The sequence below is a fragment of the Dendrobates tinctorius genome, unplaced genomic scaffold (assembly GCF_039654945.1).
Source record: "Dendrobates tinctorius isolate UK_male_01 unplaced genomic scaffold, ASM3965494v1 ptg000095l, whole genome shotgun sequence".
Taxonomy (NCBI): domain Eukaryota; kingdom Metazoa; phylum Chordata; class Amphibia; order Anura; family Dendrobatidae; genus Dendrobates; species Dendrobates tinctorius.
The window spans coordinates 20,143,882-20,282,798 of record NW_027361763.1 but is presented as its reverse complement, the minus strand read 5'-3'; the positions used below and the strand labels follow the sequence as shown (position 1 = coordinate 20,282,798).

Below are 138,917 nucleotides of genomic sequence, written 5' to 3'. Positions count from 1 at the left end.
TTTGTATAACATCATGGGAAAACCTAAAGAAATCAGCCAAGATGTCAAGAAGAGAGTTGTGGACTTGCACAAATCTGGCTCATCCTGGGTACGATTTCAAAATACCTGAAGGTGCCTTGTTCAGCTGTACAAACAATTATATGCAAGTACAAACAAGATGGGAATGTCCAGTCAACATACTGCTCAGGAAGGAGATGGGTGCTGTGTCCCAGAGATGAACGTGCTTTGGTCCGACATGTGCATATCCAACCAAGGACAAAAGGAAATGACCTTGGGAAGATGATGGCGGAAGCTGGTCTTAGGCACTGGAATTTTCCCACTACACTGGATGGATCCCGAACCTTGTTGGGTGCTGTGGTCTCCCATTCAGTCTCAGCCGCTGGGACTGCTGCTCAACATGGACGTCAGTCCTATCATCTTTCTGAGGCTCGTGCCACATCTTTGGTTAATGCTGGCTCTCCAGTCAAGTCTATGGTAGCCAGTGTATTGCATGCGCTGCATTATGTCCTGCAGTCTAAGTCCAGAGATCACCGTACTGAGCATGTCTGTGATGTGATGTCTTCCTATTGGTGGTCAGACGTCAGATGCTCTGGTGAGGTGGCAGCTCCAGATTGGTCCATGGGCAAGGTCTTGTCTGACTGGACTTGAGCCTAACGTATAAAAGACTCTCAGAGGCGCACGCTGATGCGCTAGTATCAATTGAGGTCATGTGTGTAGGTGGTGACTCTGCCGCTCTGATTGCTTGTATGAGTGACTAGTTTTCCTTAGAGAGGCAGGTTTTTCTTTTCACTTGGCCTAGCGCCTGTCTCGGCCACATGTGCGGTTAGCATGGGTCAGTTACGGGGCACAGGCAACCCACGTGCTTAAACCCCATTATTTTAACTGGGTATTGCACACACCTCATTTTGTACCACTCGGCGGTTAGATGATCTTGGTACTTATATTTTTGCGCCACTCTGTGGTCAGTTGAGTTAGGTATTTATATTTTCTTTGTAACTCGGTGGTTAGCTGAGCTGGTACTCCTCTTCCTGTGCATACCTCTTTGAGACATTATCAGAGACTGGTATCTTGCGTTCAGTTCACACTGTGTAGAGTTAATACAGCGTGTTTCTGGTGAACGCTCGCCGCACGGCTACAGCATTGTTCATTAGCAGCAGGATAACATCTCTGCACAGTGGACCCCGGGTTGCGATTGCACCTTATTAGTTATTTTTATTCAGTGTGATCCACCAATTCTACTGTGTCAACATGGGCTGAAAGGCCACTCTGCCAGAAAGAAGCCATTACTCCAAAAGAAACATAAAAAAGCCAAATTAATGTTTGCAAATTAACACAGGAACAAATACCGTAATATTTGGAGCCATGTCCTGTAGTCTAATAAAGCTAAAATTGAACTTTAATGGTGTAATGACCATCGTTACACTTAGAAGAAAAAGGGACAAGCTTGGAAGTCTAATAATAATAATCTTTATATAGCGCCAACATATTCCGAAGTGTTTTACAGTTTAACAGTTTCAAAACACAAGTCATCAGTAACAACGTTAACAATACAATAATCAAAGCAAAAAAAGACGACCCTGCTCGTGAGAGCTTGCAATCTACAATGAGGTGAAGGTCTACAATCTACAATGAGGTCTAAGAACACCATCCCAACTGTGAAACACGGGGCTGGCAGCATCATGTTGTGGGGTTGTTTTGCTGCAAGAGGGACTGGGGCACTTCACAAAATAGATGGCATCATGAGAAAAGAAGATTGTGTGGCAATACTGAAAAAACATTTCAAGATATCAGCAAGGATGTTAAAGCTTGGGTGGAAATGGGTCTTCAAAATGCACAATGACCTGAAGCATACTGCCAAAATTGTAACAATGTGGCTTAAGGATAGCAAAGTCAATGTTTTGGAGAGGCCATCAAAAAGCCCTGATCTCAATCCTATTGAAAATGTATGGGCAAAACTGAAAATGCCGATTGCCGGTGCGAGAAAGGTGACTTGGATCAGTTACACCAGTTACACCAGTTTTGTTAGTAGGAATGGGCCCAAATTCCAACCATTAATTTGAGAAGCTTGATAACAGGAATCCCAAATGGATATTAGTGAGCCGGGGTAAGAGCACACAAAATCATGCACTCTCAGGCTTATTATACCCGCTCCACAAAATTCATGTGAGGAAAGGAGGACAAAGCGCATCAATGGGGAGTATTAATATAAAAAGATAGCTTTATTAGTACAAATACAAAGATTAAAACATGTATAAATAACAGTTCAGAGAGAAGAATCCACCCTTAACACCCCACAAAATAACCCATAACACCCTATATGCCCCAGTGGCTAAATCGGAAAATGATGTGCACCGGATAAGCCTACATGGAAATATAGAATAATGACAAGGCACCAAATTCCTGTAGAAAGATGGATATGCACATGCATCCCCTTGAGAAAGTGTTGCTGCAAAACGCGCGTCAGGGTTTCCTATCCAGCCTTCCCCCCTTTTCCACCTACCAACCTGTAAGCCTACTCTTTATATTATGTTGCGGCACCTTTGATAATGCGCATATCCATCTTTCTGCAGTAATTTGGTGCCTTGTCATTATTCTATATTTCCATATAGGCTTATCCAGTGCACATCATTTTCCCATTTTGCCACTGGGCCATATAGGGTGTTATGGGTTATTTTGTGGGGTGTTAAGGGTGGATAATTCTCTCTGCATTGGAATGGCAACATTGTGTTATTATGTGCTGTGCTATTTATACATGTTTTAATCTTTGCATTTGGACTAGTAAAGCTATCTTTTTATTTTAATACTCCCCATTGATGCTCCTTGTCCTAATTTGAGAAGCTTGTGGCAGGACACCCCAAACATTTGACTCAAATCATTCAGTTAAAAGGCAATGGTGCCAAATCTAGGGAGATTGGATGGAGGCGCCTATGAATCAATTTTAAGCTTTGTCACAGATTCTAAATGATATTTTAGATGTACTCTGACTGGGTCATAAACACACATGAAAATGCTTTCATCTAAACCATCCATTGTAGCTCTGACAAGATGTTTAGGGTTGTTGTCCTGCTCAAAGATGAACCTATGCCCCAGTATCAAGACTATGGCAGCCTCTAACTGATTTTCCTCCAAGATTGACCTTTATTTTGCTATATCCATCTTCCTATCATCTTGGATTAGCATCCACATCCCTCCTGAAGAAAATCATCCCTACAGTATGATGCTGTCACCATCATGTTTGATGGTGGGGATGGAGTTTTCAAGCTTATGTGCAGTGCTAGTTTTCAGCCACACACAGCATTTTTCATTTCGCCCAAAAACTTTTTCCTCTGATCAGAGGAACTTTTTCCAAATGCTCACTGAGTATCTGGAACAGGACTTGAAAATTGCTGTTCACAGATGCTATCCATCCAATCTCACTGAGTTAAAATTATTTTGAAAAAATGAATGGGCAAAAATGTCAGTATCTTTTACTTTTTAGGGTTGCCTTTCACTTATCTTACCACAAAAGCTCTTCACCTCTGCTACTACGTTTCTGTGGTTTTGAATTTCTCTTTTGTTTTGAGTCTCAGTAAGGTTATCTCAGTTCATAGCAGCCAATTCTTGTCATGCCCCCCACCGGCACCGTTACTTACCTGTGCGATCCCGTGCGCACCTCCTTGCACGCTCCCGCTCCACAGCGCATCCCCGCTTCTGACATCCGGTGTTCCTGGTGTCGGTCCTGCGCGCCTGCGCCTGACGTTCCACTCGGCGCTCTGATTTCTGGGAGCAGTGATGCGGTGGCTCCGCCCCCAACATGGCGGTGCCCACCGCCTATTTCTTCTCGGTGTCAACCCAGGTAAGATGCCAGTTTATCCTATGCGGTGATGCTGTCTGCTCGGCCAGCGCTCTCCCTTCCTTCAGGCCCTATACTGCTACCTTGTCTGTTCTGCCTGCGCTGCCACTGGTAGCTTCTGTGTTCTCCTCCTCCTGCTTCGCTCCGTGCCCCTGTCTCTGTCCCTGCTCCTGTGTCTCCCTCCATACTACCATCTCTGGCAGGCTGTCTGTGTACCTCTTGCCTACGGGTGCCCTTGTCTGTCCACACTGAGGTCCTTGTCCGCTGTATTACTATATAGCTCTCTCTCTTACAGCCTCCAGCCTCCGCCATCCCCAGGTGCTCCTGGTTTCTTCGCCTCTCTCGCTCCGTGGTCTCAGTAATCCCCACTTCTGTTACACCTCGGACTCTCCACCTCTGTCTCCCTGGTGCCTACCCCAGTCGCCCCTTTGGCTCCAGCTGTCACTGTTCCATCCCCTGTGGGCCTGCCCCTAACACTCCCTCTATAGGGGGTAGCTCCACCTGGTCAGCTCGCCGCGGGGGCTCTGGAGCTGTGACCCAGAGGGTCCACTTCCGGGTTGTTCTAGTGTTCTCTCCCCATCATAGCACAACCGTAACAATTCTTATGAGGGCAGCTCGAGTGCTGGACTAATGAGCGACCGCAAGTCCAGCATTCTGCGCTCCAACCCTCATCAGTCCGACACTTGCACTGCCCTCGTGAGAATTGACCGTTGTGAACTGAGGTAATCTTAACTCCCATAACAATCTTGGACATACTCAGTACATCTTGGTCGGCTGGCGCTTACCAACCTTAGATGTACTGAGCGTGACCAGGTGATTTTGCGTGCATAGAAGTTTTGTGCGCGTGATCGCCGCGGGGCGATCAGCTGACACCAGGCATTCAGTGCAGGAGCAATGCTCGCACTTCTCCTAGCACTTAAACTCACTAAATACTGCAATTGCAGCATTTAGCAGGCATGCAGAGGGAGGGAGCCACATCTGCACTAAGATCAGCTTCCGTGCGATGTCATCACGGTGGCTCGATCATTGAAATGGTAACTCAATGTCATCATGATGCGATATGCGTCAAAAAATCTAAAACTATTTAAAAAAATCAGAAAATGATAAAAAATAAAAATATACAGTACTGGTCAATTTCTGTTTTTATGTAACAAAAAAGTACACGTTTGTTATGGTTGCATTTGGGACAACTTGCCCCATAAAGCTTTTCCACTAGTTAACTGCTTCAGTGAACTTTGTGAAAAAAGATAAGATAAAAAAACAGTGCAAAAAACAAAGTTTTTCATCATATCATCTAACATAAAGTGGAATAAAACGTGATTAAAAAGGCGAATCTAAATAAAAATGGTATCACTGAAAACATCATCTTGTCCTGCAAAAAATAATCTGCTATACAGCTCGATCAGTGGAAAAATAAAAAAGTTAGCGCTCTCAGATTGATGTGATGAAAAAAATTTTTTCTCTGAAAGAGATTTTATTGTGTAAAAGCGCCAAAATTTAAAAAAAGATATAAATGTGTTATCGCTGTAATCGTACTGACCTGAAGAATTAACCTGCCTTATTAATTTTACCACATGCAGAGCGGAATAAAATGGAATTCTGAATTGCTGGTTTTTCTATACTCTGCCTCCCAAAAAATATGAATAGAAAGCAATATAAAAAGTTTTGTGATCAAAAGTGGCACCAATAAAAACATCAATTCAAAAAAAAAAAACTATCACACGACTGTCAGCATAAAAATAGGAAAAATTATACGTCTCAAAATATGGTGATGCAGTTCTTGCACTAAAAAGTATTTTTTAGTTTGTAACAGCAGTCAACCAATCCATAAAATATAGTCATCTAATCACTTATACCGCACAAGATACGGTGTAAAAAAGAAATAAAATTAATTCTTCACCTGATATTGATTTTTTCATTCTGCCTCCCAAACATCAGAGTGAAGCTCAGTGCACATTTATCCTGTGCTCTATGCTGAGCGCTTGCACCACGGTTTCTGTGTAAATCTCTGAAATACATAATTCAGATGGAACCAACAGCAGAAGTTTCCCTATAATGAGCTAGATGGGGTCCCCGTGGATGCTGTCTGCCATGTGATACAGCTCTGTCCATATTTTTAGGCATGCATAAATGTGCAGACTGCCACAGTTTTGTGCACTTGTGAAAAAAAGGAACAGCTGAAAAGAGGTCACACGGAGTCCAGAGTAACTTTGCTACCTCATTATAGTGACTGGATCTCTCGGTGGTTTCATTTGAATCATATTACTAGGAGATTTAGATGGAAACTCCAAAGCAAGTGATCAGCGTAGAGCACAGGATAAATGTGATCCCAAACATTGTATAAAATGTTCACAATAAAAGCTTCGATTCAATCCACAAAATAGAAAGTCCCCACAAAGATCCGTCACCTATCAATGGAAATATAGGGGTTATCATGTTACTGCTAGAACAAAGGCTTTGGAAAAGCGTTATAGCTCCTCGTACCCCAAAAGGAATCCAGTGAATTCTGCACTCCCTAGTCCAAACTACCATTGTCATGATCCAGTGTGGATCTGACAGATTAAATGGATAAGTGAACTTTTTTTCCTTTGGCAGGTGCCAAAGTGGGTTGATTTCCCCCGGTGGCCATTAGAATTATTTCACGTGGTGTCGTTCATTCTAAGTTGCCCGTGTGGTGGTGAGCGGTAGTGCACATTAGTTTCTTTGGTTAATGTGCACTTAATTACAAATCAGGTGTTAGGCTCTATAAAAGAGAGCCAGGTGTGTTCAATCAGTGTTGGTGATATTGATTGTGTGTTAGTCATTCACAAGGACGCCTGGGTGAAAGAAGGAGCTGAACATGAGTCCTGTGCAGCCAAGCCAGAGGGGACGAGTGGCAGCTAGGTGGTCTGCAAGAAAGGCTGGCATGGCGTGGTGGAGTCACAGTTTATGGTGTTGGCAGGAGGTGCTTGCATGGCTTGGTGGAGTGACGACTATGGAGAGAGTTGCACTCAGCATGCGGGACTTGGTTGCTGAGAGCTGGACTCAAGCATGCTTGACTTTTTGGGCAGGAGCTGAACTCATCTTTGGGACTCTGTTACTGGACTTCTGCAATTGGTGGTGGACTCTGCTCCAAGGCTGCACTATGGTGAAGGATCCAGTAATGGTGATGGATCCGGGAGGAGGAGAAGATGCACACAGGTGGTGGGCTCTGTTGCTAGGAGCGTACGCAACAGAGCAAAGCTAAGTGGTGTTTTCCCTGTTTTGTCATCTTTCCTCATGTGTGTTTTAGTGCAGTGGTTGGATTAGTGTCCGCACCGACCAATTCCCTAGTGAGGGTTTAGGTCAGGACGAGCTAGGGTTTTTAGGTTCCTGTTGCGCGCCCAGTGCGGAACCGGCATAGGGAACGTTAGGAGTGCAGGGACGCTGGCTCAGGGGAGCTCAGGAGGTCTCCACTTCCCTATTCCCTATCGCAGGGCCCACCATTGTTAATGTTTCCCAGGTTCCCCTTTATTATTTAAATTCGCCTTACTGGAGGCGCGGTTTCCAGACTTGTATATACGTGTTAATGTCTAAATTCGCCAGTTGGAGGCGGTGTATACAGCTGCACGTGTTTATTATTTAAATTCGCCCCACTGGAGGCGGTGTATCCAAGGTCACGTGTGTCACATGGGTTCGCCTTGCGGTACTCGCTGTGTCCAGACACACGTGACCGTGACAACCATCTCCCTTCTGAGCCCCAGTATGCCTAAACCCCATTTAGCATCCACATGTTTGTCATTTCTGTAGTGATGAGAGACTGCCTAATTTATGGATGTGTGTCTCCAGAAGCATGAGCTGGGCATAACATACTGGTCACTACAACTTACTGGGCACAACAACTTACTGGGCACTACAATGGCAGTTTTCAATTTACTCAGTAACATCTGCTGCTTCTTGTTTCATGGAGTCAAAATCATTACTACACCTGTAGATAAACTCCCAAAGAGATTTAATTTCCAAAATGAGGATTCTGCTCTTCTAGTACTTATAAGCTCTGTGTATGGAGTATGCAAACTATTCTAGGAAAAACTGGTCTCCAGGAGGCAAATAGCGCTCCATCCCTCCCGAGCCTCGCTGTATGGCTTAGCATTACTGAATAACAAAATAAGGAATATTTATATCTTCATCAGAAATTGTGCAACAAATTTTGGTGCCATTTTTAGCCAATTCTCCTTGTGAAAATGTAAAATTTGGGGAGAAACATAATTTATGTAGTAAAAAATGTAATTATTTTTTCTTCACTGCTCATAAAATTCCGTGACACACATGTGGTGTCAATATGACCACTGCATACCTAGATTAATTCATCAAGAGGTGTAGTTTGTAAAATGGGGTCACTTATGAGGAGTTCTGGTGTTCTGGCACCTCAGAACTCTCTCAGTGGTTCACATCACCTACAAACCATAAAAGTGAAATCTGCACTGTACCTGAAAAGTATTTCTTATTTACAAAAAACATGTGCTTTTTTCATATTAGACATTAGAAAAAAATAAAAATTTGGGTTAAAAAACATTTTAGAGCTAAAAATATAATTATTCTTTTTTCACTGCCCAATAATATAAAATTCTGAGGCAGCAATTAATTTGATCCATTTTGCAAAACAAAACAATAACCAAATGTTGATTCTCTCCGCAGATGCGGAGAAAGCATTCGACCGCGTCGATTGGCATTTCATGGAGCACACACTTATAAAATTTGTCTTTCCTCCATGCTTCGTAGATAAAGTTTCAGCCTTATACACAGCTCCCTCAGCGAAAATTAAAATAAACAATACGTTATCCACTAGCTTTGATATAAAAAACGGCACAAGACAAGGTCGCCTCCTATCGCCTCTTCTGTTCATCCCTTCAATTGAGACATTTCTACAAAAAATTAGACAGTCTCCAAAGATCACGGGATTTAAAACCGGCCCAATAGAACATAAATGTGCAGCCGATGCAGATGATATACAGTACTTTTCTTTTTGGTAAATCCGAATAATTCTTTTCAAACTCTGCTCACAGAGCTGCAACACTTCAACTCAATTTCTAACTTTAAAATAAACTTCTCTAAATCGAATCTGTTACATGTATCTCTGTCACCTGAAAATAGGAATATACTCTCAACACTTTCCCCATTTAAAGATTGCTCATTCATCACCTATTTGGGAGCTAAAATCAGCAATTCGTCATCTCACCTTTACGATCTAAACTTTAAACCACTAGTATAAACAGTCAAAAAACCTCACTCTCCCGCTGGAAAGACATTCCGCTCTCATGGTTTGGTAGAGTCAACTTAATAAAAATGTTCATTCTTCCTAAAATTCTATACTTTCTTCAAACACTGCCGATAGACATCCCCCAACAATTTTTCCAAAAACTAAAAAGTCTGATCTTAAAATTTATCTGGGAAGACAAAAGCCATAGATTCAACCATCAAACGCTAATAAAACCTAGAAACTAAGGGGGGATGGGATTACCCGATTTTGAAAAATACAGATTAGTAAGTCATATAGCCAGAGTAATTGGCTTATGCTCGCCCTCTTCCACAAAACTTTGGGTTCTACTGGAATTACATAACCTTAATGGAGGTTTCTCACACTATATATGGCCTTCCTCATTTAATAGATTCAAATATAACAATATCAAAAACCCTTATACCAACATAACCCTCAGATTATGGCACAAAGCCAACAAAAAACAAAAATCTGATTCCAAACGTATGCCAAATTACTTCTATTTTGCATCTGATCCCCAACAGATGCAGGACTCCCCAAACAAATTCTTGGCCTCAATTTCCCACGTAGACATGCCAATAGATTCTTTTGTCCATAAGAACAAGTGTAAGAGCAAAGAAAAAATTTGCTCTCTTATGAAAAACTTGCGCTTCAACTCCCTAATATCTCTGCTCCACAACCAATCCCGCCATTCCTTATTCTGTTTATAAACACAAAAATAACGGTAAAATAATAGCTACAATCAATAGAAATTTAGTAAAAACAGATGATATTCGAGATTTTATTAAAATATGGGAATTAGAGCTAAACAAAAAAATTCCACACTGAAAAAATATACACAACATTTAAAAATACTCATTGGTTAGCCTCTTCCTTGAAATTTCAAGAACTTAATTACAAAATTATCTCAAGATGGTACAGAACTCCGAATATACTAAATAAAATGAACAGTTCTATCTCTCCTCTATGCTAGAGATGCAATGGAGAAAGAGGTACCCCAACACACATTTGGCTAGAGTGCTCAAAAATCAAACAATTTTGGATAAATATTAAAGCGTTTATTAAAAAGGTCCTTAATATAGACATACCAATAACACCCGTCTTCATTTTTCTCAACTTGAACCCCTCCAATACATTGCTAAACAGGAAATCACTAATTCCTCACTTGATCAATGCCGCTAAAATAATTATTGCACAACATTGGAAAGAAGCTGAAACCCTTTCATGTAAAGAATGGTTAAAAGAAACAAATCAAGTAGGCATATATGAAAAACTTAGACTATCTAATTCCAAAAACTCAAAAATTATTGACTTCTGGACCCAGTGGCTATTTACTTCAGAAAAACCACCAGAAGAAAATTCATAAGCTTTTACAATTCTATCTTTTCCACATGTCTATACCTTTGTTGGAAAGACTGCACTCTCAAACCTCTTATTCAGCATTATCATTTTAAGCAGGACATTCTGAAACCCTTAACCCCACCCTCCAACTTCCCCCAAGTGTCAACCCCCACCCCCTCTACCTCTATACTCTCCCTTAGGGTACTGTTACACTTAGCGATGCACCAGCGATCCCGACAATGATATGGATCGCTGGTGCATCGCTAAGTGGTCGCTAGTGAGCTGCCACACAGGCAGATCTCACCAGCGACATAGCAGGGGTCGGGGGTCGCTACTTACCTGTCAGACGCGGCGATCCTGACGTACTCCCGCCCGCGTCCACACGTCGCTCGTCGGCACCACAGGAAGCCCAGCAGGAAGCGCCCGACGAGAAATGGTCCTGGACGTTCTCGCGCGACCAGCGATGAGCAGCGGGGGAGCCGGTCGGAGGTAAGTATCAGACATAGCGATATCGCTAGCAATATCGCTGCTACGTCACAAAATCGGTGACGTTACAGCTATATTGCTAGATATATCGCTATGTGTAACGGGGGCTTTAGTTAGTGAACTCTGTTTATTTTCTGAATACATTTGGCAATGCAAATAGTAACTTGTTCTACATGACATGGAAAAGATGTTATGTATTCTTTCTGTTATGTTTTTCCTGTTTTGTTAAACATTTCTTTAATAAAGAATCTGTTTAAAAAAAAATTCTGTGAGGCAAATGTGGTGTCAATCACTGCACCCCTAAGTGAATTCATTGGGGAGTTCAGTTTGTAAAATGCAGTCATATATGGGGTTTATGCTGTTCTCTCACTTGTGGGGCTCTAACAAAACCATTCCAGCAAAACCTGAACTCCAATATGGCGCTTCTTCGCATCAGAGCTTTGCACTGTCCCTCAAAAGTAGATTTCCACCAAATATGGGGAATCAACTCATTCAAGAAATTGCACAACAATTTTTGAGGTCCATGTTCTCCTGATATCCTTATGAAAATTACAAAAAATTGTGATTAAAACAATATTTTTGTGGGAAAAGTTTTATTTTTCATTTTCACAAATCAAAAATGTAAACTTCTGTGAAGCACCTGGGGGCACAAGTTGCTCATTGTGACGAGTCAGCTTCAGCTGAGTCAACTTTTTCTTTAGAGGGGACCCTCTGGGTCATGGCACCCACCCACCAAGGGTGAGCTGACCTTGTGAGGAACCACCCCCTGTACAGGGAGTGTCAGGGGCAAGATCAAGGGGGTGAGCCACCACGACTGCTGGGACCAGACGGCCGGCTCAAGGAAGGAGGACATGCGCAAGCAGCGGCATGATGGGCATGACACTCATCACATATCTAGAAAAATTCCTTAAGGGGTCTAATTTCCAATAGGGGGTCACATGTGGGAGTTTTCCACTGTTTAGGAACATCAAGGGCTCTCCAAACTTAACATGACATCGGCACAGAACTTCATCAAAGTTTGCTTTCTGAAACATCACTCCTTCCTTTTTGAGCCCTGCCCACATAGGAGGTATCTGTGTACTAGTGAGAAATTACACAACAATTTATATGGTGCAATTTCTCCTGTTGCCCTTATGAAAATAAAAAATTGGGGCTAAAGTAACCTTTTTTATGGAAAAAAATTACCTTTTTTACTTTCACAGCTTAACGTTATAAACTTCTGTGAAGCACCTGGGGGTTCAAGATGCTTACTACACATCTAGATACATTCCTTGAGGGGTTTATTTCCCAAAATAATGTAAATTGTGGGAGGTTTCCACTATTTATGCACATTAGGGGCTCTTCAAATGAGACATGGCATTCGCTAATGTTTCCAGCAAATTTTGCATTTAAAAAGTCAAATGGTGATCGTCCCCTTCCAAGCCCTGTCGTGCACCAAAACAGTAGTTTTCCCCAAAAAACAAATTGGAACTAAAATAACTTTTTGGTTTGAAAAAGTAGATTTTTTATTTTCACAGCCCAACAATATAAACTTCTGTTAAGCACCTGGGGGTTAAAAGTGCTCACCACACAACTAGATACATTCCTTGATGGGTCTAGTGTTAGGCTGGAAGAAAACACCAAATAATAAAGATGATAATGAGGTGCGTTCGCAGCCTGGGGTCCACCGTGCAGAGATGTAGAACTGCTGCTCCGTAATGGTGGACACTGACTGGCGGTATAGCAAATACATACGGGGTAACTTCATCCCATGAACTAGAAGGTGAACCCTGTTACTTCACAGGGCTGTGATACCGCAGGATGAACGCTAGGGGTTTGGTCACAGGAGCCTACCCCAATGGCACGGGGTTAGAGTCCATCTAGACCCCCTAGCATTCGGCACTGCAACAGCGGTGCCTGAGTAACCTAACTAAAGATAAAGCACTTGATGTGCATACAGTGCTGTCCAGGTGGATGCTAATAACCACCCCAAGCTTTGGGTAGGAAAGCGCACTATTTCGCGCACGGCGCTGCTACTAGTGGACACTGCTGTCATCACAGTGCAATCATGCCTTGTGCTGGGTGGCACAATATGGCGCTAAGTGTGGTGCTGAGACTTGGTAGCACAGTGACTGAAGACAATGCCACTAGTAAACGCTGACTCCTTACTCTAAACCCTGCAAATAAGCACAACCAGAGGGAGGGAGTCTAAATGAGTTAGTCACCAGTTTCAATCATCCATAATCACTCACACAACTAACCATAAGAGTCTATACTAGCGCATGGCCAAGCGGCCATGCGACTCTTTTATAGCAGCGTCCTTCTGGAACCTTCCCAGTGGACCAATCGGAGCAGGAACAGGACCTGCGCATTTGACCTCCGACCTCCGATGAGAGGTCATCCCACGTGAATGCTCAGTAGGCAAAAGACAGGACTTAGTCCCAGGAGCATCTGCTCGCTGCTGACTCAAGTATGGTGTTATAGCAGAGCCTAATGGAGCAACGTCGGTCCCGGGCAAGACGCCGGGACCAACGTCACTGCTGAGCAGGAATCTCTATGGCCGCAGAAGAATGGGAAACCACAGAGTGCATGGCTTGAGATTCCCCCTGTGCAGTGGGGGAAAATTGACGCCTAACATCTAGTTTCCAAAATTGGGTCACTTGTGGGGGGTTTCCACTGTTTAAACACATCAAGGGTTCTACAAGCACAATATGGCATCCGCTAATGATTTGAGACAGTTTTGCATTCAAATAGTCAAACACTGCTCCTTTCCTTCTGAGCTTGTTGTGCACCCAAACATTACTTTTCCCCCACATATGGGATATCACCATACTTAGGAAAAATTGCATAATAATTTTTGGGCTTCATTTTCTCTTGTTACCCTTGTGAAAATAAAAAAATTGGTTAAATGAATATTTGTGTGCACAAATTTGATTTCTTTGTATTCATGGCTAAGCGTTATAAATTTCTGTGAAGCAATTGGGGATTCATGATGCTCACCATACATCTAGAAAGGTGCTTGAGGGGTCTAGTTTCTAAAATGGTGTTACGTGTGGGAGTATCCACTGTGTAGGCACACCAGGGAGTCTTCAAAAGGAACATGACATCCGCGTTCGATTCCAACCAAATTTGCATACAAAAAGTCAAATGATGTTCATTGCTAACAAACCTTGCCGTGTACCCAAATAGTACAATGCTCCCACATATGGGGTAGCGGCATGCTCAAGAGAAATTGCACATCAAACTTTGGCATGCATTTTTTCCTGTTTCCCTTGGAAAAATAGAAAAAAATAAAATTTTTGTGAAGAAATGTTCATTTTTTCTTCTACATTCCATTAATTTCCATGAAGCAACTGAAGGGTTAATAAATATCTTGAATGTGGTTTTGAGCCGTGTGAAAGGTGCAGTTTTAAGAATGGTGTCACTTTTGGGTATCTTATGTCATATAAGCCCCTCAAAGTCACTTCAAATGTGATGTTGTCCCTTAAAAAAATGATTTAGTTAATTTTTTTGGAAAAATGAGAAATTGATGGTCAACTTTTAAGCCTTCTAAATTTCTAAAACAGAAAAAGTTATGTTTCAAAAATTGCGCTGATGTAAAGTAGACATGCGGAAAATGTTACTTATTAGCAATTTTGTGTGACATAAATTTCTGATTTTAGGGCGTAGAAATAAAAAATTGAAAATTGCTAAATTTTCAAATTTTTCACCAAATTTCCAATTTTTTACCAAGTAAACAGAAGTCATATCTAAGAAATTTTACCAACATCATGAAATACAATATGTTACAAAAAACAGTCTGAAAATCAATGGGATCCATTGAAGCATTCCAAAGTTATTACCTCATAAAATTGCACAGGCCAGAATTGTAAAATTTATCCTCGTCATCAATTTTACAACCAGGTTTGGGGTTAATGATATCACAACAGCCAGATTCTCACAAAGAACAGCTCAAGACCCTGCAGTGTCTGCTTCCCCAGTATATGAAGCTGTATAGAATGGATGAAGAAGACTGGGAACGTCTTGGGACCTCCATTTAGACTATGGCAGACTGGAGTGTATTTTATTTATTTTTATTTTTTAACAATAAATTGGGCAAAGAAGGAAATTGTTGGGGAGGTTTTTTTCAAACAAAGATTTTCTTATGTGTGTTTCTTTCTTTTTACTTAGTGGGTTACTAACCACTGGGTTTGATGTCAGAAGACATTACACAGCTGACATCAACCGCAAAATATCACCCCACTTTCCAACCCACAAGGGAAAGAAGGAAGAGCCAAGGCTAAGTGCCAGAATTGGCACAGCTAATGGATGCACCATTTCTGGGGCAGCTGCAACCTGGTCATCTTAGGCTGAGAAGGGACCAATTTCCATGGCCATTTCCAGCATAAAAAGACCAGCTGACAGCTATCTACTTTTATTTGGCTGGTTATTAAATAGGGGGGATGTTACATCATTTTTTCATTCATTTATTTATTTATTTATATTTTGCATTTATTTATTTATAATAAATATATAAAAGAAAAAAAAATATGTGGGGTCTCCCCTGTTTTTCATAATCAGCCAAGGTAAAGCATACAGCTGGTATTCTTAGGTTGGGAAAGTCCATGGATATTTAGCCCTACCAAGCCTAAAAATGGCAGCCTGCAGCGGTCCCAGAAAAGGCACATCCATTAGATAGACCAATTCTGGCACTTTGCCTGGCTCTGTTTCGCTTGCCCTGGTGCATTGGCAAGTGAAGTAGTTTCTGAGGGTCAATGGCAGCTTTGTAATGTCAGCTGACATCAAGCCTAGGGGATAGTAATGGAGAGGCATCTATAAGACAGCCCCGTTACTAACCTCATTAGTTTAAAGTAGAGTTGAGCGAAACGGGTCGAAAAAATTCAAAAGTCGCCGACTTTTGGCAAAGTCGGGTTTCATGAAACGAAACCCGACCCTAGGATGAGGTCGGCCACGAGGTCGGCGACTTACGCACCAAAGTCGCGTTTCAAAAGTTTGTTTTGCGCTCTTTTTCAGCCAATCAGGATCCACGGACACTGTGGGCAACGTGATGACCTAGGCACGGGTCACCACCATCTTTCAGAAGGGCATGCAAGTGATTGGCTTGCTTTGGTGGGCGTCACAGGGGGTATAAAAGGGCGTGCACGCCGACCGCCATCTTACTTCTGCCGATCTTAGTATAGGGAGAGGTTGCTGCTGATTCTGTAGGGAGAGCGTTAGGCAGGGAAGAAGACAAAAAAACTGCTTCTGCTGCTAGCGATTTGGCCTGCACAACACACAAGTCACTGTATGTGCAGTGCAAGGGGAGGCTATATAGTGGTGTATCAGTGGTGTTGGTTGTTGGGCTGCCTTTTAAGGCTTCCTGACACGGTGGCATTGCTGTTTACCCACTGCTCCGCAAACTGCTTTTTTAAAAGCAATCCAATCTCCCTTATCCTCTAGTCACTTTTGTCACAGCTGTGCCATCGAGCGTGTCAATAGCGCTCAGATATCAGTGGGCCTCACACAATCCACAAGTGTCCAGTGTCCAAAAGTGTGCGCAGAGATTCAAAATCTCCATTATCCTCTCGTCACTTTGGTCACAGGCAGCTGTGCCATCGAGCGTGTCACATAGCGCTCAGATATCAGTGGGCCTCACACAATCCACAAGTGTCCAGTGTCCAAAAGTGTGCGCAGAGATTCAAAATCTCCATTATCCTCTCGTCACTTTGGTCACAGGCAGCTGTGCCATCAAGCGTGTCACATAGCGCTCAGATATCAGTGGGCCTCACACAATCCACAAGTGTCCAGTGTCCAAAAGTGTGCGCAGAGATTCAAAATCTCCATTATCCTCTCGACACTTTGGTCACAGGCAGCTGTGCCATCGAGCCTGTCACATAGCGCTCAGATATCAGTGGGCCTCACACAATCCACAAGTGTCCAGTGTCCAAAAGTGTGCGCAGAGATTCAAAATCTCCATTATCCTCTCGTCACTTTGGTCACAGGCAGCTGTGCCATCGAGCGTGTCACATAGCGCTCAGATATCAGTGGGCCTCACACAATCCACAAGTGTCCAGTGTCCAAAAGTGTGCGCAGAGATTCAAAATCTCCATTATCCTCTCGTCACTTTGGTCACAGGCAGCTGTGCCATCGAGCGTGTCACATAGCGCTCAGATATCAGTGGGCCTCACACAATCCACAAGTGTCCAGTGTCCAAAAGTGTGCGCAGAGATTCAAAATCTCCATTATCCTCTCGTCACTTTGGTCACAGGCAGCTGTGCCATCGAGCGTGTCACATAGCGCTCAGATATCAGTGGGCCTCACACAATCCACAAGTGTCCAGTGTCCAAAAGTTTGCGCAGAGATTCAAAATCTCCATTATCCTCTCGTCACTATGGTCACAGGCAGCTATGCCATCGAGCATGTCACATAGCGCTCAGATATCAGTGGGCCTCACACAATCCACAAGTGTCCAGTGTCCAAAAGTGTGCGCAGAGATTCAAAATCTCCATTATCCTCTCGTCACTTTGGTCACAGGCAGCTGTGCCATCGAGCGTGTCACATAGCGCTCAGATATCAGTGGGCCTCACACAATCCACAAGTGTCCAGTGTCCAAAAGTTTGCGCAGAGATTCAAAATCTCCATTATCCTCTCGTCACTTTGGTCACAGGCAGCTGTGCCATTGAGCGTGTCACATAGCGCTCAGATATCAGTGGGCCTCACACAATCCACAAGTGTCCAGTGTCCAAAAGTGTGCGCAGAGATTCAAAATCTCCATTATCCTCTCGTCACTTTGGTCACAGGCAGCTGTGCCATCGAGCGTGTCACATAGCGCTCAGATATCAGTGGGCCTCACACAATCCACAAGTGTCCAGTGTCCAAAAGTTTGCGCAGAGATTCAAAATCTCCATTATCCTCTCGTCACTTTGGTCACAGGCAGCTGTGCCATCGAGCGTGTCACATAGCGCTCAGATATCAGTGGGCCTCACACAATCCAAAAGTGTCCACTGTCCACAAGTGTGTGCAGAAATTCTAAATCTCCCCTGTCCTATAGACACCTTGTACCTTGTTTTACATTACTATATAGTTTGTTGGATTTTGTCTACATTTCTACCAAAAATGAGGAAGGCTGGTGGAAGAGGCCGTGGAATTGGGCGGGGGTTGGCAGCTGGTAATGATGGTGTTGGTGGTGGATCTGATGGTAGTGGCAAGAGCAAAATAGGACCGAATGCAGGAGGTGCTGACCCTGCGTCATCGTCTGTCTACATAAGGCCTCGAACGCTTAGTTTTCTAGGAGTTGGCAAACCGCTTTTAAAGGCAGAGCATCAGGAAAAAGTTTTGTCTTACATTGCTGACTCAGCCTCCAGCTCTATCGCCTCCTCTTCTTCAGTTGTAAAAAGTAAAAGCACTGAGTCGTCATTGGAGGCTCATGTTCATGAACCACACCTTTCCTTGTGTCCTTCACCCCAACCAAGATTGAAGGATGACGCAGGCCATACTACTGATTACTCCATGGAGCTGTTTTCACATACCATGCCTGGATTATCAAGTCAAATGGTGAATTACCCAGGCCAAGATGAATCTGACATGGAGTGCACTGATGCACAGCCGCTGATGGATGATTCTGCTGGTACATTCACTCAGAGCACTACATTGTCCTCGCAGTGTACAGAGCCAGATTTTGACCCTGATGAGACTCAGGTGCCCCTTCCCGCACACTATACCACCATACACGGTGACACAGAGAAAGGTGCACATGACATAGAAGAGGAGGTGATGGATGACCCAGTTGTTGACCCAGATTGGCATCCATTGGGGGAAGAGGGTGCTGCTTCCAATAGCTCAGATGAGGAGCATCCACAGCAGACATCGACATCGCAACAGCTGTTATCTGGCAGGCCCGGAGCACTCCAAAGACAGGTTCCAAACATCAAAAGAGTTGCTGGACAGTTTGTCCAGAGGGTCAAAAGATCACAGTGTGCTAGGCCGCAAAATGTCTGCCAAAGTAGGAAGAGTGCAGTGTGGCACTTTTTTGAACAAAATCCTCATGATCAGGCCAAGGTTATCTGTAAGAAGTGCGCAAAGACCTTTAGCCGAGGGAAAAATCTGAAAAATTTGAATACCAGTTGCATGCTTAGACATTTAACCAGCATGCACTTGCAAGCATGGACACAACACCAAACCTCAAGTGCCACATGTGCAACTGATCACAACGAAGGTAGTCAGCAACGCTACATTGTTTCCCCCACTGTAAGCCCACCGGTTAGCACAGCAGCAAATGTTGAGGTGTCGTTGCAAGGCCACAGCAGTCAGGGAATCCCACTGTTATATCAACGAAAGACTGATTCTAGGCCATCAGAAAGAACACCCACTCCATCACCATCATCAACCCTCTCTCAGTCCGCCCTGTCCACCGCTACTTCCACCATATGCAGCTCTCAAGTCCAGCTCACCCTCCCAGACACTATGAGTAGGTCAAGAAAGTACTCAGTCTCTCATCCGCGTACACTGGGTTTGAACGCCCACATTGCCAAACTAATCTCGTTTGAGATGATGCCCTTTCGGTTGGTGGAAAGCACAGCTTTCCGCGAACTCATGGCCTATGCAGTACCACGCTATGACCTACCCAGTCGCCACTTCTTCTCTCGCAAAGCCATCCCAGCCCTCCACCATCATGTGAAAGACCGCATTGTCCATGCACTCAAGCAGTCAGTGAGCGGAAAGGTGCACCTCACAACTGATGCATGGTCCAGTCGGCATGGCCAGGGCCGTTACGTGTCCATCACTGCGCACTGGGTTAATGTGGTGGATGCAGGGTCCACAGGGGACAGCGGTGGTGGGACAGTGCTGCCTAGCCCACGGTATAGGAAACAGTTGGCTGTAGGCGTTCCACCCTCCTCCTCCTCCTCCTCCTCCAGAAGCGAAAGCTCGTCCACAGAGCGCAGTCGTACGAGCACTCCATCTACAGCTGCCACTGTTGCACACGATGTGTCCCCCTATCGAGCAGCTATTGGAAAGCGTCAGCAGGCTGTGTTGCAGATGATGTGTTTGGGCGACAGACACACCGCCGAGGTGCTGGCCGAGTACTTGAAGCGACAAACTGAGTCATGGCTGGGCAGTGTACATCTTGAGGCAGGCAAGGTAGTTAGTGATAACGGGCGTAATTTTGTGGCAGCCATAGCCCTTTCAAAACTCAGCCACATACCTTGCTTGGCTCACACCTTGAACCTGGTGGTGCAGTGCTTCCTCAAAAATTATCCGGAGTTAACAGCCCTGCTCCAGAAGGTGCGAAGACTGTGCGCGCACATCCGCCGGTCGCCTGTACACTCCGTTCGTATGCAGAAGCTGCAGCGATTGCTCCACCTTCCCAACCACCGCCTCATTATCGACATTGCAACAAGGTGGAACTCCACCCTGCACATGGTGGAGCGGCTGTGCGAGCAGAGGCAGGCCATAATGCATTTGTGGGAGGATACACGGCCAGGCACTTTGAGAGCAGACATGGAGTTGACAGGCGTGCAGTGGTCGAAGCTGAAAGACCTTTGTAAAGTCCTTCAGTGTTTTGAGGAATGCACACGGCTGGTAAGCGCAGACGACGCCATCCTAAGCATGAGCATCCCACTTATGCGTCTGCTCATGCAAACTTTGACGCACCTTAAGGAGCAGGCGTCTGCAGCCAATGTTGATGAGGATGAAGAGGAGGAGGGAATCCTTGATGACATTCAGCCATTGTCTGCTCAGGGACCTCTCCTGGACGAGGTGGAGGAAGAAGAGGAGGAGGAGGAGGATGATGGGGATGATTACTTAGGGGAGGAGGATGCATCTCGTGGGGCAAGTGAAAATGTTGGCGTGGCAAGGTCTGGTACAAGGTTTGTGCGTGACTGGAGGGATGTGGATTTGCCAGAAAGTGCTCCTCCACCCAGCACTCGCAGTGCATCATTGACACAGGGAACATTGGCCCACATGTCAGATTATGCCTTGCGGATCCTAAAAAGGGACCACCGCATTGCCAAAATGATGAACGATGACGACTACTGGTTGGCCAGCATCCTGGATCCACGCTATAAAGGCAAATTACAAAACATCATGCCACAGGAGAACCTTGACCTAATATTGGCTAATAAACAAGCAACTCTGGTAAATCGGTTGCTTGAGGCATTCCCAGCACACAGCAGCGGTGATGGTTCTCACACGAGCCGTACGGGCCGGGGGCAGCTTGGCAGAGGTGTTCGTGGTGCACACAGCAGAAGTGGCGTTGGAGACAGGGGTTTCATGACAATGTTGTGGACTGATTTTTCAAATACCGCTCACACAACTGGTAATACTGCATCGATGGAAAGTGACATGAGACAGCAGTTGTCAACTATGGTTACAAACTACTTTTCCTCCCATATCGGTGTTCTTCCGCACAGGTCATTCCCCTTTGACTATTGGGCCGCTAAACTGGACACCTGGCCTGAATTTGCCCAATATCCCTTTCAGGAGCTCGCTTGCCCATCTGCAAGTGTGCTATCGGAAAGAGTCTTCAGTGCAGCTGGATCAATCCTGACAGAAAAAAGGACCCGTCTGTCAACCCAAAATGTGGATGATCTAACCTTCATTAAAATGAACCACGCATGGGTTTCCAAGGATTTTGTCCCACCTTCCCCTGATGACACATAGGGTGACAGAAAAATGGCTGGCTTTGGTCCACCTCTTCCTGGTACTTCACCTATTTCGCCTTTTGCATCAGCTGAATGTCCAACATCAACATATGCCACTTTCTAAAACTCCCTAACTGTGCTGCCTCCCCCCCATGGCTGGGGTCACCACCTAGCGCACGACACCGTGCGAGTGCCGTTGCCCTGGACAGGTGGGTAGGTCGACTCTTGGGCGCGGGCACTGGCACAGGGTCCCTCATAGTGCAATCAAGTGTCTCTGACGGTGGTGGTGCACACCCGCCGTCAGACACACCGCTGTACTATGAGGGGCCCAGTGCCAGTACCGACGCCCACGAGTGGGCCCCCCTTGCTTGGGCAGGGCCCCAGCATTTGCAATCTTTACCTCTCCCTGCTCCTCCGCTGTGTAATCTGGGCCGTCAAATCCATACTGTGCCTGACACCGTCTGAGCCTGCCTCCTGAGACATATATTTTGAATGTGTACGCTATCCATACATGTTATCCGGGGATACGGTACCCTTTCTAACCTTTGTGCAATCACGTGCAATCCATACTGGGCCTAACACCGTCTGAGCCTGCCTCCTGAGACATATATTTTGAATGTGTACGCTATCCATACATGTTATCCGGGGATACGGTACCCTTTCTAACCTTTGTGCAATCACGTGCAATCCATACTGTGCCTGACACCGTCTGAGCCTGCCTCCTGAGACATATATTTTGAATGTGTACGCTATCCATACATGTTATCCGGGGATACGGTACCCTTTCTAACCTTTGTGCAATCACGTGCAATCCATACTGGGCCTAACACCGTCTGAGCCTGCCTCCTGAGACATATATTTTGAATGTGTACGCTATCCATACATGTTATCCGGGGATACGGTACCCTTTCTAACCTTTGTGCAATCACGTGCAATCCATACTGGGCCTAACACCGTCTGAGCCTGCCTCCTGAGACATATATTTTGAATGTGTACGCTATCCATACATGTTATCCGGGGATACGGTACCCTTTCTAACCTTTGTGCAATCACATGCAATCCATACTGTGCCTGACACCGTCTGAGCCTGCCTCCTGAGACATATATTTTGAATGTGTACGCTATCCATACATGTTATCCAGGGATACGGTACCCTTTCTAACCTTTGTGCAATCACATGCAATCCATACTGGGCCTGACACCGTCTGAGCCTGCCTCCTGAGACATATATTTTGAATGTGTACGCTATCCATACATGTTATCCAGGGATACGGTACCCTTTCTAACCTTTGTGCAATCACGTGCAATCCATACTGGGCGTGAGAACGGCTGGCGAGCTGTTAAGCAAGCTACGGCACCTGTCCAGACAAGTACAGGGATTCCCTAGCGAGGAGACTTATTTGATTGTTTTCAATGTTGGGACAGCAATTTTTGGGGAGCACTATACTCTGGAGAATGATAGATGGGGCCCACCATACACTGGAACATTCCAAAGGTGGACATCAGACACTGGAGCAGCATTTACAGGGCCCATTATACACTAGAGCATTAGCAATGGGGCCCATTATGTTTGGAGCATTATTTGGGCCCATAAGACAGTGGAGCTTCATCCATGGGGACCAACATATACTGTAGCATTATGTGGAGCTCATCATATACTGTTTCAAACATTATATGGGACCAATGATTCTGTATGGAGAAATAGATGGGCCTCGTCATGAGATGTAAAAAGTGAGGTATTTTTCATTGTACTATACCGCTATTTATCTGCCGTATCGGAGCATGATGAGTTGTGGTATGTGTTAAAGGGGCGCTCTTTCACCCAGGGCACATGAAAACCTGCAGCCAGCCCTCCCCCCCCCACAACTTTAGCCAAATAACCCCCATTTTTCAGTGCGTAACTTATATTATGAAGTTAATTAAGGTTGACAAGCTTAAGTAAGAAGAATTGATGCTTTTGGCATTCAAATGGGCACTGTAGGTGTGTTTCCTGTCCTCCTCTCACTGCCGACTTTTATTCCCCATTGACTTACATTGGGTTTCGTGTTTCGGGACGACCCCGACTTTTCCCTATAATTGGACGATCTTGCTCGACCCGACTTTTGGAAAAGTCGGGTTTCACGAAACGAAACGCGACCCTAAAAAACCAAAAGTCGCTCAACTCTAGTTTAAAGCAAAAAGCACACATAGAAAAAAGTTTTATTTCCACTAAGCACTCTCTGACCCTCTTTTACCCATTTATTACCTTTGAAAAATGAAATAATCCAAAGGGGTCTGCCATAAATCCATCCCACATCCCACAGCGATCCCCAACTCTGCTACTTCCAGATGCAGTGCTAAGCGGTGACATCAGTACTGTGACCACTCAACAAGACAGCCTTAACACACTGATGATAGCATGTGAATCCGGCTGCTGAGACTAGCGGTGATATCAGCAAAGTTATCGCAGTTCAAAGCCAATGAACTGTTGTATCCTTACTGACATCAGCACTTGCAGAGTGAGAAATTTCTAATGCGACAGGCACTGACATCAGTATCGTTATCACCGTTCATAGCTGAAGAACTGCATTAATCTTACTGACATCTCACTCTGAAAGCGGTGATGTCAGTAGGATTACCAGATGTCAGTAAGATTATCAGAGTTTTTTGCAGGACCCGGATTCCTTGGCTACTGTCAGTGTGTTCTGGCTGGCGTGTTGAGCAGTTTCATTACTCATGTCACTGCTCATCACACTGTCTTGAAGTAGCAGATTGAGTATCTTTGTGGGACCTGGGATGGATTCACGGAGGACCCTTTTGGATTATTTTATTTTTTAACAGTAGTAAGAGAGTAACAGAGGATCGAAGAGTGCTTTGTACAATTAAAGGACTTTTCTCTGTGTGTTTATTACTTTTCACTATGGAGTTAACCACTGGGCTTGATGTTAGTGGACATTAGACAGCTGCCATCAACCACAAAACCATTATCCCACTTGTCAACACACCAAGGCAAGCAGGAAGAGCCGAGGCTAAGTGCAAGAATTTGTACATCTAATCTATGTGCCATTTCTGGGGTGACTGAAGTTTGGTGTTATTAGTCTGGGAGGCCAATATCCATGGTGCCTTCCCAGCCAATTGATATCATTGTGCAGCTGTCTGCTTAGCCTTTGCTGTCTATTAAAAATAGGGACAACCTGAAGTACTTTATTGGTGATTTCACCCCTATTGAATAACCAGTAAATGCTAAGTAGACAGCTGTGAGCTGATATTAAAAGCCTGGGAAGTTTCATGTTTATTGTCCACTTCCCAGAATAATAACACTAGTACCCGTCTGTCTGCTTTACCTCAGCTGGTTTTTAAAAAGCTGGGGATCTCAATTCAGTTTTTAATCTTTATTTCTTTATTCATTAGCTAAATACATGTACAGTAAGTTACACGTGCACTGCAGTAATTATATATCTCATTGACAGTTTTCTTACTATGCACAGTCGCTGGCTGATGAATATTCTCATCAGCATCACCTGCTCTCGTTGCTATCAGTGAGACAAGGTGTACAATGATGAGAGTAACAGACATCAGCTGGTGTCTGACTTGCTGCAAAATTTTCACCGCTTGTCACAACTGCTGGCTCCCACGCTGTCCTCTGTGTGACAGCGTGGGAACCGCAATACCCTGTGGCTGTTACCAGCAGTGACTTCAATAAGGTTACCTGTTGGTCAGAGCCAGTGTTTCCCATGCTGTCACACAGATGACAGAATAGAAGATATAACGTGGCAGTGCTGTGAGTGGTTCCTAAGTAGGATCCCAACCCGTGAGTAATATCAAGAGAAAACTTGGCACTCAACTTTTGATGATTATGAAAATTTTAATGCAGTCCAAAATCAACAACGTTTCGGTCCCAGAGTGGACCTTCATCAAGTACCGACTGCTCAGTGTCAACACACTCCAATATGTTGGGATAGAAACCAGCCGTGTAGACTGGGGTACACCTTCAAGAGGTATAGTTAAATGATCAGCGGTGGACACCGTGCTGATGAGCCTGCCACACCGCCCACTGAACCACCACTGGGCTGACGTTAATACTGCTTGGGGACACAGTGAGACTATACATAAGTAAAGGCTTTTCCCTATATGACAGATTTAACCTTCATCCGGCTGAGTAGGTACAATTGTACCTATTCCGTTTTAAAATTGCAATAACTTTTTTTCGAAAAGCCGTAGAGGGCTGAAATTTCGTGACATCTCTGCAGTTTTGGTCCAGAATATATTGGCCAAATTTCAATAAAATATCTCCACCCCCTTCCGAGATAAGGGGTCGAGATATTTTTGCATCCATAACAAGCTGCATAGGTACAAATGTACCCTCATATATTTTGAATGAAGATAATGCAAGGAAAAAAGAATATTTTTTTTTAATGATAATGCTATTTTATTATTATAAACAAGTAAAAAAACTGTTCATTTACATTATAAAAGAAAATGTAAGAAACTTTTTTTTATTGATTTTCTTCGCAAGTAATGCATGTTGTCTTTGCTACCGAGTGTTCATCGCAAATGGGTTTCACTCAAACCACACAAGACTTTCTAGTCTTACGTTGTTTTCGCCTCAGGTCTCGGCAGACATAGCAACTACCAACAGCAGGGGAGGGTCCACGACTACCATGAGGTATTTGAGGGCCAGCTGCTGCTTGGGATGCTACCAGAATGCATCGCCAAGCACTTAGAGTTGAGCGACTTTGGTCGGATCGGGTTTCGTGAAACCCGAATGAAACAAAATAAGTTTCAGATGAAACTCGTCCGACTAGAGCAAAACAAAGTCGGAGTTTCGTCCGAAACCCGACCCCAATGCAAGTCAATGGGAAATAAAAGTCGGACGAAACTCCGACTTTTTTTTGCTCTAGTCGGACGAGTTTCATCTGAAACTTATTTTGTTTCATTCGGGTTTCACGAAACCCGATCCGACCAAAGTCGCTCAACTCTACCAAGCACCATTTCTACTGCACCTCGAAGAAAATGATTTCTCATCATCATTCGGTTTGTACTACGATCTTCAATTGCAGGCATACACAGCTGATTTGCGAGATCTTTCAGGAACTTTCTTCGTTGATCCTTTGTCCTGAAGCTTGGATTGTGTTCTCTGTAGATGATGTAGGATGCGAACCCAGTGACGTCAATCATATTGTAGAAAAATGCCAGAGGCCAACGTAATGTTCGTTGTTTCACAGTGTACTCTCCCAACATTTTATCCATAACATCAACTCCGCCTTTTGTTTTGTTGTAGTATTTTATTATCTCTGGCTTGGCTGCTAGTGTCTCTTCAACTTCTCCCGTCATGTGCATAGATGATAGAAGCACGACTGATTTGTTCTTCTTTGGTACATATGAACAGACTGTTGCATCATGATTGTAGGCAAAATTTGTCGAGTTTACAGGCCTTTCTTTGGCAGGCTGCATGTTGCTAGGTTGGAACCTTTTGTTTTTTTCTCACTGTACCAACTAGTGTCATGTTCCAGGAGTTCAATACCTTAGCTAGTTCCATGGTTGTAAAGAAGTTATCGGTGGTGACATTTCTTCCAGAGCCTTTATACGAGCTCACTAGGTCCAATACTGTTCGTTCACCAATGTTTACTTGTCGAGGACCATCAGTTGGTTTCCCAGTGTACAGCTGACCTTGTAATGGGTAGGCGTTTGATGAGTCACAAGCCCAGAAAATCTTTATGCCATATTTAGCTGGTTTTGAAGGTATATACTGGGAAAATTTAGTATGGCCTCTAAATGGAAATAATTGCTCGTCGACGGTGATACAATTATATGGCTTGTAGGTTCTCTTCAGATTTCTGTTCAGCATTGTCCAGATGTCCCGTATTGGTGCAGCTTTATCTGTTTGCACTCGTTCTGCACGCGTATTTTCGTTGTCCAATCTGATAAATCTGAGTATCATCTTGAAGCGGTCACGAGACATGGCTGCACGTATAAGAGGCAGAGCATCAACATTCCACATTTCCTCCAGATTCTCTTTGTTGTCTCTGTGCACACCAGCAGCAATCAGTATGCCCAAAAATGCATGGAGTTCAGTTTCAGTAAATTGCTTGAATGTTTTTTGTGGTGGCCGTTCAGAAGAATCAGGAAAACGTTGTACCAGTTCGTTGTTGTAAGCATCACAAACTCTCTTGGCCTTTCGATTCGTTTCTCGTAATATGATGTCACACATCTCGGGAGTCATGATTGACTGGAATATCTCTTTTGCTGTATACAGGTTGCTGATTGCTGCAGGGCCACCTCTTTGACGTAGGACATTACGAGATTTTGTTTGTGCATTTGGCAGTGGATCACTACACCATTGAGTTTTATCCTTAGCAGTCCAAATGTCGCCTGCACTTTGAGGCACAGACTCATCCTCAACACTTTCGTCTAAGTCGAATTCTTTTTCCTGCTCTATGACCATTTCTTGTTCAATGTCTGAATCTTCTTCAGTAACATCCACTTGTGGTACAAGGAAATAATACAAGGAAAAAAAAAATGGCTTTATGGCCATGTGAACATGCATTTATATGCTGCTTGTGTACCAACTCAAACCAAGCTCAATTTTTGTGTTTTTTCCTTGTATTTTTGCATTCTGTGCAAGCTGGGGTGTGGCCTCCCTCTCCTGAGCTGGAAATTGTATTTAAAGGCTTCCCCTGACTGGTGTCCACTGGTTGGGACCCGGTCCTTGTCTGTCCTTATTCACACAGACGTCAACTTTAACACATGATAAGGTTATTAATACTAGACAGTGGAGGACCGCCCAAACATTGTCGATGGTGGGACGGCTTTTATGCTATGTTTGATCAAATACAGCAATACTAAGAGCTCTGTATGATTTGGATGCACTTTTGCTTTTTACTTATTTAATTATAGCAGAGTTTTTTCATTTTCTCTTTTGTAGGTTTTGTATGCTTTTTGGCCATGTGAACATGCATTTATATGCTGCATCTGTACCAACTCAAACCAAGCTCAATTTTTGTGTTTTTTCTTTATATTTAAGTGCCTTATGCCATCCATGAAAATTTTTTGATACCCATGGTAGTGGATGCTCATTAGATGCATTTTATACAAATGAGCAATTTGGGTCAATTTACCCACTGATCATTTAACTATACCTTTTGAAGGTGTACCCCAATCTACACGGCTGGTTTCTATCCCAACATATTGGAGTGTGTTCACACTGAGCAGTTGGTACTTGAAGAAGGTCCACTCTGGGACCGAAACGTTGTTGATTTTGGACTGCATTAAAATTTTCATAATCATCAAAAGTTGAGTGTCAAGTTTTCTCTTGATGTCACACAGATGACAGCATGGGAACTACCGCATGTTCAGGCCCCCCATTCATTTGAATGTGGTCCGGGTTCGGGATGAAATTTTTGCCACTGTTTTGGTACCCGAACCAAACTTTTTTATAAAGTTAGGCCGAACCCGCAGAACCCGAACATCCACGGGTCCACCCATCTTTATTAACCTATCTAAATAAAATGATATGTGAACTGGAGAGATCTCGGAGAATAATATTAGGATCCTATCAGCTATTAGATTCTTGCCAAATTAATTTGATAGAAGTAGAATTTTCTAGATATATTCAACTGAATCTGCAAAATAGAATTTCATCAGATTTGCTTGTCTCTAACACTGATACATTCCTGAATACCCTATGGCAGGGGTGGGCAATTAATTTTCCTGAGGGGCCACATGAGAGAACGTGACTGTTGGCGAGGGCCGAACCAATATGCCGAAATTAATTCTACTCAATATTAATATCAATATATTAAAACTAGCTATGAACCCGTTCTATGCCCGGGTGGTGAGCATTTTTATTGGTACATGGTCTCCCATCCTGGTATGTGCTGCCCCCCCCCTATCCTGGTGTGCATGGCACCCCTCATCCCTATCCTGGTATGCATGGTACCCTCACCCCCCAATCCCGGTAAGCATGGCACCATATTCCTCATCCTGGTATGCATGGTCCCCTCACCTCCCTATTCTGGTATGCATGGTCCTCTCACCACCCTATCCTGGTATGCATGCTGCCACTCACCCCCCAATCCTGGTATGCATGCTACCCCTCACCCCCCATTTCTGGTATGCATGGTCCCCTCACCCCCCAGTACTGGTATGCATGGTCCCCTCACCCCTATACTGGTATGCATGCTACCCCTCACCCCCCAGTACTGGTATGCATGCTACCCCTCACCCCCCAATCCTGGTATGCATGCTACCCCTCACCCCAACACTGGTATGCATGCTACCCCTCACCCCCCAGTACTGGTATGCATGCTACCCCTCACCCCCAAATCCCGGTATGCATGCTACCCCTCGCCCCAAATCCTGGTATGCATGGTCCCCTCACCACAATACTGGTATGCATGGTCCTCTCACCCCCCTCTCCTGGTATGCATGCTACCCCTCACCCCCCAATCCTGGTATGCATGGTCCCCTCACCCCCCAGTACTGGTATGCATGGTCCCCTCACCCCAATACTGGTATGCATGGCCCTCTCACTCCCCCATCCTGGTATGCATGCTACCCCTCACCCCCCAATCCTGTTATACATGATACCACTCATCCCCAAATCTGGTATGCATGGTCCACTCACCCCCCAGTGCTGGTATGCATGGTCCCCTCACCCCTATACTGGCATGCATGCTACCCCTCACCCCCCAGTACTGGTATGCATGCTACCCCTCCCCCCCAATCCTGGTATGCATGGTCCCCTCACCCCCCAGTACTGGTATGCATGGTCCTCTCACCCCAATACTGGTATGCATGGTCCTCTCACCCCCCCATCCTGGTATGTATGCTACCCCTCACCCCTAATCATGGTATGCAAGGTCCCCTCACCCCCAGTACTGGTATGCATGGTCCTCTCAGCCCAATACTGGTAGGCATGGTCCTCTCACCTCCCCCTATCCCATATGCATGCTACCCCTCACCCTCCAATTCTGGTATGCATGGCCCCCTCACCACCCAGTACTGGTATACATGGTCCCCTCACCCCCCCAATACTGGTATGCATAGTCCTCTCACCCCCCAATCCTGGTATGCATGGTCCCCTCACCCCCAAGTACTGGTATGCATGGTCCCCTCACCACCCAGTACTGGTGTGCATGCTACCCCACACCCCCCAGTCCTGGTATGCATGTTACCCCACACCCCCCAATCCGGGTATGCATGGTCCTCTCTCCCCCTATCCTGGTATGCATGCTACCCCTCACCCCACAATACTGGTATGCATGGTCCCCTCACCCCCAATACTGATATGCATGGTTCCCCTCACCCCTATTAAACTACACACATAAAAAAAACCATTTACACTCACCCTTCTTTCCTGTGCTCCAGCGCTGTCACCACGTTCTGCTGGAGGCCGGGGGAGGAGTCTGGCACCGGAGTACGTGCATGCCCATAGCGCTGTTCAGCGCCATATTGCTGAAGACACACTGCAAATGTGTCTTCAATAAAATGGTGCCGAATCGCGCTATGTGCATGTGCGATTCCGGCCGCACTCCTGCCCCGATCTCCGGCCGAAGAGAAGCGCTGTGGCAACGCTCCTCCTGGTCAAGTAAGTATGTAAGTATGGCATCAGAGATGGCGGTATGCAGTGTGTACGGTACCGCCATCTCCGGCGCCATACACACTCCTCACCGCTGGCTGCCTCATTCTGTCTGGAGCCAGACAGCGCAGGCGCGTCGCGCTTGCACAGTCTATAAAGGCTTCAGACAGAGTGACGCTTCACAGCGTTATATTACAGTTTATATTATTGATAATTATATTATTAATTGTATCAGTTAATATTGAACAGACATAAGTATGCTGACTTCCTCCTAAATATCATATGAACCCAAGTGCAGCCCCCTTCTGTATATATCGTATGAGCCCCCCTTATATACTGCAAGAGCCCCCATACAGCCTCCCTATATACAAAATGAGTCCCACACAGCCTCCATTTATATACTGCATGAGCCCCACACAGCCTCCCTATATACTGCATGAGCCCCATACATCCTCCCTATATACACTGCATGAGCCCCACACAGCCTCCCTATAAACTGAATGAGCCCCACACAGCCTCCCTTTATATACTGCATGAGCCCCACACAGCCTCCCTATATATACTGCATGAGCCCCATACATCCTCCCTATTTACACTGCATGAGCACCACACAGCCTCCCTATATACTGCATGAGACCCACACAGCCTCCCTATTTACACTGCATGAGCACCACACAGCCTCCCTATATACTGCATGAGACCCACACAGCCTCCCTATATACTACATGAGCCCCATACATCCTCCCTATATACACTGCATGAGCCCCACACAGCCTCCCTATATACTGAATGAGCCCCACACAGCCTCCCTTTATATACTGCATGAGCCCCACAAAGCCTTCCTATATATACTGCATGAACCCCACACAGATTCCCTATATACACTGCATGAGCCCCACAGCCTCCCTATATACTGAATGAGCCCCACACAGCCTCCCTTTATATACTGCATGAGCCCCACACAGATTCCCTATATACACTGCATGAGCCCCACAGCCTCCCTATATACTGAATGAGCCCCATACATCCTCCCTATATACTGCATGAGCCCCACACAGCCTCTCTATATACTGAATGAGCCCCACACAGCCTCCCTATATACTGAATGAGCCCCATACATCCTCCCTATATACTGCATGAGCCCCACACAGCCTCCCTATATACTGCATGAGCCCCACACAGCCTCCCTATATACTGAATGAGCCCCACACAGCCTCCCTATATACTGAATGAGCCCCATACAGCCTCCCTATATACTGCATGAGCCCCACAGCCTCCCTATATACTGCATGAGCCCCATACATCCTCCCTATATACACTGCATGAGCACCACACAGCCTCCTTATATACTGAATGAGCCCCACACAGCCTCCCTATATACTGCATGAGCCCCATACATCCTCCCTATATACACTGCATGAGCCCCACACAGCCTCCTTATATACTGAATGAGCCCCACACAGCCTCCCTATATACTGCATGAGCCCCACAGCCTCCCTATATACTGAATGAGCCCCATACATCCTCCCTATATACTGCATGAGCCCCACACAGCCTCCCTATATACTGAATGAGCCCCACACAGCCTCCCTATATACTGAATGAGCCCCATACAGCCTCCCTATATACAGCATGAGCCCCACACAGCCTCCCTATATACTGCATGAGCCCCATACATCCTCCCTATATACACTGCATGAGCCCCACACAGCCTCCCTATATACTGAATGAGCCCCACACAGCCTCCCTATATACTGCATGAGCCCCATACATCCTCCCTATATACACTGCATGAGCCCCACACAGCCTCCCTATATACTGAATGAGCCCCACACAGCCTCCCTTTATATACTGCATGAGCCCCACACAGCCTCCCTTTATATACTTCATGAGCCCCACAAAGCCTTCCTATATATACTGCATGAGCCCCACTCAGATTCCCTATATACACTACATGAGCTCCACACAGCCTCCCTATATACAATGCATGAGCCCCACAGCCTCCCTATATACTGCATGAGCCCCACACAGTCTCCCTATATATACTGCATGAGCCCCACACAGCCTCCCTATATACAGCATGAGCCCCACACAGCCTCCCTATATACTGCATGAGCCCCATACATCCTCCCTATATACACTGCATGAGCCCCACACAGCCTCCCTATATACTGAATGAGCCACACACAGCCTCCCTTTATATACTGCGTGAGCCCCACACAGCCTCCCTATATACACTGCATGAGCCCCACAAAGCCTTCCTATATATACTGCATGAGCCCCACACAGATTCCCTATATACACTGCATGAGCCCCACAGCCTCCCTATATACTGCATGAGCCCCATACATCCTCCCTATATACTTCATGAGCCCCATACAGCCTCCCTATATACACTGCATGAGCCCCACACAGCCTCCCTTTATATACTGCGTGAGCCCCACACAGCCTCCCTATATACTGCATGAGCCCCACACAGCCTCCCTATATACTGCATGAGCCCCACAGCCTCCCTTTATATACTGCGTGAGCCCCACACAGCCTCCCTATATATACTGCGTGAGCCTCACACAGCCTCCCTATATACTGCATGAGCCCCACACAGCCTCCCTATGAACTGCATGAGCCCCACACAGCCTCCCTTTATATACTGCGTGAGCCCCACACAGCCTCCCTATATACTGCATGAGCCTCACACAGCCTCCCTATATACTGCATGAGCCCCACACAGCCTCCCTATATACTGCATGAGCCCCACACAGCCTCCCTATATACTGCATGAGCCTCACACAGCCTCCCTTTATATACTGCGTGAGCCCCACAGAGCCTCCCTATATACTGCATGAGCCCCACACAGCCTCCCTTTATATACTGCGTGAGCCCCACACAGCCTCCCTATATACTGCATGAGCCTCACACAGCCTCCCTATATACACTGCGTGAGCCCCACACAGCCTCCCTATATACTGCATGAGCCCCACACAGCCTCCCTATATACTGCATGAGCCCCACACAGCCTCCCTTTATATACTGCGTGAGCCCCACACAGCCTCCCTATATACTGCATGAGCCTCACACAGCCTCCCTATATACTGCATGAGCCCCACAGCCTCCCTTTATATACTGCGTGAGCCCCACACAGCCTCCCTATATATACTGCGTGAGCCCTACACAGCCTCCCTATATATACTGCATGAGCCCCACACAGATTCCCTATATACACTGCATGAGCCCCTCACAGCCTACCTTTATATACTGCGTGAGCCCCATACATCCTCCCTATATACACTGCATGAGCCCCATACATCCTCCCTATATACACTGCGTGAGCCCCATACATCCTCCCTATATATACTGCATGAGCCCCACACAGCTTCCCTATATACACTGCATGAGCCCCACACAGCCTCCCTTTATATACTGCGTGAGCCCCACACAGCCTCCCTATATACTGCATGAGCCCCACACAGCCTCCCTATATACTGCATGAGCCCCACAGCCTCCCTTTATATACTGCGTGAGCCCCACACAGCCTCCCTATATATACTGCGTGAGCCTCACACAGCCTCCCTATATACTGCATGAGCCCCACACAGCCTCCCTATATACTGCATGAGCCCCACAGCCTCCCTTTATATACTGCGTGAGCCCAACACAGCCTCCCTTTATATACTGCATGAGACCCACACAGCCTCCCTATATACACTGAATGAGCCCCACACAGCCTCCCTATATACTGCATGAGCCCCACACAGCCTCCCTTTATATACTGCGTGAGCCCCACACAGCCTCCCTATATACTGCATGAGCCTCACACAGCCTCCCTATATACTGCATGAGCCCCACACAGCCTCCCTATATACTGCATGAGCCCCACACAGCCTCCCTTTATATACTGCATGAGCCCCACACAGCCTCCCTATATACTGCATGAGCCCCACACAGCCTCCCTATATACTGCATGAGCCCCACACAGCCTCCCTTTATATACTGCATGAGCCCCACACAGCCTCCCTATATACTGCATGAGCCCCACACAGCCTCCCTATATACTGCATGAGCCCCACAGCCTCCCTTTATATACTGCATGAGCCCCACACAGCCTCCCTTTATATACTGCATGAGCCCCACACAGCCTCCCTATATACTGCATGAGCCCCACACAGCCTCCCTATATACTGCATGAGCCCCACAGCCTCCCTTTATATAATGTATGAGCCCCACACAGCCTCCCTTTATATACTGCGTGAGCCCCACACAGCCTCCCTATATACTGCATGAGCCTCACACAGCCTCCCTATATACACTGCGTGAGCCCCACACAGCCTCCCTATATACTGCATGAGCCCCACACAGCCTCCCTATATACTGCATGAGCCCCACACAGCCTCCCTTTATATACTGCGTGAGCCCCACACAGCCTCCCTATATACTGCATGAGCCCCACACAGCCTCCCTATATACTGCATGAGCCCCACAGCCTCCCTTTATATACTGTGTGAGCCCCACACAGCCTCCCTATATATACTGCGTGAGCCCCACACAGCCTCCCTATATATTCTGCATGAGCCCCACACAGCCTCCCTTTATATATTGCGTGAGCCCCATACATCCTCCCTATATACACTGCATGAGCCCCATACATCCTCCCTATATACACTGCGTGAGCCCCATACATCCTCCCTATATATACTGCATGAGCCCCACACAGCTTCCCTATATACACTGCATGAGCCCCACACAGCCTCCCTATATACTGCATGAGCCTCACACAGCCTCCCTATATACTGCATGAGCCCCACAGCCTCCCTATATACTGTATGAGCGCCACACAGCCTCCCTATATACTGCATGAGCCCCACACAGCCTCCCTATATACTGCATGAGCCCCACACAGCCTCCCTATATACTGCATGAGCCCCACAGCCTCCCTTTATATACTGCATGAGCCCCACACAGCCTCCCTTTATATACTGCATGAGCCCCACACAGCCTCCCTATATACTGCATGAGCCCCACACAGCCTCCCTATATACTGCATGAGCCCCACAGCCTCCCTTTATATACTGTATGAGCCCCACACAGCCTCCCTTTATATACTGCGTGAGCCCCACACAGCCTCCCTATATACTGCATGAGCCTCACACAGCCTCCCTATATACACTGCATGAGCCCCACACAGCCTCCCTATATACTGCATGAGCCCCACACAGCCTCCCTTTATATACCGCGTGAGCCCCACACAGCCTCCCTATATACTGCATGAGCCCCACACAGCCTCCCTATATACTGCATGAGCCCCACAGCCTCCCTTTATATACTGTGTGAGCCCCACACAGCCTCCCTATATATACTGCGTGAGCCCCACACAGCCTCCCTATATATACTGCATGAGCCCCACACAGCCTCCCTTTATATACTGCGTGAGCCCCATACATCCTCCCTATATACACTGCGTGAGCCCCATACATCCTCCCTATATATACTGCATGAGCCCCACACAGCTTCCCTATATACACTGCATGAGCCCCACACAGCCTCCCTATATACTGCATGAGCCTCACACAGCCTCCCTATATACTGCATGAGCCCCACAGCCTCCCTATATACTGTATGAGCGCCACACAGCCTCCCTATATACTGCATGAGCCTCACACAGCCTCCCTATATACTGCATGAGCCCCACAGCCTCCCTATATACTGTATGAGCGCCACACAGCCTCCCTATATACTGCATGAGCCTCACACAGCCTCCCTATATACTGCATGAGCCCCACAGCCTCCCTATATACTGTATGAGCGCCACACAGCCTCCCTATATACTGCATGAGCCTCACACAGCCTCCCTATATACTGCATGAGCCCCACAGCCTCCCTATATACTGTATGAGCGCCACACAGCCTCCCTATATACTGCATGAGCCTCACACAGCCTCCCTATATACTGCATGAGCCCCACAGCCTCCCTATATACTGTATGAGCGCCACACAGCCTCCCTATATACAGCATGAGCCCCACACAGCCTCCCTATATACTGCATGAGCCCCACAGCCTTCCTATATAGAGCATGAGCCCAACACAGCCTCACAATACACTGCACAAGCCCCAACAACCTTCCTATGTACTGCACAAGGCCCCCATAGCCTCCCCTTGTGCAGCTCAACACCCACATTACCTCCCCTTGTAAAGCTCAATACCCCCATAGCATGCCCACCCAAACATCCCATAGACATGAAAAGAAAATGAACATCACATACTCACCTCGGTTCCATTCCCTGGCGCTCTGCTTGTCTCCCTGTCTCTGGTGCGCTGACTCTCCGCACCACAGCACACAGTTGACACAATAAAATGACGTCATCGTGTCAGCTGTTCCACTCGCTGGTTGGTGGAGAAAGTGGCAGGAGGCCCCTCCTCCACTAATGCAGTCAGCGGAGCCTATGGAGACAACGAGTGCGCGGGCACGGTGTGGCCCGTGGACCGGTTTTCCAGCCCTTTGGCTGTCTTGATCCACGAGCCGGACTGAGACAGCCAAAGGGCCGGATGTGGTCCGCAGGCCGCACTTTGCCCGGGTCTGCCCTATGATGATTGATTCTGGTTCTATTTGAATCTGTTACCAACCATAGCTGGTCAGACAATATATTTTTAATACATCTTTTCCAAAGTCATTGACATCCTCTTCTTAATGGTTGTGTTTATTCACTTGTCGGTTGTAGTTGTTCCAGCTTTACTAAATATCAAAGGAGTGATCTAGGAAATTTATGGCAAAGAAATATCTTGTTAAAGAATGGTGTGGTCCAGATTCCTCGTATATACTGTATTCCTCCGAAAAGAAGACAATGTATTCTATTTTTTTTTCTATGAAAGATTGGTTAGGGCTTATTTTCAGGGAATGTTCCATTTTTTTCCATGAAAAACAATCCACATTTGTTCTTGAAGAAAACATCAACATTTATTCAAATACTGTATAATCATGTCATCACACACACTGCACATACACAGGAATACGCCCACAATGGCTGGTCCTGTATACCAGCCTGTCTCTTCTAATTCCTCCAGTTTCCTGCAGTCAAAGGAATTTTGGTGACATTATGCTCACATGACTGTGATGTCTTCAAAGGTCCTTAAGCAGTTTTAAACTGGTTGCCCCTTAGGAAGTGCAGGTCCTGGGCAATTGACCAGTTTCCCTCCTCCACCCTAAAGGCCGGCCCTGCCTGTAACTAGGGCCTATAGATGGAGTAGGGCTTTTATTTCAACCATACTCTAAACATCCTGTAAAATTATCTTTTATTTCTTCGTTTGTAAGAAACGGTGGTTTTACATCAATTTAACTTTTTCCTTTAATACAAATTAAATGGGTCAGTTTTCTAAAATATATATATATATATATCTAATATATAAAGCTCAAAGTATGTATGTATGTATGTCCGGGATTGGCATCCGCACCGTCGCAGCTACAGCCACAAAATTTGGCACAGTCACACGTCTGGACCCCGAGAGCGTCATAGGCTATGTTGTGAGGCGATAAACTGCAAATAATGCATAAAGGAAATAATAATAAGGGTATTTAGTAAACATAATTTTGATCAAAATAATGTACAAGCCATCCCGCCACGTCACAACAACCCTTGTGGGACAGTCCCTACTCTAGTATTTAAAACCTTTTCACTTGCCAAGTGACGTGAATGTGAACAAGGATCGAGGGACTGACCCACTAGTAAAAGCATAGGCCAGACTGGATGGTTTTCCAAGTTCAGAAAGAGGGGGATCACACCCTTATATGCACTGAATGCATATCCTGTGTGATACTGTCTGCTGATCCGTGTATCTAATCCTTTTCTGTTTGAACTGGAAACTAGAGGCGTTTAAAATCAAAAAAACAAATCAGATGGAATGAGTGGAATTCTTGGAATGAAAATGTCATCTCCTTTGGCACATCCTGTTTCTGAGCTGTGTATCTGACCCTATCCTGTGTGATAATTTCTGCTGAGCTGTGTACCTAATCCTATCCTGTGTGATAATTTCTGCTGAGCTGTGTACCTAATCCTCTCCTGTGTGATACTTTCTGCTGAGCTGTGTACCTAATCCTCTCCTGTGTGATACTTTCTGCTGAGCTGTGTATCTAATCCTATAATGTGTGATAATGACTGCTGAGCAGTGGAGAGGCCACAATCCAAGCTGCTTGAGGTCTAGTGTGGTCTCCACAATCAGTGATGGTTTAGGGAGCCATGTCATCTGCTGGTGTAGGTCCACTATGTGTTATCAAGACCAAAGTCAGCGCAGCCGTCTACCAGGACATTATACAGCACTTCATGCTTCCCTCTGCCAAGAAGTTTTATGGAGATGGAAATTTCATTCTCCAGGAGGACTTGGCCCCTGTCCACACTGCCAAAATTACCAATACCTGGTGTACACACAACAGTATCATTGGGCTTGATTGGTCAGAAAAAATCCTGACCTTAACCGGGCATTGTCAAGAGGAAGATGAGAGACAACAGACCCAACAATGTAGACGAGCTGAAGGCTGCTATCAAAGCAACCTGGGCTTCCATACCACCTCAGCAGTGCCACAGGCTGATTGCCTTGATGTAACGCAGCATTGATGAAGTAATTGATACAAAAGGAACCTCGACCGAGTATTGAGCACATTTCAGCAGGTCAATATTTCGGATTTTAAAATAATTTTTTAAGCTGGTGTTATAAAGTACCATATTTTTCGGACTATAAGACACACTTTTTCAACAAAAATTTTGGGGAAAATGGGGGTGCATCTTATAGTCGGAATATACTTACAAACACTGTGGCGGCAGCAGAAGTTGTGCTATTTTGTGGCAATCCCGGGGCGATGTGGTTGGGCAATGATCACACTCCCTTCCAGGCTGGTGCGGCAGGTTCTGTGGTGGTTTTGCGAAAGCTCGGAGTACCCGCACTTCCATTGCTGTGATGCGGTGGCCTCTGGGACAATGGCCGCCAGGGGTGGTGCATGCTCAGAATGAGATCTGAACATGTGCAGCCCCAAGCAGCAATTTTCCCGGAGGCCACCACATCACAGCAATGGATATGCGAGGCCTCTGGGCTTACACAAGATGCCGGTGGAGCCCATCGCACCACGGAGCACCACCGCTGAACCTGCCGCACCAGCCTCAGATTGCATTTCCCAGAGGCCACAGCATCGCAGCAATGGATATGCATGGCCTCTGGGCTTTCACAAGATGCTGGTGGAGCCCATCGCACCACAGAGCACCACTGCCGAACCTGCCGTACAAGCCTGGGATGGGATTTCCCAGAGGCCACAGCATCGCAGCAATGGATATGTGGGGCCTCTGGCCTTTCACAAGATGCCAGTGGAGCCCTCAGCACCACAGAGCACCACCGCCGAACCTGCCGCATCAGCCTGGGATGAAATTTCCCGGAGGCCATCGCACCTGCTGCACCAGCCTGGGATGGGAGTCATTTCACTGGACCACCGAACACCCCCTGTGACCCAGCTCCACCAGTGTTGCTGATCGCCCCTGGGTAAGCTGAATTCAGACTGTAAGACGGACCCCCATGTGACACATTACATTTTTTTCCCTTTTTTCCTTCTGAAAATTTGGGGTGCGTCTTATAGTCCAAAAAATACGGTATTCTAATTTATTGGGTTTTCATTGGCTGTAAGCTATAATCATTAACAGAAATAAACACATGAAATAGATCACTCTGAAATATACAATGTATTTACATGTATATATATATTCATAATCATCCTTTGGACTAAATACAATTAGTTTTATCACGTTCAATCATTCTGATTAATAATTAATTTAATATTGTTATCAAAGGCTCAATTTACATCTTACCTTGAAAGATTTTAGATTTACATGAAAATGAAAAGTAAAGTGACTGAACCATCAGAAAACAGAATATTGAACATTTTTTGTATGTTATAATAAGTTTTTGAAATTCTTATACAAGAAAAATATTATAGCTTTATATAACCGATTCTAATAAGAAATATTTCTAAGTCTTCAGAACGATTCTGCTTTTTGCTTTTTTCCCATATGACTGTACAGAGGAGGAGATTTTATATTAATATTGTACTAATAATATTCCCTCCCAATCTCTCCCAAGCTCCATCCTCACTATATAAGACGGCTCGCTCAGGATCCTACTACTGTATACGACATTCAGAAAGCTGCAGCACAGATGTGTCTGTTATGATTAGATTCCAGGGAATATTCCATGGATGAGCCGCCTACCTGCAGAGATGTCGGGGAAGTCGCTGTTAGGAATAGTTGTTATTTCCATCGTCTTTATAGTAGCACAGGGTCAGAAACTAAGCTCAGGACCAAACTGCTTTATTAGAAAAGACTATCCTCTCTTAAATACAAATTATTTCCAGGATGGAGATATGATCCTTGGAGGAATATTCACTGTACATTATTATTATGACAGTCACAAGAAGCAGCCAATTGATGAAGTTTGTAAACTGTAAGTATAGATCTTGGAATATAATCTTATTTTAGTGAATACATGTATCAGTTTCTCTTAGATTTCAAGAAGAATCATTTTATTTTTTTTTTTGTAACTTATTGGTCCCATGATCAGAGTTGTCTCTGCAATATTCTAATTGGCTCTAGAATGTACTGCAATATGTCTATATTATACTCCTCAGTGATCTACTGACAGGCGGACTAGTGAGCCCCACTGTAGGGTCTGAAGGGTTCCCATCCATAGCAGCCCTGCAATGTTTGTTAGGCCCCTGGCTGCCCAAGCCATCCATGAGCAACAGATGATCACATTGCAGGGCTCTGTGGGTGACAGTAGAAGCCCCTTCCCAATAACTAACCATATAGACTCTGTACTCAACATTGACTACAACATCTAAAAAACACAAATGTAAAGTTCCATATGTTCCAAATTCAACATGGTGCTGTGTTGTTGCTGTTTGGCTGCCATTGTTGTGGTGTTGTGTAGTGATGAGCGAGTATACTCGTTGCTCGGATCTCCTCGAGCATGCTCAGGTGGTCTCCGAGTATTTTGTCGTGCTTGGAGATTTAATTTTCGTTTCCTCAGCTACATGATTTGCGACTGCTAGACAACTTGAATACATGCGTGGATTGCCTGAAATTCCTACATGTAATCAGCCTGTCTTCAAATCGCAAATCATTCAGCTGAGACGAGGAAAACTAAATCTCCGAGCATGCCAAAATACTCGTAGATCACCAGAGCATGCTCGGGGAGAACCGAGCAACGATGCTATTCGCCCATCACTAGTGGTGTGGCCTTGTATCATGGGGTGGTCTTGCAGCAATGATGCTGTGGGGTACCAGAACATCAACCCTGATGGATATAAAATGTCAGGAACCCAGTGAGAGGTTCACGGTGATGTGACAGTGGACTTCATACAGTGTGATCAGAATGTTAAACTAAGAACTTTACATTCAGTTTTGTACATTTTTGACTAGCGGAATTAGATCAGTGTGTGATCTTTGTGCGCTCTACGTCTTTCTCTACAGATATGAGATGTTCCATTTTCAGCAAGACACATGGGTTCAGTTCCTGTTGTTCCAATCTCAGCTGAGGGACAGATAGGCATAGATAAAGTTATGTGTTTAAAGGGATGGCCCAAGCATAACCTATCTATAGGATGTCATCAATAGCAGATCATTAAGAGTACGATACCAGGAACCCCTATTTCAGCAACCTGGTGTAAATAATTGAATGGAGTTGCGAAGCGTTGGCATTATTGGCTGCTGCATGGTAAATGTGAAAAATCACTCTGTTATTTTTCCAAGATGAAAATCATCCAAACAAATATGACTGGGAGCATAAAGTATTGGCCATGTGTTAGAAGTGGAGAGTTTGAAAAGCATTGGCTGCCCTGTATGTTCCCCAGGAGAACTGGAGAATCCTCTGGTGGGCCCCTGTGCAAGAGTGGGCCACCACCCTCTTATGTGCGCAGCACTTGGCACAATAAATTTGAATCACTATGTGTTAGGCGCTGAGGTTCTCCCACTGCACAGGGGGAATCTCAAGCCATGTCCTCTGCAGTCTCCCATTCCTCTACGGCTGCAGAGGTTCCTGCCCAGCAGAGACAGCGGTCCCAGCATCTTGCCCAGGCTAATGTTAGGCGTCTGGTTGCTACTCCAGGCTCAGCTATTCTACCATGCATGAGTCAGCGGTGAGAAGACGCTCCTGGGACTAAGTCCTGCTTTTCTCCTACTGAGCATGCCCGTGGGACAACCTCTCATTGGTGGTCGGAGGTCACATGCTCAGGTCCTATTGCAGCTTGGATTGGGCCATCTGAAAGGTCCCGGAAGGCTGAATCTATAAAAGGATTGCACGCTAATATAGAAAAAGATTAGACCATGTGGAGTGAGTGTTGTATGCATGTATGAATGTCTCTGGTGAATGACTCATTATGAAACCCCTACCCTTGGTACGCATGTATTGTGTAGCCTAGCCTGCTAGCACCCAGGCTGAGGTCCAGGTAGAGGCAGAGTCAGAGACTGGCATCAGCATCCACCAGTGGCTTTGTCTGTACGCCACGGTGCACATAGTCTGCACTCCTCAGTGGTCAGCGTTCATTAGAGGCGTCCGCAGGTGCAACGACGCATGCTCAGTAGGTCTAGAGGGACTCAGACTTCGTGTCCTTGGGTCTGAGTTCTGTGACCATATACTAAGCGCTCTCTTGCCGAGTGCTGTGTGTTTTAACAGGCTCCAGCATTTAAGTTTCGCGGTACTGCGGCTCTGTGACATAACAGAGTCCGCTCCTGTTCACACAGGGCGACATTAACCCACGTGTGACCTTTTTTATACCGCTATATACATCCGCCATTACTAAGCACTAAGCAGCAGTTTACCACCTCTGCACAGTGGACCCCGGGCTGCGAACGCACCTTATTATCATTTTATTATTTGGTGCGTTCCGCCAGCCCTAACATTATATTAGCGCCATGGTCTGGCTTGTAATGGCGGATGAGCAGCGACTACAGAGGTACATCCAGCAGCTGGAGGGTAGGTTGGTGGCTCTTGAGCACAGAACCATGTAGCCACTTTGTCCACTGCCACCCCTGTTCCAACATTATCCCGCCTCCCGCTGCAAGATAAGTTTTCTGGTGATAGCCAGTTATGCAGGGGATTTGTGAGCCAGTGTGAAATACACCTTCAGCTCCTGGCAGCACGTTTCTCCTCAGACCAGGCCAAGGTGGGATTCATAATATTCCTCTTGTCGGACAGGGCGTTGGAGTGGGCTATGCCATTGTGGGAGCGTGACGATTGTGCAGTGCAGAGTACTTCACAGTTTCTGAGCACTCTGAAACAGGTCTTTTTGGGACCTCGAGTCACCCACGATACGACACTCCAACTGCTGGCATCTACACAGGGTTCGTCCATGGTCAGCCATTTTGCTGTTCATTTCCGGACTCTGGCTTCCGAACTGGAGTGGCCGAATAAAGTCCTCATTCCCATGTTTTGGAGGGGGCTGGCTGACCACGTAAAGGACGCTCTGGCCACTAGGGAGATTCCTGCCACACTGGAGGAGCTAATAGCGGTTTCTACGTACATCGACCTTTGCTTTAATGAGCGAAGGTTGGAGTGAGCCCAGTGTAGGCAGAGGTTTCGGCTGGCTCCCACCTTCGTCAAACCTTTTGAATCTCCGGCCCAGACATCCGAGCCACTTGAGGCCATGGAGGTGTCTCGAGCGAGATCTAAGTCCCGGACCGCTTGTACACAGATGGTCTGTCTTATCTGCCGGCAGTCGGGACATCTCACCGGGAACATCCACGCTTAGTGATCTTAGGAGCTGGTTCACTGGACGCAGCGACGCCATCTTCTAAGCTCACCTTTAGGGGGTCAATTGGTATTGGTCCATCCACCCATGTGGTAGAGCTTTGCGTGGATTCCGGGGCAGAGGGCAATTTTATGTCTTCTGCCTTTGCCCGACGGCATGCAATTCCACTGGTGATGCTCGCCATACCAGTGACCATACACGTGATAAAAGGGTTGACACTACCCTCAAGGATAACACATCAGACCATCCCATTTACTATATCCATTTCTCAATCCCATCAGGAGATCATTTCCCTGCTAGTCATGCCCGAGGGAATTGATGAGGTTCTCTTGGGGATGCCATGGCTACACTACCACTCCCTTCATGTAGAGCGGTCTTCAGGGAGAATTCTGGGATGGAGTAAATCCTGTGAGGGTAGATGTCAGAGGGAGTGCCTTCAGGTTGCTACTACAGAGGTACCCGCAGATCTTTCCTCTCTCCCCAAACACTATTGGCCCTATGCGGACATGTTCTCCAAGAAGGCTGTGGAGACTCTTCTGCCTCATTGTCCCTATTGTTAGGAATCTGTGTCCTGCCATACTTATGCAGAGATCCAGATCCTCACATTTGTCTCCAGAGGCTAAGTCCTTTCAGCCAGCTTCTGAGCATGCTCCTGGAATGAGCTTCCATTGGAGTTCAGGAGTCAGGTGCTCAGGTCCTGCTCCTGATTCCATTGGCTCAGCTCAGGGCTCTGGAGTTTTCCGGAAGGTCCCGATCACTAGAAAAAGTGCGCATGGCTGTTTCGCCATGCGCTAGTTGTTATGATTGAGTCACAGAGGAAGAAAAAACAAAACACAAGCTCAGCCCAGAAAATCAGAGAGGTTGGAAACTAGCAGATTGCAGACCCCTAATCCTATCACACAACTAGCAGTAGCCGTGGAGTGTTCCTACGGTGATCCTAGACACCTCGTCACAGCCGGAGATCTAAATAAGCCTAAAGAGAGAAAAGGGAAAAACTGACTTCCCCAGAGCAGACCCCAAAGCAATAGGCAGCCCCCAACATATAATGACAGTGAAACAAGATGAAAACACTAACACAGATAGAAAGATAGGTTGAGCAAACGATGGGGCCCAAGCTAACTAAAAAGGACAGGACAGAAAAGCTGCTGTCTGCAATCCGAGAAAACCCTGCTAAAAATATTACCAACACAACTGATAAGCAAAAAGGACCCTGAAGTCACTAGACTTTCAATAGTTGACGGAGACAAAATAAATCCCAAAAATGAAATCCTCTGTACACCAAAAAGAAATTTCGATCCCTTAACATACAGGGAGTTTTCCCTCAAAATCCGGAACACAGTCCGAACATGTTCCACATGAAGTCCCAATCCCTGGAAAAGATCAAAATATCATCCAGATAGATGATCAGAAACTTATCCACAAAGTCCCGAAAAATGTCATTCATGAAGCACTGGAAGACAGAAGGGGCGTTAGTGAGCCCAAAAGGCATCACCAGGTACTCAAAATGTCCCTCCGGAGTATTAAACACTGTCTTCCATTCATCCCCATGCTTAATGCGAATAAGATTATACGCCCCCCTGAGGTCAAGCTTGGTAAATCAGCAAGCACCTTCAACTCTAGAAAATAGGTCAGAAATCAGGGGTAACGGATACTGATATTTAACAGTATTTTTGTTAAAGGAGCGACAGTCAATACAGGGCCTTAATGAACCATCCTTCTTGGCCACAAAAAAACCAGCACCCAAGGGTGAAGAGGATGGTCTAATATGACCCTTCTCCAACGACTCCTTAATATAAGAACGCATAGCCTCATGTTTGGGTACAGATAAATAAAAAAGTCGACCCTTGGGAAATTTACACCCCGGACTCAGCTCAATTGCACAGTCATAACTCCTATGAGGAGGCAAAGACGCAGACTTACTCTCACTGAACACATCATAAAAATCAGCCAAATAGTCAGGAACCTCATGCGACTGGGGAGAGGTGAAATAAACAGGAGCAACTAAGAGCACACCGACAACCCCAACTCACTACAGACACAGATTTCCAATCCAAAACTGGATTATGGATTTGCAACCAGGGGAACCCCAGCACGATGGTATCATGCAAATTATGCAACACCAAAAATCTGCAATTTTCTTGATGGTCTTGGGTGACCCGCATTACCACCTGGGTCCAAAACTGAGGTTTATTCTTCGCCAAAGGAGTAGCATCAATACCCCTCAAAGGAATAGGCGTCCACAGGGGTGTCATAGGGAAACCGCAACGTTTAGCAAAATCTAAATCCATTAGGTTCAAGGCCGCTCCTGAATCCACAAAGGCTTTAGCAGAAAATGTGGACAGGGAGCAGATCAGAGTAATTGCCTGAAGAAACTTAGGTTGTACACCACCTACAGCTAATGTGTGTGCAAAACGTTTCTCTCTTTTAGGGCAAACAGAAATAATATGAGAGGCAACTCCACAGAAAAAACATAGCTTATTACTCCTTCTAAACTCCTGACGTTCGTTGCGCCCTAGACAAAACTCTATCACATTGCATAGGTTCAGACATTTGTTCAACAGGTGGCAGCATTTCCCGTGTAATTTTACGTTCACGTAAACGCCGATCAACCTGAATGGCTAATGACATAGAATCATCAAGACCAGAGGGAACAGGAAATCGCACCATAGTATCTTTTACGGTTTCTGACAAACCCTTCCAAAAGAGAGCTGCCAAGGCACCATCATTCCAAGTGGTGAGGACCGCCCACTTTTGGAATTTTTGACAGTACAGTTCTGCAGAATCTTGACCCTGGCTCAATGCCAACAGGGTCTTTTCAGCTTGATTAATCACATTAGGTTCATCATACAACAACCCCAAGGCCTGAAAAAATGCATCCACATTAGTTAGAATAGGATCATCTGGTACTAAAGAAAACGCCCAATCCTGGGGATCGCCGAGCAGAAAGGAGATGACAATTTTAACCTGCTGCGCAGAGCTCCCCGATGAGTTAGGCTTCAAGGCAAGAAATAATTTACAATTATTCTTAAAATTCAAAAATTTAGACAGATCCCCAAAAAACACATCAGGAGTGGGGATTTTTGGTTCAGCAGCGTGTGAATGAGCAAGATAGGTGGAAATTCCTCGCACTTCAGCAGCAAGCTGCTCCACACGATCAGACAATTGCTTAAACTCCATCAGAAAAAATATATATATTCCTCCTACGGTCTCAGAGAAAAAAAGGAAAAAATATACACAAAAAAAAAAATTCTGACACTTTTTTTTTTTTTTTTAACAATTCCTTCCTGCTTTTGAGTACCCTAGAATCTGCGGTTTGGCTGGTGATTCTGTTATGATTGAGTCACTGAGGAGGAAAAAACAAAACACAAGCTCAGCCCAGAAAATCAGAGAGGTTGAAAATTAGCGGATTGCAGACCCCTAATCCTATCACACAACTAGCAGTAGCCGTGGAGTGTTTCTACGGTGATCCTAGACACCTCATCACAGTCGGAGATCTAAATAAGCCTAAAGAGAGAAAAGGGAAAAACTGACTGCCCCAGAGCAGACCCCAAAGCAATAGGCAGCCCCCAACATATAATGACGGTGAAACAAGATGAAAACACTGACACAGATAGAATGATAGGTTGAACAAACGATGGGGCCCAAGCTAACTAAAAAGGACAGGACAGAAAAGCTGCTGTCTGCAATCCGAGAAAACCCTGCTAAAAATATTACCAACACAACTGATAAGCAAAAAGGACCCTGAAGTCACTAGACTTCAAACCCTATATCAGCACTCAGAATATTCTGAAAGCAGAGCAAAAGAGAACACTGATCAAGGGAAATGAATCCAGCACACTCCTGGCCGGGGATGGCTGAACTCAAAAAACAAGGTAAACAAAACCAAAACTAATAAGTTCAATGGCAGAGCAAAAACTTATTTTTGGGAAGCAGGAATCAGACTGGTCTCCAAGAATCCAGCAGAGAAATCACCAGCCACTCAGAAGGGCGTCGGCTGCCATATATCCAATCTGAAGTTCCTGTTACCCAGTCACAATCCACCTGATCAGGTGTTTGGTTTCTTTCATCCAAATCAGCCTCACTACCTTCCTTCACCAGAAGAGGGAGATCCTCAGACACAAAAGGTGAATGAATAGATGAGCTCACAACAGCTAGTATTTTTCATACTTGCTGCTGTCTGTTTGCTGATGGATGCTTGGACTGGTGACTGACTCATTAAATATCCCCCTCCTTGGTTATTACGATTGTGTGAGTGATTCTGCAGCCGCCAGTAGCAGCGCTATACCTTCTCAGCAGCCAGCGTCCTGCATCGCGCCAGCGATATTGCGGTGTCTCCTCAGTGGCTCTGTTCACACCGTGCTGCGATTGCAGTTCTCCCGTGTCTGCAGTTGCGACGCCTCCTGTCCTATTTAACGGTAGGTCTAGAGGGAGTAGTAATACGGCCTAAGGCTACTTCTGTGACTCTAAGTACCGTGACAGTTTCGATGTTAGTCTGTGTCCCAGAACAGACTCAGCGTATTTGTTTATACTTTTGCCTGCAGCTCTGTGAGCATAACAGAGCTCGCTTCAGTGCACTTAGGGTGCAGTTAACCCCGTGCACATTACCGCCACAGTGCTCTGCCTCTCTAGCAGCGGTTATATCACCTGCCGCATGGTGGACCCCGAGTGGCGAAGGCACTTCATTTATTTTTTATTTAGTGCCTTCCGCCACTCATAACATAATGCTAGCGCCAGGGTCTGGCTATAGATGGCAGATCAGCAGCAGCTGTTACAGCTTGTGCATCAGCTCGAGGCTTGTCTTGCTACCCTGGAGAGGTCTCTCGCAGCTGCGCAGGCTACAGATGCTGCCGTCCAGGCACTCACAGATGCGGTGGGACGTATGTCCATGTCCGCCCTTGCACCGACAGTTACCCGCCTCCCGTTGCCCGATAAATATGCTGGGGATGGCGCCTCCTGTAGGGGTTTAATCAGCTAGTGCTTGATACACCTGGAGCTGCTGGCTGCGCAATTCCCTACGGAGCGGGCTAAGGTGGCTTTAGTTAACTCCCTACTGTCGGGCAAGGCGCTGGAATGGGCTACGCCTCTGTGGGAACGTGTTGACCCCGAGATTCGGTCGGCTGCTAACTTGCTAACTGCCATCAGGCAAGTTTTTCTCGGTCCTCGGGTCACGCATGATACGTCCCTGCAGTTACTCACCCTTACTCAGGGGTCACTCTCGGTTAGCCAGTATGCCGTCCGTTTTCGGACACTGGCGTCCGAGTTGGAATGGTCCGACAAGGCCCTAATCCCCGTTTTTTGGCGAGGTCTAGCAGAGCATGTGAAGGATGCGCTCTCTACTAGAGAGATTCCCACTAGCTTGGAAGAGCTAATCTCAGTCTCCTCACATATCGATCTCCGTTTATCCGAGCGCGGTATGGAGCGGGCTCACTCCAAACGCAAATCCGTTTCGGCTCCCAAATTTTTTGTACCCCTTGAGCTAGACGAGCCGGAGGTTCTACCTCCTGAGCCCATGGAGGTGTCTCACACCAACTTTAATACAGACTCTGACCAGGAATCCATCTGCGGTTGTCACCATGTCTGTGCGGTTTCTCCGGAAGCCGACTCCCCGCAAAGGTTGGAGTCTGAACCAGCTATCGAGATCTTTGTCCCTCCTCATCTCAGGGCTCAGGTGCTCGCCTGGGCGCAAGCGCCTAACACGCACCACCATCGGGGCTATATGCAGGTCTCAAAACTGTTGGCTGATGCGTATTTGTGGCCCCATAGAGCTCGAGACATTAAAAAATTTATTCAGGCTTGCACCTTATGTGCTCAGCCTAACCCTCCTAGACAGAGGGTGGCGACATCTGCCGACACACGGCAGCGTGCCTCTGTCACTCCCGCGATTGCAGTTCTCCAACGTCTGCAGTTGCGACGCCTCCTGTCCTATTTAACGGTAGGTCTAGAGGGAGTAGTCCTGCGGCCTAAGGCTACTTCTGTGACTCTAAATACTGTGACAGTTTCGCTGTTAGTCTGTGTCCCAGAACAGACTCAGCGTATTTGCTTATACTTTTGCCTGCAGCTCTGTGAGCATAACAGAGCTCGCTCCTGTGCACTTAGGGTGCAGTTAACCCCGTGCACATTACCGCCACAGTGCTCTGCCTCTCTAGCAGCGGTTATATCACCTGCCGCACGGTGGACCCTGAGTGGCGAAGGCACTTCATTTATTTTTTATTTAGTGCCTTCCACCACTCGTAACACCTATGACTGTCCTGTTGACCTCTTGCCTGGTGCTGAGCCTCCCCGGGGTCAAGTTTATCCTCTCTCTCTCCCGGAGACGGAGGCAATGTCTCAGTACATCCAGGAGAATCTGACAAGAGGATTCATTAGGAAGTCAGTGTCACCTTCAGTGGCGGGGTTCTTCTTCGTACAGAAGAAGAATGGGGAACTACGCCCATGCATAGACTACCGTGGTCTTAACGCCATCACTGTTAAGAACAAGCACCCTCTGCCCCTGATATCGGAGCTTTTCAATAGGTTGCGGGGTGCAAGGGTTTTTGCTTGATCTGAAGGGTGCCTACAACCTGATTCGCATCCGTGCAGGGGACGAATGGAAGACGGCATTTAACACCAGGGATGGGCACTATGAATACCTGGTGATGCCCTTTGGGCTTTGTAATGCTCCGGCCGTCTTCCAAGACTTTGTGAACGACATCTTCCGGGATATGCTCACCACCTCAGTTGTAGTCTATCTGGATGATATTCTCATCTTCTCTCCAGATATAGACTCCCACCGGAGAGATGTTTTTCAAAGTCTTCAACCTCCTTTGGCAAACTCTCTCTACGCTAAGTTGGAGAAGTGTGTGTTTGAGCAGGAGTCCTTGCCTTTCCTGGGCTATATCATCTCCACCCAGGGATTGGCCATGGATGCTGCCAAGCTACAGGCAGTGATGGATTGGCAGGAGCCTCATTCCCTTAAAGCGGTGCAGCGTTTTTTGGGGATTTATCAACTACTATCGCCAATTCATCATCCACTTCTCAACTTTGGTGGCTCCCTTAGTTTCCCTCACCAAGAAGGGAGCAAATCCTAAATTGTGGTCGGAGGAGGTCTCCAAGGCTTTCCCCTCTTTTAAGTCTCACTTCACTAGGGCTCTCATTTTACATCGCCTCGATGTGGATAAATCATTTATTATGGAGGTTGGATGCCTCATCCGTCGGTGCTGGAGCAGTCTTGTTCCAAAAGGATGCTCAAGGTCAGAAGCATTCTTGCTTGTTATTCTCTTAGACCTTCTCACCAGCAGAGAGGAACTATTCGATCGGGGACAGGGAGTTGCTAGCCATGAAATTGGCTTTTTCACAATGGAGACACCTCCTGGAGGGGGCTCATTATCCCTTCCATGTCTACACTGACCGCAAAAATCTGGTGCACCTACAAACCACCCAGCGGTTAAATTCTCGCCAGGCTAGATGGTCCTTGTTCTTCTCCCGCTTCCACTTTACCCTCCACTTTCTTTCCAGGGAGAAGAACATTTGTGATGATGCTCTCTCCCGCTCCGTAGTGTCATCAGAGGAGGAGGAGCCTCGGATAATTGTCCCTTCAGAGAGTCTGAGAACTGTGGCCCCGGTTTCGCTAGAGTCTGTGCATCCGGGCAATACTTTCGTTCCACCGAATTTATGACCGGAAGTTCTCTCTTGGGCTCACTCATCCAGGGTGGGTGGACATTTTGTGACATCTGAGCTCCTGACGAGGATGTACTGGTGGCCGCATATGGCCCGTGACGTCGAAGACTATATTCGGGCGTGTGTCTCCTGTGCTAAGAATCGGTCTCCTCGGCAACGACCTGCTGGGTTACTTTACCCTCTGCCGGTGGCAGACAGGCCTTGGAAGATGGTAGGGATGGACTTTGTGGTGGGCTTACCCAAGTCTTGTGTCTGCACCGTTATTTGGGTAGTCACCAACCATTTCTCCAAAATGGTGCACTTGGTGCCTCTTCCGCGGGTACCTTCTGCACGGGTCTTGCCAGCGTTGTTCATTAGGCACGTTTTCCGCCTACACAGTATGACTGACAAAATCGTCAGTGACCGGGGTCCCCTGTTTGCGTTTCGGTTCTGGAGAGAGCTTTGTCGTCTGCTCAGCATTGAGCTGAATCTCTCTTCAGCTTACCATCCCGAGACGAATGGGTTGGTAGAGAGGGTCTACCAGACCCTAGTCACGTATCTGTGACACTTTGTTTTGGCCAGGCAGGATGACTGGGCGTCCTTGCTGCTGTGGGCAGAGTTTGCACTAAACAACACCTTTGCCGATTCCACTGGACAAACCCCATTCCTCCTTAACTACGGCCAGCATCCGTGGGTTCCTGTGCTGATGCCCATGTCTTCCACCGACTCTAGGGTGGCAGTCTGGGCGGTGGAGGCACATGACATTTGGGACCACACACAAGAAGCCATCTGGGCCTCCAAAGAGAGAATGAGGGTTTCCGTCGATGCACACCGGCGCCCCGCTCCGACCTTTGCTCCTGGTGATCTAGTGTGGATCTCCGCCAGTAACATCAGGCTGCGAGTCGAGTCCACTAAGTTTGCACCTCGCTTTATAGGTCCCTTCAAGGTCCTGGAACAGGTTAACCCTGTGGTATACCATCTGGCTCTTCCACCACACCTTGGTATCACTGACACCTTTCACGTGTCCCTCCTAAAACCCGTTCACATGTCCCGATTTTCTGAGTCATCTGCCGGAACATCGGACTCATCTATGGACAATTATGAGGTGAGCACCATTGTTGGGTGCAAGGTGGTACGAGGTAAAAAGTTCTATCTGGTGGACTGGAGGGGTTATGGGCCAGAGGACAGGACCTGGAAATATGTTGAACACATTCGTGCTCCTCAGCTCATTGCAGCTTTTGAGTAAAGCAAGGACCAAGGAGGGGGGGTAATGTTAGGCGCCAAGGTTCTCCCACTGCACAGGAGGAATCTCAAGCATGTCTTCTGCGGTCTCCAATTCCTCTACGGCCTCAGAGGTTCCTGCTCAGCAGAGACGTCGGTCCCAGCATCTTGCCCAGGCTAATGTTAGGCGTCTGGTTGCTACTCCAGGCTCAGCTATTGTACCATGCATGAGTCAGCGGCAAGCAGACGCTCCTGGGACTAAGTCCTGCTTTTCTCCTACTGAGCATGCCTGTGGGACAACCTCTCATTGGAGGTCGGAGGTCACATGCTCAGGTCCTATTGCATCTCGGATTGGGCCATCTGGAAGGTCCCGGAAGGCTATGTCTATAAAAGGATCGCACGACCGCAAATAAATATTTGGTCATTAACAAAAGTTCATCTCAATGTTTTGTTATATATCCTTTGTTGGCAATGACAGAGGTGAAACGTTTTCTGTAAGTCTTCACAAGGTTGGCACATACTGTTGATGGTATGTTCGCCCATTCCTCCATGCAGATCTCCTCTAGAGAAGTGATGTTTTGGGCCTGTCGCTGGGCAACACGAACTTTCAAATCCTCCCAAAGGTTTTCTATGGGGTCGAGATCTGGAGATTGGCTAGGCCATTCCAGGACCTTCATACATTTCTTACAATGCCACTCCTTTGTTGCCCTGGCGGTGTGCTTCGGATTATATCATGCTGAAAGACCCATCCATCTTCAATGCCATTGCTGGTGGAATGAGGTTTGCACTCAAAATCTCTTGATACATACATGGCCTCATTCATTATTTCATGTACACGTATCAGTTGACTTGGTCCCTTTTGCAGAGAAACAGCCCCAAAGCATAATGTTGCCACCCCCATGCTTCACAGTAGGTATGGTGTTCTTTGGATGCAACTCAGCATTCTATCTCCTCCAAACACGACGAGTTTTGTTCCTGCCAAACCGTTCTACTTTGGATTCATCAGATCATTTGACATTCTACCAGTACTCTTCTGGGTAATCCAAATGTTCTCTAGGAAACTTCAGACAAGCACAGACATGTACTTGCTTAAGCTGCGGGACACATCTTGCATTGCAGGATCTGAGTTCCTGGCAGCGTAGTGTGTTACTTATGGTAGAATTTGTTATGGTGTTCCCAGTTCTATGCAGGTCATTCACTAGGCCACCCCATGTGGTTCAGAGATTTTGGCTCACCGTTCTTGTGATCATTTTGACCCCACGGGGCGAGATCTTGCGTGGAGCCCCAGATCGAGGGAGATTATCAGTGGTCTTGTATGTCTTCCATTTTCTTATTATTGCTCCCACAGTTGATTTCATCACACCAAGCTGCTTGCCTACTGCAGATTCAGTCTACCCAGCCTGGTGCAGGGCTACAATTTTGTTTCTGGTGTCCTTCAACAGCTCTTTGGTCTTCACCATAGTGGAGTTTGGAGAGTGACTGTTTGAGGTTGTGGACAGGTGTCTTTTATACTGATAACGAGTTCAAACAGGTGCCATTACTACATGTAATGAGTGGGGGGCAGAGAAGCCTCTTAATAAAGAAGTTACAGGTCTGTGAGATCCAGAGATCTTGCATGTTTTTAGGTGACCAAATACTTATATTCCACCATAATTTGCAAAATAAATGTTGCCAAATCAGACAAGGTGATTTTCTGGATTTGTTTTCTCATTTTGACTTTCATAGTTGTGCTCTACCTATGATGTCAATTACAGAACTCTATCAACTTTTTAAGTGGGAGAACTTGGACAATTGGTGGCTGACAAAATCCTTTTTTTCCCCACTGGATATATAGCACAAACTTGTAAAATATTGCTTTCCTCAGTAGTAAAAATACACACAGAGAATCAAGGAAGATAAATTTTATCAAGTGTTTTAAAGAATGTTTTATCTTTTCTTTATTATTCTATCTCAATTTAGTCTTAAGTAATGTTTTCCTTCTCTTTGCTATCCTCTTACAGTCCTTTACCGTCCTTCTATAAATATGTTCTGGCCTTTATTTTCACCATAGATGAGATTAACAAGAATCCATATATTTTACTCAATGTGACCCTTGGATACCATGTGACTGATTCCTGCAACAATGAAAATAAAGCCGTAGAGAATGTACTACAGATCTTATCTGGTCCAGGAGACATAGTCCCCAACTATTCTTGTCTCAGTAATGGCAAACTTGTGGGTGTAGTTGGCGATCAGTCATCAAAGACGTCATTGCAGATAATAGAACATTTAAATGTTTATGGTTACACCCAGGTAAGTATATTATTTGATAGCAATCATAGCAAAATCAAGAACACAATTTTGATTATCAATAGTTATGACTGAGCACTAAAATGCTCGAGTGCTTGATACTCAAATCAAGCAAGTCAGAAGCTCAGATGGGCTCAACGTGAGCAGCGACAATTATTGACGTCACTGGCAAACTCGACCATTTTTTCAGAAGACCCTAACAGGAGGTCTGGGGGGCATGAAAAGCACTTAAATGGATGGAAACCGCTCAAATGGAATGGAAACAGCATGGAGAAGATGCTTAGATGCATCTCTCAATTGCAAGTCGCTCCTGGGAACAATGTTGTCAGAATACTACTCCACTTTTAAGAACAGATAATAAAACATACAAAACAAATGTTAGAAATTTTTTTCTGTATAATGACTTGTATGTAAGCCAAATTAAAAGTGAAAAAACCCCGACTCCTCCACAACGCCTTGCATCAGGTGCGATAAATTCGCAGTTACAAAATGCTTTGTAAATGTATCTATGCATGCTGCTTTTAGCCTGGATTTAATAAATAAATGATTTTAAAAATTGATTCAGGGACCACCCCTATTTTTGATCACCAGCCAAGGTAAAACAGACAGGTGTGAGCTGATATTGTCTGGCTGGGAAGGTCCCTAGTTACTTGGCTCATTTAAAACTAACAATTTTAGCCCACATCTTTGCCTGGCAATGAGGGTAATTGTAGTCGGGGGTGATGACAGCTGTGATTTTTTTGAAATCACAGCTACCATCAACCCCTGGGGTTAGTAATGGGGAGGTGTCTTTGAGACACCCCATCTACTAAGCTAGTAAAATAAAATAGAAAAACACACAGAAGAAAACACTTTATTTAAATAAAGACTCCCCCACACTATCCCTTGTTCACCAACTTATTTAAAAAAAAAAAAACTATCCAGGTGAGCAGTAATTCACCGAGTCCAAAGTAGTCCAGAAAAGAATGCCTGAAAGACATAAAAAGACAGAAATAAAGAAATTGGTGAATGAGGGTATGTCTATTGACTTAATTTATTTTGTTTTGTGTCTTTCAGGTATCCTTTCCTGAACTACTATGAGCATGGTAGATTACTGCCCACTTGAATGGGATTTCGTCATTTTCTTTTTTAATAAATTGATGAACAAGAGATAGTGTGTGGAAGTCTCTATTCAAATAAAGTGTTTTTTCTGAATGTGTTTTTATTTTTTATTACTGGGCTAGTGAAGGGAGTGTCTTATAGACAATTATCCATTACTAACCCCAGCGCTTGATGCCAGCTGTGATTTTTGACAGATTACAGCTGTCATCAAACCCAACTGCCATTACCGTCATTGCCATTGCATCAGTTCTGGAGTGGTGGCAGGCATAAATTTTTAGGCTGGGAAGGGCTCAATAATTAGGAACATTCCAGCCTGATAATATAAGCCTCCAGCTGTCTGCTTTCCATTGGCTTGTTATCAAAAATTTATTGAACCCCAATTAATTTTTCTTAATTATTCATTTATTAAAACCAAGCAAAAAATACCTGCGTAAATGCACTTACAACAGATATGGGTTTTTTTAACTGCAGATTTACCTAAGAGGTCCACCATGGCTATGACATTACCATGTATGGCAGGCACTCCTCGCACGTTTACTGGCTGTTTAAAAGCCATGAAAAAAAGTTGAGAGTAATCGAGCAAAGCCCTCAAGAACCTGCAAAATTTGATCATGTAATGAGCTTTACGAAGCAACCTGATGCTCGATCGACTACCGAGCAGAGCTAGTTGATCACTAGTTATCAACGGTATTGAAAAGAGCTTTTCTTATAAATAATCCCTTCACTAACTGAAATGGAGCTTAGGCACATGGAAGTCCTGGGGATACATTGCTGTTAGTTCAAGTTGAGAATAGTTCTGTATTTTTCCTGTAGCAGCTGCTAGAGTGGAAGTTTGGCTGTTGTATTAATTTGATCGTCTGGTTCAAATTTAAAAGTCTGCAGTCACTCCGCCATCACTGTGTGCTGCAAGGATTTGCTGGTTTCTGAGCCAGGACTGGAGGGTATTTATGAAAAATACATACTACCGGCCAGAGCCTTGGCTAGTGGGTGCTGCCTTGCTGCAGACATTTGTATGAAACGAAGCAGTGCCCTCTATTCGGCAATGCCCACTGAACGACTGCATCACTAGTCGCGCTATATAATTGTATGGAGCTATTCAGGCTCTGTCCAGGAGTATGAATAACTCATACATACCCTCAAGTCCCGGCTCAGAAACCAGCAAATGCTTGCAGCACACAGTGATGGCAGAGTGACTGCAGACTTTTAAATTTGAACCAGATGATCACATTAATACAACAGCCAAACTTCCACTCTAGCAGCTGCTACAGGAGAAATACAGAACTCTTCTCAGCTTCACTGAGTGACTCCAGATTTATCTATTTGGACAGGATAACCCCTATAAGTCAGGTACCACATAATATATGGTTGCATTGAGTTTTTTAGAATAGGCAAAGATGTTTTTTAAAGCCACACTCTGTTGTGGCGTTTCAAACTGGAAATGTCTATATAACTATGTAACCTAATATCCGGACAAATTCTAAATGCTCTGCTGCCAGAGATAATAATTGAAATAATGGCCCCAATTGAATTGAATGTTCCCCAAACACGGACTTCTCCAAGAAGACTGTGTTACTGTTCAAGTTCGGCACCCCGAACATCGGGTGTTTCCTGCACTGTCATCTGCATGACAGTTTGAAAAACATGGGCAGCACTGATCGGCGGTAAAATTATTACCACTGGTCAGAGCGCTAGCATCTGTGACCAGCAGTAAAAAGTTTACCCCTGGTCACAGAGGCACCACTGATAAGAGAGTACTACTCCCATCAGCGTATGCCTGCTGCTGCTAATAAAAATGAGAGCAGGTACCGATGATGATAGCATTCATCAGTCGGCACTTGCACTATAAAGAAATAAATGTAATAAAAATGGTCTGGGTTCCCTTTTATTTTTTATATCCAGCATGGCAAAACTGACAGCTGCGGGCTGCAACCCTTAACTGTCAGCTTTGTCATGGCTGGTAATTAGGAATAGAGGGGTCTTTATAAGGGTTTTTATGATGCCTGCATTGACAATTTTTAAAAACCTACCTCGAACATTCTTTTATATACATGTATGTCCCCAGGGTTAAATGTTTTTCAACACATGCACTTAGTGCATGGGCATTACCAGTCTAGAATACCCACTCTTTAACATTGGAAACAAAATATTTGGCCCTCCACTATGTCTCTTCAAAAGGGTGTTGGAGTGCCTCTTTATAATTTTTGGCATCCTTTGCACTTAGTGTATACGCTTTACCAGTGTAGGAGACCCACTCCTTAGTAATGGGAAAAAAATGCTTTTCTGTGGATCCACCTTCTATTTTAGCAATAAAAAATAGTCTATGGGTTCTATTAGTATATAATCCAGTGTCTTGATTTGGGCTGTCAGGTGGTCGTCACTTAAGAAATTCTCACACTGCATACCAGATTTCTCACCCAAGACAGGAGAGTTTGTACAATAAGTACAGAAGACTATTCAAATAGATTATATTCTGTTATAATACCGTTCTTACCTGCAATTCATCTACAGTGAGGTGTTGCAGTAGATATAGCGTATGACAGACATCTAGTCAGGGATTATTGCCTTAGAAATTCTTACCCTTGCTGTTGCTTTTTCCCATGGACTCATTGACCGATTCATGTTTTTACTCAGAAATTCATCAAAGCTGCCATTTAATTTGTGTTCTTCCAGACTTTGTTGCTGCCACGTACAAGAAAAAATCTTTTCAGGGCTCGTTTAAATCCCTTCTGTATTCTACAATAATACCGCTCTTATCTGCAATTTGTCTACAATGAGGTGTTGCAGTAGGTTTAGTGTATGACAGGAAGAAATGAATTTCCCAAAATAGGTATCACAAATATATGAAAAACAACTCTCAACTATTCATTAGCACAAGCAACCTTTTCTAATTGTGTAAATAACAGGAAGAGGTCAAAGAGTATATTTATACACATTATTCAAGTTTATTAATTCAAAAAATGATTACAATCATATCAAATCAAAGTAGCACATTATGAAGCAGGAATTTGAGGAATGTTAATTAAGAAGCATAGCAAAAATATGTATTTTATCCAAGTGGAATCACATACAAAGAAATATTATAATTTTTTGTATCTATCACGCACCACTATTGCACTTTGCATACTATTGCAGCTACATTGCTAATAGCTTCACCTTATTTTATTAATACCTTTATGGACAGCATGATACGCTGTTGTAATTGTAGCCTATATAATAATAATAATCTTTATTTATATAGCGCCAACATATTCCACAGCGCGTTGCAGTTTAACAGTTTCAAAACACAAGTCATAAGTAACAACAATAACAATACAATAACTAAAGCAAAATTAGACAACCCGGCTTGTGAGAGCTTACAATCTACAATGAGGTGGGGGAGATGCAAAGCGCAGGTGTGTATTTACAATGATGGTCCAGCCATCTTGAGGGAGTGAGGGATGGATGGAGATAGTAAATGGGCTACACATGCACACTTTCACATAAAAAGACTTTGATTAGTGAACATGATAGGCTGCTCTGAACAAATGTGTTTTGAGGGAGCGCCTAAAACTATGCAAATTTGTGGATAGTCCTAATTTCTTGGGGTAGAGCATTCCAGAGGGTTGGCGCAGCGTGGGAGAAGTCTTGGAGTCGGGAATGGAATGTACGGATTAGTGCGGAGGTTAGTCGAATGTCGTTTGCAGAGCACAGCGGTCGGTTTGGCCAATAGACAGAAATGAGGGAGGAGATGTAGGGGGGTGCCGCACTGTGGAGAGTTTTGTGGGTGAGATCAAGTACTTTAAATTGGATCCTATAATGAATGGGCAGCCAATGTAACAAATGGCAAAGAGCGTCCACGTCCGAGTACCGATTAGCCAGATGGATGACCCTAGCTGCTGCAAAGAGTATGGACTGGAGAGGGGAAAGTCAAGTAACGGGGAGTCCATTTAATAGAGCGTAGTCCAGGCGCGAGTGGAACTTAATTATGGTACATGATATCTAAAAAATTTTATAATATTTCTGTATAGGCAGAGCCATAATTTTTTTGTTTTCCTTCAATATGGCATTGTTAGTGTTTGTTTTATGCATGACAAGTAGTACTTTTCAACAACACCATTGATTTTAGCATATAGTGTACTGCAGAGGAGCAAAAAAAATCCAAGTAAAGTGAAATGGCAAAAAAAGTGCAATTCCACAATTTTTTTTTTTATCATGTTCACTAAATGCTAAAACTGCCCTGCCATTAAGATTCCCCAGGTCTTTATGAGTTCGCCGATACCAAACATGTATAGATTCTTTTATTTTAAGTGGTGCAAAAAAAAGGCAAACTTGTTAAAAAAAGGTGCCATTTTCCGAGACACGTAGCATCTCCATTTTTCAGGATCTGGGGCTGGGTGTGGGCTTTTTTTGGTGTGCTGAGCTGTTTTTTTTTTATTACAATTTTGCTGTAGATATGATCTTTTGATCACCTGTTATTGCACTTTACTGCAATGTTGCAGCAACCAAGAAATGTAATCCTGGCATTTTTTATTTTTTTCTCATTATGCATTTACTGATCAGATTAATTCTTTTTATATGTTGTTAGCTTGGATGATTCTGAATGTGGTGATACCAAATATATGTATTTTAGATATTTTTTAATTGTTTTATTTTGAATAAGATGATATGGACGTTTATATTTTTCTAATTTTTTTAATATTTTTAAAATTTTTCTTTACACTTTTTACTTGCTTCAATAGTCTATTTAGGAGACTTGAAGCTGCGATCTTCTGATCACTTTAGCTCTGCTATGTGTAGAAGAAATGCTCATCTGCTATGAACACCGACCACAGGGCAGCTCTCATAGCAGATCGGGAATGACAACCACAGGGGTCTCCTGCAAATTTCGGGTTGTCATGCCAGCCCATCCTCGCCCAGATATCATGTGAAAGGGGCACCTTTAGGCGGAGTTATTGACGCACTTCCGGCACGATTATGTTATATGCCACTGTCAGAGATTGACAGTGGTGTTTATTAATAGCTGCGAAGGAGTCGTGATTCCAACCGCAGCAGTTAGGGGCACATGACAGCTGATTAAATCACCTGTCATGTGCCGGAAACGTTGCTGGCTCAGTACCGGAGCCCGCATAAAAGGAGGATACACGACACATAACGCATATGAACATCATATGTCGTGAAGTGGTTAATGGGATGAGCGAATGTGCTTAGTGGTACTTGGTTATGTCTCAAGTATCACAGCGCTCGGTTGTGCTTGTTACTCGGTAAATAATGGGTGGTGCTCTAGTGAAAACTCGATTCCCCGCCCAGCATCTTTGGCACCTGTTACGCAGTCAATAATCATGCGGGGATTGTCTGTGAGTAACTGTAATGCCGTAGTCATCTTGGTCTAAAAGTGAACCAAAACTTTTCAAAATTTGAAAATTTGGCATGTTTCCATTTATCCGACATACAGTGTTATTTTTAATTTCAACACAATCGTAAGCATGGGTAAAAACCACATACAGAGATGCACTATGAGATAATCAATAACAATGAAAAGCAACAAAAGTGCTTGCAAGTCTCATAAAGTATACATTTTGTTGAAAATATTAAAAAATACAAAATGAATAATGATTCTAATAAATGCAGAATATCCAAAAATGGGGTCACAACTATACATAAATAATGTGCAAAAAATAGTCCAGAATACACAGAAAAGAACACGCCAGACGAAATTCTCAGTTTTTACAAATAGAATGGTATGCACTAAGGAAAAAGACCTCAGAGCAAGCATAATACTTCCATCAAGTGATGCAACCAAACAGGGTTGCGTATAGTATGGTTCCCCAGCCCCATTGCGCACCCATCCATGAAAGTTGGCTTGCAGAGCAAGGCCAGAAGTGCTGAGGTGGAGAAATCGGCAGCACCAAAAGTGACAGCATGAATCAGCTGGGTGACCAGATGGAGAAGTTGGGCAACTGTTCCACAGAACACAGACAGTCTTGAATTTCTCCATCAAAGAGTTCGGTTTTCCCCAGTCTTGGAGTTTTTAAAGAGAGTTCTGAGACAAGCAAAATGGCCATTTGCAACTTGTGCCATGCAAAGATCAACAGGGGCCTGAACTCTAAGAACGTAACCACCACCAGCATGATTGGGTACATGTCATCTAAGAAACCAACTCAGTGGACAGCATTCTCATTTTGTGTACCAACCTCTTGTGCGGCACGGTATCAAACGCTTTGGAAAAATCGAGATATACCACATCCAATGACTCACCTTGGTCCAGTCTATAGCTTACCTCTTCATAAAAGCTGATTAGATTGGTTTGACAGGAGCGATTCCTCATAAACCCATGCTGAGATGGAGTCACACAGTTATTCTCATGGAGATAATCCAGAATAACATTCCTCAGAAACCCTTCACATATTTTACCAACAATAGAGGTTAGACTTACTAGCCCATAATTTCCAGGGTCACTTTTAGAGCCTTTTTGAATATTGGTACCACATTTGCTATGCTCCAGTCCTGTGGAACAGACCCCGTCGCTATAGAGTCTCTAAATATAAGAAATAATGGTTTGTCTATTACATTACTTAGTTCTCTTAGTACTCGTGGGTGTATGCTATCCAGACCCGGAGATTTATCTATTTTAATCTTATTTAGCCGGTTTCGCACCTCATCTTGGGTTAGATTGGTGAACATTAATATAGGGTTTTCTTTGTCTCTCGGCATTTCACCTAGCATTTTATTTTCCACCGTGAACAGCGTGGAGAAGAAGTTGTTTAATATATTAGGTTTTTCCTCATCACCTACAACCATTCTTTCCTCAAAATTTTTTAAGGGGCCTGCACTTTCACTAATGATTCTTTTACTATTGATATAGTTGAAGAACAGTTTGTGATTAGTTTTAAGGGCCTTTTACACATAGCAAGATCGCTAGCGATATCGCTAAAGCGTCACCGGTTTTGTGACGTAACAGCGATATCGCTAGCAATTTCACGCTGTGTGACACGTACCTGCGACCGTCCCCCCCTGCTGGATACCGCTGATCGCGCTCGAATGTCCTGGGTCATTTTTTCCTCAATTGCGTCCCGCTGGCACCGACTAGCGATGCATGGATGCAGGCGGAAGTCGTCATCATCTCTGCGGTGTGACAGGTAAGAGCGACCGCCGACGGATCGCTTATCACTGCCTTGTCGCTGGTGAGATCTGCCTGTTTGGCAGCTCACTAGCGACCATTTAGCGATGCACCAGCGATCCTGACCAGGTCGTATCGTTGTCAGGATCGCTGTTGCATCGCTAAATGTAACAGGACCTTTACTCTCCTTAGAAATGTGCTTCTCTCTTTCCTTATTTGCAGCTTTAACCCCTTCCCGACCAATGACGCCACATAGGTGTCATGAAAGTCGGTGCCAATCTGACCAGTGACGGCTATGTGGCGTCATGAATTAATTGCCCTCCTGCGGGTCGGGTGACCGGGGTTACGGAAAGGTCACCCGCCCCGCAGTGACAGAAGGCTTTGTACTTCACCACGGGGGGGTGGCTTAGCCCCCTGTGGCTACGATCACTCTGATTGGCTGTTGAAAGTGAAATCGCCAATCAGAGCGATAGTAATATTTCACCAATGATTTTTGGTGAAATATTACAATCCAGCCATGGCCGATGCTGCAATAGCATCGGCCATGGCTGGAGACCATGATCCGACCCCCACTACCTATTCGCTCCCCCTCCTCTTCGTCCTGTGTTCCGATCCCCCCAGAGCCCCCCGGTACCTTCCAGTGTCCTGCCACCTCCCGATGTCCCGCCATCTTCTGTCCATGGGTGCCGCCACCTTTAAAATGGCAGGCGCATGCGCAGTGCGCCCGTGAATCTGCCAGCCGGCAGATTCATTCATTCATTTTACAGGTACATTTTGATCACTGTGATAAACTATCACAGTGAACAAAATACAAAAAAAAGTAAATAAAGCCCCCCTTTATCAACTCCATAGGTAGGAACACATAATAAAAAAAAGAAAGTATATTTATTTTTATTTTTCCTTTAGGGTTAGGGTTAGAATTAGGGTTAGGGTTAGAATTAGGGTTAGGGTTGCAATTAGGGTTAGAGTTGCAATTATGGCTAGGGTTAGGATTACAATTAGGGTTAGGGATGCAATTAGGGTTAGGGTTGCAGTTAGGGTAAGGGTTAGGGATGCAATTAGGGTTAGGGTTGCAATTAGGGTTAGAATTAGGTTTAGGGTTGCAATTAGGGTTATGGTTGGAATTAGGGTTAAGATTAGGGTTAGGCTTGTGGTTAGGGTTATGTTTGGGATTTGGGTTAGGGGTGTGTTTGGGTTAGGGTTAAGTTAATTTGAAAGGGATTCCACTATTTAGGCACACCAGGGGGTCTCCATACGCGACATGGTGCCACTATTGATTCCAGCCAATTTTGCGAGCAAAAAGTCAAACAGTGTTCCCTCCCTTCCGAGCCCCGACATGTATCCAAACAGTGGTTTACCCCAACATATGGGGTATTGGTGTACTCAGGAAAAATTGCACAGCAACTTTGGGGGTCTAATTTCTCCTGTTACCCTTGGGAAGATAAAAAATTGGGGGCTAAAAAATGATATTTGTGGAAAAAAAATGATTTTTTATTTTCACGGCTCTGCGTTATAAACTTCTGTGAAGCACTTGGGGGTTCAAAGAGCTCACCACACATCTAGATAAGCTCCTTAGGGGGTCTAGTTTCCAAAATTGTGTCACTTGAGGGGGGTTTCCACTGTTTAGGCACATCAGGGGCTCTGCAAACGCAACATGGTGTCCGATCTTAATTCCAGACAATTCTGCGTTGAAAAAGTCACAGCGCTCTTTCCCTTCCGAGCTCTACCGTGCACCCAAACAGAGGTTTACCCCCACATATGGAGTATCAGCCTACTCAGGACAAATTGCCCAACAACTTTTGGGGTCCAATTCCTTTTGCTACCCTTGGTAAAATAAAAAATAGGGGGCAAAAATATCATTTTTGTGAAAAAAAAAATATGATTTTTTATTTTTATGGCTCTACGTTATAAACATCTGTGCAGCACTTGGGGGTTCAAAGAGCTCACCACACATCTAGATAAGCTCCTTAGGGGGTCTAGTTTCCAAAATTGTGTCACTTGTGGGGGGTTTCCACTGTTTAGGCACATCAGAGTCTCTGCAAACGTAACATGACGCCCACAGACCATTCCATCAAGTTGACATTCCAAAACGTCACTACTTCCCTTCCGAGCCCCGAAGTGTGCCCAAACACTGATTCATCCCCACATATGGGGTACCAGCATACTCATGACAAATTGCACAACAACTTTTGGGGTCCAATTTTTCCTGTTACATTTTTAAAATAAAAACTTGCGGGCTAAAAAATCATTTTTTGAGGAAAAAAAAATGATTTTTTATTTTCACGGCTCTGTTATAAACTTCTGTGAAGCACTTTGGGGTTCAAAGTGCTCACCACACATCTAGATAAGTTCCTTAGGGGGTCTAGTTTCCAAAATGGTGTCACTTGTGGGGGGGTTTCCACTGTTTAGGCACATCAGGGGTTTTTCAAACGTAACATGGTGTCCGATCTCAATTCTAGCCAATTCTGCATTGAAAAAGTCAAACGGTGCTCTTTCCCTTTCGAGCTCTACTGTGCACCCAAACAGAGGTTTACCCCCACATATGGGGTATCAGCATACTCAGGACAAATTGCACAACAACTTTTGGGGTCCAATTCATTTTGCTACCCTTGGTAAAATAAAAAAATGGGGCAAAAAGGTCATTTTTGTAAAAAAATAAGTTTTTTATTTTTACGGCTCTACGTTATAAACTTCTGTGAAGCACTTAGGGGTTCAAAGCGCTTACCACACATCTAGATAAGTTCCTTGGGGGGGTCTAGTTTCCAAAATGGGTCACTTGTGGGAGGTTTCTACTGTTTAGGCACATCAGGGGCTCTGCAAACGTAACATGACGCCCGCAGACCATTCCATCAAGTCGACATTTCAAAACGTCACTACTTCCCTTCCGAGCCCCGTCGTGTGCCCAAACACTGATTCATCCCCACATATGGGGTACCAGCACACTCATGATAAACTGGACAACAATTTTTAGGGTCATATTTTTCCTGTTACCCTTGTGAAAATAAAAAATTGCGGGCTAAAAAATCATTTCTTGAGGAAAAAAAATGATTTTTTATTTTCACTGCTCGGCGTTATAAACTTCTGTGAAGCCCTTGGGGTTCAAAGTGGTCACCACACATCTAGATAAGTTCCTTGGGGGTCTAGATTACAAAATGGGGTCACTTGTGGGGGTACTCCATTGTTTAGGCACACAGGGGCTCTCCAAACATGACATGCTGTCCGCTAACGATTGGAGCTAATTTTCCATTCAAAAAGTCAAATGGTGGTCCTTCTCTTCTGCGCCCTGCCGTGCGCCCAAACAGTGGTTTACGACCACATATAAGGTATTGGTGTACTCAGGAGAAATTGCCCAACAAATTTTAGGATCCATTTTATCCTGTTGCCCATGTGAAAATGAAAAAAAAATTTTTGTTGGAAAAATTAAAATGTCCATTTTTTCCTTCCACCTTGCTTTAGCTCCTGTGAAGCACCTGAAGGGTTAATAATCTTCTTGAATGTAGTTTTGAGTAGCTTGAGGGGTGCAGTTTTTAAAATGGTGTCACTTTTGGGTATTTTCTGCCATATAGACCCCTCAAATTGACTTCACATGAGAGTGGGTCCCTAAAAATAATGGTTTTGTAATTGCTGTTGTAAAAATGAGAAATCGCTGGTAAACTTTTAACCCTTATAACTTCCTAACATAAAAAAATTTTGTTTCCAAAATTGGGCTGATGTAAAGTAGATGTGTGGGAAATGTTATTTATTAACTATTTTGTGTCACATAATACTCTGGTTTAACAGAATAAAAATTCAAAATTAGAAAATTGCGAATTTTGCAAAATTTTCGCCAAACTTCCATTTTTTTCACAAATAAACGCAAAAATTATTGACCTAAATTTACCACTATCATGAAGCCCAATGTGTCAAGAAAAGACAATCTCAGAATCGCTTGGATGCGGTGAAGCGTTTCTGAGTTATTACCTCATAAAGGGACACTGATCAGAATTGCAAAAAATGGCCTGGTCATTAAGGTCAAAATAGGCTTGGTCATGAAGGGGTTAATTAGATTTTTAGATAAAGTATTTTTCTCCTTTTAGTTTTTTAGAGCTTCAGTGGTGCCATGCTGCTTTAGTAATTGAAATGCTTTTTTTTACTGTTAATTGCCCCCTCTTAGGCTGGTTTCACATTTGCGTTTTTTAGCGCTGGAAAAAAACGCACACCTGCGCATGCGTTTTTTCCCCTATATTTAACATGGGTGCGCATACCTGCGCACTGGTCAGCGCATGTATGCGATTTTCATGCGCTGCGTTTTTTTGGGGTGTGCGTTGGGATTTTCCAGACGCAGCATGTTGCATTTTTTGGCCCTGCAAAAAAGCGCATGCGCACATATGCGCACGTTTTGCGCTAAAAATGGCCATTATAGCCTATGGATGCGCATATGTGCGCACTGGCATGCTCATGTATGCGTTTTTTTGCATATGCGTTTTTTTTTTTAAACCATGGAATTTAGGGGTTTGGGTTAGAGTTAGGGTTAGTTAAGGGGGTTTAGGGTTAGGGTTATGGTCAGGGTCAGGGTTAGGGTTAGGGTTAGGGTCAGGGTTAGGGTTAAGTATGGTTTTGTTAAGGATTAGGGTCATGGTTAGGGTCAGGATTAGGGTTAAGTATGGTTTTGTTAAGGGTTAGGGTCAGGGTTAGGGTTAGGGTTAGGGTCAGGGTTAGGGTTAGGGTTAGGGTTAGGGTCAGGGTCAGGATTAGGGTTAAGTATGGTTTTGTTAAGGATTAGGGTCAGGGTTAGGGTCAGGATTAGGGTTAAGTATGGTTTTGTTAAGGGTTAGGGTCAGGGTTAGGGTTAGGGTTAGGGTCAGGGTTAGGGTTAGGGTTAGGGTTAGGGTTAGGGTCAGGATTAGGGTTAAGTATGGTTTTGTTAAGGATTAGGGTCAGGGTTAGGGTCAGGATTAGGGTTAAGTATGGTTTTGTTAAGGGTTAGGGTCAGGGTTAGGGTTAGGGTTAGGGTTAGGGTCAGGATTAGGGTTAGGGTTAGGGTTAGGGTTAGGGTTAGGGTCAGGGTTAGGGTTAAGTATGGTTTTGTTAAGGGTTAGGGTCAGGGTTAGGGTTAGGGTTAGGGTTAGGGTTAGGGTCAGGGTTAGGGTTAGGGTTAGGGTCAGGGTTAGGGTTAGGGTTAGGGTTAGGGTTAGGGTTAGGGTTAGGGTCAGGGTTAGGGTTAGGGTTAGGGTTAGTTAGGGTTTAGGGTTTGGGTTAGGGTTAAGTATGATTTGGTTAAGGGTTAGGGTCAGGGTTAGGGTTAGGGTTAGGGTTAGGGTCAGGGTTAGGGTTAGGGTTAGGGTCAGGGTTAGGGTTAGTAAAGTCATGGTTTGGGTACTGTGAGGGGCCAACTAAAAATGTTGGAAAAAAACGCAAACGCGGTAAAAACGCGCTAAAAACGCATACAAACGCATAAAAACGCTGCGTTTTTTTCATGCATGCTCATAAAAATGCTTGAAAAAAACGCAGCAGTTGTATGCTTATGTATGCGTTTTTTCAATGCGTTTTTTTGCGGGAAAAACGCGCTGCAAAAAAAAGCAAGTGTGAAACTAGCCTTACTTCTTTGTTTAGCCACTTTGAATTTTTCCTATTTCTTTGTCCTTTTATTCCCACAAGGTATGAGCTGCTTAGGCTGGGTTCACATTGCGTTAAAGGCAATGCGCTGATGGCATCCATTACATAGCGGCACTAACGCTATGTAATGGATGCATTATCGCACACATTGACTGCAATGACAGTAACGCATCCTAACGCATGCCAAAATTGGCCTGCGTTAGCGATGATGCGTTAATTCATGACGCACACTCGAACGCAGTCTACAGCGTTCAAGTGTGCGTCGGGTCTAGCGCACAGTGAACGGACGCGTTCGGTGTGCATAGACCTGTATGGGCTAACACATGGTAGTGCATGGTAACGAACTGCTACCATGCGTTAGGGCATACGTTAGCGCTATGCGGTTGTGTCCGGTCTGCAAATGACTGCTTCTGTGCCTCTCAGTAGTGAGTCTCCCACCACTACCACTCTTCTTCGCTTCTTGGCTGTACTTTTAGTTGCAGTTTGCCCTTTTCTTCTTTGCGTGCTGGTAGTGCCTCATCATTGGGTGTGCCATCTTCATCCTCCACAAGGTCTTGGTATTGGGTTCTCAGTTGTGTGGTTGGTGAAGTCTCCATGGTATTCTTCTTTTGGTCACATGCGTCCACTCGTCTGCTTTTGGAGGTTCTCTGTTATGAGCTCATTTTCTGCTCCACCAGTTGAAAGTTCCCCTTCCGTTCTCCCTCTGGTGGTGACGGGAGGTAGTGAGGTTGGTTTAAGTGGTAGTGATCTGCCACCTGGTGAGGAAGATAATGATTGGATCTCTGGAGTGTCAGACTGGATATAAGACAGCCGACGCCCTATCCTAGTGCTGGTGATTCAGTCTGTTTCTCAGGTCTAGGACTCAGCTCTGTTCCAGTCTTCCCAAGATAAGTTTGTTTTTTGCTAATGTTCACACTTGCTCTTGTTGGTCTTTTCAGGTTTTTGTGTGGTCAGCCAGCCTGAATTTCCACTCTTATTTGCCAAATTGCCTTTTTTGTCCCTTATTAGATTGGCCTCTTTTTGCTCTGTCTCAGAATATTTCAGAGTGCTGATATAGTGGGAGAAGTCTAGTGACTTCAGGGTTAATTTTGCTATCAGTTGTGTTGGACATTTTGTAGGGATTTTTGGCAGACTGCAGACAGTGTCTTTCCTTTCCTGTCCTTTCTAGTTAGCTTGGCCCCATCGTTTGCTCAGCCTATTTTCCTGCCTTTGTTTGTGTTTTCATCTTTTTTCACCGTTAATACATGTGGGGGGGCTGTCTCTCCTTTGGGGTCTGCTCTGGGGAAGTTAGTTTTCCTCTTTTCCTGCTTTAGGCTTATTTAGTTCTCCGGTTGTGATGAGGTGTCTAGGACCACCGTAGGAACGCTCCACGACTGCTGCTAGTTGCGTGTTAGGATCAGGGGTCTGCAGTCTGCATAGTTACCAACCTCTTTGGTTTGATGTTTTACAAGCAGCTGGTCCCAGCTGTACCTAACGATCTTTTTGCTGAAGGAGACTCTTCGCTTTTCCCAGAAGGCACGTGGAATATGCACATTGTCCTCCTCAAGCTTTAATCCCTGGTTTGGTGATGCTTTCCAAGCAGCTGGTCCTAGCTGTACCCAACAATCTTCTTGCTGAGGGCAAAATTTTTGCTTTTCCCAGGAACCACCATGAATATGCAAATTGTCCTCTTCAAGCTTCAATCCCTGGTTTGAAGAGGACAATTTTCAATCCATACTTAATGGTATTGTTCAAGAGCCAATGACTGACACTGGATTACCATATTTTACTGTGAATGGAGAGTTAATTTATTGGGTCACCAAGTTGAGAGCGGAGGTAATAGAGCAGTTACTAGTGCCAGGGCCGTAGAGACGCAAGGTTTTGGATTTAACCAATACTCTTGTGTTAGGTGGTCATCTAGAGGTAGAAAAAAAAACAGGTTTGGATCCTCCAGAGGTTCTACTGGCCCAGTTGTCTCCATGATATTCTGAATTTCTGAAGGTCTTTTTCCTCCTTCCAGCTGACCTACTCAGTAACTCAATTCTGTAGCCCTTTATGGCCATTGCCCATCATTTAGTTTCCAATTTGATCACATAGTCAAGGCTCTAGTGGGACCCCTGGTCATGTCTTCCAGAGGGCACCAGTATGTCTTGGTGGTACTGTACTATACTACTTGGTATCCGGAGGCCACACCACTTTGTAACTCCTCTGCAAAGAGTATAGCCCGGGAGTTTGTCCATATCTAGAAAAGGGTTGCGTAAAGCGATCCTAACGGACCAAAGGACCCCTTTTATGTCAAAGGTGATGAAGGTGTTGTAAAAACCCTGCAAATCACAAAACTCTAGACCTCAGTCTACCAATCACAGATGATGGCTTGGTGGAAAGTTTCAGTAAAACCTTGAAGGCAATGTTGAAGAAGGTTGCAGAAAAGGACAACCGAGACTGGGACTGTAGACTGCGGTACCTTCTGTTCTCCATCAGAGAAGGCCCAAAAGCCTCTACTGGACTCTTCCTTTTTGAGCTCTTATATAGCCAACACCCCTGTGGACCACTTGATGTACCGAAGGAGACCTCGGAGTTGGAGTCTACACCCTACAGGAATGTAATCAAACATGTAGCCCAGTTGCAAGAGAGGATTGCGAAGGTGATGCCCATCATGAGAGAACACAAAGTACAAGTGGCACAGTCGAGGGTGTAAAATAGGTTGGTGAGGGTTAGACACTTCAACCCTGGGAATCCAGTACAGGTTCTGCTGTGGAAAGCAAATTCCTGGCCAATTGGTAGGGCCCCTCTCAAATAGTTGAAAAGGTTGGAGATGTCAACTATAAAGTCCACCAACTAGGAAGAAGAAGGCCCTACCAGATGTACCACATCAACCTAATTAAGCCATGGAGAGATAGGAGCCCTAGGAAGCTCTGTGTTTGGAGGCTATGCCTGATGCAGATATAGAAGAGGTTAAAGTGACAGAGATGCTGTCATTTCCCCAAGCAACAGTGTTGAGAGTTGCTACATTGAAACAGAGACCTATTCTCAGAACTACTAGGTTGTACTGAGACCATAGAGCTAAAATTTCTGATGGAGCCTCAGGTCTGGGTTAACTTGAAGTAATATCGGTGTCATGATCCAGACAGGTTATTGAGCCCTGTTTCCCTCTTTCCCGGTCTGGTCATGGCAGGGATTAACTTTTCTCTGCCTCGTTCTGGTGTCAGGACTGCTATTTCTGTCTACTGCTTCCAGCAGGAAGTGTTAGTTATATTTTCTGCCTACAGCATGAGTAGCTGACTCTGGTGATACCCTGATTTGTCCTACTGTGTTTCGTTGACTTTTTCCCTGTCTATTCATTTCTCTCCTCCCGCCCAGACTCTGTGTCTCCCTTAGTGTTTGGATTTCCCGATATTTGACTTGGCATTGGCTCTGACTTGATTCTGTCTCTTGTTTCTGTTATTTCTGCTTCTGTTGACCTTCTGGTGTGGCTCTGACTCTGAGATTGGTACTCCCCTTGGTACTCAGTTACTCTCTGGCATTGATTTGGCTTGTTTGACTATTCTGCTGTCACCTGGTGGTAGCCATGCTGCTGTGCTGCGGGTCTGCTCTGTGCTGTATTGCAGACCTCACTCCACTCTGCTGCCATCTAGTGGAGTTTGCATTTACTTGCAGAGCTGCAGCATGACAATCGGATTCCAGAAGCCCGCCGAGAGGTGATCTCGGGAAGAGATGAAGCAGTTTCTGAGCCTGGGAGTTATCCAGTCTCATAGCCTTAGTGATGAAACCTAATGGAGAATAGCAGTTTTGCAATAACTATAGGAAGTTGAATGAGGTCTCTAAGTTTGATGCGTACCCAATGCCTTGTGTCGATGAAATGATTAAGAGCCTAGGGCTGTCCCGATACATTACCATTTATCACCTTTGACCTTTGACCTCACAAAAGGGTATTGGCAAATTCCCTTTTCAAAAGATGCCAAAGAAAAGATGGCCATCTCAATGCCAAATGAAGTCTTCCAATGCACAAGGATGCCATTGGGGTTACAATGAGCCCCAGCTACCTTCCAGAGAGCCATGGACCAGATCCTAACTCTCCACAAGAGGTAAACAGTGGTCTATCTGCATGACATTATGATCTTCAGCCAGGATTGGGAAAATCATCTAATCAAAGTCCAGGAAATACTTTATGTGCCATGAGAATGGAGGAAGCTAAATATTTGGGCTATGTCATAAGCAGAGGAGAAATAAAGCCCCATATAAATAAAGTTGAGGTGATCCAGAGTTGGCTAAAACCACTCTCAAAGAAGCACATCAGAGTATTCCTGGACATTGTGGGCTATTACTTCTGGTTTATCAGTAACTTTGCCATGATAGCTGCCACTCTGATGGACATCCTCAAAGGGACAAAGTCGGCTATGTCTAAGTGGTCTGCAGAGGCTAAGACGGCCTTTGAGGGCCTGAAGCTAGCCCTGTGTAAACAGCCAGTGGTGTTGGCACCGGATTTCTCCAAGGCGTTTGTGGTCCTGACAGATGCATCAGATGTTGGGCTGTGCGCTGTCTTATCACAAGAGGTGAACAGGGAAGAGATCAATGTATCTGAGTCGAAAGTTGTCATCCTGTGAGAAGAATTGCTCCATAGTGGAGAAGGAATGTTTGGCCATCAAGTGGGCATTGGACACTCTAAGGTATTACTTCTTAGGCAGGAAGTTCAGGCTAGTGTCAGACCATGCCTCACTGAAGTGGATGAGGGAGAAAAAGGGGAACAATGCCCACGTTACCAGGTGGTAGGTAGCACTTAAGGATTTTAACTTCCATGTGGAGCATAGGCCAGGGAAACTGCATGGCAATGCTGAGGCTCTGTCGAGAGTACACTGATGGCAGAAAGTACCAAAATCCTGGCTTTGGGTAGTGGGTTTATATAAGTCAGCCACTGGACATGTCCTTAAGAAGTGATATGCATCATCGCAGTTGGTAGCTTCGGTGATCTTGGAAAGCATGCTCCAGCACATATAGTGGCTGAGAGAGTCATTAGGCCATTCCAGGAACGGAATTAACGAGCAGTCAAAAGAGATGAGTGGGAATGACTGCTCACATAACTTCACCTCTGAGGCATTGTTTGGCAGATAATATGGAGACCGAGTAACTCATTCAGTGTCTGTGACTGGAGGTGTGGAGGCCTCCAGTGTGTTTGCTAAAGACACTGACCTGAGCAGGCGGAACCCCAGTACAATATGGACTGTATAATAATAATAATAATAATAATAATAATTCTCTTTATTTATATTGCGCTAACATATTCCGCAGCACTTTACAGTTTAACAGTTTCAAAACACAAGTCATAAGTCACATCGCTAACAATAAATAATTAAAGCAAAATAAGACGAAATAAGATGACCCTGCTCGTGAGAGCTTGCAATCTACAATGAGGTGAGGGAGATACAAAGTACAGGGGTGTATTTACAATTGTATATTTACAATGAAGGTCCAGCCATCTTGAGGGAGTGAAGGATGGATATAGTGAATGGGCTACACACGCACACTTACACATAGAATGACTTTGATTAGTGAACGTGATAAGCCACTCTGAACAAATGTGTTTTGAGGGAGCGCCTAAAACTATGCAAATTGTGGTTAGTCCTAATTTCTTGGGGTAGAGCATTCCAGAGGATAGGAGCAGCACGGGAGAAGTCTTGGAGTCGGGAGTGGGAGGTACAGATTAGTGCAGAGGTTAGTCGAAAGTCGTTTATTTTCTGTTTGTTTACACTTTGTGCGGGAGAAGGCTATCTTTTGTTTGCTCATGCTTAACCAGGTTTATGAAGCTAATAAACCTGACTGGACATTTTTTATGAAAACTGCTTCCAGTGCCTACCTCAAACTGCAGCTGAGTGAGTAAAACCTTACAATATGTATAGATATGTATATATATATATATATATATATATATATATATATATATATACACACACAATTAGAGTTTTGGGTCTCTGTTCATTTAATTTAACATTCACTTCTATTTTCTTGCGCATAATTGCTGTTTTATTTCTTAGATCAGCTACGGTGCCACAAATCCTCTTTTATCCAATAAGAAACTTTATCCATCCTTCTTCCAAACTCTTCCTAGTGATCAAACTCAATATCTGGCAATAGTTAAGCTTCTCAAACATTTTGATTGGACATGGATTGGCGTTCTTGCCTCTGATGATGATGGAGGGCACACACAAACTCAGGAGTTAATGAAACAGGCAGAAGTTTATGATATTTGCATTGAGTTTATTCTAAAAATGAAAACTGATGATTTCACAAAAGAAGAAAACAGCAATGAAAAGAACAGAAGGATATTTCAAAAATCAACTTCAAACATTATTGTACTTTGTGGCACAATTTCTTTTCTCACGGTACAATTTATTGAGGAGCAAAGCATTTCAGGAAAGGTGAAGACTCTGATTATACCAGCGGGGTCAAATATTCACATTCTTTCATCAGTGAAACGTAAAGCATCTTGTGATGGAAGCCTCATATTTTCAGCACCAAATATAAAGATCCCACAACTGAAAACATTTTTAGAAGATATTAGTCTTGAAAATCGGCCAAATGACCCAATACTTGAACATATTCTAATGGTATACCTGAGCTGTAAACCTTCAAACCCCATCCTAAAAATGCTAGCTGAAAATTATTATCCACACAAACTTAAGAATTGCAACAAGACAATGAAATTACCAAACATTGGCAGCAATCATTACAACACTGAAACATTCAGAACCACCTATCACGTATATACCGCTGTCTATGCCATGGCTCACGCTCTACATGAAGGCCTTCTCCATATGCCAAGAAATTTCAATTGTAAACACATGTTGAAGGTAATTTAACTTTTTTGATCCAGATGTATTGGACACTTTTATTATCTGGTAGTCAGAAAAATATAAAAGACTTATAATAATTAACCGAAAACCCATATTTTTTGCAGAAAGTTAATCCACAGGCATCTTAAATGGAATCAATCACAATGATATTCTTCCTAATAGAGATGATAGAGTCAATTTGATGCAAATCAAATTTAGGTCATTTTTTTAGAAATTCATTTAACCTAATGAATTTAAAGAATTTGTTATTTGACTCAAGTAAATCATCAAAAATGGCCACTTCCATTTAGTTCATTCCTAAAGATTATGTCAGTCATAAAAAGGCTCACATGATCTAAGGCACAGCCGGGCAGGCCTCCCCATGATGCTTTACAGCCATCATATCACATAACATAACACAGCCAATTAGGAGAAATTGTAATGGCATGTATAAAAGCAAATGCAGGAAATGCAGCAACCATTTTGTGGTGAATATGGATAGTGAAAGGACATCACAAATCCATGCTTAGCTGCAGAGGCAGGGAGAGAAAGACAAAGAATGCTGAAAAAATAACAGAACAGCTACTGTTATGAATGGGTCACCGAGGAGGATGGCAGGAGCAAGCTAAGCTACCAGAAAACCAGAGAGGTTGGTAACTAAGTGGATTGCAGACCCCTGATCCTATCAACACAACTAGCAGTAGCTGTATAGCGTGCCTATGAAGCCCTAGACGCCTCGGCACAGCCGGAGAACTAACTAAGCCTAAAGCCAGAAAGATGTATTCTAAACTGCCCTGGAGCAGATCCCCAAAGGAATAGACAGCCCTCAAACATATATTGTTGGTGAAACAAGATGAGACACAAACACAGGCAGAGAACAGACTGAGCAAATGGTGGGGCCCATGCTGTCTAGACAGGACAGGACAGAAAAGATACTGTCTGCAATCACGCACAAAACCCTTAAAAAATCCAACATATCTGATATACAAAAAAACCTGAGGCCACACGACCTCATCCCCACTAGATCAGCACTCTGGTATGGGCTGGAAGCAAAGCAAAAGATACTAACATAACAGGGGACTGAACAAACAGACACAAGCTGTAACATAGGGATTGGGGCCCAGCGCTGCCCCCAGCAGGGAGTATGCTGAACCCTAGCAGCAAAGCAGAAAGCAAAAAAAAGGCACAACCAGATTAGATGCAAAGGATTAGCAAAAGAATCACTTAACTGAACCATGCAGATCAGGCAGGAGACAAAAGAACTCCAAATGCACAAGGAGGAAATCACCAGCAATTACCAAGAGTAGCCAGCTCAGCTATATGCTCCCAGCCAGTAATCCCAGGTTCCCAATTATTGACGTCAGGTGGGAAACTTCCATCAACCTTGCCAGCTCCATTACCCAGTAACCACCAGAGGGAGCAGAGGGAGCTTTGGCTCAGAAGTATCAGCAAGGGAATTCACAACAAGTTACTATTCATTTACCAACAGCCAAATATGTTCATGTCATTTTGTTATAACTTTCACTGTGTTTACACTAAAGTGCTAGACATTAATTAAACACAGTCCTAGAGATGTCAGAGTTTGCATATCTTCTTAGGGTAGTTGGAGTATTTTACATTTGCTGCAAATCGCTTCAACATGAATAAAATGTTGAGAAAAAATGTGACTTTGAATTTCAAAGGTTTTCTTAATCTTATGCTAAGCAAATTGCTATGTAGTCCATCTTATTCATCAAATAGTAATACCTTTTATTTCCATATCAGTTGTATGAGCGCAAAAATGATTTTAAAAGAAGATTTAGACACCAATTGCAAACAAAAGGAACTCGGGAAAATCTGTAAGGCTGTCATCACACAATTTTTTGAGAATCTTTTTTTTGTAAATCCTCTCCAAAATTTTCTTCAAAAACTGCTTAAAAAATACTTGGACAAGTCTTGCTTTTAAATTCAAACTGCACCTGCTTAATCATACTGTTGTGGCTAAAAGTATTGACACCCCTGCAATTCTGTCAGATAATACTCAGTTTCTTCCTGAAAATGATTGCAAACACAAATTCTTTGGTATTATTATCTTCATTTAATTTGTCTTAAATGAAAAAAAACACAAAAGAGAATGAAGCAAAAAGCAAAACATTGATCATTTCACACAAAACTCCAAAAATGGGCCAGACAAAAGTATTGCCACCCACAGCCTAATACTTGGTTGCACAACCTTTAGCCAAAATTACTGCGACCAACCGCTTCCGGTAACCATCAATGAGTTTCTTACAATGCTCTGCTGGAAATTTAGACCATTCTTCTTTGGCAAACTGCTCCAGGTCCCTGATATTTGAAGGGTGCCTTCTCCAAAATGCCATTTTTAGATCTCTCCACAGGTGTTCTATGGGATTCAGGTCTGGACTCATTGCTGGCCACCATAGAAGTATCCAGTGCTTTCTCTCAAACCATTTTCTAGTGCTTTTTGAAGTGTGTTTTGGGTCATTGTCCTGCTGGAAAACCCATGACCTCTGAGGGAGACCCAGCTTTCTCACACTGGGCCCTACATTAAGCTGCAAAATTTGTTGGTAGTCTTCAGACTTCATAATGCCATGCACACAGTCAAGCAGTCCAGTGCCAGAGGCAGCAAAGCAACCCCAAAACATCAGGGAACCTCCACCATGTTTGACTGTAGGGACTGTGTTCTTTTCTTTGAATGCCTCTTTTTTTCTCCTGTAAACTCTATGTTGATGCCTTTGCCCAAAAAGCTCTACTTTTGTCTCATCTGACCAGAGAACATTCTTCCAAAATGTTTTAGGCTTTTTTATGTCTCGGGGTAAGAAGTGGGGTCTTCCTGGGTCTCCTACCATACAGTCCCTTTTCATTCAGTCGCCGACGGATAGTACGGGTTGACACTGTTGTACCCTCGGACTGCAGGGCAGCTTGAACTTGTTTGGATGTTCGCCTAGGTTCTTTATCCAACATCCACACAATCTTGCGTTGAAATCTCTTGTCAAATTTTCTTTTCCGTCCACATCTAGGGAGTTTAGCCACAGTGCCATGGGCTTTAAACTTCTTGATGACACTGCGCACGGTAGACACAGGAACATTCAGGTCTTTGGAGATGGACTTGTAACCTTGAGATTGCTCATGCTTCCTCACAATTTGGTTTCTCAAGTCCTCAGACAGTTCTTTGGTCTTCTTTCTTTTCTCCATGCTCAATGTGGTACACACAAGGACACAGGACAGAGGTTGAGTCAACTTTAGTCCATGTCAACTGGCTGCAAGTGTGATTTAGTTATTGTCAACACCTGTTAGGTGCCACAGGTAAGTTACAGGTGCTGTTAATTACAGAAATTAGAGAAGCATCACATGATTTTTCGAACAGTGCCAATACTTTTGTCCACCCTCTTTTTTATGTTTGGTATGGAATTATATCCAATTTGGCTTTAGGACAATTCTTTTTGTGTTTTTTCATTTAAGACAAATTAAATGAAGATTATAATACCAAAGAATTTGTGTTTGCAATCATTTTCAGGAAGAAACCGAGTATTATCTGACAGAATTGCAGGGGTGTCAATACTTTTGGCCACAACTGTATAAAGAATTGTGTGAATTTTGTTATTCAGAAGATATTTGGAAATGCAAGTACTTTCTTTGAAATGGATTTTGAAGAAAATTTCCAATCTGGAAATAATGCATTAGGACAAATACAATTTTTAAAACAGCTTCAGGAAATGCTTTCAAAAAGTTATTTGCAAAAATGACCTAAACAGAAGCATTTCCTTAACCAGTTTCTGCTTGAAAACCTTGTGGTTTTAAACATTTAAAAAAAAAAACTCCATGTGAACATAGCCTTAGTCTTGAAGAGCTCACACATATCACACAAGTCTACATTAAATGGTGTGGGTGTATAAAATGCCCAAACCACAAGAATATGCTAAGAATATGCTAACTAGAAATGAGTACCTCAAACTTCACAAACTATTTTAGATTCTACCAAATTTTCCTATTTTTGTAATTTGATCACATGAATCCAGCAAAAGGATGGTTGGCCAGCAAATAATATTCTCTATAAACATGCTAAGAAGGGTTTTAAAAAACGTATAAATAATGAATACATATATGGTTTTGATCTGTTTACTTTTGTCCAATCACACTGCATTTTTGGCGTCTGTTCTGTCCTCACTAATGAACCGGGATTCATGTAGCTTATACAGGCAGCTAAACCGCTATACCTAGGGTCCAATAAGGGAGACTGCAGATGAATCTGTATTTAATTGAATGTAGGGTATATTGGAGCAGTGAAACTACAATACAAAACACATACACAGAATCAGTGCTGGGTTCATAGGAATACATAACATACATAATAGCTAACCAGGGGAGAACTAACTAAGCAGGGTGATCTAAGACAGGAATTAGATGTGGGAAACGTGATTACTTACCACAGATGCTGACACAAGGGGAGTAGAGGAATGAGATGTTCACAGGAAGCAGGCTTGAGAGAAAATGGTGACCTGGAGGGAAAAATGGGGCTGAACTAAACCAAAATACTTTGCAAACTTACCCAGAATACATTGTGGATTGGAGGGAAAGAGAAGATTAGAAAGTGAAACTAAGACACACAATAACACTGCAGTTAGGACTTTGGTCAGTAGATGGAGCTAAAGATACAGACAACATTAATTCTTTGGCTGAAACTGAATATTCTGGATAGTCATAGCAAATCATTGCATTTATATAAACAAATAGACAGTCAAGGATCATGAATTATGTCGGAGACACAACAGCATCTCTGCTTTGACTAGGACATAATGTCATAATTTTTGTGGCCCATTTAAGCAAGAAGTGTCGAAGATGGCAAGCTCTAGAATATGTCGAAGATGGCAATACTGATAAGAACGGATTAGAGTGGGGCCGTGCAGCAGGACAGGAGTAGGCTTAGTAAAATGGTCTTTTTTAAACACATGTTTCTATGCTCTGGGGTCTGGAGAGGTCTCAGAGTATAATCATGATAATGTGCATTCAATATACAATAAATATTTTCAATGAAAAGATTTTTTTTTTCTAAATTCACACAAACTGCAGATTCAGATTTCAATTACGGTAGACTTACTCAACACTAAAGCCAGCAAATTTTTGCATGCTAAACTGGGCATTGAACAGAAATTATATTCAAAATCAATTTGATGCTAATCAAATTTTAGTTGAATTATGCAAAATCTGCAGGTCCTTTGGGATTTGAACATTTTATCAATGTAATTGCATAAATTGTAAAAAAAAAAAAAACTTGCCTGCTTCCTTTTCACACTCTGGAAAATTGCATCAATCGCAGAAGGCTAATCTAGCCTCAGGCACAACCAATTGGAACCTTTCCCATAATGCCTTGTGGCTTTCACATTGCAGGCTATGGGACTTCTAGCTAGTCTGTAAGAACTAATATACCCTGAATAAAAGTCAAGGCATTCAAAACAGCTTCCATTTTTGAATGATTAGTGTGATTTATCAATGATATAGTGTAACTTGCATTTGTTCTACTGAACTTGAACTAAAATTACATTTTTTCTTCTTTCTTATTTCACTAAAAAGCAGAAGCAAGTCAGCACAAGTTTGTAAAGAAAAACATCTGAAATCTGTTTCAGACCTTGTGCATGTTGGGCCTAAGCGTTTGTATATAATGTTTGCATTTCTTGTCCAATCTTGTTCAAACGTTTTTGTGAAGGAAGACGAGAAGCATTTATTTTTTAAATAAACAAAGGAAAAGTCACAAATATTTTTCTTTGCATATTTGTTTCAATGGTGAAACTCTGCATTTATACATGCCACACTAAAACAGTGTGCTCTTGCAGATGCTGACTTTTTGGTCACGTACCTTAAACCCTTAGGACCACTTTGTAGGTTAATGACCAGGCCATAATTTTGAAATCTGACCACTGTCACTTTATGTGGTTATAACTCTGGAATACTTCAATGTATCCCACTGATTCTGAGATTGTTTTTTTCTTGACATATTGTACTTTATGATAATAGGCAAAATTTCTTCAAAATTTCTTGTGTTTATTTTTGAAAAAAATGTAAATTTGCCAAAAATTTTGAAAATTTCACAATTTTCAAACTTTTAATTTTTATGCCCCTAACTCAGAGCATTATGTCACACAATATAGTTTAAAAATAACATTTCCCACATGTCTACTTTACATCAGCACATAATTATTTTTGTTAGGAAGTTTTAAGGGTTAAAATTTGACCAGCAATTTCTCGTTTTTCAATAAAATTTCATTTCATCTGCTCTAGCCTGGAAGCATGAACTATCACTGACGTCGCCTGCAGGCCGCAGTGAACTGAAATAGCAAAAACAGATCCAAAGCAAGGCAGAGGGGATTATCCCCGCATGACCAGTCCAGGGAGAGGATAGCAGAAAGCAAACTTTGGACTGGATCATTACACTAGACCCCTCAAGGAATGTATTTAGATGCATGGTGAGCACCTTGAACCCCCAGGTGCTTCACAGAAGTTTATAACGTAGATCCATGAAAATTAAAAAAATTTTCTTCAAAAATCTTCTTTTAGCACAAAATTTTTTATTTTAGCAAAGGTAGGAGAAAATGGACCCCAAAAATTGTTGTGCAATTTCTCCCGGGTTCGCTGGGAAGGAAGACCACTGTCTGGGCACATGGCAGGACCCGGAAGGGAAGGAGACAGGTTTCACTTTTTGAACACAAAATTGGCTGGAATCGATTTCTGATGCCATGTCACTTTTGGAGGGCCCCTGATGTGCCTAAACAGTGGAAACCCCCCACATCTGATACCAGATATGTGGTGAGCACTTTGAACCACCAGGTGCTTTACAAAAGGTTGTAACAGAGCTAAGAAAATTTAAAAAAAAAAACATTTTTCCCACAAAATTTTTCTTTTAGCCCCAATTTTTTTTCTTTTCTGAAGGGTAACAGGAGAAAATGGACCCCAGGATTTGTTGTTCAATTTCACCTGAGTGTGCCAATACCCCATGTGTGGGTGAAAACTACTTTTGAGGCACGGTGCGGCACGGTGCAAAGCTCAAAATGGAAGGAGCGCCATGCTAGAGTGCAGATTTTACTATTATGGCTTGAGGATGCCATGACCCACTGGGAGAGCCCCTGAGGTGCCAGAAGGGTAGAACACCCCATTTTACAAACTACACCTCTCAATGAATTAATTTAGGGGTGAAATGATCATATTGATACCAAGTGTTTGTCACAGAATTTTATACCATTGAGCAGTGAAGAAAAAATAATTGCATTTTTACCACAAAACTTTTGTTTTAGCCCCAGATTTAACATTTTCACACAAGAAGTGGGTAAAATTGGCACCAGAATGTGTCCCACGGTTTCTACTGAATATAAAAACACACTATTTGTGGCTGTACAGTACTGCTTAGCCATAGGGAGAGTCTCGGTAGGGATGGAGCGCTCTTTGCCTCCCGGAGCGCAGATTTTCCTTGAATAGTTTGCTGACTCCATATACAGAGCCCCCTAAGAGCTAGAGAGCAGAATCCCTGCCCCCCAAGTGACCCCATTTTGGAATTTATACCCCTGCCAAAAGTGAATCCTAAAGGTGGTTTATGCAAATTTATGTAAAGGAGAAAACAAGGGGAACTGCTACCTTGGATCTAATCCTTATAAACAGGGAGGAAATGGTTGAGGAGGTAAAAGTGGCTGGGACCCTAGGAGGTAGCGACCATGCTATTTTAGAATTTTGGATAACTAGAGGCGGAAGACCTGTGAAGACTCAGACGTCAAGGTTAGATTTCAGAAAGGCAGATTTTAAGGGATTCAGAAAGAGAATTGGAGGGATCCAATGGCTGGATATCCTTAAAGACAAAAATGTCCAGGAAGGATGGGAAATCTTGAAAAATGAAATTCTCAAAGCACAGTTGTTAACAATTCCGAAAAGAGGGAAGAATAGGAAGCATTTAAGGAAACCAGGATGGATGAACACAGAACTTAAGCACATGCTAAAAAGGAAGCAAAAAATGTTTATAAAATGGAAAGAAGGAGGCATATCTAAAGAAGAATATAATGCTGTCTGCAGAACCTGCAAGGCACAAATCAGATTATCTAAAGCTGAAAATGAATTGAGGCTTGCAAGAGATGTCAAAAGCAATAATAAAGGATTTTGGGGATATGTCAAAAGTAAAAGAAAAGTCAAAGATGCTATAGGATTTTTACAGGATGAAAATGATGAAATGGTAAGACAGGATGTTGAGAAGGCTGAACTTTTAAATTCCTATTTTGCATCTGTTTTCTCTCAGAAAGGAAATGTAACATCAACTGTTATTCACTGTCCTATTAAGGGAATAGAAGAATCCAGGATATCTATAAACAGAAAGATAGTGAGGAAACACTTAGCTAACCTAAATGTATTCAAGTCTCCAGGTCCAGATGAATTACACCCCAGAGTACTGAAGGAGATAGCAGAAGAAATTTTTGAACCCCTCTCCATAATCTTTGAAAATTCTTGGAGAACAGGAGAAGTGCCAGAAGACTGGAGAAGAGCAAATGTTGTTCCTATCTTCAAAAAGGGGAAGAAGGTGGACCCAGGCAACTATAGGCCGGTGAGTCTGACTTCTATACCAGGAAAGATCTTTGAACAAATTATTAAACAACATGTATGTCAATACCTGGATAAGAATGAAGTGATTAAACAGAGTCAGCATGGGTTTGTAACTAATAAGTCATGTCAGACTAATTTAATTTCCTTCTATGATGGTATTACTGATTGGGTGGATCAAGGAAATGCTGTAGATATAGTATATCTTGACTTCAGCAAAGCATTTGACAAAGTCTCTCATACAATCCTTATTGAAAAAATGACTAAGTATGGAATGGACAAGGCAACTGTTAGGTGGATTCATAACTGGCTTAGTGATCGGACCCAAAGAGTGGTCGTAAATGGCTGCACATCCAGTTGGAAGAATGTCTCAAGTGGGGTACCACAGGGCTCTGTCCTGGGCCCTGTATTGTTCAACATCTTTATCAACGATTTAGATGAAGGAATTGAGGGTAAACTGATTAAATTTGCTGATGACACAAAGCTAGGAGGGATAGCTAATACTAGAGAAGAGAGAGAGAGGATTCAAAAAGATTTAAATAAACTGGAGACGTGGGCAGCAACTAACAGAATGGTTTTTAACAGGGAGAAATGCAAAGTACTACATCTGGGCAATAAAAATGAAAAAAGCATATATAGAATGGGAGGAATAGGGCTAAGTGACAGCACATGTGAAAAAGACTTGGGTATACTAATAGATCACAGACTGAATATGAGTCAACAGTGTGATGCAGCAGCAAAAAAGGCAAATGCAATTCTAGGATGTATTAACAGAAGCATACAGTCTAGATCACGTGAAGTAATTATTTCCCTCTACTCCTCTTTGGTCAGACCTCATCTGCAATATTGTGTCCAATTTTGGGCACCACATTTTAAAAAAGACATCAACAAACTGGAGCAAGTTCAGAAAAGAGCGACCAGAATGGTGACCGGTCTGCAAACCCTGTCTTATGAGGAAAGGTTGCAGGATTTGGGAATGTTTAGTTTGCAAAAGAGAAGACTGAGAGGAGACTTAATAGCTGTCTACAAATATCTAAAGGGCTGTCACATTGTAGAAGGATCAACTTTATTCTCATTTGCACAAGGAAAGACTAGAAGCAATGGGATGAAGCTGAATGGGAGGAGACACAGATTAGATATTAGAAAAAACTTTTTGACAGTTAGAGTGATCAATGAGTGGAACAGGCTGCCACGAGAAGTGGTGAGTTCTCCTTCAATGGAAGTCTTCAAACAGAGGCTGGACAGACATCTAACTGGGATGATTTAGCGAATCCTGCTTTGAGCAGGGGGTTGGACCAGATGGCCCAGGAGGTCCCTTCCAACTCTACGATTCTATGATTCTATGATTCTATGATTCTATGATTCTCTTCAGAGAGGAAGAGGACTAGAACTCTAGTGACACCTATTGGAAGTAGCAATTCTAAAAGTCAATGTTGACCCTTTAATGAGCGTTGGTGGTTTATGCACACTGGGGCTCAGAAGGGAAGGGGGCATTTGGATTTGGGAGTGCAGAAGTTGCTGAATTTCTTTTGGCTTTTCCAGAGCCTTTGTTCTACTTGTAACATGGACTTTTTGTGTGGATTGAATTGAAGCTTTTATTGGGAATATTTTTCGTAATGTTTGTGATCACATTTATCTGGCACTCTACGCTGAGCACATACTTTGGGGTTTCCATCTAAATCTCTGAGCTACGTGACAGATGAAACCCCTGAGGGATCCATTCACTATAATGAGGCTGCAGAGTTACTCTGGACTCCATCTGGCCTCTGTTCAGCGTCATCCTTCCTTTCAGAGGTGCACTAAACTACGGTGGACTGAGTTTTTAAGCACGCCAAAAAAGACAGACACCGCTGGATCACAGGTCCTATGGGATTCACAGTGCCTCCATCTATCTCATTATAGGGAATCTTCCACTAGTAGCTCTGTGTAAATGACATATTTCAGATATTTCCATGGAAACCCTGATGCAAGCATTCAGCATAGAGCACAGGATAAATGTGCGCTAAGCCTTACTGTGATCTTTGGGAGGTAGAATGAATAAATCCACAGTAGGTGAAAAATTGGTTTTAATTTTTACGCCGTTCCTCATGCAGTATAAGTGATTAAGCTACTTTATTCTTCGGGTCGGTGAGATTACAGTGATACCAGATTTATATCTTTTTTATGTTTAGCTTCTTTCATGCACTAAAATATATTTTTTTCATATTTCAGCCCACAGAGTCATGTGAAGGCTTGTTTTTTTGCGGCACAAGCTGACTTTGTTATTGGTACCATTTTCCATTCCGCATGTGGTAAAATTGATATGGCAGTTTTATTCTTCAGGTCAGTACAATTACAGCGCTGCCACAATTATTTATTTTTTATGTTTTGGCGCTTTTACACAATAAAAACTTTTGTTAGCATTGGCGGAACATAGTAACATAGTAACATAGTAACATAGTAATTAAGGTTGAAGGGAGACTTTAAGTCCATCTAGTTCAACCCATATCCTATCCTAACTTGCCCTAACATGTTGATCCAGAGGAAGGCAAAAAAAACCCATGTGGCAACAGTAAGCTTCACATTGGGGAAAAAAATTCCTTCCCGACTCCACATACGGCAATCAGACTAGCTCCCTGGATCAACGCAATATTAAGGAGACTAGTGTATATACCCTGTAATATTATACTTTCCAAGAAAGGCATCCAGTCCCTTCTTAAATTTTAGTAGTGAATCACTCATTACAACATCATATGGCAGAGAGTTCCATAGTCTCACTGCTCTTACAGTAAAGAATCCGCGTCTGTGAGTATGCTTAAACCTTCTTTCCTCCAGACGTAGAGGATGCCCCCTTGTCCCCGTCACAGGTCTAAGAGTAAAAAGATCATTAGAAAGGTCTTTGTATTGTCCCCACATATATTTATACATTGTAATAAGATCACCCCTAAGCCTTCGATTCTCCAAACTAAATAACCCCAAGTGTAATAACCTGTCTTGGTATTGCAGACCCCCTAGTTCCCTAATAACCTTGGTCGCTCTTCTCTGCACCCGCTCCAGTTCAGCTATGTCTTTCTTATACACCGGAGACCAGAACTGTACACAGTATTCTAAGTGTGGTCACACTAGTGACTTATATAGAGGTAAAATTATGTTCTCCTCATGAGCATCTATGCCTCTTTTAATGCATCCCATTATTTTATTTGCCTTTGCAGCAGCTGCTTGACTCTGGCCACTAAATGTGAGTTTGTCGTCCACCCATACACCCAGGTCTTTTTTAGTGACTGTTTTGCCCAGTGTTTTACAATTAAGCACATAATTATACAACTTGTTCGTTCTACCCAAGTGCATGACCTTACATTTATCCCCATTAAAGCTCATTTGCCATTTATCAGCCCAAGCTTCTAGTTTACATAAATCCTCCTGTAATATAAAATTGTCCTCCTCTGTATTAATTACCCTGCAGAGTTTAGTGTCATCTGCAAATATTGAAATTCTATTCTCTATGCCCCCTACAAGGTCATTAATAAATATGTTAAAAAGAAGCGGGCCCAAAACTGACCCCTGTGGTACCTCACTGCTAACCGTGACCCAGTCCGAGTGTGCTCCATTAATAACCACCCTTTGTTTCCTATCCCTGAGCCAGCTCTTAACCCACCTACACATATTTTCCCCTATCCCCATTGTTCTCATTTTATGTATCAACCTTTTGTGTGGCACCGTATCAAAAGCTTTTGAAAAGTCCATGTACACCACGTCCACTGCATTCCCTTGGTCCAGTCCGGAACTTACCTCTTCATAAAAGCTTATCAGATTAGTCTGACAGGAACGGTCTCTTGTAAACCCATGTTGATATTGGGTCATAAGGTTATTCTTCTCCAGATACTCCAGTATAGTATCTCTTAGAAAACCCTCCAGGATTTTACCCACAGTTGAGGTTAAACTTACAGGCCTATAATTTCCAAGTTCAGTTTTTGTCCCCTTTTTGAATATTGGCACCACATTTGCTATACGCCAGTCCTGTGGTACAGACCCTGTTATTATGGAATCTTTAAAGATTAAAAATAGTAGTCTATCAATGACTGTGCTTAATTCCTGCAGTACTCGGGGGTGTATCCCATCCGGGCCCGGGGATTTGTCAATTTTAGTGATTTGTAGACGCTGGGTTAAGAAGGTGACATTTAATGGAGAATTTTTATCCCTGATCACGTTATCCATCATGGGATTTTCTTGTGTAAATACTGTTGAAAAAAAGTCATTTAGCATATTGGCTTTTTCCTCATCCTCATCCACCATTTCACCCAGACTATTTTTAAGGGGACCAACACTATCATTTTTTAGCTTCTTACTATTTATGTAGTTAAAGAATATTTTGGGATTATTTTTACTTTCTCTGGCAATGAGTCTCTCTGTCTCAATCTTTGCTGTCTTGATTTGCTTTTTACAGAATTTATTTAATCTTCTGTATTTATTTAATGCCTCATCACTACCTACTTGCTTTAATTCTCTAAATGCTTTATTTTTATCTCTTATTGCGCCCCTTACAGCTCTATTTAGCCATAGTGGTTTCCTCCTATTTCTCGCATGTTTATTCCCATACGGTATATATTGTGCACAGGTCCTATTCAGGATGCTAATAAACGTCTCCCATTTTCTTTGTGTATTTTTATGTCTCAGGATATCGTCCCAGTTAATTGCACCAAGATCATCTCTCATCCGTTGGAAATTTGCCTTCCTGAAGTTTAGTGTCCTTGTAACCCCTCTACTACACATCTTATTAAAGGATACATGAAAACTTATTAATTTGTGATCACTATTACCCAAGTGACCCCCAACCCTTACATTTGATATGCGGTCTGGCCTGTTGGATAATATTAGGTCTAGCAGTGCCCCCCTCTTGTTGGGTCCTGAACCAGTTGTGAAAGGTAATTGTCTCTCATAGTGGTCAGACACCTATCACCTTTGCTGGAACTGCAGGTTTCGGTTCCCCAATGTATTTCAGGGTAGTTGAAGTCCCCCATAATAATGACTTCTCCTTGAGTCGCTGCTTCATCTATTTGCTTTATGAGGATATTCTCTGTAGCTTCCATTATTTTTGGAGATTTATAACAAACCCCTATCAGTAATTTATTATTTTTCCCCCCTCCCCTTATCTCTACCCACAGGGACTCTACATTTTCATTAGGTTCATATATATTATCACGCAGATTGGGTTTTAAGGATGATTTTACATATAAACACACGCCTCCCCCTCGCTTATTTGTACGGTCATTTCTGAACAGACTATAGCCCTGTACATTAACAGCCCAGTCATGGCTCTCATCCAGCCATGTCTCAGATATCCCCACCATGTCATAATTATGTTCCAACAACATTAACTCCAATTCCTCCATTTTGTTGGCGAGACTTCTGGCATTAGTATACATGCACTTTATGTATCTCTCTGTACCTCTATTCTTTCTTAAATTATTAACTGTTCTAACCCCACCCCCATGCCACCCCCACCCCCAATGTCATTATTTGTGCCCAGGTCTCTATCTGCACTGTCTTCCCCTCCTATAAAAGGAATACCCTCCCCCCGTCCCTAGTTTAAACACTCCTCCAACCTTCTAGCCATTTTCTCCACCAGCACAGCTGCACCCTCCCCATTGAGGTGCAGCCCGTCCCTAGCGTAGAGCCTGTAGCCAACTGAGAAGTCGGCCCAGTTCTGCAGGAACCCAAACCCTTCCTTCCTACACCAATTCCTGAGCCACTTATTAACCTCCCTAATCTCCCGTTGCCTCTCTGGCGTGGCACGTGGTACAGGAAGTATTTCTGAAAATACCACCTTGGAGGTCCTTGCTTTAAGCTTACAGCCTAATTACCTGAAATCATCTTTAAGGACCTTCCACCTACCTCTAACTTTGTCATTTGTGCCAATGTGCACCATGACCGCTGGATCCTCACCAGCCCCTCCCAGTAATCTGTCAACCCGATCAGCGATGTGTCGGACTCGAGCGCCAGGTAGGCAGCACACCGTTCGACGATCCCTGTCTTTGTGACAGATTGCCCTATCTGTTCCCCTAATAATTGAGTCTCCCACTACCAGAACCTGTCTGGCCTGCCCTGCTCTTCTATTTCCCCCTTACTGGAGAAGACACTCCTCCGGCTTTCAGAGGACATGCCTTGCTGCAGCAGTGCTACTCCTGCACTAACACTCCCCTCATCTGCCAACTTAGCAAACTTATTGGGGTGTGCCAGATCAGGACTAGCCTCCCTGGTGCTCTTCCCTCTACCCCGCCTTCTAACTGTCACCCAGTTAGCTGCTTCATTGTCCTGCAGCTCCAACCTAGCATCCCCCCCCTCATCTAGCCCATTGAGCGTCTGCTCAGTGAGCAGAAGACTCCTTTCCATATTGTCTATGGATCTCAGTGTTGCCAGCTGCACATTTAGATCCAGTATCTGGGCTTCCAAATGCACAACGTGCTCACATCTCGCACAGCAGTATGCACCCTCGACCGGCTGTTCAAGGATTTCATACATGCGGCAAGACGTGCACTGGATGGCATTGGCAATAGTGGAGCACATCCTAATGGGGATTGCACCAGACAATAAGATAAGCAAAAATAAATAAAAAAAATAAATTAAAAAAAAAAAAAAAAAAGTATTACGCACCAAATAAGAAACTATAATAAGATGCGTTCGCAACCCGGGGTCCACCATGCGGTGATGGTGATGGAGAAGCCATAGATAGCATAATGGTGGAGCAAGGCTGTGAGAAAACACTTTCAGCACACTGAGCTAAATGTCACTCAGTGTGCACAGAGCGCAAAGTAACAAGCTCTGCTACACCACAGAGCGGTACTATGAAGCAAAGCAAAAAGGACTATACCCTGTTAGACTGCACAGGTGTATAGAAAATTACTAATTGGGGTCCCTATAACGTAACCCCCAGGGAAGACTAAGCTGGTGGTTGACCCTGCTCTAACCCACCGTGTGCTTTAGCACGCACGCCTGAGGACGCCTGATGCAGATGCTAAAATCAAGCGGGAGTTCCCACCTTACACTGCCTGTCTAGACAAACACTCGCAGTGCTATAAACAGCACATGTGCACACAAGGTGGTAAAGTAGCCACCAAAACACCAAACAAACATGATACTAGCGCAGAGGCGTGTGCTCCAGAGGACCTTTTACAGATATAGCTCAAGTGCAGACAGACAGGACCTTGCCTGTGGACCAATCAGAAGCTGCCACATAACCAGAGAAGATGATGTCCGAGCACCAATGAGAAGGCGCCACATCCCAGACATGCTCAGTAGGATGAAATCTGGACATAGGCTCCAGAGCACAACGCTGCATGTGTAAAGCAGTAATCGCTATAGGCTTAGCTGGAGAGCCAGCGGCAGCTATATCTGCAGCATGAGCCTGGTCAAGGCGCTGGATCCAGAGTCTATGCTGAGCAGTCATCCCAGAGGACGAGTCTGAATAGCAGACCTCAGCACCAGACAAAGGCTTGAGATCCATCCCGTGCAGCTGGAGAATCCCAGTGCCTAACATTTTTAACGAAAAAATTATTTTTGCATCGCTTTATTCTGAGAGCTATAACTTTTTTATTTTTTCACTGATGGAGCTGTATGGTAGCTTGTTTTTTGTGGGACAAGACGCCGTTTTCAGCTATACTATTTTTATTTACATTCAACTTTTTGATCGCACTTTATTCCACTTTTTCCAAGCAGTATTACGAGAAAGCATAATTTGTTACTTTTTTGTGTTTTTTATTGTGTTTACTTGTGTAACACTTTTATAGATCGTATTTTTCCAAACGCGGCAATACCAAACGTATACTTTTTTTGTTTATTTCATTTTTTTACATAAAAATATGTATTTATTAGTGGATTCTTTTTATTATTATTATTTTGTAATTTTTTTTACATATCATTTTTTTAAGTTTTCTTTTCTACGTAGGCCCTTTATGGGACTTTCACTTTTTTCACTTTGATTGCAGGTATAATGCACTGCAGTCAGTGGCAGATTATAATGAGGTCAATCTGGGAGGTAGCCCAGGGCCCAGTGGTGTGGGGGGGCCCATCAGCCCTGTGAATTGACCTCATTATAATCCACCACTGCTGCACACACACACACACAACACACACACACTTGCACTCTCTCCCCTCCAGTGCCATCCTCTCACCACCAGGTGGCGGCACTGTAGACCTGTTGTGAGTTCATTTTCCCCTTCACCATTGAGGTCTGATGAACTCCCTCTTCTGGTGAAGGAAGGTAGTGAGGCTGATTACAAAGCACTTGGGTATGATGATGATGACTGGGTGACGGGAATTGCTGACTGGATATAAGCCAGCCGACGCCCTTCTGCCTTGCTGGTGATCTCTCCGAAGGATTCTAGGAGACCAGTCTAATTCCTGCTCCTCAAAAGCTAAGTTTTTTCTGCTCTGCTCTGCTTTTTGCATTTGTGTTCTGTTTTGCTTTGCCTTGTTTTTTCTGGATTTCTGCCTTTCCCTGCTGGGGTGAGCTGTGTTCATTTTTGCTCTGTCTTCAGAAAATGCCTGAGTGCTGATATAGTCTTTTTGAAGCCTAGCGTCTTCAGGGCCTTTTTCCCTATCAGCCTGTTGGCCCTTGTTTTGATAGGGTTTTTCGCGGATTGCAGACAGCAGCTTTTCTATCCTGTCCTAGTTAACTTGGGCCCCATCATTTGCTCAGCCTATCTTTCTATCTGTGTAAGTGTTTTTTCATCTTGCTTCACCGTCATTATATGTTGGGGGCTGCCTATTGCTTTGGGGTCTGCTCTGGGGCAGTTTAGATTTCCCTTTCTGTCTTTAGGCTATGTAGTTCTCCCGCTGTGATCGAGGGGTCTAGGACACCGTAGGAACCCCCCACGGCTACTGCTAGTTGTTGTTGATAGGCCCAGGGGTCTGCAATCCGATAGCTGCCAACTTCTCTTGTTTTCTGGACTTAGCTAGTATTTCTGTTTTTACCTCCTACGGTGACTCATTCATAACATAGACCTGTCTCATCTCTTGGCCACAGAGAAGCTGCTGCTCATCCTCTCTGTTGGTTCCTGTGGCCCCCACCACATCCTCCTCAGGGTCCTCAGGGCCCTGAATCCCTGGATCCTCCAGTGACTGCAGCTGCCGGAGATCGGGGATCAGTCCTGAGATGTCACATCTTCCAGGCTGCTGCCTCCTCTGAGTGTCACAGCCTCCTCTGTGCCCCCAGGTCAGAGCGTCCCCCCGCACTATGGAGCAGTGCTGGCAGCAGCCTCTACTGGCCTCCACCTCTTCCTCCTAGCAGCTGTGCCTCTACCTGTGTCCACTACCTGTGCAGCACTGCCAGAAGCCCCCAGCACCGTGCACCCAGAGCTGGACTCCCCAGAGCACTGCCAGCAGCCCCCCACACCATGCACCCAGAGCAGGAGTTCCAGAGCACTGCCAACAGCCTCCCACACCATGCACCCAGCGCAGGACCCCCAGAGCACTGCCAGCAGCCCCCCACACCGTACACCCAGAGCAGGACCCCCAGAGCACTGCCAGCTGCCTCCCACACCACATACCCTGAGCAGGACCCCCAGAGATTATATAACTGCACATTCCAGCAGATGTGAGGACCGACGGTGGCCTCCGATATCTGCACAGGGCTGACAATCACAAGGCACCCTCCTTTGCTAGTGCTCCCCTCACCCCTGCATTGGTGTCCCCTATCTACACCCCAATAATCCCCCATGCACACTCCTTTATTAGTGCACCCCAATAATCCCCCCATGCACACTCCTTCATTAGTGCACCCCAATAATCCTCACTTGCACACACCTTCATTAGCGCACCCCAATATTCCCCACCTACACACTTCCCTCATTCTTGCTCAGTTTATCATTTTTGTGCCCTGTGGCCCCCACGCCCTGAGGCAGCGTTTACATGACACGTTCGTGCCCTTAGGCTAGTTTCACACTTGCTTTTTTTTGCAGCGCGTTTTTCCCGCAAAAAAACGCATTGAAAAAACGCATACAAAAGCATACAACTGCTGCGTTTTTTTCAAGCATTTTTATGAGCATGCATGAAAAAAACGCAGCGTTTTTATGCGTTTGTATGCATTTTTAGTGCGCTTTTACCGCGTTTGCGTTTTTTCCAAACATTAGGTGGCCCCTCACACTAACCCAAACCATGACTTTACTAACCCTAACCCTAACCCTGAACCTAACTCTAACCCTAACCCTGACCCTAACCCTAACCCTTAACCAAACCATACCGTAACCCTAACCCTAACCCTAACCCTGACCCTAACCCTAACCCTAACCCTTAACCAAACCATACCCTGATCCTAACCCTAACCTTGACCCTGACCCTAACCCTAACCCTAACCCTTAACCAAACCATACCCTGATCCTAACCCTAACCTTGACCCTGACCCTAACCCTAACCCTAACCCTTAACCAAACCATACCCTAACCCTAACCCTAACCCTGACCCTAACCCTAACCCTTAACCAAACCATACCCTGATCCTAACCCTAACCTTGACCCTGACCCTAACCCTTAACCAAACCATACCCTAACCCTAACCCTAACCCTGACCCTAACCCTAACCCTTAACCAAACCATACCCTGATCCTAACCCTAACCTTGACCCTGACCCTAACCCTAACCCTAACCCTTAACCAAACCATACCCTAACCCTAACCCTAACCCTGACCCTAACCCTAACCCTGACCCTAACCCTAACCCTTAACCAAACCATACCCTGATCCTAACCCTAACCTTGACCCTGACCCTAACCCTAACCCTAACCCTTAACCAAACCATACCCTGATCCTAACCCTAACCCTGACCCTGACCCTAACCCTAACCCTTAACCAAACCATACCCTGATCCTAACCCTAACCCTGACCCTGACCCTAACCCTAACCCTAACCCTAACCATAAACCCCCTTAACTAACCCTAACTCTAACCCAAACCCCTAAATTCCATTGTCTAAACTAATGGTAAAAAAAAAAACGCATGTGCAAAAAAACGCATACATAAGCATGCCAATGCGCACATATGCTCACCATAGACTTATAATGGGTATCTTGCTGTAAAAAAACGCATTGCGCGCGCATGCGTTTTTTTGAGGCAAGTCGGACGCCCAAAAAATGCAACAGGTTGCATTTTGTGCGCCCGAGCGCATACCACAAAAAAACGCATGCGCGGAAAAACGCGTACAAACGCATGTGTATGCGCACATAAGCGCATCCCATGCAAAGTATAGGGAAAAAAACGCATGCGCTATTTAGCGCTAAAATACCGCGGAAAAAAAATGCAAATGTGAAACCAGCCTTACCAGAGTGGGCGTTGCAAGAGTAAAAAGTTGTAACTTTAAAAGAGCCAATCAGGAACGCCCCTCACTCCGGTCTTCAAAGTAGAGAGAGGATGCTGTGGCTGAGTACAGCGGACCAAAAGGTAGCCCCGCCCTCTGCGTGACATCACGTGAAAACTAGCAGGCTGGAGAGGAGAGTTTTGGTTTCAGTCGGTGGGCAGAGCTTTGCCTGCTCACTACACTTACGGGGAGGGGTCTGTTCTCCGATGTCTGTCAACTCCATGGAGCTATGGAGCCCCTGTCTCTCAATGGAAGCAAGGGAGGGAGTTCCTGCCTTGCCGGGCGAAGGTGATGAATACGATAGCTTACAGGAGGGAGTCTTTCCGCTGATGCACAAGACGGCTGGGGCTGTGGCTGGGATTCTGGAGCACACAGTCATATATCCAGTGGACTCAAGGTGAGAGCCCGACAGGGGGCGGGGCTGGGTGACAGGTTTCATGGCGCTGTGCATGGAGCATGGCTGTGACAGGACAGTGATGCACCATCACCTACTGTGTGTGCTCTCAGGGGCCCTCACAGGGTGACCAGTATGATGGAATGTGGAAGAAATCAGAATACTCGCTTTTGCTTTCCTTAAGACTTGGGATAATCCATCAGTAAGTGACGGGGGGAGTCAGCAGAGCAAAGGTGCTGCTCACTGGTCCTTGGGGTTGAAGTTCACCTGTAAGTACTTTCTGCCTTGTAATTCCTATGCAGGTAGCAGTGTAGAGGCTCCATAATAATAATAATTATAATGATGACCCCGTCGCATGACCGGGGGGCCCACAGAGTCTGAACAACCTGGGGCCCTGGCTACCCTTAATCCATCCCGGATTGCAGTGCACTAATATTGCAGTTCATTATACCTATACTGAAAGCTTCTTCTTTCCGTAGCTTAATAACCCATGGGTCATCATGGTGACCCCCGGACTCCATGGCAATGATCGGGTTCCGCGATGACATCACGGGGACGCTGATCTGAAGGCAAAGGGAGCTCCTGTCCCTCTGCCTCCCTCCTGAATGCTGCAATCGCACTCGATCACAGCAATTAGGGGGTTAACAGCCAGGGGAGGGAACTGACACCCGGTCATGTGTCTGTCATTGGATGTTAAGGGGTTAATAGCATTTCTTATTTTTTTATATTTTTGGCAAAAGTGTTATATTTTGATGAAAACAATGAATAAAAAAAGTAGACATTTAACTGTTGATGGTTATAATTTCCACACTTGGTTTACAAGTCCAATTTTGACAGTCATATAGGTGAAACATTGCTTCCTTAACATGTATATAGGTAGGTATAACTATAAATGTATCAATGCTTATTATATCACTTTGATAAAAAGGTTCAATAACACTGGTCCATAGCCAAAATGGTTCAGAGACGAAAACAGTTGAACTTAAGTAATATTGTGGTGCTGAAAACGAATGTAATGTTTAAATTAGATGATTGGCTCTAATTATCAAGAGTAAATTGTAATTACTTACCCTATTTGGTACTAGATCAAACATCATCCTCGCTCGCCGTACTCGATGTCCCACCCTGCATATTTGGCGTCGGTAATGACTTAGCCATGTTGGATACTGGCATTACTGTGATTGGCAGGCCACCTCACGTCATTGAGTCTATACAAGACCCGGTAATGCGATGATCGCCACACTGTATCCAGACACAGAGTAGGGAGAGCAGCTGCAGAAGGGAAAAAGACCATTTTCAGGGTTAATTCAAATACCTTCAATTTCTATTCGATAACACTGCTCTTTGCTTCCATGACTGTAGGATTAGCTGCTGGAGTAAGAATAGTGTATTAGAGGCATTTAGGCATGGTTCATTGTGTGAAACCAAAATTGCTTTTCAGGGCTATTTCACATAGTTTCTGTTCTCTAATAATACTGATCTTAGCTGTAAATCATGTCTGGTAATCCGGCGGAGCAGTAATAGTGTATTCCAGTCATATAGAAAGCGTTCATCACGTTACATTTCCTGCTGCTGCCACATACACACAAAGTTCCTATAAGGGCCGAATGAAATAGATTCTATTCTCTAATAATACCACCCTTAGCTGTGCACATAATTTAAAATGCACAAGGCGTGCAGTAAGGGACAGGGAAGTGGACATGCTGATGATGGTATACACAGAGGCAGGAGCACAGCAAACATGCTCGTCCACGATACTTAGCTACCTGTCCCACTTTGCACAGGGGGAAAGGGACACCACTAGAGTTGAGCGAAACGGGTCGAAAAATTTCAAAAGTCGCCGACTTTTGGCAAAGTCGGGTTTCATGAAACAAAACCCGACCCTAGGATGAGGTCGGCCAAGAGGTCGGCGACTTACGCGCCAAAGTCGCGTTTCAAAAGTTTGTTTTGCGCTCTTTTTCAGCCAATCAGGATCCACGGACACTGTGGGCAACGTGATGACATAGGCAAGGGTCACCACCATCTTTCAGAAGGGCATGCAAGTGATTGGCTTGCTTTGGTGGGCGTCACAGGGGGTATAAAAGGGCGTGCACGCCGACCGCCATCTTACTTCTGCCGATCTCAGTATAGGGAGAAGTTGCTGCTGATTCTGTAGGGAGAGCGTTAGGCAGGGAAGAAGACAAAAAAACTGCTTCTGCTGCTAGCGATTTGGCCTGCACAACACACCAGTCACTGTGTGTGCAGTGCAAGGGGAGGCTATATTGTGGTGTATCAGTGGTGTTGGTTGTTGGGCTGCCTTTTAAGGCTTCCAGACAGGCTGGCATTGCTGTTTACCTACTGCTCTGCAAACTGCTTTTTTAAAAGCAATCCAATCTCCCTTATCCTCTAGTCACTTTTGTCACAGCTGTGCCATCGAGCCTGTGACATAGCACTCAGATATCAGTGGGCCTCACACAATCCAAAAGTGTCCAGTGTCCACAAGTGTCTGCAGAAATTCAAAATCTCCCTTATCCTCTAGTCACTTTGGTCACAGCTGTGCCATCGAGCCTGTCACATAGCGCTCAGAAATTCATTGGGCCTCACACAATCCAAAAGTGTCCAGTGTCCACTAGTGTGAGAAGAAATTCAAAATCTCACTTATCCTCTAGTCACTTTGGTCACAGCAGTGCCATCGAGCCTGTCACATAGCGCTCAGATATTCATTGGGCCTCACACAATCCAAAAGTGTCCAGTGTCCACTAGTGTGAGAAGAAATTCAAAATCTCACTTATCCTCTAGTCACTTTGGTCACAGCAGTGCCATCGAGCCTGTCACATAGCGCTCAGATATTCATTGGGCCTCACACAATCCAAAAGTGTCCAGTGTCCACAAGTGTCTGCTGAAATTCAAAATCTCACTTATCCTCTAGTCACTTTGGTCACAGCTGTGCCATCGAGCCTGTCACATAGCGCTCAGATATTCATTGGGCCTCACACAATCCAAAAGTGTCCAGTGTCCACTAGTGTGAGAAGAAATTCAAAATCTCACTTATCCTCTAGTCACTTTGCTCACAGCAGTGCCATCGAGCCTGTCACATAGCGCTCAGATATTCATTGGGCCTCACACAATCCAAAAGTGTCCAGTGTCCACTAGTGTGAGAAGAAATTCAAAATCTCACTTATCCTCTAGTCACTTTGGTCACAGCAGTGCCATCGAGCCTGTCACATAGCGCTCAGATATTCATTGGGCCTCACACAATCCAAAAGTGTCCAGTGTCCACAAGTGTGAGAAGAAATTCAAAATCTCACTTATCCTCTAGTCACTTTGGTCACAGCAGTGCCATCGAGCCTGTCACATAGCGCTCAGATATTCATTGGGCCTCACACAATCCAAAAGTGTCCAGTGTCCACTAGTGTGAGAAGAAATTCAAAATCTCACTTATCCTCTAGTCACTTTGGTCACAGCTGTGCCATCGAGCCTGTCACATAGCGCTCAGATATTCATTGGGCCTCACACAATCCAAAAGTGTCCAGTGTCTACAAGTGTGAGAAGAAATTCAAAATCTCACTTATCCTCTAGTCACTTTGCTCAAAGCAGTGCCATCGAGCCTGTCACATAGCGCTCAGATATTCATTGGGCCTCACACAATCCAAAAGTGTCCAGTGTCCACATGTGTCTGCTGAAATTCAAAATCTCACTTATCCTCTAGTCACTTTGGTCACAGCTGTGCCATCGAGCCTGTCACATAGCGCTCAGATATTCATTGGGCCTCACACAATCCAAAAGTGTCCAGTGTCCACTAGTGTGAGAAGAAATTCAAAATCTCACTTATCCTCTAGTCACTTTGCTCAAAGCAGTGCCATCGAGCCTGTCACATAGCGCTCAGATATTCATTGGGCCTCACACAATCCAAAAGTGTCCAGTGTCCACAAGTGTGAGAAGAAATTCAAAATCTCACTTATCCTCTAGTCACTTTGGTCACAGCAGTGCCATCGAGCCTGTCACTTAGCGCTCAGATATTCATTGGGCCTCACACAATCCAAAAGTGTCCAGTGTCCACTAGTGTGAGAAGAAATTCAAAATCTCACTTATCCTCTAGTCACTTTGGTCACAGCAGTGCCATCGAGCCTGTCACATAGCGCTCAGATATTCATTGGGCCTCACACAATCCAAAAGTGTCCAGTGTCCACAAGTGTCTGCTGAAATTCAAAATCTCACTTATCCTCTAGTCACTTTGGTCACAGCTGTGCCATCGAGCCTGTCACATAGCGCTCAGATATTCATTGGGCCTCACACAATCCAAAAGTGTCCAGTGTCCACTAGTGTGAGAAGAAATTCAAAATCCCACTTATCCTCTAGTCACTTTGGTCACAGCAGTGCCATCGAGCCTGTCACATAGCGCTCAGATATTCATTGGGCCTCACACAATCCAAAAGTGTCCAGTGTCCACAAGTGTCTGCTGAAATTCAAAATCTCACTTATCCTCTAGTCACTTTGGTCACAGCTGTGCCATCTAGCCTGTCACATAGCACTCAGATATTCATTGGGCCTCACACAATCCAAAAGTGTCCAGTGTCCACTAGTGTGAGAAGAAATTCAAAATCTCACTTATCCTCTAGTCACTTTGGTCACAGCAGTGCCATCGAGCCTATCACATAGAGCTCAGTTATTCATTGGGCCTCACACAATCCAAAAGTGTCCAGTGTCCACAAGTGTGAGAAGAAATTCAAAATCTCACTTATCCTCTAGTCACTTTGGTCACAACAGTGCCATCGAGCCTGTCACATAGCGCTCAGATATTCATTGGGCCTCACACAATCCAAAAGTGTCCAGTGTCCACAAGTGTCTGCTGAAATTCAAAATCTCACTTATCCTCTAGTCACTTTGGTCACAGCTGTGCCATCGAGCCTGTCACATAGCGCTCAGATATTCATTGGGCCTCACACAATCCAAAAGTGTCCAGTGTCCACTAGTGTGAGAAGAAATTCAAAATCTCACTTATCCTCTAGTCACTTTGTTAACAGCAGTGCCATCGAGCCTGTCACATAGCGCTCAGATATTCATTGGGCCTCACACAATCCAAAAGTGTCCAGTGTCCACAAGTGTCTGCTGAAATTCAAAATCTCACTTATCCTCTAGTCACTTTGGCCACTGCAGTGCCATCGAGCCTGTCACATAGCGCTCAGATATTCATTGGGCCTCACACAATCCAAAAGTGTCCAGTGTCCACTAGTGAGAGAAGAAATTCAAAATCTCACTTATCCTCTAGTCACTTTGCTCACAGCAGTGCCATCGAGCCTGTCACATAGCGCTCAGATATTCATTGGGCCTCACACAATCCAAAAGTGTCCAGTGTCCACTAGTGTGAGAAGAAATTCAAAATCTCACTTATCCTCTAGTCACTTTGGTCACAGCAGTGCCATCGAGCCTGTCACATAGCGCTCAGATATTCATTGGGCCTCACACAATCCAAAAGTGTCCAGTGTCCACAAGTGTGAGAAGAAATTCAAAATCTCACTTATACTCTAGTCACTTTGGTCACAGCAGTGCCATCGAGCCTGTCACATAGCGCTCAGATATTCATTGGGCCTCACACAATCCAAAAGTGTCCAGTGTCCACAAGTGTCTGCTGAAATTCAAAATCTCACTTATCCTCTAGTCACTTTGGTCACAGCTGTGCCATCGAGCCTGTCACATAGTGCTCAGATATTCATTGGGCCTCACACAATCCAAAAGTGTCCAGTGTCCACTAGTGTGAGAAGAAATTCAAAATCTCACTTATCCTCTAGTCACTTTGGTCACAGCAGTGCCATCGAGCCTGTCACATAGCGCTCAGATATTCATTGGGCCTCACACAATCCAAAAGTGTCCATTGTCCACAAGTGTCTGCTGAAATTCAAAATCTCACTTATCCTCTAGTCACTTTGGTCACAGCTGTGCCATCGAGCCTGTCACATAGCGCTCAGGTATTCATTGGGCCTCACACAATCCAAAAGTGTCCAGTGTCCACTAGTGTGAGAAGAAATTCAAAATCTCACTTATCCTCTAGTCACTTTGGTCACATCAGTGCCATCGAGCCTGTCACATAGCGCTCAGATATTCATTGGGCCTCACACAATCCAAAAGTGTCCAGTGTCCACTAGTGTGAGAAGAAATTCAAAATCTCACTTATCCTCTAGTCACTTTGGTCACAGCAGTGCCATCGAGCCTGTCACATAGTGCTCAGATATTCATTGGGCCTCACACAATCCAAAAGTGTCCAGTGTCCACAAGTGTGAGAAGAAATTCAAAATCTCACTTATCCTCTAGTCACTTTGGTCACAGCAGTGCCATCGAGCCTGTCACATAGCGCTCAGATATTCATTGGGCCTCACACAATCCAAAAGTGTCCAGTGTCCACTAGTGTAAGAAGAAATTCAAAATCTCACTTATCCTCTAGTCACTTTGGTCACAGCAGTGCCATCGAGCCTGTCACATAGCGCTCAGATATTCATTGGGCCTCACACAATCCAAAACTGTCCAGTGTCCACAAGTGTCTGCTGAAATTCAAAATCTCACTTATCCGCTAGTCACTTTGGTCACAACTGTGCCATCGAGCCTTTCACATAGCGATCAGATATTCATTGGGCTTCACACAATCCAAAAGTGTCCAGTGTCCACTAGTGTGAGAAGAAATTCAAAATCTCACTTATCCTCTAGTCACTTTGCTCACAGCAGTGCCATCGAGCCTGTCACATAGCGCTCAGATATTCATTGGGCCTCACACAATCCAAAAGTGTCCAGTGTCCACTAGTGTGAGAAGAAATTCAAAATCTCACTTATCCTCTAGTCACTTTGGTCACAGCAGTGCCATCGAGCCTGTCACATAGCGCTCAGATATTCATTGGGCCTCACACAATCCAAAAGTGTCCAGTGTCCACAAGTGTCTGCTGAAATTCAAAATCTCACTTATCCTCTAGTCACTTTGGTCACAGCAATGCCATAGAGCCTGTCACATAGCGCTCAGATATTCATTGGGCCTCACACAATCCAAAAGTGTCCAGTGTCCACTAGTGTGAGAAGAAATTCAAAATCTCACTTATCCTCTAGTCACTTTGGTCACAGCAGTGCCATCGAGCCTGTCACATAGCGCTCAGATATTCATTGGGCCTCACACAATCCAAAAGTGTCCAGTGTCCACAAGTGTCTGCTGAAATTCAAAATCTCACTTATCCTCTAGTCACTTTGGTCACAGCTGTGCCATCGAGCCTGTCACATAGCGCTCAGATATTCATTGGGCCTCACACAATCCAAAAGTGTCCAGTGTCCACTAGTGTGAGAAGAAATTCAAAATCTCACTTATCCTCTAGTCACTTTGGTCACAGCAGTGCCATCGAGCCTGTCACATAGCGCTCAGATATTCATTGGGCCTCACACAATCCAAAAGTGTCCAGTGTCCACAAGTGTCTGCTGAAATTCAAAATCTCACTTATCCTCTAGTCACTTTGGTCACAGCTGTGCCATCGAGCCTGTCACATAGCACTCAGATATTCATTGGGCTTCACACAATCCAAAAGTGTCCAGTGTCCACTAGTGTGAGAAGAAATTCAAAATCTCACTTATCCTCTAGTCACTTTGCTCACAGCAGTGCCATCGAGCCTGTCACATAGCGCTCAGATATTCATTGGGCCTCACACAATCCAAAAGTGTCCAGTGTCCACTAGTGTGAGAAGAAATTCAAAATCTCACTTATCCTCTAGTCACTTTGCTCACAGCAGTGCCATCGAGCCTGTCACATAGCGCTCAGTTATTCATTGGGCCTCACACAATCCAAAAGTGTCCAGTGTCCACAAGTGTGAGAAGAAATTCAAAATCTCACTTATCCTCTAGTCACTTTGGTCACAGCAGTGCCATCGAGCCTGTCACATAGCGCTCAGATATTCATTGGGCCTCACACAATCCAAAAGTGTCCAGTGTCCACAAGTGTCTGCTGAAATTCAAAATCTCACTTATCCTCTAGTCACTTTGGTCACAGCTGTGCCATCGAGCCTGTCACATAGCGCTCAGATATTCCTTGGGCCTCACACAATCCAAAAGTGTCCAGTGTCCACTAGTGTGAGAAGAAATTCAAAATCTCACTTATCCTCTAGTCACTTTGTTAACAGCAGTGCCATCGAGCCTATCACATAGCGCTCAGATATTCATTGGGCCTCACACAATCCAAAAGTGTCCAGTGTCCACTAGTGTGAGAAGAAATTCAAAATCTCACTTATCCTCTAGTCACTTTGTTAACAGCAGTGCCATCGAGCCTGTCACATAGCGCTCAGATATTCATTGGGCCTCACACAATCCAAAAGTGTCCAGTGTCCACAAGTGTCTGCTGAAATTCAAAATCTCACTTATCCTCTAGTCACTTTGGCCACAGCAGTGCCATCGAGCCTGTCACATAGCGCTCAGATATTCATTGGGCCTCACACAATCCAAAAGTGTCCAGTGTCCACTAGTGAGAGAAGAAATTCAAAATCTCACTTATCCTCTAGTCACTTTGCTCACAGCAGTGCCATCGAGCCTGTCACATAGCGCTCAGATATTCATTGGGCCTCACACAATCCAAAAGTGTCCAGTGTCCACTAGTGTGAGAAGAAATTCAAAATCTCACTTATCCTCTAGTCACTTTGGTCACAGCAGTGCCATCGAGCCTGTCACATAGCGCTCAGATATTCATTGGGCCTCACACAATCCAAAAGTGTCCAGTGTCCACAAGTGTGAGAAGAAATTCAAAATCTCACTTATCCTCTAGTCACTTTGGTCACAGCAGTGCCATCGAGCCTGTCACATAGCGCTCAGATATTCATTGGGCCTCACACAATCCAAAAGTGTCCAGTGTCCACAAGTGTCTGCTGAAATTCAAAATCTCACTTATCCTCTAGTCACTTTGGTCACAGCTGTGCCATCGAGCCTGTCACATAGCGCTCAGATATTCATTGGGCCTCACACAATCCAAAAGTGTCCAGTGTCCACTAGTGTGAGAAGAAATTCAAAATCTCACTTATCCTCTAGTCACTTTGGTCACAGCAGTGCCATCGAGCCTGTCACATAGCGCTCAGATATTCATTGGGCCTCACACAATCCAAAAGTGTCCATTGTCCACAAGTGTCTGCTGAAATTCAAAATCTCACTTATCCTCTAGTCACTTTGGTCACAGCTGTGCCATCGAGCCTGTCACATAGCGCTCAGGTATTCATTGGGCCTCACACAATCCAAAAGTGTCCAGTGTCCACTAGTGTGAGAAGAAATTCAAAATCTCACTTATCCTCTAGTCACTTTGGTCACATCAGTGCCATCGAGCCTGTCACATAGCGCTCAGATATTCATTGGGCCTCACACAATCCAAAAGTGTCCAGTGTCCACTAGTGTGAGAAGAAATTCAAAATCTCACTTATCCTCTAGTCACTTTGGTCACAGCAGTGCCATCGAGCCTGTCACATAGTGCTCAGATATTCATTGGGCCTCACACAATCCAAAAGTGTCCAGTGTCCACAAGTGTGAGAAGAAATTCAAAATCTCACTTATCCTCTAGTCACTTTGGTCACAGCAGTGCCATCGAGCCTGTCACATAGCGCTCAGATATTCATTGGGCCTCACACAATCCAAAAGTGTCCAGTGTCCACTAGTGTAAGAAGAAATTCAAAATCTCACTTATCCTCTAGTCACTTTGGTCACAGCAGTGCCATCGAGCCTGTCACATAGCGCTCAGATATTCATTGGGCCTCACACAATCCAAAACTGTCCAGTGTCCACAAGTGTCTGCTGAAATTCAAAATCTCACTTATCCGCTAGTCACTTTGGTCACAACTGTGCCATCGAGCCTTTCACATAGCGATCAGATATTCATTGGGCTTCACACAATCCAAAAGTGTCCAGTGTCCACTAGTGTGAGAAGAAATTCAAAATCTCACTTATCCTCTAGTCACTTTGCTCACAGCAGTGCCATCGAGCCTGTCACATAGCGCTCAGATATTCATTGGGCCTCACACAATCCAAAAGTGTCCAGTGTCCACTAGTGTGAGAAGAAATTCAAAATCTCACTTATCCTCTAGTCACTTTGGTCACAGCTGTGCCATCGAGCCTGTCACATAGCGCTCAGATATTCATTGGGCCTCACACAATCCAAAAGTGTCCAGTGTCCACAAGTGTCTGCTGAAATTCAAAATCTCACTTATCCTCTAGTCACTTTGGTCACAGCTGTGCCATCGAGCCTGTCACATAGCGCTCAGATATTCATTGGGCCTCACACAATCCAAAAGTGTCCAGTGTCCACTAGTGTGAGAAGAAATTCAAAATCTCACTTATCCTCTAGTCACTTTGGTCACAGCAGTGCCATCGAGCCTGTCACATAGCGCTCAGATATTCATTGGGCCTCACACAATCCAAAAGTGTCCAGTGTCCACAAGTGTGAGAAGAAATTCAAAATCTCACTTATCCTCTAGTCACTTTGGTCACAGCAATGCCATAGAGCCTGTCACATAGCGCTCAGATATTCATTGGGCCTCACACAATCCAAAAGTGTCCAGTGTCCACTAGTGTGAGAAGAAATTCAAAATCTCACTTATCCTCTAGTCACTTTGGTCACAGCAGTGCCATCGAGCCTGTCACATAGCGCTCAGATATTCATTGGGCCTCACACAATCCAAAAGTGTCCAGTGTCCACAAGTGTCTGCTGAAATTCAAAATCTCACTTATCCTCTAGTCACTTTGGTCACAGCTGTGCCATCGAGCCTGTCACATAGCGCTCAGATATTCATTGGGCCTCACACAATCCAAAAGTGTCCAGTGTCCACTAGTGTGAGAAGAAATTCAAAATCTCACTTATCCTCTAGTCACTTTGGTCACAGCAGTGCCATCGAGCCTGTCACATAGCGCTCAGATATTCATTGGGCCTCACACAATCCAAAAGTGTCCAGTGTCCACAAGTGTCTGCTGAAATTCAAAATCTCACTTATCCTCTAGTCACTTTGGTCACAGCTGTGCCATCGAGCCTGTCACATAGCACTCAGATATTCATTGGGCTTCACACAATCCAAAAGTGTCCAGTGTCCACTAGTGTGAGAAGAAATTCAAAATCTCACTTATCCTCTAGTCACTTTGCTCACAGCAGTGCCATCGAGCCTGTCACATAGCGCTCAGATATTCATTGGGCCTCACACAATCCAAAAGTGTCCAGTGTCCACTAGTGTGAGAAGAAATTCAAAATCTCACTTATCCTCTAGTCACTTTGCTCACAGCAGTGCCATCGAGCCTGTCACATAGCGCTCAGTTATTCATTGGGCCTCACACAATCCAAAAGTGTCCAGTGTCCACAAGTGTGAGAAGAAATTCAAAATCTCACTTATCCTCTAGTCACTTTGGTCACAGCAGTGCCATCGAGCCTGTCACATAGCGCTCAGATATTCATTGGGCCTCACACAATCCAAAAGTGTCCAGTGTCCACAAGTGTCTGCTGAAATTCAAAATCTCACTTATCCTCTAGTCACTTTGGTCACAGCTGTGCCATCGAGCCTGTCACATAGCGCTCAGATATTCCTTGGGCCTCACACAATCCAAAAGTGTCCAGTGTCCACTAGTGTGAGAAGAAATTCAAAATCTCACTTATCCTCTAGTCACTTTGTTAACAGCAGTGTCATCGAGCCTATCACATAGCGCTCAGATATTCATTGGGCCTCACACATTCCAAAAGTGTCCAGTGTCCACAAGTGTCTGCTGAAATTCAAAATCTCACTTATCCTCTAGTCACTTTGGCCACAGCAGTGCCATCGAGCCTGTCACATAGTGCTCAGATATTCATTGGGCCTCACACAATCCAAAAGTGTCCAGTGTCCACTAGTGTGAGAAGAAATTCAAAATCTCACTTATCCTCTAGTCACTTTGCTCACAGCAGTGCCATCGAGCCTGTCACATAGCGCTCAGATATTCATTGGGCCTCACACAATCCAAAAGTGTCCAGTGTCCACTAGTGTGAGAAGAAATTCAAAATCTCACTTATCGTCTAGTCACTTTGGTCACAGCAGTGCCATCAAGCCTGTCACATAGCGCTCAGATATTCATTGGGCCTCACACAATATAAAAGTGTCCAGTGTCCACAAGTGTGAGAAGAAATTCAAAATCTCACTTATCCTCTAGTCACTTTGGTCACAGCAGTGCCATCGAGCCTGTCACATAGCGCTCAGATATTCATTGGGCCTCACACAATCCAAAAGTGTCCAGTGTCCACTAGTGTGAGAAGAAATTCAAAATCTCACTTATCCTCTAGTCACTTTGGTCACAGCAGTACCATCGAGCCTGTCACATAGCGCTCAGATATTCATTGGGCCTCACACAATCCAAAAGTGTCCAGTGTCCACAAGTGTCTGCTGAAATTCAAAATCTCACTTATCCTCTAGTCACTTTGGTCACAGCTGTGCCATCGAGCCTGTCACATAGCGCTCAGATATTCATTGGGCCTCACACAATCCAAAAGTGTCCAGTGTCCACTAGTGTGAGAAGAAATTCAAAATCTCACTTATCCTCTAGTCACTTTGCTCACAGCAGTGCCATCGAGCCTGTCACATAGCGCTCAGATATTCATTGGGCCTCACACAATCCAAAAGTGTCCAGTGTCCACTAGTGTGAGAAGAAATTCAAAATCTCACTTATCCTCTAGTCACTTTGGTCACAGCAGTGCCATCGAGCCTGTCACATAGCGCTCAGATATTCATTGGGCCTCACACAATCCAAAAGTGTCCAGTGTCCACAAGTGTGAGAAGAAATTCAAAATCTCACTTATCCTCTAGTCACTTTGGTCACAGCAGTGCCATTGAGCCTGTCACATAGCGCTCAGATATTCATTGGGCCTCACACAATCCAAAAGTGTCCAGTGTCCACAAGTGTGAGAATAAATTCAAAATCTCACTTATCCTCTATTCACTTTGGTCACAGCAGTGCCATCGAGCCTGTCACATAGCGCTCAGATATTCATTGGGCCTCACACAATCCAAAAGTGTCCAGTGTCCACAAGTGTGAGAAGAAATTCAAAATCTCACTTATCATCTAGTCACTTTGGTCACAGCAGTGCCATCGAGCCTGTCACATAGCGCTCAGATATTCATTGGGCCTCACACAATCCAAAAGTGTCCAGTGTCCACAAGTGTCTGCTGAAATTCAAAATCTCACTTATCCTCTAGTCACTTTGGTCACAGCTGTGCCATCGAGCCTGTCACATAGCGCTCAGATATTCATTGGGCCTCACACAATCCAAAAGTGTCCAGTGTCCACTAGTGTGAGAAGAAATTCAAAATCTCCCCTGTCCTATAGACAGCTTGTACCTTGTTTTACATTACTATATAGTTTGTTGGATTTTGTCAACATTTTTACCAAAAATGAGGAAGGCTGGTGGAAGAGGCCGTGGAATTGGGCGGGGGTTGGCATCTGGTAATGATGGTGTTGGTGGTGGATCTGATGGTAGTGGCAAGAGCAATATAGGACCGAATGCAGGAGGTGTTGAGCCTGCATCATCGTCTGGCTCCATAAGGCTTCGAAGGCTTAGTTTTCTAGGAGTTGGCAAACCGCTTTTAAAGCCAGAGCATCAGGAAAAAGTTTTGTCTTACATTGCTGACTCAGCCTCCAGCTCTATCGCCTCCTCTTCTTCAGTTGTAAAAAGTAAAAGCACTGAGTCGTCATTGGAGGCTCATGTTCATGAACCACACCTTTCCTTGTGTCCTTCACCCCAACCAAGATTGAAGGATGACGCAGGCCATACTACTGATTACTCCATGGAGCTGTTTTCACATACCATGCCTGGATTATCAAGTGAAATGGTGAATTACCCAGGCCAAGATGAATCTGATATGGAGTGCACTGATGCACAGCCGCTGATGGATGATTCTGCTGGTACATTCACTCAGAGCACTACATTGTCCTCGCAGTGTACAGAGCCAGATTCTGACCCTGATGAGACTCAGGTGCCCCTTCCCGCACACTATACCAGCATACACGGTGACACAGAGGAAGGTGCACATGACATTGAAGAGGAGGTGATGGATGACCCAGTTGTTGACCCAGATTGGCATCCATTGGGGGAAGAGGGTGCTGCTTCCAACAGCTCAGATGAGGAGCATCCACAGCAGACATCGACATCGCAACAGCTGTTATCCGGCAGGCCCGGAGCACTCCAAAGACAGGTTCCAAAAATCAAAAGAGTTGCTGGACAGCTTGTCCAGAGGGTCAAAACATCACAGCGTGCTAGGCCGCAAAATGTCTGCCAAAGTAGGAAGAGTGCAGTGTGGCACTTTTTTGAACAAAATCCTCATGATCAGGCCAAGGTTATCTGTAAGAAGTGCGCAAAGACCTTTAGCCGAGGGAAAAATCTGAAAAATTTGAATACCAGTTGCATGCTTAGACATTTAACCAGCATGCACTTGCAAGCGTGGACACAACACCAAACCTCAAGTGCCACATGTGCAACTGATCACAACGAAGGTAGTCAGCAACGCTACATTGTTTCCCCCACTGTAAGCCCACCGGTTAGCACAGCAGCAAATGTTGAGGTGTCGTTGCAAGGCCACAGCAGTCAGGGAATCCCACTGTTATATCAACGAAAGACTGATTCTAGGCCATCAGAAAGAACACCAACTCCATCACCATCATCAACCCTCTCTCAGTCCGCCCTGTCCACCGCTACTTCCACCATATGCAGCTCTCAAGTCCAGCTCACCCTCCCAGACACTATGAGTAGGTAAAGAAAGTACTCAGTCTCTCATCCGCGTACACTGGGTTTGAACGCCCACATTGCCAAACTAATCTCGTTTGAGATGATGCCCTTTCGGTTGGTGGAAAGCGCAGATTTCCGCGAACTCATGGCCTATGCAGTACCACGCTATGACCTACCCAGTCGCCACTTCTTCTCTCGCAAAGCCATCCCAGCCCTCCACCATCATGTGAAAGACCGCATTGTCCATGCACTCAAGCAGTCAGTGAGCGGAAAGGTGCACCTCACAACTGATGCATGGTCCAGTCACCATGGCCAGGGCCGTTACGTGTCCATCACTGCGCACTGGGTTAATGTGGTGGATGCAGGGTCCACAGGGAACAGCGGTGGTGGGACAGTGCTGCCTAGCCCACGGTATAGTAAACAGTTGGCTGTAGGCGTTCGACCCTCCTCCTCCTCCTCCTCCTCCAGAAGCGAAAGCTCGTCCACAGAGTGCAGTCGTACAAGCACTCCATCTGCAGCTGCCACTGTTGCACACAAGGTGTCCCCCTATCGAGCAGCTAGTGGAAAGCGTCAGCAGGCTGTGTTGCAGATGATGTGTTTGGGCGACAGACACACCGCCGAGGTGCTGGCCGAGTACTTTCAGTGACAAACTGAGTCATGGCTGGGCAGTGTACATCTTGAGGCAGGCAAAGTAGTTAGTGATAACGGCCGTAATTTTGTGGCAGCCATAGCCCTTTCAAAACTCAGACACATACCTTGCTTGGCTTACACCTTGAACCTCGTGGTGCAGTGCTTCCTCAAAAATTATCCGGAGTTAACAGCCCTGCTCCAGAAGGTGCGAAGACTATGCGCACACATCCGCCGGTCGCCTGTACACTCCGTTCGTATGCAGAAGCTGCAGCGATTGCTCCACCTTCCCAACCACCGCCTCATTATCGACATTGCAACAAGGTGGAACTCCACCCTGCACATGGTGGAGCGGCTGTGCGAGCAGAGGCAGGCCATAATGTATTTGTGGGAGGATACACGGCCAGGCACTTTGAGAGCAGACATGGAGTTGACCGGTGTGCAGTGGTCGAAGCTGAAAGACCTCTGTAAAGTCCTTCAGTGTTTTGAGGAATGCACACGGCTGGTAAGTGCAGACGACGCCATCCTAAGCATGAGCATCCCACTTATGTGTCTGCTCATGCAAACTTTGACGCACCTTAAGGAGCAGGCTTCTGCAGCCAATGTTGATGAGGAGGAAGAGGAGGAGGGAATCCTTGATGACATTCAGCCATTGTCTGCTCAGGGACCTCTCCTGGACGAGGTGGAGGAAGAAGAGGAGGAGGAGGAGGAGGATGATGGGGATGATTACTTAGGGGAGGAGGATGCATCTCGTGGGGCAAGTGAAAATGTTGGCGTGGCAAGGTCTGGTACAGGGTTTGTGCGTGACTGGAGGGATGTGGATTTGCCAGAAAGTGCTCCTCCAACCAGCACTCGCAGTGCATCATTGACACCGGGAACATTGGCCCACATGTCAGATTATGCCTTGCAGATCCTAAAAAGGGACCCCCGCATTGCCAAAATGATGAACGATGACGACTACTGGTTGGCCAGCATCCTGGATCCACGCTATAAAGGCAAATTACAAAACATCATGCCACAGGAGAACCTTGACCTAATATTGGCTAATAAACAAGCAACTCTGGTAAATCGGTTGCTTGAGGCATTCCCAGCACACAGCAGCGGTGATGGTTCTCACACGAGTCGTACGGGCCGGGGTCAGGTTGGCAGAGGTGTTCGTGGTGCACACAGCAGAAGTGGCGTTGGAGACAGGGATTTCATGACAATGTTGTGGACTGATTTTTCAAGTACCGCTCACACAACTGGTAATACTGCATCGATGGAAAGTGACAGGAGACAGCAGTTGTCAACTATGGTTACAAACTACTTTTCCTCCCATATCGATGTTCTCCCACACAGGTCATTCCCCTTTGACTATTGGGCCGCTAAACTGGACACCTGGCCTGAATTGGCCCAATATGCCTTACTGGAGCTCGCTTGCCCAGCTGCAAGTGTGCTATCGGAAAGAGTCTTCAGTGCAGCTGGATCAATCCTGACAGAAAAAAGGACCAGTCTGTCAACCCAAAATGTGGATGATCTAACCTTCATTAAAATGAACCACGCATGGGTTTCCAAGGATTTTGTCCCACCTTCCCCTGATGACACATAGGGTGACAGAAAAATGGCTTGCTTTGGTCCACCTCTTCCTGGGACTTGACCTATTTCACCTTTTGCATCAGCTGAATGTCCAACATCAACATATGCCACTTTCTAAAACTCCCTAACTGTGCTGCCTCCCTACCCCATGGCCGGGGTCACCACCTAGCGCACGACACCGTGCGAGTGCCGTTGCCCTGGACAGGTGGGTAGGCTGACTCTTGGGCGCGGGCACTGGCACAGGGTCCCTCATAGTGCAATCAAGTGTCTCTGACGGTGGTGGTGCACACCCGCCGTCAGACACACCGCCGTACTGTGAGGGGCCCAGTGCCAGTACCGACGCCCACGAGTGGGCCCCCCTTGCTTGGGCAGGGCCCCAGCATTTGCAATCTTTACCTCTCCCTGCTCCTCCGCTGTGTAGTCTGGGCCGTCAAATCCATACTGGGCCTGACACCGTTTGAGCCTGCCTCCTGATGTATAGACATATATTTTGAATGTGTACGCTATCCATACATGTTATCTGGGGATACGGTACCCTTTCTCACCTTTGTGCAATCACGTGCAATCCATACTGGGCCTAACACCGTCTGAGCCTGCCTCCTGATGTATAGACATATATTTTGAATGTGTACGCTATCCATACATGTTATCTGGGGATACGGAACCCTTTCTCACCTTTGTGCAATCACGTGCAATCCATACTGGGCCTGACACCGTCTGAGCCTGCCTCCTGATGTATAGACATATATTTTGAATGTGTACGCTATCCATACATGTTATCTGGGGATACGGAACCCTTTCTCACCTTTGTGCAATCACGTGCAATCCATACTGGGCCTGACACCGTCTGAGCCTGCCTCCTGATGTATAGACATATATTTTGAATGTGTACGCTATCCATACATGCTATCTGGGGATACGGAACCCTTTCTCACCTTTGTGCAATCACGTGCAATCCATACTGGGCCTGACACCGTCTGAGCCTGCCTCCTGATGTATAGACATATATTTTGAATGTGTACGCTATCCATACATGTTATCTGGGGATACGGAACCCTTTCTCACCTTTGTGCAATCACGTGCAATCCATACTGGGCCTGACACCGTCTGAGCCTGCCTCCTGATTATAGACATATATTTTGAATGTGTACACTATGCTATCCATACATGTTATCTGGGGATACGGTACCCTTTCTCACCTTTGTGCAATCACGTGTAATCCATACTGGGCCTGAGAACAGATGGCGAGCTGTTAAGCAAGCCACAGCACCTGTGGTTTGCACACGTAAGTTTTTCATTTTTTCAGGAATGACGGTTAGGCCTAATTCCGGAACTGCGGTTGACCTGCACTTACTGGGAAATCATCGTTCGCTGGTAATAATTGCAATCACAGATCCCCATCACTAACGTTGTTCAGCGGGTTATCTGCACCTGTAAGCGACAAACGCTGGCCTTTTCAGTGTAGCGCACATGCAGCCACGGACATGTAAGGGCATGACACACCAGTTATTGGCCAATCTCATGTGCCAGAGCCTCACGTGTCCCTCTAGTAAGCCAGACTCAGACCGCGGGGCATGACGGAGTCTCGTTCGTTAACGGAATTAAGCTTGCAATGTGTGCATCTGTTCTGTAGCTTGCATGGTTGAGGTTTCCCAGGTGGAGTCGAATTAAACCGTAGGCTCCACTCCTGGTGGTGCCCTTCTGGACATTCCTTTAAGGTTCAGCTTTGCAACCATACTGCCCACGTAAAACAAACACTTTGCCTTCATGAACGCTGTTTGGAGGGTCATGACTCATGGGAATAACGCCGCCCAATCAGTTAACCTGCTAGAGAGATCCTTCGTTGCTCCCAAGCATGACATCACACTCCCTAGGAGGAAGGTAATGCCACTGTGGTGACCGTACTCCTGGGGGCGACAAAAGTGCACTGATGCCCAGCCACTGCTCGATGAATCTTCTGGTACATTGACCCAGACCACTACATTCCCCTCGCACGCTACACGGCCTGAATCTGACCCTGATTAAACTCAGGTTACCCTTCCCATATACAGTTCCATCTTACACGGTGACAAAGAGGAAGCTGCAGATGAAAGTGCAGGTTCGGCCCACCCGCCATCAGACACACCACCGTACTATCAGGGGCCCTGTGCCAGTGCCGTCGCCAACGAGTGGGCCCCCCCCTGCTTGCTCAGGATCACAGCACTTGCAAGGTTGAAATACTGTGCAGTGAGATGGAAGATGGGAACGACGAGGAGTCCAGACTAGTACAGGGATTCCCTAGCGAGGAGACTTATTTGATTGTTTTCAATGTTGGGACAGCAATTTTTGTGGAGCACTATACTCTGGAGAATGATAGATGGGGCCCACCATACACTGGAACATTCCAAAGGTGGACATCAGACACTGGAGCAGCATTTACAGGGCCCATTATACACTAGAGCATTAGAAATGGGGCCCATTATTTTTGGAGCATTAGTTGGGCCCATAAGACAGTGGAGCTTCATCCATGGGGACCAACATATACTGTAGCATTATGTGGAGCTCATCATATACTGTTTCAAACATTATATGGGACCAATGATTCTGTATGGAGAAATAGATGGGCCTTGTCATGAGATGTAAAAAGTGAAGTATTTTTCATTGTACTATACCGCTATTTCTCTGCCGTATCGGAGCATGATGAGTTGTGGTATGTGTTAAAGGGGCGCTCTTTCGCCCAGGGCACATGAAAACCTGGAGCCAGCCCTCCCCCCCCCACAACTTTAGCCAAATAACCCCCATTTTTCAGTGCGTAACTTGTATTATGAAGTTAATTAAGGTTGACAAGCTTAAGTAAGAAGAATTGATGCTTTTGGCATTCAAATGGGCACTGTTGGTGTGTTTCCTGTCCTCCTCTCACTGCCGACTTTTCCCCATTGACTTACATTGGGTTTCGTGTTTCAGGACGACCCCGACTTTTCCCTATAATCGGACGATCTTGCTCGACCCGACTTTTGGAAAAGTCGGGTTTCACGAAACGAAACGCGACCCTAAAAAACCAAAAGTCGCTCAACTCTAGACACCACTCTTAAAACAAAAACAGTGCAAATAGGTGGTCAGCTGGATTGGAGAACCTTGTCTTCCACACGTTCCAGTCTGACTATCCAAGAGTCTGGACAACATAATTCTCACCTTGATCCTCCTGCCTCCCACCATGGCGAGTCCAAGGACAAAAGTGACCCCACACTTAGACACTGAGGAGCTCTTTACCTTTATTGATTCTGTCCTTTCTCCTGCAAGTTTCAAGAGGAGCATAAGGAGATCATGTGTCGTGAAGCCCAAATATTTGAGCAGCCATTGTCAGAAGAAGCTGACAGTGGGGAACGGCAATTACTATCTCAAAAGGTGGATACAGTTGTCAACACATTATGTCAAGTCAACAAGTCAGGAAGAGGACAGAGCAACGAAGTGGAAGTTGAGGTGGAGGATGATGAAATCACTGACAAGGTGGCATGCAGAGCGAGCAAAGTAGCGCAGAGGGTGAAGGATCAGCAGCACCGTAACAGCAAGGAGGAGGCAGTGGCATGCCATAGGGAGAAGGCAATCAACTGTTCCCCAGATCCTAGGCCGAGGATTAGGTGTTGCCCAATCTGGTGCTTTTTTACTGAAAGTGCAAAAGACAAGAAAACGGTAATTTGCAATCTGTGTTGTACCAAGCTCAAAAGGGGCCAGACCTCTAACAAACTGACTATGACAAGCACATGTCATCCAAGCATCTGACTACTTACTACCTCACTCCTCATGAATCCAGCCCAAAACATGACTGCACAACCTATTTGCTGACTTTGCAGCCTTGTTAGGACACTGTGACCATCCACTACTCCATCCATCTGGACCATCCAATGTTACATGGCATCATCAGCACTCAAGGCTGTTTTACAATTAGTCTATATGTATGTCAGAGCCCACTGCAACCATTTCTGTTTGTGAACACTGTTTAAGGGTGGCTTTATAGTAGGTTTATGCACAACTGCAAACACCTTGAGTATCCTACACCTTGAGTTATTCCAGAGGCTACAACAGCTTCAAATACCTGTTTGCTGCTTTGTAATGGAATAAAGAAGCTACTTTCTTAATCCGATGAAATTGTCTGGTGGAAACCTTTGTTATGCCTTTATCTGCACAAACCTGCCTGTGCTCTGCATAAGCCACAAATCTCTTCCCAGGACAATGTTCACGCTAACATTTTCACAAAATACCTATTTTCATATCTTGCCCTCGGCATTGCACTATTTGACACTTTTGGGCAGCAGATAGATCCTCTTTCTTTACCATATTGCTTGAAAACTGTGGACTGTTTAATAATGTGGCGCATCCTTCTTAAGTAGCTTTCCTCTAACTGGGTACCTAGCAAAGTATTTATCACAGGGGTTTGAGATTGATTTCAGTGATGCAAAGAACTCTGAAACACAAACCATCCATGAGAATATGGGAAAAAAATTACATCTTTATGACACATAAATCCATTTGGAATAATGATTGAGAACCCAGTGCAGTCTTGTCCTGGTCACGTGACTACATATGGGTATATCTGTTGACTTTTCATGATGAAGTAGCAATAATTATATGAAGATTTGATATTTTGTGGGGGAACTGGGCTTCTTAAATCTTTTTACTTTACATTTTTCTGAAGTATTTGATATACATAATATTTTTTTAAATAATTTGTCAACCAAGAGGTCATAAAGTAAAGGTATCGTAGATTAACCAGTAATGTAGCAGGCCTGCGTTTGCACAAACCGAAGGTGGAATTGGTCAATAGTATGGCAAAATTCCCAGTAATGTAGCAAAGCTTTTTTTTTCAAATAAGGAACTCCAGAAATTGAGGTGTGATCCCACAGTGGTGGCATGGACGCTTACTACATCAATTCTCAAGTACTGAACAGTCGCCTTTAAAATCTAAATTCTTAATATCCTACAGTGTTCGTTTATGTACCATTTATTTTCCCTATTCTTATTTATGTTTCATTTATTTCAGTATTTTTTAAGAAAACTTCATTTCCAAGATTTGAAGGGAAAAGAAATTTACTTTACTGACAAAGGAGAAATGACCTCGTACTATCACATTAATAATTATAAAACATTGTTTCAATCTCGGTATATTTTAAAACATGTAGGTATGTTTTATCTATCTGAGCAAGAAGAAAATCAGCTTTTCATACAGACTAATATAATATTATGGAAAAATGAAAAGGTCAGTAATATAATCTCTGTTCATGTATGATTACATTAACCCCTTCACCCCCAAAGGTGGTTTGCACGGTAATGACCGGGCCAATTTTTACAATTCTGACCACTGTCCCTTTATGAGGTAATAACTCTGGAACGCTTCCATGGATCCCGGTGATTCTGACATTGTTTTCTTGTGACATATTGTACTTCATGATAGTGGAAAAATTTCTTTGATATGACTTGCATTTATTTGTGAAAAAAAAACAGAAATTTGGCAAAAGTTTTGAAAATTTTGACATTTTCCAATTTTGATTTTCATGCCCTTAAATCAGAGAGATACGTCCCATAAAATACTTAATAAGTAACATTTTTCACATGTTTACTTTACATCAGCACAATTTTGGAACCAAAATTTTTTTTGTTAGGAAGTGACACCATTATAAAAACTGCACCCCTTAAGGTGCTCAAAACCAGATTCAAGAAGTTTATAAACCCTTCATGTGCTTCACAGGAATTTTTTGAATGTTTAAAAAAATGAAGATTTAACTTTTCTTCCACAAAAAATTTACTTCAGATCCAATTTTTTTTTATTTTACCAAGGGTAGCAGGAGAAACTCGACCCCAAAATTTGTTGGACAATTTCTCCTGAGTACGCTAATACCCCATATATAGAGGTAAACCACTGTTTGGACGCATGGCAGAGCTCAGAAGGGAAGGAGCGCCTTTTTACTTTTCAGTGCAAAATTAGCTGAAATTGAGATCAGATGCCATGTTGCATTTGAAGAGCCCTTAAAGGGAACCTGTCACCCCCCCCTGGCGTTTTTAAGTAAAAGAGCCACCTTCTGCAGCACTATTTCTGCATTCTGTCAAGGTGGCTCTTTTATTTAGCGTCCCTTCCACCACAGAAATAATCATTTTTAAAATTGGTCAGACACACCTGATATTTGACAGGGGGGCAGGTCTTTCCCCCCTGGACACAGGCGCCTCACATACGTCAGTCATGTCCAGCTTTTGAATTTGGTGCCGTCTCCTCAGCGTTCATTTCTTTCTCTCGCGCCTGCCCTGTAATATTCTTTCAGTGGTGCAGCAGGACCTGTGATGACATCAGCACCATGCGACCAGTAGGGGCGGAGCTCAGCAGAGCAGTGGTGCAGCAGGACCTGTGATGATGTCAGCACCATGTGACCCATAGGGGTGGAGCTGAGCAGGGCATCGGTGCAGCAAGACCTGTGGTGACATCAGAATATTACAGCGCAGGCGTGAGAAAAAGAAATGAACGCTGAGGAGGCGATGCCAAATTCAAAAGCAGGACATGACTCACTGATCAAAGGTAACCTCTATGACATTACGTCCGGTTACTGAAGCTGCAATACCCAGCATCTCATTCACCAGTGGTTTTCAGCTGTGACGGTCACGTCTTGGCACCGTCCTGGATGAAAACTGTATATCCCCAGGCATTTATTACATCGTGGGACACATCCATTGACAGATATGGTATATTGCTGCATTTTATTTTTATTACAGGAGATCAAGGGCTTCACTTGAATTAGGCGAGGTTGTAAGTATGGTTTAAATGAGAATAATAAAGGAGTCTGTGTCATTTTTTCTAATAAAGGACTTTATTCTGGATGTCGGAATTTATTTACAATAGGATTAGTAATGAATGGATGTCTAATAGACCTTGCCATTACTAAGCAGTGGGCTTGATATCACTTGAAAGGTGCCATTAACCCCACAAATATAACCCCACTTTCCATGTCTTCCTGTGCAAGTGGGGAGAGACGGGCAAAGTGCCAGAATAGGTGCGTCTAATAGATGTGCCTTTTCTGGGCAGCTGCGGGCTGCTATTTTTAGGTTGGGGCAGGTCAATATCTATGGCCCCTTACCAGCCTGGGAATACCAGCCCCCAGTTGTCTGCTTTAGCAAGGCTGGTTGTCAAAAATAGGGGGACCCCATGCCATTTTTTAAAAATTATTTATTTAAATAATTGAAAAAAACAGTGTGTGGATTACTCTATTCTTGATATCCAGCCTTGCTGAAGCTGACAGCTGAGGGTTGCAGCTTCCAGCTGTGAGTTTTCTCTGGCTGGTTACCAAAAATAGGGGAACCCATGCTGTTTTTTTTAAATTCCTGTATTTTTACAGCGCAGGAGCGGCAGATGAATGCTCCCATCCGCCGCTCCTGCTGTCACTGTTATTGGCAGGGGTAGGCTGATGGGAGTAATTGTCCAATCAGCTGCCACCTGCTGTCTCTTTTATTACTTGAATGTAATTCTCATAATTCTTCCCTGCTCACGCTTACCACTGGCAGAGCAGGGGAGAAAGATGACAGCCATGTTCAGCAACTAGCACTGGGGAACAGTGCTTAGGCTACTTTCACATTTGCTTTTTTTTGCAGCGCGTTTTTCCCGCAAAAAAACGCATGGAAAAAACGCATACAAACGCATACAAATGCTGCGCTTTTTTCAAGCATTTTTATGCGCATGCATGAAAAAAACGCAGCGTTTTTATGCATTTGTATGCGTTTTTAGTGCGTTTTCACCGTGCTTGCATTTTTTCCAACATTAGTTGGCCTCACCAAAAAATCAAGATAGGGTAAGGATTAACACTAACCCAAACCATGACTTTACTAACCCTAACCCTAACCCTTAACCAAACCATACTAACCCTAACCCTAACCCTTAACCAAACCATACTAACCCTAACCCTTAACCAAATCCTACTAACACTAACCCTAACCCTTAACCAAACCCTACTAACCCTAACCCAAACCCTAACCCTAACCCTAAACCCTAACTAACCCTAACCCCTAACCCTTAACCAAACCATACTAACCCTAGCCCAAATCCTAACCCTAACCTAACCTTAAACCCCCTTAACTAACCCTAACTCTAACCCAAACCCCTAATTTCCATTGTCTAACCAATGGTCAACAAAAAAACGCATGCGCAAAAAAACGCATACATGAGCATGCCAGTGCACACGTATGCACACCCATAGACTTACAATGGGTGTCTTGCTGTAAAAAAATGCATTGTGCGCGCATCCGTTTTTTTGAGGCAAGTTGGACGCCCAAAAAATGCAACAGGATGCATTTTGTGCACCCGAGCGCACACCACAAAAAACACATGCTCGTAAAAACACATACAAACGCATGTGTATGCGCACATAAGCGCATCCCATGCAAAATATAGGGAAAAAAGCGCATGCGTTTTTTAGCGCAAAAAAACGCAAGTGTGAAACCAGCCTTACTGTAACATTTCTTCCCTGGCACCCGTCCTTGTGGTATTCATGCAGCACATGCATGCCACACGTGTGTTGCAAGCATTACACACATGGACACTGACATCTACGGTACAGGAAATAACAGGATGTGTGAGTGAGGCCTTATAGCGGGTTTTTATGTTTTGCAGCTGACACACACTAAAAGATGCTTTTTATTGAAAAAATAGTTTTTGCATCACCACATTTTGAGAGCTATCATTTTTCCACATTTTGACCCACAGAGTCATGTGAGGTCTTGTTTTTTGCAGGACGAGCTGACATTTTAATTGGTACCTTTTTCGGGCATGTGACATTTTTTGATCGCTTTCTATTCTGATTATTGGGAGACAGAATGAGCAAAAACCAGCAATTCATGAATTTCTTTTGGGGGGGCGTTTACACCGTTCCGTGTGTGGTAAAACTGATAAGGCAGTTTATTCCAAGGGTCAGTACAATTACAGAGATACCTCATTTACATTGTTTTTATGTTTTGGAGCTTTTATATAATAAAAATTATTTCATAGAAAAAATAATTATTTTTGCATCCCTTTATTCTGAGAGCTATAACTTTTATTTTTCTGCTGATGGAGCTGTATCACAGCTTGATTTTTGTGGGACAAAATAACATTTTCAGCTGTACCATCTTTGTTTATATCTATCTTTTTGATCATGTGTTATTCCACTTATTGTTTAGCGTTATGATGATAAAGCATTGTTTTTTGCCCTGTTTTTTTAATGGTGTTCACTAAAGGGGTTAACTAATGGGACAGTCTTATATGACGGGTCATTGTGGAAGCAGTGATACCAAATATGTGTACTTTTATTGTTTAGATTTTTCTTTTTCATTCAAATATTTATATAGTGATAGAAATATATTGATTGATTTATTACTATTTTTTATTTTTTTAAATATTTTTACAATTATTTAACTTTTTTTTTACTTTTTCCTGACTTTTCCTCTTTGTCCCACTATGGGACAATCATTTTTTTGCAGGCTGATTGCTTCTTTAGCATGTAAATGAAGTAGCATCAGCAGGCCAGTGCTGCACTCACAGGGAGACTTGTTATGAATGAGTCACCGGAGGAGGAAAAAACAAAAATACAAGCTAAGTCCAGATAACCGGAGAGGTTGGTAGCTAGCGGATTGCAGACCCCTGATCCTATTCACAACAACCAACAGTAGCCGTGGGGTGTTCCTACGGTGGTCCTAGACACCTCGATCACAGCCGGAGAACTAAATAAACCTAAAGAAAGAAAGGGGAAATCTAAACTGCCCCAGAGCAGACCCCAAAGCAATAGACAGCCCCAAACATGTATTGATGGTGAAAACAGATGAAAACACAAACACAGAAAGAAAGACAGGCTGAGCAAATGATGGGGCCCTCACTAACTAGATAGGACAGGAAAGAAAAGCAACTGTCTGCAAACACGCAAAAACCCTGCCAAAAATAATGTCCAACACGTCTGAGAAAAGGCCATGAAGTCACTAGACTTCAAAATCACTATATCAGCACTCAGGTATATTCTGAAAACAGAGCAAAGAGATCAACTGATCAGAGACAAAAATGTAGTTCAGCCAGTCCCAACCAGGGCTGGCTGAACACAAACACTAAGTAAGCCAGAGAAAATCTCATGGAACAATAGCAAAGCAAAAACTTAGCTTTAGTAGACAGGACTAAACTGGAGGCCAGAGCTCAGAGCAGAGAGGATCACCAGCAACCCAGCAGGGCGTCGGCGGCCTTATATCCACTCAGAGATTCCGGATGTCCAATCACACTCCACCTGTTCAGATGACAGGTTTTTCCCATCCAAATCAATTTCACTACCTCCTTTCACCAGCAGAGGGAGTTTATCGGACATCAAAGGTGAAGGAGAAAATGAGCTCATAACAGTACCTCCCCCTTGAGGAGGGGTCACCGAACCCTCATCCACGCCACCAGGGCGATTAGGATGGGCCCGATGAAAAGCACGAACCAATCTTTCGGCATGAATATCGGATGCAGAGACCCAAGAATTATCCTCCTGGCCATAACCCTTCCACTTAACCAAATACTGGAGTCTCAGTCTAGCCAGACGAGAATCCAGTATCTTCTCAACCTCATATTCCACATTACCTTCAACCAATACAGGGTGAGGAGGTGCCACCACAGGAACTACTGGCTCAACAAGCCTCTTTAACAGAGACTTATGAAACACGTTATGGATCTTGAATGTAACAGGAAGAGCCAACCGAAAAGAGACCGGATTAAGAATCTCCAAAATCTTGTAAGGTCCAATAAATCTAGGTTTAAACTTTGGGGATGGCACCATCATAGAGATATTTTTTGATGACAACCAAACCATATCACCCACCTTAAACCGGGGACCAATGGTCCTTTGCTGGTTGGAAAACCGCTGGGCCTTTTCCTGGGAGAGAGACAACTTATCCACCACTTGGTCCCAGATCTGGTGCATTCTCTCCACCACAGTGTCAACACCTGGGCAGGCAGAAGACTCCACCTGCCCTGAAGAGAATCGAGGATGAAATCCAAAGTTACAAAAAAAAGGTGACATCAAAGTGGCAAAACTAGCTCTATTATTTAAAGCAAATTCGGCCAAGGGCAAAAATGAAACCCAATCATCATGATCAGCAAAAATAAAACATCTCAAATAAGACTCCAAAGTCTGGTTTGTTCTCTCCCTCTGCCCATTGGTCTGAGGGTGAAACGCAGAGGAGAAGGACAACTGAATTCCCAGCTTGGAACAAAAAGTCCTCCAAAATCTAGAAGCAAACTGAACTCATCAGTCAGTCACAATGTTCTCAGGAATCCCATGCAAGCGAACCACCTGTTGCAAAAACAAGGGCACCAACTCTGAGGAAGATGGCAACTTAGGGAGTGGTACAAGATGGACCATCTTAGAGAATCTATCACAAATCACCCAAATAACAGTCATTCTCTGAGAGACAGGCATATCAGAAATAAAATCCATTGAAATATGGGTCCATGGCCTCCTGGGCACCGGCAAAGGCATGAACAGCCCACTGGAGCGAGAACAAAGTTTAGACCGGGAGCAAGTGCCACAGGACTGCACAAAATTCCTGACATCACGAGAAAAGGCGGGCCACCAAAAAGACCGACTCACCAAACCTCTAGTACCAAAAATACCTGAATGACCAGCCAATGCAGAGCAATGAACTTCAGACATTATTCTCTTCCTCCACTGGTCAGAAACATACAATTTTCCAAAGGGACAACGCTCAGGTTTGTCCTTCTGAAACTCTTCCAGAGCACGTCTCAAATTGGGCGAGATGGCAGAAAGAACTACCCCCTCACCTAAGATGGTAGCAGGCTTGGTCACAATAGGAGAATCAGCAAAGAAACTCCTAGAGAGGGCATCTGCCTTGACATTCTTAGTGCCCGGAAGAAAAGAGACCACAAAATCAAAACTTGTGAAAAACAAGGCCCACCTAGCCTGTCTAGGATTCAAGCGTTTGGCCGACAAAAGGTAAATCAAATTCTTGTGGTCAGTAAGGACCACGACTTGATGTTTAGCTCCCTCCAGCCAATGTCTCCACTCCTCAAATGCCCATTTCATGGCTAACAATTCCCGATTCCCCACATCATAGTTACGTTCGGATGGGGAGAACTTTCGGGAAAAGAAAGCACAAGGATTAATTTTAGATGTTACCGGATCTTTTTGGGACAAAACAGCTCCTGCACCACCAGAAGCGCTCAGAAGCGTCCACCTCTACCTGAAACGGGAGTGAGACATCAGGTTGCCGCAAAACCGGAGCATAAGTGAACCTCCGCTTCAGCTCCTGAAAGGAAGAAACAGCCTCTGGAGACCAATTCAGCACATCAGCACCCTTCTTAGTCAAATCAGTCAATGGTTTGGCAATACCAGAAAAATTAGCTATAAATTTACGATAAAAATTAGCAAAACCCAAAAACTTCTGGAGGGCTTTCAAAGAAGTGGGCTGAACCCAATCATAAATGGCCTGTACCTTGGCCGGGTCCATTTCAATAGTTGACGGAGACAAAATAAATCCCAAAAATGAAATCCTCTGTACACCAAAAAGGCATTTCGATCCCTTAACATACATGGAATTCTCCCTCAAAATCCAGAACACAGTCCGAACATGTTCCACATGAGAGTCCCAATCCCTGGAAAAGATCAAAATATCATCCAGATAGATGATCAAAAATTTATCCACAAAGTCTCGGAAAATATCATTCATGAAGCACTGGAAGACAGAAGGGGCATTAGTGAGCCCAAAAGGCATCACCAGGTACTCAAAATGTCCCTCCGGAGTATTAAACGCCATCTTCCATTCATCCCCATGCTTAATGCGAATAAGATTATACGCCCCCCTGAGGTCAAGCTTGGTAAACCAGCAAGCACCTTTAACTCTTGAGAATAGATCAGAAATCAGGGGTAACGGATACTGATATTTAACTGTAATTTTGTTGAGGGAACGATAGTCAATACAAGGCCTTAATGAACCATCTTTCTTGGCCACGAAAAAAAACCCAGCACCCAAGGGTGAAGAGGATGATCTAATATGACCCTTCTCCAATGACTCCTTAATATAAGATCGCATAGCCTCGTGCTCGGGTACAGATAAATTGAAAAGTCGACCCTTGGGAAATTTACACCCAGAGCTCAACTCAATTGCACAGTCATAACTCCTATGAGGAGGCAAAGACGCAGACTTATTCTCACTAAATACATCATAAAAATCAGCCAAATAGTCAGGAACATCATGCGATTGGAGAGAGATGGAGAAAACAGGAGCGTTACAAAGGGCACAATGACAACCCCAACTCACCACAGACAAAGATTTCCTATCCAAAACTGGATTATGGATTTGCAACCAGGGAAATCCCAGAACAATGGTATCATGCAAATTATGCAACACCAAAAATCTGCAATTTTCTTAATGGTCTGGGGTGACCCACCTGGGTCCAAAACTGAGGTTTATTCTTCGCCAAAGGAGTAGCATCAATACCCCTCAAAGGGATAGGCGTTCGCAGAGGTGTCATAGGAAACCCACAACATTTAGAAAAATCCAAGTCCATCAGGTTCAGAGCTGCTCCCAAATCCACAAAAGCCTTAGCGGAAAATGTGGACAGGGAGCAGATCAGAGTAATTGCCAGAAGAAACTTAGGTTGAACACCACCCACAGCAAATGTATGTGCAAAACGTTTCTCTCGTTTAGGGCAGACAGAAATCATATGAGAGGCATCTCCACAGAAAAAACACAGCTTATTACGCCTTCTGAACTCCTGACATTGCGCCCTAGACAAAACTCTATCACATTGCATAGGTTCAGACATTTGTTCAACAGGTGGCAATATTTCTCGTGTACTTTTACGTTCACGTAAACGCTGATCAACCTGAATGGCTAATGACATAGAATCATCAAGACCAGAGGGAACAGGAAATCCCACCATAGTATCTTTTACGGTTTCTGACAAACCCTTCCGAAAGAGAGCTGCCAAGGCACCATCATTCCAGGTAGTAAGGACCGCCGACTTTTGGAATTTTTGACAGTATAACTCTGCAGAATCCTGACCCTGGCTCAATGCCAACAGGGCTTTCTCAGCTTGATCAATAGCATTAGGTTCATCATACAACAACCCCAAGGCTTGAAAAAATGCGTCCACATTAGTTAGAATAGGATCATCAGGTGTCAAAGAAAACGCCCAATCCTGGGGATCGCCGCGCAGCAAAGAGATGACAATTTTAACCTGCTGTGCAGAGCTCCCCGATGAGTTAGGCTTCAAGGCAAGAAATAATTTACAATTATTCTTAAAATTCAAAAATTTAGACCGATCCCCAAAAAACACATCAGGAGTAGGAATCTTTGGTTCAGCAGCATGTGAATTAGCAAGATAGGCAGTAATTCCCCGCAATTCATCTGCTCCACACGATCAGACAATTGCTTAATCTCCATTAAGAAAATTCCTCCTACGGCCCCAGAGAAAAAGAGGAAAATATCTACATAAAAAAAATTCTGTCACTTTTTTTTTTTTTTACAATTCTTTCCTGTTATTGAGTACCCTAGAATCGGCGGTATGGCTGGTGATTCTGTTATGAATGAGTCACCGGAGGAGGAAAAAGCAAAAATACAAGCTAAGTCCAGAAAACCGGAGAGGTTGGTAGCTAGCGGATTGCAGACTCCTGATCCTATTCACAACAACTAACAGTAGCCGTGGGGTGTTCCTATGGTGGTCCTAGACACCTCGTTCACAGCCGGAGAACTAAATAAACCTAAAGAAAGAAAGGGGAAATCTAAACTGCCCCAGAGCAGACCCCAAAGCAATAGACAGCCCCCAACATGTATTGACGGTGAAAACAGATGAAAACACAAACACAGACAGAAAGACAGGCTGAGCAAACGATGGGGCCCTCACTAACTAGATAGGACAGGAAAGAAAAGCAACTGTCTGCAATCACGCAAAAACCCTGCCAAAAATAATGTCCAACACGTCTGATAGAAAAGGCCATGAAGTCACTAGACTTCAAAATCACTATATCAGCACTCAGGCATATTCTGAATACAGAGCAAAGAGATCAACTGATCAGAGACAAAAATGGAGTTCAGCCAGTCCCAACCAGGGCTGGCTGAACACAAACACTAAGTAAACCAGACAAAATCTCATGGAACAATAGCAAAGCAAAAACTTAGCTTTAGTAGACAGGACTAAACTGGAGGCCAGAGCTCAGAGCAGAGAGGATCACCAGCAACCCAGCAGAGCATCGGCGGCCTTATATCCACTCAGAGATTCCGGATGTCCAATCACACTCCACCTGTTCAGATGACAGGTTTTTCCCATCCAAATCAATTTCACTACCTCCTTTCACCAGCAGAGGGAGTTCATCGGACATCAAAGGTGAAGGAGAAAATGAGCTCATAACAGAGACTTGCTGATCATGCACTGCACATGATCAGCAAGTTTCCTAACTCTGGTAACCTGGATGTCGTCATCACGACATCCGCTCAACATAGCAATGATCGGGACCCCGTGTCACGCAGCGGGATCTTCTATCAAAAGGCAGAGGGGCTGTCAGCTCCTGTGCCAGCTCCTGGAATGCTGCGATCTTGTTTGATCACAATATTTTGGGGTATAAAGTGCCGGGAGTGATCTGCGACAGCTCCTGGCACCTAGTGCCGGGTGTCAGCTGTGAGAATCAGCTGACAACCGGCCGCGAACGGCCGTGCACCCCCTGTGAGCATGGCCGATCACGATAACGTAATGATCCGCCCATGTTCAAATTGTGCCAGGTCATGTGGATGGATCATTACGTCCGATGTCAGAAAGGGGTTAATATATTTGGCTGAACATTCAATAAATTTTAAGTTATATGTAATCTAGATGTTTTTTCTTAAATGTGAAAAAGCTAACAGGCTTCAAATTTGTATATTTTACTAAAGTCTGAATTCAGATGTGCAAAAATTTGATTTTAGAAGCTAACATTAAAAAAATACACAGACAACAGTGCTAAAAATTGTCTTCATCAACCTTAACCACTTAATGTCATATAGCGTAATATGTACATCATATGCCATCTCACTGTCTCACAAGTCAAGCCCATATCTTTCCTGGCAGATGATGGCTTAATTATTTAGCCATCTTCTGCCGCTAACAGTCACTGGTGAAGCAGAGCTCTATCCATGGCTGTAAACATGTGAAATGCTGCTTTCAATCTGCTATAGCAGTGTTTACAGGTCATTGGCAGGGGGATGAGCTGTTCTAACCACTCCTCAGCTATGAAAGACAGCCTGCATTTATAGGAGACCATTATGTTTACTATATACAGAAATACTGTGGCATTGCTGTATATAGCATAAGCAATTAGGCAATTGCAGGTTCAAGGTTCCTAAGGGGAATAACAAATACAGTGAACAGTAGCAAAAAAGTTTTAAAAACTAGGAAATAATTAAGAAAATAAAAAGTTCAAATCACCCCATTTCCTCCATTAAAAATTAAGAAATTAAAGCAATTTAAAAAGTGCACATATTGTTCAATCTATGAAAATATAAAATAAATTAAATCATAGAATGTAAATAAAGCACTGGAGAGTTCTGAAGTGGCAGCAATGAGTCTGGATCTAAATTGCACTGAACAGCTGTGGAGAGATCTTAAAATTGCTGTTGGGAGATGGCAAAATATGAGACACCTGGAGCAGTTTGTAAGGAGAGTGGCGCAAAATTCCAGTTGAGAAATGTAAGAAGCTTGGGGATGGTTATGGGAAGTGACTGATTGCAGTTCTTTATTCCCAAGGGTGCAACCAAATATTAAGGTGAGGGTGCCAACAATTTTGTCCAGCCCATTTTTGGAGTCCTGTGTGAATTTATGTCCAATTTGCCTTTTTTCCTCAGTTTTTTTGTATTCTTCCAATAAACACAAAGGAAATAAACGTGTATAAAAAATCGTTTAATTGCAATAACTTTCTGAGAGAAATATTTCATTTTCTGAAACAATTTCAAAGGTTCCAACACTTTTGTCCATGACTGTGTATTTATGTACAGTGAGCCTAGTGATATATTCATGTACTGATGGTCTCTTGGGTGCTGTATACATGTACTAATGATGGTTTCAAGGGTGACACTGACAACACTTTTGACCATGACTGTATTACAGGTACTATGCAGCGCTACTGATTGATAGCGATTTGGGTCCCGAGACTCTTGCCAATATGTCAAAATGTTTCTGTTAAGTTCACAGTTTTTGCATCAGCTACACATACAGAGAGGTACACAGGTTCAATGTTAAATCTGTGGGTCTGTAGCTCACTCTCAGGCTATGTGCACATGTTGCAGAATTCCCGCGGAAGTTACCCCCGGAATTCTGGAATTCCATTCCTCGGGAAAACCGCATTTTAAATTCCCGCAATTTTCCCACGGAAAAACTAGCAATTTGCAAGCGTATTTAGCTTGCAGAATGCTAGCGTTTTCCAAGCGATTTGTAGCATCGCTTGGAAAACTGATTGACAGGTTGGTCACACTCGTCAAACATAGTGTTTGACGAGTGTGACCAACTTTTTACTATTGAGGACGCCTATGCGGCATCGGAAGTAAAAAGATCTAATATTAAAAATGATTTAAAAAATAAAAAATCGTGTTTTTCTCACCTTCCGACGTCCCACGCAGCGTTCCCGATCATCGCGATGATCCCGGCAGGTCCCTTTCCCAGCGATGCCTTGCGACAATGACCTTTGATGATGTTGCGGTCTCGCGAGATGGCTACGGTGTTGCGAAACCGCGACATTATCAAAGGTCATTGTCGCAATGCATTACTGGGAACAAGACCTGCCACGAGCATTGCTGAAGCCTGGTGACGCTGCGAGGGACAACGGAAATTGAGAATATGACAATTTTTTTATTTTAATTCTATTTTTTACAGGGATATGGTACCCAGAACCCAGAGGAGAATCTCCTCTCCTCCGGACCGTGGGTACCATCCGCAAATGTTCTGCTTACTTTTCGCATGGTGGGCACAACCACATGCGGAAAGTAAGCAGAACAATACATTCCTATGTGTGTGGGATCGCCGAGATTCCGCAAAATTAATGAGCATGCTGCGTATTTTTCCGCCATGAGATTCTGCCGCGGGAAAATCCGCAGCATTAGCACAGCATTGCGGAATCCCATAGGAATGCATGGGATGCTGTTTTTTTGCGTTTTCGCTGCCAAATCGCACGCTTAAAATCGACACGAAAACGCTAAAAAAACACTACGTATGAGCACAGCCTCACAGAGCTAAATACCTATTCAAAGACTTTCTATTTAGGACCCGGACCACCACCGATTAGCAGCACTGTGCAGCACATGTCAGATATGAAAACTTTTAAATAGTAATAGTTACATTTTAAAATAAGTTGCTTTTTAAAAGAGATTGTCCAAGACATACATATTGATGAGCTCTCCATATGTCATCATTATGTAATCACTGGGGGATCTGACACCTGACACCCCCCAGCGAACTGCTGATAGCAGCCAAATGTAAGCAATGAACGAAGCTGAATACATTTTATAATAGGCATTAAAAATGTTTCAGATGTTTAATATTTTATTATTTTTTAGCTTCCACAATATGAGAACACATATATTGTATTAAAATAATGTGATCACTTATGTTTTAGATTCCAGTCTCTAAGTGCACTGAGGACTGTCCACCAGGGTATCGAAGGATCCTAATGAACGGAAGCCATAAATGCTGCTTTGAATGTCTGCAGTGTTCTGATGGGGAAATATCTAATGAGACAGGTATTGATTATGTTTCATTCCAGGACAATATGCTCATACAGTGGGGAAAAAAGATAAGTGAGAGGCCTGTAATTGACATCATAGGTAGAGACCACAACTATGACAGTCAAAATGAGAAAACAAATCCAGAAAATTACCTTGTCTGATTTGGCAAGATTTATTTTGCAAATTATGGTGGAAAATAAGTATTTGGTCTTCTAAAAACATGCAAGATTTCTGGCTCTCACAGACCTGTAACTTCTTCTTTAAGAGGTTCCTCTGTCCTCCACTCATTACCTGTAGTAATGGCACCCGTTTGAGCTTGTTATCAGTATAAAAGACACCTGTCCCCAACCTCAAACAGTCAAACTCCAATCTCCACTATGGTGAAGACCAAAGAGCTGTTGAAGGACACCAGAAACAAAATTGTAGCCCTGCACCAGGCTGGGAAAACTGAATCTGCAATAGGCAAGCAGCTTGGTGTGATAAAATCAACTGTGGGAGCAATAATAAGAAAATGGAAGACATGCAAGACCACTGATAATCTCCCTTGATCTGGGGCTCCACGTAAGATCTCACACCATGGGGTCAAAATTGTCACAAGATCGGTGAGCAAAAATCCCAGAACCACACGGGAGGACCTAGTGACTAACCTGCATAGAGCTGTGACCACCATAACAAAGGTTACCATGAGTAAAACACTGCGCCGCCAAGGATGCAGATACTTCAGTGCCAGACATGACCCCCTGCTTAAGCCAGTACAGGTCTGGACCAGTCTGAAGTTTGCTAGAGAGCATTTGGATTATCCAGAAGAGTATTGGGAGAATGTCATATGGTCTGATGAAACCAAAGTAGAAATATTTGATTTGATAGAAACAAAACTTATTGTGTTTGGAGAAGATAGAATGCTGAGTTGCATCCAAAGAACACCATACCTACTGTGAAGCATGGGGATGGCAACATCATGCTTTGGGCCTTTTTCTCTTGAAAGGGACCAGGACGACTGATCCGTGTACATGAAAGAATGAATGGGGCCATGTATCATGAGATTTTGAGTGCAAACCTCCTTTCATCAGTAAGGGCATTGAAGATGAAACATGAATGGGTCTTTCAGCATGATAATGATCCCAAGCACACTGACAGAGCAACAAAGGAGTGGCTTTGTAAGAAGCATATGAAGGTCCTGGAGTGGCCTAGCCAGTCTCCAGATCTCAAACACATAGAAAAACTTTGGAGGGATTTGAAAGTCATGTTGCCCAGCGACAGGCCCAAAACATCACTGCTCTAGAGGAGATATGCATGGAGGAATGGGCCAACATACCACCAACAGTGTGTGCCAACCTTGTGAAGACTTACCCAAAATGTTTGACCTCTGTCATTGCCAACAAAGGATATATCACAAAATATTGAGATGAACTTTTGTTAATGACCAAATACTTATTTTCCACCATAATTTGCAAAATGAATCTTGCCAAATCAGACAAGGTGATTTTCTGGATTTGTTTTCTCATTTTGACAGTCATAGTTTTGGTCTACCTATGATGTCAATTACAGGCCTCTCCCAGCTTTAAATTTTGCACAGACATTTTTTTATTTCATCAGTTTTTCATACTCTCTGAATAAGTACATTTATTTGAAAATCATCGTTTTGTGTATAACTGATTATTTTACATTTGTAGTTGTGCTGTTGGCTGGAAATGGTCGACAGCTGTCAGAAGAGTGCTGGTAGATAATGGTGTCATCAGGGAGATTCATGGAGATTTTCGTGGTCATACAAACCCTGGCAAAATTTATGGAATCACCGGCCCTGGAGGATGCTCATTCAGTTGTTTAATTTTGTAAAAAAAAATTAGATCACAGACATGGCACAAAACTAAAGTCATTTCAAATGGCAACTTTCTGGCTTTAAGTAACACTAAAAGAAATCAAGAACAAAAAATGTGTTAGTCAGTAATGGTTACTTTTTTAGACCAAGCAGAGGGGGAAAATGATGGAATCACGCAATTCTGTGGGAAAAAATTATGGAATCATGAAAAACAAACAAACAAAAAAACCTCCAACACATCACTAGTATTTTGTTGCACCACCTCTGGCTTTTCAAACAGCTTGCAGTCTCTGAGGCCTGGACTTAATGAGTGTTACACAGGACTCTTCATCAATCTGGCTCCAACTTTCTCTGATTGCTGTTGCCAGATCAGCTTTGCAGGTCGTGGACATTTTTCTTCAACTTCCACCAAAGATTTTCAATTGGATTGAGATCCGGACTATTTGCAGGCCATGACATTGACCTTATGTGTCTTTTTCAAGGAATGTTTGCACAGTTTTTTCTCTATAGCAGGATGCAATATCATCTTGAAAAATGATTTAATCATCCCCAAACATCCTTTCAATTGATGAGATAAGAATAGTGTCCAAAATATCAACATAAACTTGTGCATTTATTGAAGATGCAATGACAGCCATCTCCCCAGTGCCTTCACCTGACATGAAGCCCCATATCATCAATGACTGTGGAAATTTGCATGTTCTCTTCAGGCAGTCATCTTTATAAATCTAATTGGAACAGTGCCAAACAAAAGTTCCAGGATCATCACCTTGCCCAATGCAGATTTGCAATTCATCACTGAATATAACTTTCATCCAGTCATCCACAGTCCATGATTCCTTTTCCTTAGCCCATTGTAACCTTATCTTTTCTGTTTAGGTGTTAATGATGGCTTTCATTTAGCTTTTCTGTATGTAAATCCCATTTCCTTTAGGCGGTTTCTTACAGTTCGGTCACAGACATTGACTCCGGTTTCCTCCCATTCGTTCCTCATTTGTTTAGTTGTGCATTTTCTGTTTTGGAGACATATTGCTTTAAGTTTCCAGTCTTGACGCTTTGATGTCTTCCTTGGTCTACAAGTATGTTTGCCTTTAACAACCTTCCCATGTTGTTTGTATTTGGTCCAGATTTTAGACACAGATGACTGCGAACAACCAACATCTTTTGCAACATTGCGTGATGATTTACCCTCTTTTAAGAATTTGATAACCTCTCCTTTGTTTCAATTGACATGTCTCGTGTAGGAGCCATGATTCATGTCAGTCCACTTGGTGCAACAGCTCTACAAGGTGTGATCACTCCTTTTTAGATGCAGACTAATGAGCAGACCTAATCTGATGCAGGTGTTAGTTTTGGGAATGAAAATTTACAGGGTGATTCCATAATTTTTCCCCACAAAATTGAGTGATTCCATAATTTTTCCCGTCTGCTTGGTCTAAAAAAGTAACCATTACTGACTAACACATTTTTTGTTCTCGATTTCTTTTAGTGTTACTTAAAGCCATAAAGTTGCCATTTGAAATGACTTTAGTTTTGCGCCATGTCTGTGATCTGCTTTTTTTCTACAAAATTAAACAACTGAATGAACAGCTTCCAAGGCCGGTGATTCCATAATTTTCTCTAGGAGTTGTAAAAGGGGACCTGAGGACCCATCAACTCCAGTGTAGTTTTCAGCTGATCATGCATCCTAAGATGCACATTCAGTTGAAATGTACAGTCGCACAGAAAACACCCTCCACCGTAATAACTGCACAAGCCACTGGCTTATCAGAGGCCAGCAGCTGATGCTGACAGTCCTGTTGGAGGTGACACAAGACTATACTGCCATGTGCTGCACCACCTCCTTGCATGAGCTATGCAGCAGGAAGAGAACTCTGCTTGTTATTGGAAGAATGGTAGGTAAGGAGTAGAGTTGGGCAAGCCAGAACAGTAATATTCGGGGTCCATTCTGAACACCTAGTGTTTGCGCACGGACCCTGAACATGGACTTATCATGAAGTCTGTGTTTCTGTTCGGGTTTGGTACCCCAAACATCGGTGTTTCCCACACTGTCATCTGCATGACAGCATGAAAAACACACGCGGCTCTGAATGGTGGTAAGATTAGTACTGCTGATCAGAGAGCTGCGGTACCCACGCTGTCAGGTGACAGCATAAACCAACAGCTGTGACCTGTGGTAAAAAGCTTTAACCGCCGGTCACAGGCATCGGCAGATGAGAAAGTACTACACCCATCAGCCTACGCCTGCTGACACTGATAACAGCTGGCGCCTGTGTTAAAAATAAATAGTTAAAAAAATAATGTGGGGACTCTTCTATTTTTAATAAAAAGAAAACATTGACAGCTGCAGGCTGTAACTCTCAGCTGTCAGCTTTATCATGGCTGGTTAACAAGCTGCTTTTTTAATAATTTAAATAAATACTTTTAAAAAAACTGTGTGGGGTCCCCCTAGTTTTTGACATTGAGCCAAGCTAAAGCAGTCAGCTGGGGGCTGGTATTCTCAGACTGGTAAGGGGAAATGGATATTGGCATCCGCAGCCTAAAAATAGCAGCTGGCAGCCGCCCCAGAAAATTCTGGCAATTTGCCCAACTCTTCCCACTTGCCCTAGTGTGGTGGCAAGTGGGGTATTATTTGTGGGGTTGATGTCAGCTGGTTTATGACCACTGACATCAATCCCACAGGTTAGTACTGCAGAGGCATCTATAAGACGAAATACCAACCCTGGATATGTGGTCCGGTCATGGTGCGCTGGTATTTATCCTCTGTATATGATCTTCTTGGTATATTGGTCTTGCTATAATGGATTTTTCAGTAAAAGGATGGTGTTTATTAACAATATGTGATGTTTGTTATTCGGTAGCAGTCTGACTACTATTTAAAAAATTAGAAAATGAAATCTAATTGTCATGTTTTAAATGGGGTGAGCGAACACATATGTTTTTATAGGATCAAGAACACCAGAGGGGCCCATACATTTGATGAACATACTGGAAAGGGCTCGTGACTAAATTTTGCACCAGAGCCTGCAGAACTCTAGATACACTACTGCATGTCATTCATTCTACACTTGAGTGCATGTACTGGACTCTTTGTCAGACTTGAGATAGCATTACTCAACTTCTTTTATTAAAGAGGACTGTAGATGTAACTGTAAATTTCAGACTCATTTATTTACTATATCCATTAGCACTTGTGGATTTCTAACAGACCCTGATGGCATATCAAGTCACATCTTACTGCTAATTATGCAATGTATATAATTTGAAAGGCTTATCCTGGCAAAAAGACCCAACATTTTTTTTCTCTCAGGCAGAAGTTACAAATCTCCACGTTGTCAGATCCTCTAGTTATCAGACATAGCATTAGATGAGGATCTCTAGTTTTCCAGTTTCAAAACTGAAATCTATAAAAGAATCCTCACTGCACTTATATAGATTCTTTTATTTTGATTTTTTATGTATTCTTCTTTTAGACAAGCGATCATGCATCAGGTGTCCAAGAGACCAGTGGCCAAATGACAGCAATCAATGTGCACCAAAGGAGACAGAATTCTTATCATATACAGACGACTCAATAACTCTTATAATAACTCTCATTGTTATTTTTCTTTTCCTCAAAACTTCATTTATCTTGGGAATCTTCACTTTATTTAGAGATACACCAGTCGTAAAAGCATCTAACCAAAGCTTAAGCTTCTCCTTACTTGTCTCCATTATGATAAGCTTCCTCTGTGTATTTTTGTTCCTTGGTCGTCCTACAAGAGTCACCTGCATGCTTCGCCAGACTTCATTTGGGATCATCTTCTCAGTAGCCATTTCTTCTATTCTGGCTAAGACTTTTATGGTCTACTCGGCCTTCAAAGCCACCAAACCTGGGAGCAAATGTCGAAAATTTATTGGAGTAAAGATCACCAACTGTTTAGTGTATGTTTGTTCATTTACCCAAGTTGTACTTTGCATTATCTGGTTATCTACTGCACCGCCATTTCCAGAAAACAACTTTGACTTGTATGTGGACAAAATCATTCTTCAGTGTAATGAAGGCTCGATAGTAGCATTTTCCATTATCCTGGGTTACATTGGTTTTCTTGCTGCAGTGAGTTTCTTGGTTGCTTTTCTGGCAAGAAATTTGCCAGATAGTTTCAATGAAGCTAAATACATCACATTCAGCATGCTGGTTGTCTGCAGTGTCTGGGTGGCTTTTATCCCGGCATATTTAAGTGTCACTGGAAAAAGTTCAGTTCTTGTAGAGATATTTGCTATATTGTCTTCAAGTGTCGGCATTTTGGCATGTATATTTTATCCTAAATGTTATATTATTATCCTGAGACCAGACTTAAATTCAAAGGGACATTTGTTAAAAAAGTCTAAATACGGAAGAGAAAATCTAACCACATAAATCATGTTTAGCAATGCAATGTATTCAGATATTTCCAATGTGCACCTTCTTTGTTTTCATAATGGCCCATGAGTTTTAATTTTCATTTTAGGTCTTATTTTGAATTTTGTTATGTGTAATCAATGGTTTCTGAAATTTGAAACCGTGAAAGCCTTCAAAAGTCCACACATGTAATACATCTTTTAAGCATCTAATAAACTTACAGTAGTTGTGTCTTTTAGGCAAAT

General features: G+C 44.2%; 1 protein-coding gene across 1 annotated transcript; it reads left to right on the top strand.

Annotated features, from left to right (window-relative positions):
• Positions 1–72,147: 72,147 nt before the first annotated feature.
• On the top strand, positions 72,148–138,690 carry LOC141098808 (vomeronasal type-2 receptor 26-like). The gene is made up of 6 exons (XM_073586783.1): positions 72,148–72,384; positions 73,865–74,314; positions 75,770–76,585; positions 117,038–117,427; positions 132,364–132,487; positions 137,765–138,690. The coding sequence occupies exons 1-6, from the start codon at positions 72,148–72,150 to the stop codon at positions 138,688–138,690; spliced, it is 2,943 nt and encodes a 980-aa protein (XP_073442884.1).
• Positions 138,691–138,917: the final 227 nt, after the last annotated feature.

What these genes read in the sequence shown, in the direction of transcription:
- LOC141098808 (XM_073586783.1), top strand. Translation starts at nt 72,148, where the DNA reads ATGTTGAAGAAGGTTGCAGAAAAGGACAACCGAGACTGGGACTGTAGA. An exon ending in TGAACAGGGAAGAGATCAAT is followed by an intron (nt 74,315 to 75,769) that starts GTATCTGAGTCG and finishes TTTATTTCTTAG; the next exon opens with ATCAGCTACGGTGCCACAAA. An exon ending in ATTGTAAACACATGTTGAAG is followed by an intron (nt 76,586 to 117,037) that starts GTAATTTAACTT and finishes TTCTCCTGCAAG; the next exon opens with TTTCAAGAGGAGCATAAGGA.